The 144,179-nt window shown below is 37.3% G+C and overlaps 9 protein-coding genes and 1 pseudogene across 13 annotated transcripts; 5 read left to right on the forward strand and 5 right to left on the reverse strand.

Moving 5' to 3' along the window:
• The first annotated feature begins 2,480 nt into the window (after nt 1–2,480).
• LOC145905774 (matrix metalloproteinase-21-like) lies at nt 2,481–8,682 on the forward strand. The gene is made up of 11 exons (XM_082993062.1): nt 2,481–2,951; nt 3,017–3,303; nt 3,369–3,707; nt 3,816–4,068; nt 4,631–4,793; nt 5,444–5,631; nt 5,694–5,841; nt 6,325–6,454; nt 6,535–6,683; nt 6,911–7,083; nt 8,098–8,682. Exons 1-11 carry the CDS (start codon nt 2,739–2,741, stop codon nt 8,410–8,412), a joined length of 2,358 nt encoding a protein of 785 aa, XP_082849188.1. The 5' UTR covers nt 2,481–2,738; the 3' UTR covers nt 8,413–8,682.
• Nucleotides 8,683–25,905: 17,223 nt separating this feature from the next.
• On the reverse strand, nt 25,906–34,316 carry LOC145894935 (NCK-interacting protein with SH3 domain-like). 2 transcript variants are annotated; one of them, XM_082983666.1, is made up of 13 exons: nt 33,543–34,314; nt 33,141–33,244; nt 32,684–32,790; nt 30,475–30,643; nt 30,328–30,421; nt 30,126–30,272; nt 29,937–30,059; nt 29,626–29,728; nt 29,465–29,545; nt 27,918–28,037; nt 27,767–27,856; nt 27,393–27,577; nt 25,907–26,157 (listed from the first exon to the last, which is right to left on the reverse strand). In XM_082983666.1, exons 1-13 carry the CDS (start codon nt 33,717–33,719, stop codon nt 25,960–25,962), a joined length of 1,698 nt encoding a protein of 565 aa, XP_082839792.1. In that variant the 5' UTR covers nt 33,720–34,314; the 3' UTR covers nt 25,907–25,959. The 2 variants fall into 2 exon arrangements, with proteins under 2 accessions (XP_082839785.1, XP_082839792.1); XM_082983659.1 differs by having other exon boundaries at nt 25,906–26,157; nt 29,937–30,272; nt 33,543–34,316.
• A 6,314-nt stretch (nt 34,317–40,630) lies between these two features.
• On the forward strand, nt 40,631–42,478 carry LOC145917785 (uncharacterized; annotated as a pseudogene).
• Nucleotides 42,479–44,210: 1,732 nt separating this feature from the next.
• LOC145908613 (polycomb group RING finger protein 1-like) lies at nt 44,211–47,016 on the reverse strand. 3 transcript variants are annotated; one of them, XM_082995936.1, is made up of 6 exons: nt 46,866–47,016; nt 46,159–46,311; nt 45,915–46,101; nt 45,169–45,241; nt 44,844–44,955; nt 44,211–44,320 (listed from the first exon to the last, which is right to left on the reverse strand). In XM_082995936.1, the coding sequence occupies exons 1-6, from the start codon at nt 46,993–46,995 to the stop codon at nt 44,292–44,294; spliced, it is 684 nt and encodes a 227-aa protein (XP_082852062.1). In that variant the 5' UTR covers nt 46,996–47,016; the 3' UTR covers nt 44,211–44,291. The 3 variants fall into 3 exon arrangements, with proteins under 3 accessions (XP_082852062.1, XP_082852070.1, XP_082852053.1); XM_082995944.1 differs by lacking the exon at nt 44,211–44,320 and adding an exon at nt 44,460–44,613; XM_082995927.1 differs by lacking the exon at nt 44,211–44,320 and having other exon boundaries at nt 44,626–44,955.
• Nucleotides 47,017–48,322: 1,306 nt separating this feature from the next.
• On the forward strand, nt 48,323–61,603 carry LOC145913241 (serine/threonine-protein kinase STK11-like). Its single transcript, XM_083000836.1, has 9 exons — nt 48,323–48,487; nt 48,898–49,101; nt 49,266–49,349; nt 49,785–49,874; nt 51,424–51,556; nt 54,085–54,221; nt 56,211–56,396; nt 57,779–57,884; nt 61,154–61,603. Exons 1-9 carry the CDS (start codon nt 48,345–48,347, stop codon nt 61,415–61,417), a joined length of 1,347 nt encoding a protein of 448 aa, XP_082856962.1. The 5' UTR covers nt 48,323–48,344; the 3' UTR covers nt 61,418–61,603.
• Nucleotides 61,604–61,716: 113 nt separating this feature from the next.
• LOC145913235 (fibroblast growth factor receptor-like 1) lies at nt 61,717–68,878 on the reverse strand. The gene is made up of 10 exons (XM_083000824.1): nt 68,616–68,878; nt 68,437–68,559; nt 68,222–68,374; nt 66,458–66,490; nt 66,276–66,396; nt 66,045–66,211; nt 64,948–65,171; nt 64,736–64,877; nt 64,543–64,669; nt 61,717–64,233 (listed from the first exon to the last, which is right to left on the reverse strand). Exons 1-10 carry the CDS (start codon nt 68,704–68,706, stop codon nt 63,708–63,710), a joined length of 1,707 nt encoding a protein of 568 aa, XP_082856950.1. The 5' UTR covers nt 68,707–68,878; the 3' UTR covers nt 61,717–63,707.
• Nucleotides 68,879–73,041: 4,163 nt separating this feature from the next.
• LOC145895686 (armadillo-like helical domain containing protein 1) lies at nt 73,042–93,560 on the reverse strand. Of its 2 annotated transcripts, none has more exons than XM_082984482.1 (9): nt 93,203–93,560; nt 92,413–92,579; nt 91,011–91,087; nt 85,490–85,599; nt 77,665–77,759; nt 76,946–77,056; nt 74,052–74,260; nt 73,903–73,980; nt 73,042–73,438 (listed from the first exon to the last, which is right to left on the reverse strand). In XM_082984482.1, the coding sequence occupies exons 1-9, from the start codon at nt 93,448–93,450 to the stop codon at nt 73,367–73,369; spliced, it is 1,167 nt and encodes a 388-aa protein (XP_082840608.1). In that variant the 5' UTR covers nt 93,451–93,560; the 3' UTR covers nt 73,042–73,366. The 2 variants fall into 2 exon arrangements, with proteins under 2 accessions (XP_082840608.1, XP_082840603.1); XM_082984477.1 differs by having other exon boundaries at nt 76,946–77,062.
• Nucleotides 93,561–105,246: 11,686 nt separating this feature from the next.
• On the reverse strand, nt 105,247–106,064 carry LOC145917794 (uncharacterized). The gene is made up of 2 exons (XM_083003081.1): nt 105,726–106,064; nt 105,247–105,555 (listed from the first exon to the last, which is right to left on the reverse strand). Exons 1-2 carry the CDS (start codon nt 106,062–106,064, stop codon nt 105,247–105,249), a joined length of 648 nt encoding a protein of 215 aa, XP_082859207.1.
• A 2,461-nt stretch (nt 106,065–108,525) lies between these two features.
• On the forward strand, nt 108,526–109,476 carry LOC145917803 (uncharacterized). Its single transcript, XM_083003092.1, has one exon. The coding sequence runs from the start codon at nt 108,526–108,528 to the stop codon at nt 109,474–109,476; it is 951 nt and encodes a 316-aa protein (XP_082859218.1).
• A 23,494-nt stretch (nt 109,477–132,970) lies between these two features.
• Nucleotides 132,971–138,780, forward strand: LOC145917814 (uncharacterized). The gene is given in 2 exon segments (XM_083003104.1): nt 132,971–137,080; nt 137,152–138,780. Coding segments are annotated over 2 exon segments (5,739 nt in total).
• Nucleotides 138,781–144,179: the final 5,399 nt, after the last annotated feature.

The following is a 144,179-nucleotide window of genomic DNA, read 5'->3' on the forward strand; positions in this document are numbered from 1 at the left end:
TTTGATTAGTTTTTTGTTCATACATAAGGCGCACCGGGCTATAGAACGCAACGTATTTTAAGGAGTATGGGTTACTCATTAAACAAAAACTTGTTACGTAATAAATGTAAGCAAGTCACAATAGTATGAACATAACACTTGCTAGTTGCTTTTACCGTAGTTTATCGTGTAAGACGGTGGTTTATTTATAATAGTATCGTTACTGGTTTTGAGTGTAGGCACTAAAGCACTACTTGATCCATACATTAGGCGCACCGGCTTATAAGGCGCACGATCAATTTATGAGGAAAAAAAAGGATTTAAGTTGCGCCTTATGGTCCGTAAAATACGGTATTCGATATCTGCAATATAAGGCGCCTTCTCCAATGTAAACAATGCATATTTTGACACGTGCGCCTTGTGTGGCGTCAAATTCGCTACAGGTTTACGATTTTTGGTCGTCGCTACTTTTCGTGCAGTTTTCAACTTTCTTTAGTTGACTTAGAACCGAAAAACTTTAGAAATATGCTTTTTGTAGATGTATATTTAGTTTTACGAAAAGTTGCCATGGCCGTGTCAAATGCACTTTAACTCTGTTGTGACTTTTTTCAAGAAAGTTGTGTTAGAGATTGCAGTAAACTAAAAAAATGTGACAGACACATTTAATTTTTTAGTTTTAGTCAGTTTTTTTTGTATTTTATGCCATGCTGTTACAGAATTTTCGCGTCGAAGTAGTAAAATTAGTAAAAAATTTATCAACAGAGTAAAATTTTGTTGCTAGTGCGATTTTGGGCAGTTTTGGTGTGGGTTTTCAGGGTTTTTGGTCAGGCAGTCCATTGGCTGTGGTTGTTGTTGAAAATCTCGTTCAAAAAGTACCAAAACATTGAGGGGATTTTGTGGAAAATTGCATCACAAGGAATTTTCCCATTCGTTAGTTTGTGTTAGTCTCATCACAGACAACTAGCCTACCTTAGTTCCCCCCTGGGGTTGATAAAAGACAAAAAAAACATGTAGGTATGTCTTGTGAAAAAATGAATTGCGTAAAGTACACTTCATTTGCAATTCATTGAGTCACCAACCCTCCTTGACTCAATGTATTCAGAATTATATGTCGTATAAGTGTTTTGGCAGTTTCCCCAGGGCTGTTTGTACCTCCCAATTGTTTTTGTCTGGATAGCTCTGGCAATACTTCACGACTGGTAATGTGACGTTTCTTCGTTAATTTTTTGCTTTGTACGTGTGGACGTTTTCCTATAATGATCTTAACGCACGTCATAAAACCCATTACCGTCACGAATTAATTGCGTCTGTTCAACGTGGTTCCAAAGAAAATTCATCAAAACTGTCTTTTGTGTTTTAGCTGCGTATGAGAGGAGGCCATTGCTATCTAATATTGGGGTATCATACAGGCTGTAAAAGACAAAGTTTTGCCCTAACCCTTGTTGTTTAATATTCATTAAAATGTTTTGAAGGGGGTTAAAAAGTTTTCATAAAATCCTTGAACAAAAGTCACAAAACAAAAAGCTTTGATTGGTGTTACTGCGATCAGTTTTGAGTAATGCAGTGGCAAGTGAATGATAGATGTTAATGTCAAGAAAGAAGGAATTACTTGGTCAGATATAAAAACAAAACAAGAAAATCAACTGGAACATCCTGTTTAACAGTCTTACACGTCTATTGTGGAAAAGCGTATATGCTATTTTGTATAAGTAGTAGAGAAAAAAAGGAAAGACCAGTACTAGTGTCGCCAGTGATAATTAGTTGATAATAGCCGCCTGCTAGTAAAAAGTGGAAAGGTATAAACGAATGACGCCACTTCGACCGACTGCAAACAAGCAACACTAAGTTCTAAAAAGATTTCTTACATAGAGGTAGTTGAGATAAAAGTTTAAGGTTGTTACTAGTTTGCGATAAAACAAACGCATCGCAGATTGTAATAATTGAATATGGTACTTTACAAATAACTTTTTTTCAGCCAACCAAGTTTCAAAATCTTCTGTTTGGAAGAGTTAAAACGAGAAAAAAATAGAGGTTTAAAAAACTAATTTGACTTGACGCAAAGACGAGTAGAAAAAATGTAGCGGGACAAAACCAACAATAAATAACTTAGTGCTTGAGGCGAAATCACAATACAGCAGCTGATATTTCGATAGATTTAAGCAGACCAGCGAAAGTCGCTAGGAAAGTGTTAAACATCAGCAGTCTTTTAAGAATCGGAAGCAAAAGTAGGTCGGGAATGAGTGTGTACTTTCTGTTCACTGATTGTATCTCAAAATACATTAACGTAAGCATGAATCATGATAAAAAACAAAGACAATGACGTAAAACTTGCCGGAAATTAATCTGGCAGCGAATAGTTGACGTAATTAAAGCAAAAAGTCTCCAACTGTGCAGTAGATCAAGCCAATTTAAACATCACGATATTTTACTGCACATCAATTGTTCTCTTGGTTTCGAAGTATTTAAAGCACTTAAGTATGTTGTCACTATTTTAGGTCATGATTTTAGTATGATGAGACAAAAACCTCACTGCAATTTTCTGAGTTTGTTGAACGTCAAAAAATTGGAGTCTACCATTTGGCACAAAATTCAAAGCGCACATAATCTTGTATAAAGATTGGATAAGCATGATAGTGTTTTAAAATTGCAAGTAAGGTACAAGTTTTTGCCCAGCTGTTACACTGGATATTGATCAACGAAATTGACAACACAAAGCTGAGTCAAGCAAGTCTTCAAGTCAATTATATTTTTGGTTCAAAATGAGAAAAAATTTGCCACTAACTGAACATTTGACTGTTTGGTCAAGAGGAAAAGCTACAACCACATTTTTAGCACTGCTGTACCTAACTTTTAAAGCAAACGGGGAACCCGAATTCAGCAGAAGATATGGCCCCCCCATTCAACGACAGTTCCGTTCGGACTTAAGTGCCTTATTTAATGACAACATGTCAAATCCCACAGCATCTGCTAAGGTAGGAAGATTATTAATTAAATTTTAATTCTCGAAGCTACTGAGAGTATAAATGTATGTTTTCAGGAATATCTTGGGAAATTTGGCTGGGTTGAACCTCCAGATTGGACTGCAGTCTCGCCACGAATTAATGAGTCCATCTTAGAGGGGAGGGTGATAGAGAACACAAACAATATCAATTTAGAAACGGAGCTTGGAAATCAAACAAGGATAGAATATTTGGTTAAAGAACAATTTGCAGCTCTTTCTGACCAGAAATTCGGGGAAGCTTTAAAAAACTTTCAACAAGCAAATGGCCTTATAGTAACGGGGCTTTTGGACGAATCCACAATATTTGTAATGACCCAACCAAGGTATCTAAGTTATTGGTGATGGCGTAAGTTTTGATTAGCATTTTAATAATCAACGCATTTTACAGGTGCGGAGTTCCTGACCAAACGGCAAAATTTTCAACAAATAAGTCCAGTGGCGTAGTACAAAATACCGGTGTTGCAAATATTGACTCAAGCAACGGGTATTCTTCAGGAGATGGTTCTTCAGACACAAGCGTAAGATCCGATTCGGGCACCACGAGACAAAAGCGTGCTATTGTCAACAGTAGAGTCGATTTTGCGTATCAAGAGTATTATGATGAGTATGGATTACCCTCAATAACGAACATCCAAGAAGCGACTGAAAATGCAAAAACGGAGTCCATTTTAGCCAATTTCGTAACGGAGGATGTCATTTCTGAAGCTGAACTACCACACTCGACAAGGTATTTTTTTAGTTAGAAATTTTGTGTGGACTTGATTAGAAAAAAAATTATATCAATACAAATTAAGAGTTAAAGACAAGAAATTAATCCATTCTCACGCGAAATTAGGGTGGAAGGCATGGAACCAATATTGGCGGCTCTTCGGGCCGAAAAAGTTATTCAGAAATCGGAACAAGTCGTTGCAAAATCCATTCCGGTACACCCTACACCACTACCAAATCAAACCGATCTTACAACTCGTATATTACTGCATGCGAGGGGTAACAATAGACGGCGACAAAAAAGATCCATGTTATATACTATATTTCAAAGAAATGGGTGGGGTATGCCTTTCACAAAAAAAACCATCACTTGGAGATTGGTAGGTTTTTGTGCTTGCAAATGTGTAATGTTGTGCGACATAAAGTGAATATATATGTTTGTAAACATAGGCGTCGATTAGGGGTGACTGGGGTGATGTGTCACCACTCACAAACAAACAGGGGTGACAACGTATGTATTGTATTGTCACCCCTAAATTTAAAATTATTAACAAAAAAACGCATTTTTTATACTATGCGTTAAGCTAGTTTCAAACGACCTGTATTGTTACGCAGCGCAGCAATTGTTGTTGCATAATTTTAACAATCGGTATTGTTGCGTAATATATTTGTATGTTACTTCATAGTTAGGCTACTAAATCTGCAATAGACCGAGTGAAACAAAAATGTGCCGCTTTCAGTAAGGGGGTCAAACTGTTTAAAACGTAGTGCTACAACAACATGGTTCGGTGTAAAAACAAAGTGACACGAAACGGAGTTTGCGTCGTTTGCCTATGTTTAAAGCGATACGACTGACGAAATGTTTTTGCGTGTTTCTAAAACCTGGAAAAGTTACCCTTAATATTTTACAAAACGCTGAAAAATCGACGCTTATGTTTGTAGGTAAAGGAGTGGCCTACAATGAATCCCTCCATGAGTGTCAATGAAGTTTGGTTTACGGTCAAGCTTGGCTTTCGTATGTGGAGTGAAATTCTTCCGAGAAACTTCCTTGAAGACAACACGTCGCCGATTGAAGAAGTGGACATATTAATTGGATTTGGATCAAGTGAGTTGTTGTATATGTTAAATGCACATGGCCGCTCAAATTTCCCGCCTTTGCTAATGCCAGAACTAATGAACCTGTTTTGTTGCTCACTATTCGCCTGCGGCTCAAGAGATATAACGTTTAAAGTGTTGATGTACACACACCACGAATGCCCTGCTGCAAGGATGTACCGTTTAGTCTTACAACTAATATTAGCAATGGAAGAGTTGTATCATGCTTATGATTACCACTTTGTTATTATAATTGCATCCGTTTGTAGATAATGCGCAGAAATTTGTTACCAATTTCCTTACATAGCCACACAGTGATGAACTCACTGACGCTGATCGTCAATCACTCTGTGAGTAATTGTGATACCTGACTAGATTAGACCAACCCGTCGGTACTCTCTCGCAAAAACATGCTCATTCATGCTGTATAAATGACATTTTTCTCCTTTCCTTACATAGTTTTCGTTTTGCGTATTGGGCCCAACTTTTGGATTTCAAAATGACATTATGTATAAAAATAAAATGATTCTAGGACTAACCTAGGTTATTGCAAAATCGTCCAAGACGCCTAATCGTAAGAGTATATATTTCGCCCTTGGGGCATCATCAGTACTATTATTCATATATATATATATATATATAATGTACTTTTTTTACTAGAAAGACATAATCGGTGCCCTGTGGAATTCAGAAAAGGTCCATTTATGCAAGAGTATGCTCACGCTTGGCCTTTACCTATGGCCGAAGTTCATTTTAATGATGATCAGCCGTTTGTACCCGTAAGTTGGGAACCAGCTAATCAACACGCGGCTCGACAGTCATCGAGATATCCGATAAGTTTACTCAAGGTATTTAGTTTTTAAATATTTTTCAAAGGGTATTTCTTTTACTTGCCGACAACATTTTCCAGGTAGCTGTGCACGAAATAGGTCATACTTTGGGTCTGCCTCACAGTGAAAATAGAGTTTCAGTTATGAACCCGTATTACAAACCATTTAAGAGCAAAGATGCTGTTGAACTTGGACCTTCTGATCGACAGAGTATCAAACGAATTTATGGTAAGGTTTATATAAACGACTGTAGCTATGTGCATTGTTTTATTAATATTTTTTTAATTTTGCGACAATAAAATATAAAGTGAAATTTCTAAGTAAAAAATATTATTCTAATCGAGTTGAAACTCACCAAAACGTAGTCCACGGAATATTTGTAATTTTAAAAACAAGTTACTACGATCAATTGCGTGCGAACAACCAATTTATACCCTTTGTGATGAAGCGCGCACAGCACGGAGCAAAAACCTTTACATTAAGCCTGTTGACGATTGTCGCAGAAGATTGCATAGAAATTTACGACGCTCCTAAATTACAGCAATTTTATCGGCCGCGCCCACCGTTTATGTGTCCCTTGTGCCGAACATTTGATTAAATTATTGAGAAAAACCCACTTTGATGTTTGTGGCATTCAAGTGGTGTCGAACAAGATACTGTTTTGACCGTAGTAAGTACACCAAACAAGGCGCAAACTGTCTTTTTTTGCAGGTTCTTGTGCAATTTCGTTCGATGCCGTGTTTGATTGGGTTCGTCAGGTTCGGACACAAGACGGGGTTCTTCGATGGAAGTTTAATACATATTTTTTTCGAAAATCTTGGTATTGGCTGTATGATAACAGGTACCCTGAGTTTAAGTCATAGTTGACGTAATTACACATAACTACCGATGGTTTGCATTAAGATTTTTCTGTAACGTCAGGTCCAATCACCCTAGGTACGGAGATCCTAAACTCATAATGCAGTATTGGCCTGGAGTGATGGATTCATCAGTTTCTAATCAAAAGTTAGATGGAATAGTTCATGTTCGGGAGTGGGGTACACCTCACGGTCCAACATTTTTTTTCAAAGGTGATTTTTGTTTAATTACCGTGTTGCCTTTGTGATAGAAATCTTATCGAAGACTCAAAACTTTGTGATATTAATTTACTAACTTTAAGGACACATACATTTTCGTTGTAAGGTTACTCAAATGCAATTCTAAAATTTATTTAAATGAAAACGACACATTTTTTTTAGTTTCACCTTGTCAATGCAATAAAAGCCTTGGGCTTTAATTCTGTTTAATACTTTTGCAGGAGACACATATATAGAATACGACAACATAAATGATCGGGCAAAAATTTTTAATAAGTTTGGACAAAGATATCCGAGAAGAATAGCGGACGACTTTCCTGGAGTACCCCATCCAATTGACACAGTTTTTTACAAGTGGGACGAAAAACTGCTTTATTTTTTTAAAGGAAACTATGTAAGTGTTTTTTCTATGTTCTGTTTTTTAAATGTCGTAAGTAATGCTACTGCTTTTGTTATTGTATTACCTCCTCCTGGCCCTGCAACTTTCACAAGAGTAAAAATATATTTATTTTTTCTGCGAACATGCTGGAGCAGTTTAGAATGTACGATTTAAAACGGTTTTACGAATCCGAATATATTGAACCTTTAAACCTAACATTTTGGTGTCAAAAAACAGGCGAAAAGCAACTATGTAAATAGTGAAAACGTACAGCTTTTTAGGTTTTGAAAGAAGAGTTTTTCGCACCTTTAAATCACTCAGTACGATTCTCACAATTCCCGATTTGGAAATCGTAAATATTTGCTTTGTCACGACACAATCCTCAAGTCGAAGGGATTATTATCTGTATTTACCGAATTTGATAATCAGTTATGTGAAATGATCCCGGGCGTACCATTAATACATGTTCTTCATTACTTTGGAAATGCAAGCGTTACAGAGTTAGCTTTGCATCCGATCGTATGGAATCGCAAGCAATAGTTTGCTAACACCAGCAGCGGATAAGCAATTTACGCAAGAACGTGGACTGGTACTTACGTAGCCCGAGTGGGAAAACAGAGTTTGTTTAAAGCATACACACATTGAACATGTTACACGACATATCAGCTGCCCCAAAACAAGTTCAACTGAAAAAGTTTACCTTTAATGATGCTACATAAATATTTAACATAATGACCTTTTTTGTCGCGATATGTAAATGGCAGAAAAGTGATGTAGGAAATTAACAGAAAAGGCCATCATTTAATGTTGTTTGGGCCAAAACATGTTGAATACGGACGTCTGTGGCCAAAGCAGCTCAACACGGCCTAAAAATTAATACGCCTCGTTACAAATGCGGACAAATCTTAGAAAAAATGCTAACGGTGAATGAGGGTAAGGTAAACCTTCCACAGAAACATAAGATGTCACTATGTTTTGACTTTTTTCGTTTATTTGCTTCTTCCAAGAAACCTTAATTTGTTTTTCCAGGTTTACAAATTTCATTGGGGTAAAATGTCATTGGAGAGTTTTTCCCACATTTCGAATGCGTTTCCTGGATGGGGAGGAGCTTCACCTCTACCTGGCAACATTGATAGCACATACTATTCCTATAAAAAGAGGTCATTTTATTTTTTTAAAGGAATATATTTTTGGAAAATGGCGGGTCCTACAGAAAAGTATTTAAACATTGGTGTTGAGTTTAAACACAACGCAGTTGGACCTAAACAAAAAATATCTGATTACTGGAAGGACCTCTGTGACGTAGAACCTACTGAGCTGGTCATGGCTTTACCCACTGCTTAAAATTCAAGAAAGTGCTAAGTTATTAGCTGTTAGTATGTTATACAATGTTAATATAGGAGACAGGTTTTCAGATAATGCGTTAAGCTGGCTTTGCTGTACATACTTTTTGACAACAGCTACTCGCATACATGTACTTTGTTTTTGAATTTGTGTCCCACTACCTCAGTGTTAAAAATATATAGGATTACCACATATTTGTGATTGCAAAATTCTTTATTTAAAAATGCATGTAACGTACTTAATTATTCTAAAAAGCAAAATAAATTTAAATTTCAAGCACTGTGTATGTGTCATTAATTTCAATATAACTTTCTTCCTTACATACTCGAGAGTGTTTATTTTGTGTGTGACACAGACAACATTTGATCACTTTGCCCATTCGCCAAATGAAGAAAAAAGCAGTGACGTCGCATTGCGATAAGGCGCGTTGGTGCGCACAAAAGAATGTTACTTTAACAAAAACGACAAAAAGGAGGTGCAAAGTAAAATATTTTATGCGGAGCAATTCCTGAATTTCTGAACGGTCCAACGTTACATGCCTTAACCAAGCGGTACAAAGGGCCACGCTGAGTATGTTTAGAAAGTCTTCTAAACGTGAGAGGCACTCGGGGTCTGTCGTTGTACGGTGATAGCTGCAAGGCCACCACTTAACCGCCTGCATTTCTATTTTTTGCTTCGTGGGGATCAAAGTCCTTACACATTTAGTTGGGGATTGACCAAATTTTTCAACAGCCCACGTCAATTGGTTGTATACGAAAAATGTTGTGGTGTTGGCATGTTCCACGTAGTTATACCTTTTGCCCTGTCGGTTGCCAATAAACGCTTAGGCAACCATAGCCTGCAATTATCACCTTAACTTTATTTCTTTTTAATAAATCTTATGGGCAGTCTACTCTTTCGTGTTATTTTGTCTTTTTTATGAGTTAGGGTAAAGTACCTTTCAGGTAAGATGGTCACCTGTGACGTTTTGATGGTTTCTTAAACACAAAGCACCCCCTTAAATACGAAGTGCCGCTGCTTTGTGTCGAAAATGTTTGCAGCGACGATGTCATTCTAATATTTCCAACCCGTTAACCAGCGTTAATGTTATTTTTTTAAAACACTATTTTTTAGGTAACTGAATAATAATCAAAGATGTTTTATTTCTATGATATGACAGACTACCTTAATTATTTGGTACTAGATTTTATGTTATGTTGTTAAAGTAAGATGACCCCTTTGCTCGGTAAAGATTAGTAGACTGATAGTGAAGGATAACTTAAAAAAAATATTTTTGTAGGTCTATAGCAAATCTTATTATTTGTTCAGCATTAAACCTTCTCTTATCAAGCTTTAATTTCAGTTAAAAAATGCCACCTAATTAAGAAAGGGAATTCTTATCAAACTGATTAGGTCTGGTCACAGATCAAGGTTTTAGACTGAGATCATTCCTATTTAAGACTTGGACGTTGTGATTCAAATCTGACCTTGGATCTCAGAAGATTTGCCTGGTGGTTTCGTTTTAGGAAAAGGACAAGACCAGACTATGAGACTACGGGTTCGCGGAAATGCAAGGCGTCTTACTGACTGACCTGATATCAGGTACGCGGAGATACAAGATACATCAACGTCACACAAGGCGGATTTCCCGCACTGAAACACGACGCCGGTCTGGCTCCGGTATTGGAACAAAGTTAGATGAATTTTTTTTTAATGAACGAGGACAGATGCATGAGCACGGTTTCCGCACAAACACAATTGTGTCGGAAACAGAAACAAAAACTTTTAAACGCTCACCAACTATTGGCACATGTTTCAATGATCGTCACAACAGTTCACCAACCCATACACATAATACAATATTCCAGTTACCACGTGGTACCAAGTCCTAAATTGTTCGTTAAACAAGGCCAAAAAAGTCAACACAACTCAAAAATGTACTGACGCAGAAAACATCGCAAATTCAATCACGCAAAAACTAATCTGCATTGAAACAATTCGAGAAAATAAAGACATTACATTTTGCCAAAGCATTTTAAACATTGGGTGGATGAGGGTGGACAATCTTTCATTAGATACAGTTTGTTTGGACAGCAAGGCATCATAGATCTTGCGCACGATACGCGTTAATTTGTATTTGACTCAATTGCTTCGGCTCTTACCCAATACACCATAACTTAGCCAATACATCATATCAGAATTATTAACTACTATGCTTCGCAGCAGAGTGTCACAGCCTACTCTTTAGGACGAATATTGGTGTTAGTAAAATAAGTTTCGAACTTGAGAAATGCCCACCACGTTGTCCTCTGTCACCATAGTATCATCTATACTGTCACAATAGAAAGAGGACATTAAAAAGCGACAAGTGATTGAGTGAGGTGAATTTACGGTTAAGTGGGTACATGTGCATGTGTTGTTGCCAGGGCGATTTTGAGCCAGTTGCGGGTGGACTTTTGGGCGTTTTAATCATGTAGCTACATGGTGTTTGGAAAATTGAACTAAAATGGCAGCTCAAACTTGAATCATTTAAGGGCCCAGTCATTTGTGGTTTTATGAAAGATCCATCCCTCATCTACGCATTGTGGTCAACATTGGTTGCCAAACAGGTGCATTTTTGACCCCTGGGGGGCATTTGATTTCCCCGGTTATTTGGGATAAAAGAGCAACAAAAATGTACCTGGATTTTGCTGCAAAATGAATCGTTCAAGTATCCTATCTATTTTGGTTTTATGCAAGGTTCATCTCTCCTCTACACAATAGCACCAAAGTTACGATAGTTGATCATAAAACCATTTCCACTACTGACTTTCCATTTTTTTTAATAATGTTGCCGCTTTTTTGCCTTTCTGTTTAGCTAATACAATAAAATTTACAAGATGTGGAAAAATAGTGTAATTCAAAATAAGCTTGAAGAAAATAAAGTTACAACACTAAGAATATCACATTTAAAAAGCGCTGTCATCCTGTTGGATTCCTTAATTCTGCTAGCGCTTTGCAAGCATCTTGTAGATAAACTGTGCAGAAGTGTTGGGTTGTAATCTAAATACACGATGCAATTTCTGCAATAACTCAAAAAAAAATTGTTGATAAAATAATATCAAACAGTAATATGCACATCTCTGTTTTGCTAAAACGTGGTAACAAAACTTAGACATAAGGATGCTAATATGACACTTTTGACATAGAAAACATGTGACAAGTATTTATTTACATCGAGCAAATTATTTTGAAGTTGCTTTTGCAATCTACTTCCACAAACAACAAATTCAGGCCTAATAACATTTCCAAGAAATGACTCAAACAGTTTCCCCAATAAAACACTGCCGCCACTGACGGTTAACCTATCGAGTTAGGTTCATAAATTAAAAGATTTGTTAAGTTTGTGTCAGTTGATGAAAATGATAAATTAAAATCCATATTTTTTTACGGTATTTGAAAAACAAATCAACTCTGTGAAATTATAAAAAATAAATTTGCTTTGTGAACAGTTTGACACATAATCAAAGATAATTTGACGATAATAAGCCTCCTGATTAATCTATCCGCAAGCAAGGAGTTCCATAAACGTGGATTTGTATTACCATTATGTAGCCAAGTATACAAGGCCTTTGTGTTCCCACAATGTTGTAAGATATTTTTTAAGACGTCTGTTAGCTTTTTTGTTCGTGAAGAAACTCCCACTTCTCAGGAAGACTTGCTAAATAGCTTTAAAAACTTAATGAAATTTGTTGTATTTGGCTCAAGCCAAAATTTTGTAGCGAGTGTTGTATTTCAGATATTCCCTATTTTGGTCCAACAGGTAATTGCGAGCAGACATAAAGGTCACATGTAAATACACAAGGATAGGATGGAGACACAACGCCCTCTATAATAGTAGATGCTAAAACACCGTCATCCAAGAAGGTCGAAAGTCATGTAATTTGGATCACTTCAGTTTCAATCGTTGTAAAAAAAACAAGTGTTAATACCTATTGACACGATTCAACAAGTTATCATCCTAACTCTTGTAAAGCAAAAAAGCAGAATCCTGTTATTTCCAAATGAACATGTAAATGTTCAAATTTAACACATGTAGAGTATTGCACACGCCATGTTGGTCACGCACAACAACTGTGTCGAGATTGTCAGAAATCTTGCGTTTAATGAGAACCTTGGATCTCGCAGCAGACGTATCGCCAGACAAGCCGCTGGATAAAAAGAACGTTATGTCAATAAACAGAGATGCTTGCGCAACAAAATGTCTAATATTCGTAAGGAATAAAACATGCCCAATATTGAGCAGCTTGGACTTCTGGGTCAACGATCTAGAAAACGAGGCCGATTTTAAACCGATCGTAACTCCAAAAAGCAAGTAAACCACAGCGATGTTTCAGCGGGGAATGACTTTGTTCTTTGTATTCAAACAGAGTTTTAGAAGGAAGTACTTAAAACACATAGTGCATACAAATTGTTACATACTTGTTCTTTTGGATTATTGCAAACAAGGACGAATGACAAATCCTAAAGTAAGCCTATGCCTTTTTTGCTCCCAAAGAAAAGTTGAAGAAATAATTAGACCTACTGCTATTTTTATGTCTGACATGGCCAGCAACTTTTACACATCGTGGTGCACAGTCTTTCCACATCCTATTAAACGACTGTGGCATGTATACACAGCCCGGAGAAGGCCAATAACAAAATATGTCACAAGGAAAGAAGACCACATGCTGATACTCAATAGCGCCCTTTATAACATGCCTGCACACCGGTCGCGCTCGTTTTAAAACTGGAGACGGATGTGTTTCAACTGGTTTCTGCGATCGTGCGAGACGTGTAAATAGTTTTTGCGTGGATGGGTAGATGGTTCATTTCTGGTATTATTCTTATTGGTTAAAAGCATCTATCAGGAATATTTAAAAGTATTTAGACATATATAAAATACATGAAATTATATATGCAGGATTTATCAAAAAAAAACATGGGCAGAAAATGTTGTGTGACGAGTGGCTATGATACAGGAGATAAAACTGCAGTTTTTCGTTTACTACGAGACAGAGAAGAGAGGTTGAAATGACTGCATGCTATACCACGTGACTATATTCCAGATAGACCAGACACTGTTGTTTGTAAAAGACACTGGCTACAAGATTATGAAAAAGTTTTGTCCTGTCGCCGCACAACACAAGTATAGCCTTTACACAAAAAATGCCCAAAACTTATAACTTTGTTATGGCTGAGAGTTAAAACCATAGTCATTGTAATCACGCGTTCAACGCATGTCCAAGTTGTGATGTCCAACAAAACAACATAGGTATAGAAAAAGAACTAATTTCAGGTATATTAAACATAAGCATTTCTTTACCAAATGATAAAAAAAGTAAAAATTAACATTACTACTCTTAGTTAATCGGAAAACAAAGTCCACCCAAACAAAAACAACCTATTTATATAATCAAGCCATACAAGTAAAAATTTTTTTTTAAATTATGAAATTAAAATTAAAATTAATGATCGGCCCTTTTTTCGTTTTTAGAACTACGGTTTATGGGTGCTGCCTTTGGAATAGAAATTATGTCGCAGGGAGAAACATATATTGCCGCTTCTTCATTTCCTATCCCTTCATCTGTAGCATCAATCGTTTCAGGGTTGCCATGCACTGAGGATTCACTGGCATCAGCATGGTTGTCGCTGGTCGCTGGAGGCTGAAATGGTCTGTCGGACACCTCGAAAGCAGCGAAGTCTTCATCTGTAAAAATGCCCGTATTCAAGGGACACATTCCACAGCATCGAAATCCTAATAAAATATTCGTCTGTGTAAAAGCAAGACCAAAGACTATTTTGGCGATGGCAGCATCGTTGTAGATATCAAAAGCAGTAGAAGGGTGTTCAATCATCCAGTTTGCAAGTGCGTTGCTACAAAAACGTTTGAAACACTGTTCGATCCAGTGGCTGGAGTTTATGGGATGTGTGCGGATAAAGTGTGACATGCCACACTCCATTTTCTTTTCATTACACGTTTTATATGGCGCCAGCAACCAGTCACCACAGTCAAGTCAAGAAAACGCTGTCTCGCTGATAACAAAGTGCGTCTCCAATGTTTTTAAACAACCTGCACTACATGATAAACAAACTAACTTTCATACTTTTTTTCTTCTGGAAGTGTGTTCTGCCTAGGACATAGAAAAAATTCTGACTATTCAAAAATTAAATAGCAACGAAATTAAACAGGACGGTGTCATTACCTTGTTGTAGTAACAGTTGCCACTATTTTTTTATAGGTTAACCAGGACTAACATTTGTTGTCGTTGAACACGGTTAGTGACTTTAGTATAGTTTGTATGACGAAATGATCAGGGTGCTTCTATCTCTAGAAGATATGCTGGGGTTGCTGGCTGACAGAATTATGAGGCCAACTGATTACAGTGTACCGGCAGATCGAACACAAAACAACGAAATGCAGAGAATTACTGGTCAGATACAAGAACTGTTTACTGGTTTAAAGACAGATAAAGGCAATCAAAGACAGCAAAACAAAATTTACAATACGACCAACCGCTGGAAGTTTTCATACCACCCGGCAAGACAAGAATATGCGCAATAGTCTAAAAATCAAAACGGTTATTACGAGCCTCAACAAGGAAATCACAGACAGCCCTTCCGACAGTTTCTTGCAGCTCAACGTCGCCCTCAATATCAAAGACAAGGACAATTAAATACTCTAGTCTACCAAGCACCAACACCAGTCAACAGATGGCTTGTGTTTTTATCATGTATGCGTTGGTGACAAGGCGTAAAAATGCAACAAACCTTGCAGTTACAAGCTAGTCAATATTGTCAACGTCTGTAGACAGAATCAGATTCCAAAAGCACCAAATCAACAGCGATATTCGAAGCCAGGTTCAAACTCCTTGTCGCATGACTAACACAGAATTAATAAAATGTCATTTCTGGGCATTCAATATTTTCTCCCAAATACACAGCACTGCACTCAGGAAGCTGAATCAGATTTTGTGGGACCAGGCGGCGACCCCATACCCTACTATGGACAAACTGTACTTAACATTGACATTGGCTTCGGCAGCATGCCAGTTACCTTTTCTGTTTGCAAAATCAAAAAGCCTGTTATTGGATACCACTTTCTTCGAAACCACGATTTGCTTATCAGACCTTATAAAAATCTATTGCAATCATCACGTAACAGAAAAACAGTTGAAAGAAAGCTCAAAGGAAATAAATACAGTGCTTGTAAAAGTTCCGCATCGAGACAGTCATGCAAATAACACTCTTATCAAACAACTACAAAGGACATTTCTGGTATTGTTGTGGCAAACACACTTGACTCAACTGACTTGCCCCAGCACAACAGACAACTAAACTTCATTCTTCTTCAACTGCAAACAAACTGCCTCTGTACGAAACTAAAATGGAAACCAAAAATTTCTGTTGTAGATGTACCTTTGTTACTGCGTTGATAACATCAGCTAACGCCTGCATATCAATGAAAGATTTGTTTTTTCGAGGTTCTTCATAATGTACTAAAATAGTTTGTAACTTATATCAACAATTATATCTTTGTAAATGTCTCCGAGTCTATAACAATTGTGTCCGGTGATTGCTTAATTGTTATGTGTACATATGTTACATTCGAACAACGGAAATTTGTATATACACATAGATATAACTTATATTTTTTTGGCGCAAGTACCAGATAAGCGGGGGGATGTTATGTCGCCGCACAACACATGTAAATACACAAAAAGGCCAAAACTTATAACTATATAGCCAAGAGTTAAAACCAAAACGTCACGGGGAAAAAAAGAAAAACTAATTTCCGGTTTAGGACAAGTCCCGACCAGATATATCAGTAGGAAAAACTTGCTGAGCTGGTGGCAGGTGAAAAAATGATAGCCAGTACAAGGCAGCGACATTATAGTTGTGTTATTAACCATGTCATTTAGGCAATCAAGCCATATATAACTTAGGCAACCAAACTAGAACGCAAAAAAAGTTAAACCAAACATAGGTATTTCTTTGGCAAATAATAAATGAAGTCAAATTAACATACTTCTCTCAGTTAATCGGAATACAAAGTCAACCCAAACTTAAACAACGGCAAAAGCGTGAAATTTTCCAACCTGTCTGAATATTGAGATGTCGAAACACAGGAAAGCAGAAAAGACGGGAATGTTTCATTGTTTGTGTATTAAGCCTATTTAACTTGTACAAATCATGCCATTAAGGCAAAACACACAAACAAAGAAACTGTTACGACGCACTCTCGGGCAGCGCTTGCTAAACTGCCAGTGCTCGTACAGTTTATTTCCAGAGTCAAATACGCGCGTCACGAAAAATAACGCGGTTTTCTGCAAAACAATAATCTAACATGACTAACCAACAAAATAGCGCCACACAGCTAACCAACAACACTCACCAAACTGTGGCGTAAAGCAAGCCTTAACTCGGGTCTAGTGCGGAATCTTACGTACCTATGTTCCAGAAACCGGGCAAACCCCAAATTACGTCACAATAAAGGTGGGGGTCAAGTTATGACGTCACACCAAAAAGATACGCACCGACGAAGATTCTCGCCTACACGCACATACGCGGTTCTCCTATGGGCATCGGAAAGGCGACGAAGGGCACAACAGCAACGAAGAAATACGTGTTTACGCTTCATTGATTATTCAATAAAATAAAACTATTACAAGCTTGAAATTGCCTACGATCAACCACAAGGGTGTCCTAAACCAATATTAGAAAAAAATGTAGCTGACCATAGCGCGTATTAGCGCCGTTGGCGGTAAATATGTCACAAAGTGAACAATTGTACGTCGTCCTGAAGGAGATGTCGCACAGAATTAGGTTTTGCACAGACAACCACAAGTGTCACCAAACCACCATACTTGAAAATCTAGGCGGTAACGAAATACTAACCCAATTTAAATCGACGACAACTTTTTGTTTGTGACGTAACACCTACATTTTACGTCAGTTTCAATTGGTTGTCACATGTTATGAAGAAGAGAACCTAATTTATAATCGAGCTCATTCACAGTCAAATCCGACAAGTATTTCTCTCAAAAATAAACAAAACGTTAACCCATGTTAATGCGCTTCAGCGCCGCGGTCGGTAAACAACTATCAACATGTGCAAAAGTTCGTAACCATGAAGGAGAAGTACGAATGACAAGAAGGGACATATGACAAACATAGTAAACACAAGTCGCTTCCTCTTTATTAACCCTCTTTTAAACAACGATAAACATTTGTTTGTGACGTAACAACGTTGATGATAGATGGATTGGATCGAAATTGTAGTCATCTCATAACACCGTCTCTTCTGTACAATCGTACCCATTTGTACATTAATCGGACCAGTATTTTAGCTTGTACACCTCGAAACATACACACACATCTAACAACTCTGGCGCCGTTGGCGGCAAGAGGGGGTACCAAGTGCGGAATCGTACGTAACCATGAAGGAGACGCAGAAACTTGAAATTTAGTACAAATTACAAGAAGGGACATATAACAAACATAATAAAAATTCAAGTCGCTATCGTTTTAATTCAAGTCGCTATCGTTATTAACTTTCTTTTAGGCAACGATAAACTTTTGTTTGTGACGTAATAACATTGATGATAAATGTATTCGATTAAAATTACATTCATCTGATGACACCGTCCCTTCTGTACAATCGTACCAAAATTCACATTAATCGGAGAAGTACTTTAGATTGTACACCTCGAAACACACGCACACCTTTATAATTTATTTATCGGGTTCGGATTAGCATTGCCAGAACGATATCACGAATACACACAAACTCCATTAACTCGGATGTTAATATAAACTTCTTTTGTTTCTTTGAGAATTTCCAACTGCACCCGTGAGGTAATCTCAACGTAGTCGTTAGGTGTTTTTTTCGCAGGACCTATTGCCGGTAGCCGTATTGTACCTGCCTATTTACAATTTAGGTTTTTTTAAGAGCAGGTCCTCTCATGAAGTTTGGAATACTTGACCTGCGTCAAATACTTGCCCATTTAAACCAAATACTTTGGATTGTTTTTTATGGCCGAAATCAAATCATTAAAATAATGAGATTTCGGCCTCCTTTGTCTCCACAAAAACTCATCCAAGTAAGATGGAATGAATTCCATGGCCCCCCCTTTTTTTTTGCATCAATCTTTTGGCTGAAGCCCATAAGCTCTCAATGCTGTTGGTATGGATACCAGCAGCTGTTACATATTGCTGCGAATGGTTCACAGTTTTATGTGTGTATCTGATGTCTGCAAAGGTAATGTTGTAGTCGTCTACGATATAGAAAAAATATCACAATAATCTTACTTCCAAGATTTCTGTAACTCATCTGACCAGATTTCTGTGCCCGGGAGAATGTGGCGACGGATAACCGCTTCCAAAGTCTGCTGGTCACGGGCGGGAACCAGTTGCATGAAGCACTCACTTAAATAAAAAACATATTCCGTGCTGTGTTGATGGTATTGTTATAAAAATTACTTGGTCTACATATCTATGCCGCCGAAAACCCATTGTTGCGGAATTGCGCGGGTCTGGGCATTGGAGCACGGTTTTCTTCGCGCCACCAGCGATTCATCAATAGCCACTACGTGGCCAGGACCTCCAATCAAAATAGGACTGGTCATAAGATCTTCTGTACAAATCTAAACGTGCCAAGACAAATTAGTTACACACGAAATGTCATATGACAAGTTTGATGCTAGTTACCTCGCGAAGAAAACCGCACCAACCAACGCACGCTCCGTTGGCAATCTTTGCCTCTTTGCAGATTGCATCTTGAGTACTTTCCTCTGCCCAATGATAGAGGATGGTTAGGAGCTGCACCATAGAGAGGTTGCTCCTCTCAAAGAATGAGCCTGCACGTATCGACATGCGTTTTTTGCATTCCTGGTATTGTTGGATGCAAACACAAAACCTTAGCATATACACTTTAAAATCAATAAAGCCACCGTTATTGATAAAAACTTACTTTGTCAGGGATCCGTCCTTGGACGCTTGCAGACGTTGTTTGGTCATGTCTGACCCGCAGACACATATTTTTGTTAAAGACAGTAACCCATGTTGCCGAGCCCAATTATTGGCGTCTTTGTTGTGGAGGAAAGCACCACACAAACATAGCTGACGTGAATTGACACCTACAAGCGAGTTCATGTGGATAGCACACGAATTTGCAAGAAAAGACAGTTTTTTGCGTTTCACGTTACACATCATAAAAAAAGAAAAAGGCGATACCGAAGTTTTTAAAATGGCCATTATTAGAAAACAATAAGCATTATTGACAAACTTGCAGAGACATGGGACTACCAAATAAGGCAACGAAAATATGCTTCCTGGTATTGCGAAATTAAACTTTCAACAAATACAAGCATGATTCATTGCTTACGGTTAGCATTCTGGTTTTACCGACATGTACCACAGCAAAGCAGTTGTGGAACTGTAAAACACTTTTGGCATATAAACAACAATTTATTGCTGGAAGACTTAAACTTGGTTGAAACAATATATTTCGGTTTGGAATTAGTTATTAGTTCATCACAAACTAAGGCAAAATAAGGAAAATTTACGCAATTAACCCCAAAGTTTCGGTTAAGTTTTTGAACAAAATCGACCAAACCCTTTAGTTTTACAACAATATCCCTAACCTTACTTTATTACGTCACAAAGAAAAGTGTATCATTGCTTAAAAGAGGGTTAATAGAGCGGTAGCGACTTGTGTTTTCATTATGTTTGTTATATGTCCCTTCTTGTCACTCGTACTAAATTTCAAGTTTCTGCGACGTCTCCTTCATGGTTACGTACGATTCCGCACATTTTACCCCCTCTTGCCGCCAACGGCGCCAGAGTGCTTAGAGATGTGTGTATGTTTCAAAGTGTACAAGCTAAAATACTGGTCCGATTAATGTAGAAATGGGTACGATTGTACAGAAGGGACGGTGTTATAAGATGATTTTGATCCAATCATCTCCTTCATGGTTACGAACTATTGCACATGTTGATAGTTGTTTACCGACCGCGGCGCTGAAGCTCATTAACATGGGTTAACGTTTTGTTTATTTTTGAGAGAAAAACTTGTCGGATTTGACTGTGAATGAGCTCGATTATAAATTAGGTTCTCTTCTTCATAACATGTGACAACCAATTGAAACTGACGTAAAATGTAGGTGTTACGTCACAAACAAAAGTTTGTCGTCGATTTAAATTGGGTAAATATTTCGTTATCGCCTAGATTTTCAAGTATGGTGGTTTGGTGTCACTTGTGGTTGTCTGTGCAAAACCAAATTCTGTGCGACATCTCCTTCAGGGCGACGTACAATTGTTCACATATTTGGCGCCAACGGCGCTAATACGCGCTATAGTCAGTTCATCTTTTTCTAATATTGGTTTAGGACACCCTTGTGGTTGATCGTAGGTAATTTCAAGCTTGTAATAGTTTTATTTTATTAAATAATCCATGAAGCGTAAACACGTATTTCTTTGTTGCTGTTGTGCCTTTCGTCGCCTTTCCGATGCCTGGGAGAACCGCGTAAGTGCGTGTAGGCGAGAATCTTCGTCGGTGCGTATCTTCGGCCAGTGACGTAATTTTTGGTGTGACGTCATAACTTGACCCCACCTTTATTGTGACGTAATTTGGGGTTTGCCCGGTTTCTGGAACATAGGTACGTACGATTCCGCACTAGACCCCTTAACTTCTTCGATTTACAATTCAAATGAGCATTAACTAAGTTAAATGCCACCCTATTCAAAATTCAATCTATAAAAGCAGCAGTTTAATCAGATCACATGTAACACAACAACTGACTAACGAAAAGAAAGCCCGCCATCACATCAAGACAATGGCACTGTACTGACCAACAAAGGCACGCATTATTACGTAACTATGATGACTGTGCTCCTAGCACCGGTAAACAAAATAATGGCGGCGAGAATCTACAGAAACATTTCCCGTCTTTCCTGTGTTTCTGTATTTCGACAAAATCGATGCAAAGCACGCATTGGCATGATTTGTACAAGTTAAAACGACGTACCTAATACAGAAACAATAAAACATTTCCCGTATTTTCTGTGTTTCGACATCTCAATATTCAGACAGGTTGGAAAATTTCACACTTTTCCCGTTTTTCTTGGATTCTATATTTTCCTTCTTTTAGAAATACACAAAATTTCCCTTTTCCTGCTTTTAGTCTTGATTTCCTCCTTTTCCGTTTTTCCTGCCTTTAGTGTTACCTAATCCAGTGTTTCCCAACCTTTTTAGTTCGCGACCCACTTTTATTCCAAATTTTATTGTGCGGCCCACAATGAAATATGAACAAACGAAAGAAAAATAATTTGATGAGAAAAAAACAATGTATACACAGGCAATTTACTATCAATGCGAAACATTGTTGCATAAATGTTACGTAATGATAATGCAATAATTTCGTGATCTCATAAAAAAACTGTAACATTTAGAAATGCTTCGCGACCCACTGGTTGGGAAGCACTGCCCTAATCAAGTGGTTCTCAAAGTGAGCGATAGCGCCCCCTTGGGGGCGAAAGAGAGACAATGAGGGGCGAAAACCTTGCCGGGAGCGATGGCGCAAGTTTCATTCAACTTGTTTTTTTGCTCTTCTAATACAAAGGCTATAAATAACCTGGTTCAATTGTGACGTGATAAGAACGAATGTTCTCTAACAACTTACTGGAATCCTCTGTGTTATTGCAAAAACTAATCGATTAGTCGGAGTTCAGTTTAATTGGAAGCTAGTTCAGTTCAGTCACAGACACTTATCATAAACTGAAACCTGTACATATGGTTAGGCATAATGGTTAGCAAGTTAGAAAATCCTTTTCGTGTGCATGTCTTTCGTGCATAGATGATGTTTTCATGACGAGTGATCGTGAAACTAAAAGTATAATTCTTCACTTTCGTACATTTATTCTATTATAAAGCGTACCTATATAACAAGTTTTGAAATTGATAAGTGCTAAAATATGTCCTCACCATCTAGAAAGTTGCAAAAAATCCAGAAGATCAAAGTGGAAACGCGTCAATATAACTGCACATATTTAAAATTTGGTTTTTACAACTTTAATTTGTTTTTTTGATCTTGGCATAAAGATTTCAATTCCATCTTTGCTTTAAAGTTGGTGTTAACGTTTATTATTCTGAAGCTAAAGTTATCTATTCTATTTGAATCAGCATTTTAGAACAATTTAAACTTGTGCAAGCAATGTGAGTCTGATTTGTTTGATGAAGTTTCTTCTATCTGACTCAAAACTCCGGCAGGCACAATTTTTATTGCCATAATATCAGTGAATAGCTGGGATGATAAATGTATGTTTTCTTCACAGAAAACTATGTGGTGAAAGTGTCCTTGCTCGTGTTTACGAAAGAGTCCGTGCGCTCACAAAACATGTCGCTCAGGCCTTGTTGGGAATTGAGATTGCACCCTAATGTGACGACGGCGCGGTGCCAGCCGCGCATATTCTAGCGTTGCAATGTGTATTTTGCGCAAAAAACACAACTATGCAGATGAGCGATACACCATAGAAATAAAATAGAGTGGGCACCGATAACACCATGAATTCAAAAAGGTTATCAAGTCAGCCGCCCCCAGCGAAAATTGAACGTCGCTGCGCCATTTTTAAGAGGAGAGTAAAAGCGCATAATTTTCCATAAATTTCACAACAATGGAAACGTTATAATACCAAGTAGGTTTTGTAAGACTGGTGTAGTTAAAATTGTATTTTATCGCTTTCAAAGCGATAAACGGCCAAACATGGGAAACAAAAAGTCACGAATTGTTACGGGCGAAATTGCGGAACACGGGCGAAAGTACTTTTCCATCGTTTCGATTCAAAACATTAGGTAGCGAATTAATATAATAATTTTCCACAACCAACCGTTTTGCCAAAATTGTTCATTGTTTTACTACTTTTGCTTCCCTCCGATTGATACGGTGGTCGGTATCAAGCATGTAGGCACATAGAGCAGATTTATTGGGTTCCATATTGCGTATGGCTGCCTTGTGTTCTTTAATACGGGACGTTAAATTGCGCTTAGTCTGGCCAATATACAATTAAGACAATGTATTAAGTAAACTACACCGGTCATTTGAAGCATGGGAATACGGTCTTTAGGTTTGGGAAACATGTTTTCTAAAGTGATAACCGGTTTCATGGCAACTTTTATGCCAGTGGCGTTGAGTATTCTTGATATTCGCTCAGAAAATCCCTGTACATATGGTATGGAAGTGAATGCTGTGTATGTTTTTGTGGGTTTGTTTTGTGTGTGGGGTGTGAGATTTGGGTTGGTGGGAAATTTGTTTAGTTTTAGGACGTTCTGAATGTGTTTGCGTTCAACCCTCCGAGTGTGTGGATGGGCAATATGTGTAATCGTTCTGTTATAGTAGGTTCTGGCCACAGTGAGTTTTTGTTGTTTCGGATGGTGTGAGGTGCATTGTGAGCAGTTAGTGTGTGAAGGCTTGTAAAAATGGAGGTGGTAAGTTTCCCGTCCGGTTTTGCAGTGACGTTTACGTCCAAAAATGACAGAATATGGTCGTGTTTTGCTTCCCGGGTAAACTTGATAGAAGGTTCGATGTTGTTTATGTGATTATGAATCCCTGCGGCCTCGTCTTTTGCTATGATGACGTACGTGTCATCGACATACAAGAAACTTGCCAAATCACCTTGTATCAGACTGGAGACGAAACTGAACAAGTTTGTGTGGAAATTACGGACAGAAGACTGCATATCCCAACCGGAGTATCGAAGACTACATAGCAGTGACGGTGTGCTCCCAAAGTTCTACGGGTTACCCCAAATCCACAAAGTAGGTATTCCATTACGACCGATTGTTTCTTTTGTTAACTCACAACACTACATGAACGTACCAATCTTAAGTTAACACACATCAAAGAGGCATTACAGTTGTGCTTAGACTCGACTGTTTTCACGTAGTAAACACGACATTTACCAACAAACTTTTGGTACCCCCATGGGCTCTCCCATTTCACCGGTTCTGGCCAACAGTACAATGGAACAGATTGAACAAGCCGCTCTTGCTTCCTTCAATACACCCCCGCGACTTTGGCTCCGCTATGTCGATGACACGTACGTCATCATAGCAAAAGACGAGGTCGCAGGGTTTCGTAATCACATAAACAACATCGAACCTTCTATTAAGTTTACCCGGGAAACACAACACGACCATAGTCTGTCATATTCGGACGTAAACGTCACTACAAAACCGGACGGGAAACTTACCACCTCCATTTTTTACAAGCCTACACACACTAACCGCCTCTTATACACCTCACACCATCCGAAACAACAAAAACTCTAAACTGTGGCCAGAACCTTATATAACAGAACGATTACACATATTGCCCATCCACACACTCGGAGGGTTGAACGCAAACATATTCGGAATGTCCTAAAACTAAACAAATTTCCCACCAACCTAAATCTCACACCCCACACACACAACAAACCCACAAAAACATGCACAGCATTCACTTCCATACCATATGTACAGGGAGTTTCTGAGCAGATATCAAGAATACTTAACGCCACTGGCGTAAAAGTTGCCATGAAACCGGCATGCACTTTAGAAAACATGTTTCCCAAACCTAAAGACCGTATTTTCATGCTTGAAATGACCGGTTTAATTTACTTAATACCTTGTCTTGATTGTAACACTGTGTATATTGGCCAGACTAAGCGCAATTTAACGTCCCGTATTAAAGAACACAAGGCAGCCATACGCAATATGGAACCCAATAAATCTGCTCTATGTGCCCACATGCTTGATACCGACCACCGTATCAATTGGAAGGAAGCAAAAGTAGTAAAACAATAAAAAATGTTGGCAAAACGGTTGGTTGTGGAAAATTATTATATTAATTCGCTACCTAATGTTTTTAATCGAAACGATGGAAAAGTATACTTTCGCCCGTGTTTCGCAATTTCGCCCGTAACAATTCGTGACTTTTGTTTCCCATGTTTGGCCGTTTGACCCGTGATCGATGTTGCCCATTGATTTATGTCCCGCATTATTTTAGCTGTTACGCCCTTTTGTTCTTTTTCGTCGCTTAATTTCTTTGCCCGTGGGTTCGCTTCGCTACTGTGTTTGTTTTATTCTCTGAAGAAGCCTAGTCGTACGTACAGGCGAAACGTCAGAATAATAAAAAATTTTTTAAACAAAAGGTGTATATTTGTTGTTTTTCACCAGAAGAACGTCAGATTCATAATTCATTATGATACCTGGTGGTCACAACCTATTTTCAGTTTTCCTACACTGCAGGTGCCAGTTTGCCGTCTTTGCCACACGTTGTGTGTAAACTAAACTCTAGTAATAAAAACTATTGTTTCTTTAACATTAAAACCCTGTTGAGTTCGTTGTGTCGCAGACGTACTAACCAAAATAAATTTGCTTGCCAGGTAAAAACCTCCTTCGACTTCAACCACCGCCAACCGCAAGGGTAGATAAGTCAGAACTTTTTTCAAAGCAATTTGCGTCAACTTCAAGACACGTTAAAGTTTATTTAAGTATTATTTGTACATAAATTATAGGAATGGCGCTAATTCGGACAAAATACTGCACACAATTTTTTTGTCAAATTCAACAATGTTCTTGTGTTCCTCAGTGTCTTCCTGTTGAATTCGATGGAGCACAGAAACAATTTCAGATAAGCGATAGTTACTTTCGAGGTATGTCGAATTTCTTATGACACACAGAAGCAAGTCCAAGTATTCTGCTCGAACCTACACAATACACATCATTACAAAATCAAAAGTAACCAACGCCAGTACTGTCCACAACAATTTACACATTAGTTTATGCAGTTAAAAAGCAAGGGATTAAATTTATAAAAAAGTATAACCGTTTCCAGTGGCGGATCTAGGGGGGGGGGGTGTGTGTTTAGGTGTCAGAACAGCCCCCTCAGCATTTTGGCACATTGTTTCGTGGGGTGTGAAAGTGCGATTAATTTCCCGCTACGCTGGAACGAACACTACGGTCAAGAGTTCGTCTCCGCTGTTTCTTTATTTCCCGGTCGCGCGCGCTGCATTCTCGCGGCGATGACGCCGTTGGTCAATAACCCGTCAACAATACTGTTTTCGAAAGCGCGACCTTATAAGTTTATTCATTTCTGCTACAATTTCTATACAGAAGCCGTACTCTGTAAGAGTTGTAATATGTTGACAAAATTGCACCAAAATAAATGTAGCTAAACGAGTATTTTCTATTTCGTCTGTTTTTTTTTTATATATTTTGCAAATTATCTACTGCTAAAACATCGATGTGTATTTGGTGGTGCAAGACCACGTCCTAGACCATTACAGATTTGTTTTTAGAGCGGAGGGGGGCGGAATTTTGCAAGAGGGGGGCAAAATTTTGCAAAATACGAACGCCAGTGTTGGCGCGCATCGTCACATAAACGGTGGCTTCCTGGCTTACGCAATTGCGTAACACTGTGGAACACTCGATGCGAGTTTTTGCGGTAGTGCTTGCGCCGTAGTTTCATTACCACGACGAAAGAAAGGTTTAAATATAGGTGTTATCTAAAAGGAATTAAATGTGGGCTTACGTTATCAAGAAAACATACAAATAAAAACTATGTTGCATGCGGTAGACTTATATTCCTCTTTGCACAATTGCGAGCGCTAACAGTTGTTTTCAACATGCGTAATATTGGCAACGTATTCAACAACTAAACTGGTTTTCACCGAGATTTAGACAAAAAATTACAGCATGATAAATGTCCGAAAAAAATTTTATTCGCATCTAACGGCTTCTTTAATTAATTAGGTACCGATACAGAGCACCCCCCCTCATATTTTTTCTAGATCCGCCACTGACCGTTTCTGATGGTACTTTTACAAAGTGAGCTTAACATGCAACATTTTACCAAAGCATAAGCGGGCTACAAAAGATTAGGCAACAAAATACATTTTATATGTCAAAGCAAAAAACAGCAAGTAATAGTGGCAAACCATACCTTTGTGCCTGAAGCCAGGTCTGCAATGTTTCTCAGAAGAATATCAAATAAAACAAGTAAATCATTAGTGTATAGAAATGAACATGCAGTTTCTTTGCAAGAAAAGATGTCTTGCAAAAATTTTAAAACAGAGTGGGGTTGAGAGGGTTTTGTGGAAACATCTTCAGTTATTACTGTTGGATCATCTAAAATATATTGAATACTTCTGCTTACTAACTAAAATCTATTGCTAAATTTAACGCTTAACCTATTTTAGTGGTTCGAAAAAATGACACTTACAGATCAATAATAAGATTATGTAAAACTAGGTTAGCCCATCTATTAAAAAAGTTGAGGGATCTCTAAACTAATTCAACACACCAAAATTTAAATACCTCCTCTGTTGCACAACAGCATGATTTTTTCACTAAAAGTCCAGCAGGCCGTTTTCTTTACTGCATGCAAGACTAAATTTTCTGTTGGCACTGAAACAGTTACAAATTTTACATTTATTCATTCAGCCTTTCTTATTATCAGAAGACTTACCTGCAAAGTGTAAATTCATAGATAGCAATAGACGAACAAATATATTTGTAAGTTCTTCATTGCCTGTTTTTGATTCTATGTGATTTATAATCAAACTTGCAAAGTCTTCCCCAATCGTTTCTAACATAAAATTTTAAAGATCAGCCATGTGTTGGTGTAATAATAATTTAATTTCCACAGTGCCTAGTGTAAAATATACAGTAAAAATGATATATGTGATATATTTAGTAAGTAAAAATGATATATTTTACTTATTATTTATTTATTGCCTAAATTTTTGGTTCACAGGCTGCAAGTTGCACATCCCTGCACAAGTCTGTATTACATCCTAATGAACAACATATTTGTAGCACCAATGTTGTAGACTAAAACAAGGTCACTTCATCCCCAACCCTGGGTAGGTGCATGTGATAAAAGTATTGTTTTTTTACTGATAATGCATTTAGCAATAAATCCAATAGAAATGTCCAGTAGCCATTACCATGTAACTATGTAGTTATGGATACAACAGTGACACAAAAGTAATTCATTTACTAAGCCCGTTTACATGTGCGACCGGAAGCGAATCGGATTGGCCAGAAGTGAGATGAATTGAAACATACCAATCCAATCCATTATTCGTATGTTTTTACATGTGAGTTTTGGTAATTGTTATTGTCTAAGAAATGTGGTAAAATAAACAAACATCTAAAAATAAATGAGATTCTCAAGAACAGCATGCCGTTTGCGATAAAATTGGAGAAAAAAAACAATAAATAAACTAAATAAGTGTGCTGGAATCCATTACACTGCGTGCAATGTGGACGGTCTACACCTAAAACAAATTCAAAACCCATGTTAAGCACTTATCTTTTAATGTTTATCATTTATCTAATGCTCTAATGCACACACCAAAAACCCTTCGCATTCTTCTATGCTCCAAGTGGATTGAATGCGAAGCGAATTCAACACACCTCCTTCGAACGGATTGACCGCTCCACCGCTCGTCTTGTGCGAAAAACGGGAGGAGCGATTGAGCGAAGCGCATTCGAATTCGCTTTAATTGTTCAAGTAAACGGGCTTAATGTCACTAGTTGAATTAAGGTGAGTTTTGGACATCTAAAGCAACTGGTACCACAGAAAACAAAATACAGTCATTTAAATAAGCTTAATGTTAAACAATTAACCAACTGAAATAATGTAGATCAGTGGTTCTTAACCCTTTTGCACTTGCAGACCGGTAAAGTTTCATAGCTTCTACAGTCCAATAATTTTAGTAAAATTTAGGGGAAAATGTAATTAAGAAAATTTCATGGGGTAAAACTATGCACTTCGTACTAGAATCCATTTAATGTGAAAATAATATATGTTGGGGTCATGTAAAAAATTAATCTGGACCGACACAGCGGCACTGGCGATTGAGAAACACTGTAGAATACACAGATAAATGATTATATCCTAATTCAAGAATGTGTTGTTTTCTATATTTGTAGAAGTTGAGCATAAATTTTCCCAATGGATATCAAAAGACCTTGGTGTGAAAAAGAAATTATAAAATTGTTTTATACCATAGTAACTAAAAGGAATGGGTTCGCCAGTGGAAAACAACATGCTCAGGACAAGAGCAGTGTAGCAGGTTCTTTCAACATCTAAAAATATAAATTACAAAAATAAACGTTAAAAGCCTATTTATTTACTATAGTGGTAAAATGTAGATTTTGGTACAAACCAGTGGTATGGGAGGAAACATCACTTGCAAGATCAGTTGGAAGTGTTGTTGAAAGTAATACAGATATAAATTTGGGTGACAAAGAACATACTACACCAACAATCTGCAAGTTTAAATTTAAAGTATGGTTACTAAGAAACATGTGTTAGATGAAAGAACAAAAGTCACAACATTGTCAAATAAATAAAAATATGCCAAAATTACAGGCAAAAACAGAATGTATTTGTGCACCATTTTTTTTAAATCAAAAATCAGTTGCAAATGTGTCTCTTAAAACACTGATTATTTTCCAGATGTGCACTGAAAAAAACCTGAAGTAAAGAAGTTATGATCTTAGTCCGTGTTTCCATTTGGTAGAAAGATGCAAGAGTCAAAATGGGCAAAAACTGATCCTTGGACATTTCAGAGATACAATTGACTTTGTTGCCCTCTGTCTGTAATACATGTAAATAATTCAAAAATTGTGAGTCCTGTATAAAAAAGACTAAAAGTGGCAGTACCAAAACATGTAAGATGTCACTTAAGATTTGCGATATTTTTGTTTCATCATCATCAATAGCCCAGTTTCTTTGTTGAACATCGTCTTTAATTTCAACAAGGTTCGCAAAGGCCAAACCCAGAGTTTCCATATCAGGATCATTGACAGTCTAAGTTAAATGTAAATTAAACAATGAAACAGTTTTGTGCATGATAATGATATACCTCATCAGGTAAAGTTTTAATAATTTCATCCATAACAGTAGCAAGCGATGAAACAGATTGTCCAAGTAAAGCAAGACAGTCTTTTAATGTGTTTCTGCACCAAACAAATATCAAAGTGTGACTAAGTAAGTCCTACAGTTTTCTTACCTGGATTTGGTAAAAGATGTATAGGTGTTTTGTTGAATGATATCAACAAGACTTTGACCTAAGCCTGATGGAATGTCAGTAAAGTTTGATACCTGACCAACCTTATTCTGATTCAAAGGACAAGGATTATCATCGTTCCGACTTTGATTAGGACATGGCAGTACTTCACCTTTTTCAAAAAATATAGTTTATCGAAAATAATCATGTTTGTGTAAGCTGCAGACAGACCTTTTAGGTCGAAATAGTGGCCATCTGTCGGCAGCTTATACACAATATATGGCTAAATTTGTTCAAAATGACAAACTTTTTGTCCAAGTGTTAATTTTCATTGCAGAACAACAACAAACATATTTTCACTGTTATAGAGATCATAAACACAGCAATAAGTCTAAACCTTTAAAGCTTCAGCTTTCAAAATAACGAGCAAAATGTGCAACATGGCGGTAGTGACAAACTGAATAAAAAGAAACCATAGAACTCATGCAGTGGTGTGTGACATAACAACTTAATTTTAGTTCCATGTGATAAACATCATGTTCATGAAAATACCAAACATTGTAATAAATCTTGTAAGAAAAACATCTAAATCAGTGGTTCTTAACCTTTTTTCTGTCACACCACCCTTTATCAACGGTCCTATGCCTTACGCCCCTCACCCAGATTTAAAAAAAAGTTTTATACCCAAAGCCACTTTGATTTTGTTGATTTATTCATTAGACATCAGTGAGAAACTTAACACTGCTTTTTAGCCACTAGATTTTTAATGCGAGGTTTAATTCCGGAAAGAGCACAACGTAAGTCTCCTTCAACTCTTAGCTTGTTCCTGTGCTTGGTCTTGATAGCACTAGAGCAGAAAACGCAGCATCGCAAAGAAACGTAGACCCGAACATGGTTAGAATCCGAAGAGCCCGAGTTAAGATAATAGGGTAAACAGGAAGATAATTGGCCCAGATAGTCTCAAGTTCCAGTTCTTTGAAGTCTTCTTTAGCTGTTGAACTTCAACTCAAGAAACTCCACTTGTCCTTCTTCGAAAATATCTGCTACTTCACATTGAAATGGGTTCCTGATGAACTTCCATGCTTCTCGTTTCTCGTCTATATCTGGAAAGCATTTGATGAATTCTTTCAAGTCATTTAGATGAGTTGTTATTTGTTTCTTCAACTCAGACTCAAAATTACTATCTGTGAGAGCAGAATCCAAGTTACTGAAGCTTGCTGGATTTCCTGGTTCAATTCAAATCTTCCAGAGGTCGAGTTTGGCTAAGAAAGATCGAATGATGTTATGATGCTTAATGATGTTGATGTTTTTGCTTGAGGCTTAAGGTTCAGAACATTGAATGCCTTGAAGATGTCCACAAGGTAAGCTAGTGCTTTTTGAAAGCCTTTGGACTAAAACTTGGCCAAAAATTTCGCTTTCTGCTGTGATTCTAAAAATATTGCAACTTCTTCTTGTAATTCATGAAGCCTTTTTAGCATGTTACCTTCGGACAACCATCGAACATTCATGTATCTGCTGATGTGGTACTACTTTCCATGGAGTGGCAGAAGAGCATTTCCTCTTTCATAATATTGCCCAACAAGAAGCGAGTATACAACAGAAGCTGAGAGCAATTACTAATGTCAGTTGTTTCGTCACATTGGATAGCAAAAAAGGGAGACTGTTTCCTTTGCTCGGGGATCTGATCTTTGATGTTCTGAGACATTTTATCGATCCTCCCTTTGACTGTATCGTTTGATAGTGAAATTTTCAGAAAGCTTATTTGCTTTATCTTTGCCCAGTACTAGTTCTGCTGCTACAAGTATACTTGGTTTTATGAGAGACTCCCCGATGCTATGATTCTTCTTACCCTTTGCAATTAACATGGAAATCTCGTAGGAAGCCTCAATAATGCCTGAAGACTGTTGCTGAAATGCCCCACTGCTGTCCAATGTAGCTCTCCTCAAGGAGTGACTTTTTGTCACAAAGAATGCTTTGGATTTATCAGCTAGACTAGGATGCGATGATGTCAAATGTCGTTTCAAGCATGTGGGGCGCATTCCATCATTACTAAGGCCCCTGGGGGCGCGCCCCCCAACTAAGAAACACTGATCTAAATCAAATTTCTCTTTTATGCTCCTTACATGTTGTTATGCTGCCAAATTAAAAAAAACTGCTACACAGAAAGTATAATTTGTTGAACATTTTTGTCAAAAAATTAATTTGCACATACATTCTTTTTTTGCTTCAGGTGGTGGTGGAGGTGCTTTACGTTTTGTGAATGCTTTTTCCTCTGTTGTGTGCATAGAAATTATTGTATCCTTGTGGTTGTTCAATTTCCTGTTCCAATGATAAAAATAAAATGAACCTAATGTACATTTACAATCTTTGTTTAAAATAAGTTCATGGATGAAATTGGGAGCGGCTTAATTATAATACTTTCTACATATTTCATGTGAACTAAATGTATTGGTTGTTTTCATACAGAGCACAGAGCTTGATTAGACAAATTAATTTTTGAGTGTTATGAATATGACATGTTGTGTGGTGCAGTTTGTGATAGGTTCATGTGCACATATTGGCCATCTAGAAATATTTGAAAAAATTTGAAGGGGGCCCCTGTCTAGGTGCCTAACATGAAAGCCCAATAGGTTTTATTAATTACTTCACAAAATCAACAAATTTCTTACTTTAATAAAGATTTTTCCTCATCTGTAAGCTGGCTATCTTTGTTTCGCGATAAAACTGCTGCAATGGCATGCTCAATGAACAATAAGACATCATCAGACTTTGTCTAGAACAAAACAAGTAACAAAGGCTTCTTAGTCATGTAATCTAACAATTATCAACCCTGTTTGTTGGAAAATGAAGAAATTTAAATGTATGAAAAACACTGTTCTGCCTGCACAAAACCCACACATTTAAGAATAAATCCTCCATGCAATTTAAAAACTTTCTATGCAATGTAAAAAAGGTATGAATGGCAAATCACAATAAATACTTTCCAACATTCTGGTAAGGTTATAATGCAAATGTAAAGTACATACTGCATAAACCAGAATTGATCAGTTTAATTTAATAAATATACCAACCTCATTTTTATATTGCACATATGATTTTGGAATATAACCAACAAAACCATTTTCGTTAGAAGCAAGCCACCAAGATGAGTTTGTTTTTTCCAAAATGCACAATGTTTCTCCATTTGTAAATGCCAATGTGTGTTCCTTTATGTTGCCAGAAACATAACTGTGCAGTGCTTTATACATTTCACACAAAAAACTTCAACAGTTTTCATCAAACATCAAGGTGATTTACATGGTCTGTTCCCCTTGACAAAAATTTGACCAAACCAAACGGATCCATACAACATAAGTTGCCGCCCAATATCAGAAGTAACTTTTCTTCAATTGCTACAAACCTGCAATGTTCTAAAGATCGGGGAAACCCTAAATTACGTCACAATGAAGGTGGGGTGAAGTTATGACGTCACACCATAGCGCCCTCTATAACAGGGGAAACCGGTCGCGCTCGTTTCAAAACTGGAGGCGGATGTGTTTCAACTAGTTTCTGTGGTCGTGCGAGACTTCTAGACAGTTTTTGGCGTGTTATTGCACGGATAATCACATGAAATAGTTTTTGGCGTGTTATTGTCACATGAAATAGTTTTTGCTGTGTTATTGGTAGGTTAATGCGTGTGAAACGTAGAAATTTATTAAATTTACCCTTATTTTCAGTTAGCGAGCGTTTGCGAGACTCGTCCAGCAAGGTCAAAAAGTTGTGTTTGTGTGTATTTAGGTCCCTTTCTTCAATTTTATTGTTTGTTTTTGTCCCAAAATCCTAGTACTGATCTCAAGGAAGAGCCTCTGTCCTGCTTTAACAAAAAAACCTTGAGAAGTGATGCATTAGGTAGGACAGATCGACAAAGTCAAGCAAAAGGCTAACTACAGTAGTGCATAACTTTTTCACAGCTAAAACTGTTGCATGAAGACACTATAGCACATATATAGACACACTTATTTGAGTTTATTTTTGTCGATAAAATTGTGACTGGTAAAACATTGTTTAATACACGAAAATTTTGCAATTACAGTGTATATAGTGTTCCTCTGTCTAGTTCTGTGCTAAAGACAAGATGACACCAGATATATGTTTGATACTTCGTTCGAATAGAATACCAATCGAATCTCTCGCATGCGGTTATCCGGTCACGTGACGTATTGTTTACATAGAGATCACGTTACACTCCATAGTTTGTAAACACTACAGTGTATACATTGCTTTCCACCTCAAAGACACAAGTCATGCAGGACATGAAAAAAAAGGATTTACAAAATTTGAGATTTTCCAATCCCACCCATGAGGTAATCTCCTTGCGATCATTAAGTTTTTTGAGTAAGCAGGACCTTTCGCCAGGAGCTCTATTATACCTGCTTGATAGTAAATTTGTCAATTAGACAGGCAGTAAAAGTGTATTACATATTACAAATATTTCAGTGTTACAGATGATAAATATTTCAGTATTACAAATTTCAATGAAATGCTTTTGAAATCCCAAAATATTCAAGTCAATTTAAAGAATGTTGCTGAGTATGTCACAGTGAGCTGCTTTCATTTTGAATACGTAGTAGTCACTGACAATTTCAAAACTACTGTTAAGTGATTTTCTGCAGACTTTTGGTTTAACTCGTGAAAACATCAAATAACAAACTATAGACCATTGGCATGCCATATCATGGGTATTCTGGAGGCCACCTGTCGATACGTGCAGGAGCAACCTCTCCATGATGCAGCTCCTAACCATCCTCCATCATTGCGCAGAGGAAAGTACTCAAGATGCAATCTGCAAAGAGGCAGAGATTGCCAACGGAGCGTGCGTCGATTGCGTAGAAAAGGGTTAGGGCCAACATTAAATTGCAAATTGGATGAGGTTTTTGTGATTCATTTTTTCGAAAAAACCATCTTACATTTTTTGCAGCCCATTTAACTAAAATAATGACTGATCGGGGACCGAAATGACCCCTAGGGGGTGCTGTAAGCAACTATTTTTCACCTTACTGCGTAGCCAAGAGGCGGGCCTAACATAAAATCACAAATTAAGGTATACTTCTGTGATTCAATTTTGAGCTACATGCCCTTGAACATTTTGATGGTTTTTCAACTAAACTTTTCACAGCACCCTGCACCAAACATCTGACTAACTGAGAAGAGCAAAAAATGCACTAAAACTGCACCAAACACGTTGAAAATCGCCCTGGCTACACCACGTGACTTCTTGCTCATTCAACCAGAAAATTGACCCCAATGCATCACCGGTTGCCTTGTGACGAGACTGAGACTCTCTATGACGCAGGAGTACAAGACGGGCATTCCCCGCGGGCAAAACTATTTTAATATAATTACTGATATGCGGTCTTCAGCGTGTTTGGTGCAGTTTTAGTGCATTTTTTGCCCTTCTCAGTCAGCTAGACATTTGGTGCTGTGAAAAAGTTAGTTGAAAAAGCATCAAAATGTTCAAGGGGATGTAGCTCAAAATTGAATCACAAAGGTATACCTTAAATTGTGATTTTATGTTAGGCCCGCCTCTTGTCTACGCATTCAGGTCAAAATTAGTTGCAAGATAGTTGCTTAAAGCGAAAACCACCCACGGTAAATGAAATCGTCATTGCGTCGCGATCGTAAGCCTTGGTCGGGCAAAAATGCATTCATTTGAATGTACTAGGATGAAAAAACATTTCCTTGTGTCAACAAAAGTCTGCAATAATGTTTTGATCACTGTTTTCACATATTTCGGTTGCAATACGACCAGCAACGCGCTGCTATAATGAAAATAGAATCGGTGATGTAAGTACAGAGATCGCTTGAACCTTCGACATAAAAATTACGAGCGTGTTGAATGTCCACTGTGACGTCATAAAGCCTGCAAAGCAAATGCAAGATAATGGTCGTTGTGGTAGAAAAGGAATGAGTTGGCTAGAGATTTTTGTCCTGTAATTAATCAGTTTGTACATGAATGAAGAAAACCTTGTACTGTGCAAAAACAGAAGGCAATTTTAGCAAAACAGATCCAAAATGCATTAGGAGGTATAATATGGCAAGTGGGGGTATTTCTGAGACCGAACGACAAGAAAATGTTGTTAGATGAATGGGTCCCAGTTGTAGTACCAGACCCAAATAACTTTTTTTGCATTACAATGAACATGGATACCACAAAGAAAACTTCATAACCACAACACATTTGAAAATGCAATCAAATTTCTCCATTCAAAGAAAAAGTACACCATTGGGTAAAAAATTGAGCTACTTTGAATAAAAAACAAGCTTGGTGTATTTTGAGTGCATAGATGGTGAAACAAACACATGCAAATGGTATAACAAGACATTGTTGAAAAAATTGAGAAATTTTTGAACAGGTTTTGACTTATTTTTGTAAATGGATGTTTACATAATGCATACTGCAGCACTACAAAGTTTGTGTACAAAAAATTCCTCACAAGTAAGTTAGATAGCCTATAGCCTAAACAAAGTTAAAAAAAAAATTGGGGGATTTTTCTCCATATTTGAGAAAAAATGTGAAATTTCGATGGGCTTTTACATATAAACAACTATCACTGGGCAAGAATTGAAATTTTTCCCTGACCCCACATTACATTGGTGTGTTACACACCAAAAATCTAACTATTACACTATATAATTGGGCTGTGAGTATTTCATTTGCAACCATACCCCAAAACAAGCAATTTTCTCTAATTTGGAAAAATTTAAAAAGGTCCCATCGGCGAAAGGCAAAAAAGTATCGAACTGCTGTTCACAGCAAGCCGAAAGTGAAACTTGCCTAGATACAAGATACAGCAAGGGGGTTTACCCTTTCTTTTGCGATACTGGTAACCGCTTTAATTTATATATTCACGAAATGGGAAGTGCTTGAAAATTGTCATTTTTGCTCAAAAATCCGGGATTCTAGAGCCAGTTCAGTGAAAATAGTCCGGAGTGAAAAGAGTTGAACTTTCCATATAGATCGAGCACATGTGCTGGTAATATCGAAGGTATTTCCCCTTATTTCCAATAAGTTTCTTGACTGACTGTTGCAGATAATTAAGAAATTCTAACACATTTTCTCTTTTGAAAATACCTTCCGCTTTCAAGTTTAGACAGTTGGGCCTTGTAGCGAACACAGTGTAATATTAATTTGAAAAGTGTAATATTGGCATTGTTTACATTTGTGACCGGGTTCCCATGTACAAAAGGTGAAACCAGACGTGGTGTAATAATTACGTACCTTTACGTAACAACGACCGCCCTGGCTCTAAAAGAATAAAAGACTTTCATTTGGACTGCTGCCGTACGTTTTAGGCCGCAACTCTGTATTTCTGTGGAAAAGAATTTCTTGGTTGGGAAATGCCCTTCTCGAACTCTTTCCTGCGTAACAAAGTTAATTGTATGTAACAATGCAATAGGTCATGCATGGATGAACTGGTTCTTGGAACAACTCTCAGATTGCCGTGCGAATATTTGGAAGTACAGCTTCAGTTGAGAATAGGTCTATGTAACCATAGAATACTAAAACATGGAATGGAAACTCGTTTCGTCACGCATGAGTAACACTTTACGCAAAATGAAAAATGCATTGGGTTAAATGCGATTTTGGCGTTTTTCGGCGGCCAAAAACTCCAAGTTAATGTAACCACAAGAATTTATTTAAATGTAATTCAAGTAGTTTCATCCTTAATCTTTTAAAATATGTGGATGATTTTAATTATGACGCGCTCTAATACACTTTTTAACCGTGTGTTACAAGTCACCTTACTGACTAAAAAAATGTTAATACGTCATCGCGTCAACCTCAAAGATGACGTAAGACATGTAATTACGTCATTCAAGTAATGACGTAATGTTTTATATTTGCATATCTGCCTAAAAAGCAATCATTGGATTCAGAAACCTAATATTTGAACAAAACAGTCTGACCCAGAGGTCACATTTTTGCAGTCATTATTGGGTATGTATCAAAATGTTTCATAGCTCCTTATTTTGTAAAGACATATGTTGGACAGATAGTGCAGTACTACATGAAGTAGTTTTTGGCCCAAAATGGCAGATTGTAGCCTTTGTAAACCAGATAAGATAGGGCCAAATTTTGCTGCTTAATTTTAAAGATTGTATTTATTTGGTTAACCATACTTAAATCTGGCCGTTTTTCATCTTTTATGCAAATAATAATAAATGATAAATAAATAGTGGTAGCTATCTAAAAAATATTGACATACCATCAAATAAATTATTGTGTCATTTTTTATATTCCATTGGTTTTGAGCAATTCATGCCACATATGAGCCGATGCTCTGTGAATATTAATGAACATGCTTTTGTTGTACTAGTAATCTACTTTATACATTTTTCCCACACATCTGAGTTTTCTATTTGATTTCATTGTAAATATTTGGTTGTATATTGGCATTTTTGCCGAAAGTTCGCCTTTAAGTGTTGATTAATCCAATATTCCTGAGAAGAAAACAAATTTGATGGAAATTATTTTTGTCAAACTATTGCACACATAACAGAAGTATATTTTTTTACTCTTATCATAACACTTGGTTGAATGCTCCTGACACAGTTGAAAATATGTAATGTTTTGTTGAACTAAACATAATTGCCTTTTGTTTCAGCAAAATTGGACCTTAACATATTAATAACCTTTTTCACTAGTCATTTTTTTTTCTTCGCAGATTAGTTTTAAATAAAACACAACAGAATTTGATTTAGATATGTATTAAAATGCTTCTGAGGAGACATGTCATGTTGAAGAAAAAGATGAAAGTTTTCAGAATTTGCTCGTATGCAAACACTTAAAAACAAATTATAGTTGGTTTATATTGGAAGTATTCCCACTGCCTTTGAGTATTTGCAAGCAATCAACATATATTTTGTCAAGGCTTAGCTTTTTCAAACCCATATTATGCACAAAATGTTGTTTTGTGTTGAACTTTACTGAAAACATTTGCACTCAGCAGTATGAACATGGTGTTGGCAAGGTATTTCCTGATATCAACTGATTTTAATAATTTGGTTCATTATAATATCTTCATCTCCATCTTCATCAAGATACAGAAATCGCAGAAAAAAAGCAGTCATACTATCGTTTGTCAACTGTTTGTCAAATGCCCTGTTTTTGCAAAATAAATATTCCCAAACAATCGCATTACTTTGTGCAGAGATACTGTCCTAGAAAAAAACATAATAAGCAAGTAGTTGATTTTACATAACAAGCATAGTAGTTGATAATATTACTCGATTTAGCCTCCCACTGCTTGCAAACAGCAAAAGCGCGCAATTATTTGTTCATAGTTTGACCCAAAAGGCAGTAGACAGCAAATCGCCGTAAAAAATGATGCGACGCGATTTATTCAAAATCATCAACATATTTCAAAAGACGAGGGACCAAACTTCCTGTTTCTTTGAAAAAGTTTTAAATTTTGTTCTATTTAATGGGTTTTTAAGCCCCTTAGAAAACACCAAAATCGCATTTAACCCAATGCATTTTTCATTTTGCGTAAAGTGTTACTCATGCGTGACGGCGCACTTTCAGCGGAGTTTCCATTCCATGTTTTAGTATTCTATGATGTAACGGCAGAATTTGCGCGTCTGGCAGCGCGCCGTCGTCACACCAAGGAATGTCAATTCCCGAAAACGCGTGTATTTGCCACACGGGTACAGGCACTTGACAACACGTACGAGGTACACGTACAAGAATAGGAACACGAGCACAGACACGGACACGAGCAAGAACACGGTTTTCTGTGAAGAAAACGTACACTATGATTCCAGTTAAGCAATGTTAATAAAATTACCCTTACCGGAGTTTTGAGCCAGATCACACGAAACATCAACAAACCAATCCGATTAATATTTCTTACAGCAACTTATTCAAATAGAATTAAGGCAACTCTAGCTTTAATAAAATAAATTTGATATTAAATTCAGCACGCTACACGTGGTACCTAACAACTCAGTTTTACCAAGCATGGCAGAAGGAAAAAGTTCTCTTGCATTATGATGTCACATACAAGGCAAAATTGATATTGTGTTGAAATTCAATTATATGTTTACTGTGTGACGCAGGGGTTGTGCATGAGTGATTTTTGATGTTACATCTAAATATGCAAATCTACTTTCTTCTTTCATGTCAGACATTCGGTTTCCACCCAGACGTAAACAATCACCCAGAAAAACTTATCTTGATAAAGATCTAAGCATGTGCTCTTACGTATTTATCAAGGTTGGTGGACACAGACCTCCGCTGTATCCACATTACAGAGGTCCCTACAACGTAATTGAGCGTCATGACAAATATTTTGTTTTGGCAATGAATGGGAAATTAAATAGCGTATCAATTGATCGCATTAAAGTGGCACATTTGCCCTGTTTCGAAGATTTAAACGAAACGGAAATAGTTGAATCCCGTGAGACACCTATTACTTCTAACGAGACGCCTATCTTTTCTTCTCAAACTCATGTTGAAGAATTAACGAATTCTCCTTTTGTTGCAGATAGCGATAGACAAGATAGTCCAGTTCCTGTGCCTGCAGAACCAATAAAGTGTACCAGAAGAGGCAGAGAAATCAGATTGCCACTTCGTTATAGAGATTAGATACTTTGTTTCTCTTATTTCTATTCTTCATTTGCTTCGTGACAACTGTACATGGTGAAATAGGTTTACAACTTTGCCATGAAACTCTTTCTCATTGCGAATATGCCATGAGTGATCCGGTGGTTTGCACAAGAACCATCCCAGAAACAGTAAAACAATGCCAAGTACTAGTATACAATCCATCTACAGATTTCTTCAAAGTTGATGTTTTCATGTGCCAAGTGAGTATTGAAAGCTACACAAGCGTTTATTATTTCTTTGGTGCTAAAACTCATGAAATGTCTACTGTAGCGGGAGCCGCACCGGTACCAAGCATTTGTAAGGAATGGAGTAAAACACATGTTGCAAAAGACCTTGGAAATCTTCAACAGTTGACATCTTCTTCTTGGACAACAAGAAACAAACTTGAAATTACATATCACTGGCCATCTTCAGCTCAGGGTCATGTAAAAAATGTGATTTTGACCAAATCCATTGTTTTATATGACCATACAAGAAAACAATTAAAAGGTCCTTTGGGAATCATGTCAAATTGTAACATTCAAAAAGGCTTTTGTACTGTTGGAACGAGAACATTCGTTTGGAATCCTCCTCAAAATCTAAATTGTCCACAGACCACTCCTCTTGGTGAACACACAATTAATGTTCCTTCACTTTTCTAGAAACAACTCCAAGCCTTACCGTGTTGAAATTAAAGACCTTGGATTAAGCATTCATCATGAAAGTGAATGTTTATCTGCCACGTATAATTGTTACGGCAAATCTGCTTTCTGTGATCCTGGTGGTTTAATTCTTGTGCCAATAAACTGCTCGGAAAACACTAATTTAAACCTTTCTTAAGAGCCCAGAAATTTTACAAAAAGAACGAAAAGCAAAGCACGTTTAACTGTGGATCCAACTGCAAGATTAATTACAGAAGTCGGCGATTCTATTAATGAACAATTTGTGAATATCACTGCCGACACACATTATATGGAATGCCAATTGAACTCTCTTCTAACAAACGTTTATGCATTATTGGCAAGGCAGTATCCAGGAGAAACAATTAGCAAACTTCTGGGTGTGAAAAGAGCTGCCATTACTATTGGAGATGTTGCCACAGAATTGACATGTGAAGACATAAATTGCACCATACTTCACAATCTTAGACATGGCAACTTATACGCCACTCGACCGCTAATCGAATTCCGTAACTCGATGGGAAATTTTACTCGAGGACAACTCTATCGAGACGGATTCGTTTACAGGAATATTAAGTTCCTAGAAAACTATGTTCCAAGTCGAATTATGTCATTTAACATTAATAATATATTTTATACTTATGAGAATTATACTCTTACTCATGTTAATACTAAAGTACAAACTTTAAGGCCCATATAAAGCATGAACACAAGTCACAGGTGCCCGCTAGGCATGACAGGGCGGGCCAACAGGTTACGGCACTTTATAGTCCTTTATTGTTTTAGAGCCAGCTGGGCGGTCGTTGTTTAAAGGTCTGTAATTATTACTGTACCACGTTTAGTTTGACCTTTGTACGTGGGAACCCGGTCACGAATATAAACAGTTCCAATATTACAATTTTCATATTAATATACACTGTGTTCGCTACAGTGCCAGTGTTTTGGATGAATGAGCGCAAATGAACAGGCTGTTGCCAGCGCGATTTTCAGCGCGTTTGGGCATTTTTACTATGGTTTTCGGGGTTATTAGTCAAGCAGTAAATTGGTAGAGGGTGCTGTTGAACATGTAGCTGAAAAACTACCAAAATATTGGGGTGGATTTTGTGGAAAAATGAATCACAGAAAGTATGCTCAATTTGTGATTTTCTGTTAGTCCCGACCCTTGTCTAGGAATTCTGGTCAAAATTATATTCGAGAAAATTACCTATAACCGCTTCCCCAGGGGCATTTTGTCCCCCTCTGTTGGACATTATTTTGGCTAAAAAAACAGAAAAATGTGTAGGTTTGTTTTGTGAAAAAATCAATCACAGAAAGTACCCTCCATTTGCGATAAAGTGAAGCCACCAACCCTCCTCTATACAATTCATTATGAATTAGATGTATTCTAACTGTTTTTGGTCCCCCCCCCCTCCCCCAGGGCCGTTTGTACTCCCCCCATGACTGACAGTTTAGCAATTAGCCTTTGCAAAACCCCCAATATGCTGTCTTAATGCAGCTGCAATCAATTTTTTTTCTGTTCAGCAATTGTAGTCCCCCTTCATGAGTCATCAGACCCGGCAATTGTTTTTGGCAAACAAGACAAACTATCACCAGACGATGCACGAAGGCAAATGACCTCTAAAACTCAATTTTTGGGATTTAATTGTGAGTTACGGCCTTTAGCCATCTCAATAAAAGATTGTTTACCTGGTTGGTGTTGGATACACAGAGTCTATTGAAGAAAACGCAACAGCCTGCTCTATTCGGCCGACTTTTTGTAAGCTAGTTGGCTTATCAACCATTTCTCGCTCATACGTCCGCACACTACGCGTGCTAGAGTTAAAATCGACTAGCACCATGAACAAAAGCCATAATTCGTCATATTGTACGCCTACCTTAGATAACGTGTGTGTACCTTACAATATGACACCTATGGCCGTCCATAGTGCTGCAACGCGACGTCCTCACCAGACTAGGACAACTAGGTTACTCTTCAATACAAACAAAATAGCCAATGCAATAGTCGAGAATATTGTATTGGCTATTTTGTTTGTATTGAAGATTTACAAAGCCGTCAGTTATGTTCCAAGGTATTTCTATTTTAGAATTTAGATTTAGAACAAAATTTCGGTAATTTTTCATCCAGTTTGTAAAAAATTGAGTACACTCCAAATCTAGTTCAAATATAATTTTCGGTTTTATCGAAAACGCTACTATTGTACTTTTTTCCGGCAAGGTTCCAAAAATAGGGGAATTTATCACAAAACGTGTCAATCTAGGCCTATAAATTGTTGCCATTCTAATGGCACTTAAATTTAAAGTTAAAAAAGCCTGCTTCTGATCCACTTCCGACTGTGTTTATCGTCAGAATAGTTGACCTGATCCTTTCGTTCGAGGTGCTTGGGACAAATATTTCCCTGTCTGTGTGCAACTGGTCACTCAGGCAGCGCATAGTCACCCAAGCTGCGCGGAGCCTGACGGCACAGTTGCTTGGACGTAGTGATTCCACTTGGTTTAACTTTGGAGGATTGTACCTAAGCAGGTACCCATTGGGTGACAGCAACTGCATGTTTACCACAAAGTATAAGTCTTGCTTGGTTATTCAGATCGTTGTACTGTATATGTTGTTATTTAAAGACTACATTACATAAACTTAAAAACTATTCTCGAAAGAGGCCTGCGAGAAAGTTTTTTTTTTAAGTGGCCTTTGTGTTGTTTTCCGTTGTACACGTCTGATTGATAGTACGGTGATTAAAAAAAACCGTATAATTCAAAAAATGGCATTGGAATTGGTACTTACGCATGTTGTAGAAACATGAATAACGTCAATACTCAGCAATAACAATCAATATAAACCTATAAACCGAGTTCACATTAATGTACTAATTATATGCTGTTTATTTAACATTAAAAAAATAGTACATCAAAGCACAAAGCTACCTTTACAGAAAAAATGTATTTATTCTTTTAAACTCCAGCAACACCCCCAACTTTTAAAAACACTGTGGGAATTTGTTTTCTATTGTGACTATTCCAATACAGCAAAATAATATGTTTTAATAGACAAGTATCATATAGTTCTTTACCACAGCATGTTAAAGTAATTGTTCCATAATCCTGAAAGAGCTGCTTGAACACTTGTTTTATATGGGAGGCTCTCGCTCTGGTTGAACACTGGATAAACTTCTTAGCTAGAGGCTTCACAAAAAATCATCATTATTACTCTTTTAACTTTACTTGGAAACTATTTGCCTAGAAAAACGTTCTAGTTCAGAATGAACTGAAGTTACATTGTGTTACATTGAATTTTTTATGTAAAATGGTTTTATAATGTCCACTAAACAAAAATAACAAAATATACTGTACTTAATCATCAAGGATATTAAACCAGCATATGACAATTTACATTACCTGATAAATACAGTTGTTTGTAACTTGACTCTCAATTATGACTTTAACAGTGCATTTCTCATCAAATTTGTAACTAAATTCAACAAACAAATTCAGTGAAGTATATATATTTTTTTCTGGATATTTTCTTCACTGACTAGAGTTCCACATTATATGCCGGCATTGACAAATGTGCAAAAGCATACAGGGCCACCATATGCAAAACAGTTTTTGTTTGCATTTTTTCTCGACTACATAAAAGCGCATTTAATCCATTTCTGGCAACAAATTATTTTAAGAGCTTCCAAAATAGAAAAACTTCAGTGCATGTACCACCGCAAACACCTCACATTCGAGTTTTGCATAAAGCAATTGTGCAAGGTACCATTTATGCATAATTAGTGCAAATACAGTTGCTTGTATTTTATATAGGTCAACCCCAATTACAGTTTCCCCAAAAAGTTTTAGACCCCTTAATCACAGCAAACATTGGTTATGGCGTCTCAATGGGACCTCCCTTTAGCAATTCTAAAAATTGGCGCCTATGCCAATTACTTCTTGGCTTGGTATCTTTGCTCTTTGGTAAGTGGTAAACAATGTTAGTCCTGGGAGTCAGGGACTGAACAAAAATATGTGCAAGATCTTCTGGAAACTACTGTTATTTTGAACTTAATATATGAAAAAACTTCTAAAAGATCTTGATTGTTACAAATCTACTTTTTCCTATGTGTTGATAATTTTTTAAAAATTTAGGTAAATGTGCTTACCAATGGACAAGATTTAAACTGGCAGGTTTAACTGTTGCCAAATCTGGAATTGGTTGGTTGCATATATCACGAACTACTGCTTTCTGGGTGTACTTCAGTGGTGTACCAATATTAAGCAAATGACTTTTGCTAAGAGCAAAATCTGTGCCTCGTGACCGACAAAATTCTGCTTCTCGCTGTTGTTCATCTTTAAACCCAGGAATAACGTAAGGTAATGGCAGTACTTAAAAAGAGCATTACGTACTTTGAAATAGATTGGGTACCAGTTTGTACACAACATCTTGCATTACTCGATCACTTCTTAGGTTCAAAAGTGGTTGTGTCTCATGAATTTTTTGACCACACTCTGGGCATGATTTTTTTGTCTGAAGATGCTTTACAATGCAACTCTTACAAACTAAAACATAAAGATATTTGTCAATAAATTTTAAATCTAAAAATGAAATACAAATTGAATAAATATAGTTGGTCGTTGAACCTTAAATAGCTAATGTGTACACCGTAGTTTCTGATTTTTCCAACTGAAAAAATGAGGGCTGGGGTCTGTTTGGCACCAACTTCCCACGACCAGCCATCTGTTCTTATTTAACGTATGATGTCATGATGCATTGTGCATGTGACTATTTATATGCAATGTTTGCATTTTGAGTTTATGGCAGAAATGAAAAAAGTGAAACTAAATGTAGGCGATTGCTATAAGTTCATTAGTATGGAAATGTGAGTGTGGCAACAATCGAAAACCTTGATTTTAACTGTGTTATGCTAAGTATGTTATGCTATGTCTTTTCTCTAAAATTTGTTAGTTTACTGGAAGAAAAAAGCAGTTATCAGCAAATAATGGTTTGCCCTCATAAAAAAAAACGGGAGAACACAACATGACAATAATACAATAACATTATCAGCGATGTGTCATTCATTGCCCCTTAATAAAAAACTTATATTTGCACTTACATGTATGAGAACACTCCGAAACCGTGGTTGCATCTATAAAATATCCAGCACACAAACCACATACAATGTGCATGTTTATTGCTTTGATTTTCAAAAGCAAATCATACTCTTGTAAAAATGCATCATCCATACTAGGACGTTAACTACAAAACGTAATTACAAACAAAACAGTAAATTTAACATAATCCAAATAGTGATGTAGTTAAATCATAGATTATACTGAAACACAGAATCATTAACCACCGTCATTTTGGCAGGATAATATTACAAATTTGCCATATTTTACAAGGTACAACGGACATTTACTCAAAACTTGTTTTTTTTTCGGAATAAAACTAAACTACAGAGGTCGGCAAGCAGTTCAAACCTCAAATCATATTGAAAAAAACATTTCGCAGCTATACCAATCAACAAAATTACAACTTGAAAGAAATCGCCTCTTTCGCGATTTAGCATATTGGCGGCATGCGAAAAACTTCTCTAGTTTAAACAATTTTGTTTAGCGTTGTGGTAATAGGTGCCAATATTGACCAATATCACGAGAACGAGGAAATTTAATGCTCTACAACATGCAATTTACAAATTTGAAGTTAAGACGGCGGATGACGTCCAAATCGCCCATTGAATGTCGCCCGCTTTTCGCGAATCAGCGTATAATGGCGTAATGTCGGCATGCAGAAAAACTTCCCTAATTCAAACAATTCTGCTCAGCGTTGTATTAATACGTGCCAATATTTACTAATATCAAGAGAACGGAAATTTAATGCTCTACAACATACAATTAACAAATTTGAAATTAAGAGGACGGACGACGTCCAAATCGCCCATTGAATGTGACCCGCTCTTCGCGAATCAGCATAATGGCGTGATGTCGGCATGCAGAAAAACTTCCTCAATTTAAACAATTCTGCTCAGCGTTGTGGTAATAGGTGCTAATATTGATTAATATCACCAGAACGGAAATTTAATGCTCTTCAACATGCAATTAACAAATTTCAAATTCAGAAGGCGGATGACGTCCAAATCGTCCATTGAATGTGACCTGCTTTTCGCGAATCAGCATAATGGCGTGATGTCGGCATGTAGAAAAACTTCCCTAATTCAAACAAGTTTTTTTTGCATGCCGCCATTATGCTGAATCGCAAAACCAGACGATTTTTTTTATTCGCGATTATTTTTATTGATACAGCTGCGAAAAATTTTGTTTAAATGTTTTTTGAGGGATGAGCTGCTTGCTGATCCCGAACTGCTTGATGATTCTTATCCAGAAGAAACCAATGTTTGAGCAAATGCCTGTTGTACCTTGTAAAATATGGCAAATTTGCAAAATTATTCTGCCAGAACGATGGTGGTCGGATGACAACAGTGTGTGACTGCGTTACCATTTAGCATTAGACCCGAATGGCTGTTTTTATTGATGTAAATACAAATTTTCTGTTTTTATTTGTATGGTGGAGGCAAAATTCAGTAGGTTTTATTATGGGGGATAATAAGTCTGCCGTATATCGAGATGAAACAAGTCGAGCTGAATTTGCCCTTGGCGATGCGGAGTCTGATGAATACAGACCCGATGTTCAAGAAAGTTGCATATCACCTACCATTCATAGTGAATTGTTTGTGAGGTAAATCACAATCTTACAAAGATTGGTAATGAAGCAATCTGTGTCTAGTGCGTAATCGTACGTACCTATCCTATATAAAAACGTTTATAAAAAGGCGCAGATCTCCCACTGACGACTTTTAAAAAAAGTGCGTGCAGCTGCCATTCTTTGCAGACTGGTTAAAGTACATGCCAATTTCATTTCTGTTTATCGTCAAAAGGTTGTCGCAGTTATGGCTTAAGTACAGTAGCAGACTACCCAAGTTTTGTTTCTGCAAACTGTAAACACCATGTGAAAGAGAATTCTTATAGAAGGTGACATCAAAAACATTATCATTCAGACTGTTTTCTTTCATAAATTACTGTGCAAGGAACAAGCAAAAATTTTCTCCTTTGGGAGCGTTGCAAAAATAAGTCTAGAACTTTGTTTAGGGTTGATTCTGAGGAACTCATTTTTCACACACCGAAAAGGGCAAAAATTTATGGAAAGTATCTCTTTGGTGATGTACTTGGTGAAGGATCATATGGTAAAGTGAAAGAAGTATTGGATACAGAAACATTATGTAGACGGGCTGTAAAAATCATGAAGAGGCGCAGACTTAAAAGAATTCCAAATGGGGAAGTAAATGTTGATAAGTATGTGAGTTTCCCAAGTGCAACAATTTGTCAATATAATCATGCTCCACATCGCTGGGCATGAATTTTCATAATATGTATTATTTTTTGTTAAAGCATTTTATTAATTACATACATTTAACCTGTTGATTTTTTGTATATGCATTAATGGCTATTTGATTTAGAGAAATATGTTTGCTGAAAAAATTAAAACATGAAAACATCATTGAACTAGTGGATGTTCTATACAATGATGACAAGGGTAAACTATATCCTTTATTGAATAAAAACACAAAAGCAGTAACACCAAAGCATTGATCATAAAAGTCATCCAAGTTCATGGCAAGGGCCCAACTAACAAGCAATTGTTAAAACAGGTTGTAAAAAATAAAAGTTGAAAGTAGACTGTCCACTGTTGAAGTGATGACATGATATGATAAATTAAGCGATCCTTTTTAAAAAACGTTGTTGAAAAAAAACAGTTCAAATGTTTGTCACTCATCAACATTAAAATTTAGATAATCAGTGGAGATTCTATATAACCACCAATCACGAAAGAATTCAACCACCTTTTTTACTGTTTATTGCATAAATTCCCTAGGACCTTGCCATTGTTTGTATTTTAATTGTCAATATTTTAATTGTTTTCTAGTCTACATAAGAATTAAGTTGATTCCTTAATTTGGTTACTTTTGACTTCTTACTTATATGGTTTTGGAATTTTGTGTTGCAAATTTACAAGAAATTTTGGACAGCAGTACTAGGAAGAAGTTTCCTGAGTGGCAAGCTCATGGGTATGTAAATAGTTTTACAAACAGTTTATTTTATGTTAAATGCTAAAAGAGTGTATTTATCACTTTGTAACAAAAAACATTCCCACAAACTATGATAGTGCTCTCATGTAAAGCAAGGCTTATAAATTTTACCCAGTGTCCTGTCCAAAAAAATTCAATGAAACAAAACACAGCATATATTTATATTACAATTAATCTGTTCGGCCAAAAGCTTGGCAATTTTATAATTCACTTTTTTAGGTTAGCATGCGTCTTTGCTTACGAAAACAACCAAACAAAGAAGCAGACTAATTTCATTATAATGCATTTACACTGTGATTTGAACTCGATTCCATTTAAGTCACCAAAAAAATAAGCTAAAGATCTTCTGAGTTTCAAGAAACTGTTTAATAATAAAGCATAGTTGAGTAGATATTGCATTGTTGTTTATATGTAATGATGAGTCAGAACTTGTGAATTCTTTGGACAGTTATTGTGTAATTTTCAGCTAATGGTTTGCATTTGCAGCCTAGCTGGATCAGCCACTTTTTCCTGACAAGTTAGGTCAAGATTTGAAAAATGAAGCTCCGGTGAGGTTTGAGCTCGCGACCCTGGGCTAACCAGGCCCAACGCTCTACCAACTGAGCTACAGGAGCTCAGTGGTTTCACAGGGTATATTGTGGCCAAGGTAAACAGTGTCGTGAGTTCAAACCTCACTGGGAGCTTGTGGCTAATCCAGCTTGTGGCTAATCCAGCTTGGCTGCAATGCCTGTAAACTTTATGAAGAAAATAGCGCTTTGGTAAGTGGGATATACTCATACTGAATAACCTAAAGAACTAATTGGTGTACACCATTTGAATCATTATGAATCAAATTGAGCGTAGTGGTTTTCAACCTTTTTGTAGTCACAGAGCCCTTTCATAAAATCATAAAGTCCTTGGACCCTACATAAAACTTATCTGAAGCTCTTGTAACGAACTGGTTTAAATCTTTCAAATAAATAAATTGTGATTTGGATTATTAAAAATGAAAGCAGCATTCTTTCCAAAAGCGTGTTTTCTCATTGTGTTTGTGACCAACGCATACAACTTTGTTTGTATTTGTAGATTTAAGGTGTTTTTTTGCCTGAGCTGTTTTTTTTTAGCCCATGCAATTTTTTTAATTTAGAGCAGTTTTGGTCAGTAAACAATCCTCTTATATTTAACCCGGCCCTGTATGTTAAAAATATTTTTTCTCTTGAATAATTTGTTTGCTGTCTAATTTTGTTTCACAAGGGAATGTCAGACATGATCTTTTATAAATTAAAAAATCTCAAAACAGTTATTTTTAAAAACATCTTGCCAAAAATATACAAAGTTGCAGACATGCATGACAATCAAAACAACTGCTATTTTAATTGCAGATACATATATGTGCACATTGGCTGTGTGATAGGCCAAAAAGTCTGTTTTTTAACATTTGTAAAAACCAGTTACATTTTCATGCAAGTCAGTTTTTAATAAATTAACTGGATTTTTTACGAATCTGCAAAAACACAATTAATGCATTAAAATTTTATTTTTTCAACAGGTATTTTGTGGAAATGATAAAAGGACTTGAATACTTGCATTGTCAACGAGTTGTCCATAAAGACATAAAACCAAGCAACTTGCTGTTGACAACAAAATACACATTAAAAATCACAGACCTTGGTGTTGCAGAGGTGGGTTATAAATTATCATAAACATGATTTTGTAAATATAAACAAATTCGGTTAATCACCTAATCTGTTTAATGTTCTAAGTCCGTACTGTCCTCTGTTTAGAAAATACTCTGGTTAATTGCACAAATAATCCAGTGTTTCTAAACATTTTTTCTGTCCCGGACCCCACAAAATTTTGTCGTCTAAAGCAGTGGTTCTCAACCGCCAGTTTGCATCAACTTTCCTGCCGGTCCGGGAAATATATTACAATTTTATATCTCAATGTTGCGTTGCAGAAACAGACGGCAGCAAACTTCTCATTAAATTGAATTTTTTATATTTATTTTGAATTGCATATTTTTGTCATAATTAAATTTTGGGTTAATTTTAAAAGTCCACCAGTCCGCAAAATTTGTTTTGAAAGTTTACCGGTCCACAAACTTAAAAGGTTGAGAACCACTGGTCTAAAGAATGTGTTAAAGCAGTGCAACATAACATCTCTTTAAAAGCAGCTTGGCAAACTGCCATGACCAGGTTCATTTGTACTAAATAATTGTTTGTGTATTGCTTTTAAAAAAGCAAGCCATAGTTTACAATTACATAAATAAAAACATTGGCATATCTAGGGGTCCGAGGGGGTCTTTTCTGAAATATTTTGATAGCTAAACAAATGGCACTTTTCCTGTCGAAATCTGCGTGAAAACCAGAAATTTTCTTAACATTGACCTAAAACCCAAACAACTACACCCTTTCAGAAATTAAAGTATGTCACGCCAAGTATTGTTTGAAAATGTGCAGCAAATTATCTACCATAGTAAGCATAGTCAATGGACACACTAGGCAGCTTAAAGTTCCTCAACAAATTTATTTTCTAACAAAAATTTGTTCCCCATTGGTGAAATACAAAACTTAGTGAATCTGCTTAATAGCTCAAACAAGTCACTTGACTATACACAATTTATCAAATGGTCATGTGTAGGGATGCACTGAAAGTTCAGCCGAAACTTTCTTTATTTTTAATGATTTTGTTTCGGCCAAAAATTTCTGCAAAACTGGGTTGAAACCAAAATTTCGTTTACGGAATGCATTATTTAGCATGTATTACGATCATTGTTCAAACTGTACGAAAGCTACAGATATGTTCGTTTTATTTTTGTACTGTCATAAAATTGATGAAAATCAACTTTATGCAGTTGGTACAGCAGTCAAGGTTATACATGATCATAAATAGCTGGATGATAGAAGTAGATCCCATTCAGTACATGTTTTATTTAAATTTAATGCGTTTAGAGATTTGATTACCAAAATAATTTTTATTTATATGGCAACTTTTGCCAAATATTCAGTCTCAGCCAAACAGACAAAATGCTGTTTCGGTACATTACTAGTCATATGTATTACAAAAGCAAGCAAATCCAAGTGAAATATGTTTTTGCTTTTGAGAAATTGTTGCTTCACAAAGATCACAAACAAATTGGTTTAATCAATTTTTGTTTTTTTGAATGATTCGTTTATTTTTCATCAGCTATAGTACAGTAGAACTTGGATAATCCGAATTTGGTTCAACCAGATATTCGTACAAAGCTGAAGATATGAATAATCTAGACTGTTTTTCTTGGTTGATGCTGCCAGGTACCAAAATTACACTGGTCAACAAAACTTTTTTTCCAGTCTAAAAAACTTAAAACACACATTACTTTTTTATAAGTTGTGGAGATTGGCACGTACTCTCAAACATAAAAAAAATGCAGATATACAATATACAAAGAAATAAAACGGCATGGGCGCCGATAAAACCATAAAGGTTATTGAGTCAGGCGCCTGAATATTAATTATAACTGTCATACAAAATTACACTTTTTCGTTCATAACATTTTCCATAGGTTCATGGACCTGACCATTCATACATCATTAAACTGCATAACGTAACCAAATACCAATAAGTGTGTGCCACAACTGTAATACAAAATAAAAACATCTCTCTTGCAACTACTTTTATATATTTCGGTGCTGACTAATTACCCACCTACAACCCTAAATCTTTGGATAATACAGATATTTAATTTGAATTTTCGCCTGATTCAAATCAAAGGTTATAAACATGTTTTACAGTGCTTTTTGGATTTTAAGTTAGGTTTGAAACAAACTTCTTTGGAGAATTCGAATAATTGCCTAATCTGGATTTATTAGACAAATTTTATTACCCAGATTAACTACGTTCTACTGCATTTTTTAAACTGTCTTTGTAAAATAAAAAACAGCCACCCATTGGAGCCCAGATAAAAGACAGGTTAACACTGTTAAAACTGTTTTTGTTCATTGGAATTGACTTCATTGTGCCCAAAAATGAAAACAACAGGTCATAAAATAGGCCTCAATGGCCAAGTTCACAAATAACAATAGACCAGGAAAAAAACAAATTTACAAACTCCTGTGTTGTCAATCATAAAAAAAACAGTTCTAAAACGTTTGGTCCTTTTTGAAATTCTCCAAAATTTTATTTGATTAAAACCCATTTGCCAATATAATATACCATGACTAATGATTAGGCATTGGATTTGTTTTCAAATGACGATGTATGTTACACATCCCAAGGATCCCCAGCATTTCAGCCACCAGAAATTGCAAATGGCGATGAACATTTTTCAGGATTTAAAGTGGATGTTTGGTCAGCAGGGGTGACACTGTGAGTAAATATGTTTTGAAACTTTTGTTTGATATTTGTAAAAAACCTATCACTACACACAAATGCACTATACTGCCTCAGCAGTTGACAAATGTGTCTTGTAAAATTGTTCAATATGACTCACTTTCTTTGCCATGTGATAAAATATTCATAATATCGTTGGATTGTTGTTGATATGTCATGTTTCTCAGTCTGGGATAAATGCTGCAGATCTGTTCAGTCAATAAATAACTGTTTCTTTTTTAGTTTATAGCAGGCAAATGAATTAATTAGTTTTTGATTGCTAATGTTTGTTTTTTCAAAACTGGAGATGTAGTTCTATCTTACCATTAAAAAGTTGTTTTCCAATTATTGTTTTCCTCTGCGTCTTTGGTGTAATTATTAAGACTTATTTCCTGTCGATATACTTTCAAAAAGATCAAGCCATTATTCACATGTACAAGAACATTCATGAAGTTAGTTATTAGTTAATAAGTAAATTGTTTGTTGTGAGTCGGTGGTTTAAAATGAAGTTTTGATAGAATTTAAATGTGTAATTAAAACTGTCGAGTTGAATCAGGTGTGAAGTTGTTATTTTTAAATCGACATTTGTGACAAATGGGTAACTTAAAATACATGCAACAAACACACCCTTAATGAATGTTAATGAATTTGTACTTTAAAGGCTTTACTTTTAAGTTAGTGAGTTGAAAAAAATCATGCATGTGGGCATGGATGTAGTTCAAGTAAATACTAACGATTTTTGGTCAGATATGTTTTTTATGATTTTATGGTAATTTTTGTAAACATAACAAATTTGATGACACACTCCATTAGGTGATATTTTGTAATAGACATGAAAATTAAAAGTTAATGAATTTGCTTTTAAATTGTGAAGGTAAATTGTAAGGTAATTTTGAAGGTAGCAAATGATGTGGAGGGTCTATGGGCAATGATAATGGTAAAAATGATGATGACTTGTCGGAAAATATTCTAATTTTGATAATAAGCAGAACTTAGTTTAGCAGTTTATATTGATGGATTTGGTAAGTTAGATCAACTACAAAGTATTTTACTAGTTTGAGTGTTACTCAAATGATTATGCCATTGTTGATTCAGTATATGCGTCCATAACTGAAACCTCAACATTTGCCAAGGGATGCAAAAACTAATTTCCGGCCAGCTTTACAGCTGTATCAGTGTTTTCTGTTGTAAGATGGAACAAGGAAACAAAATGGAAAAGAGGACATCCTAAATTACAGCCATTCATGTTAGGAGTTAATTGATTTGACTTGCACATTGGGCTGAGCAGAATACAACTTGGTCGAAAATATGGGCATAACATTTTTCCACTTTTGTATATGATTACAATCACCAATGGTTGTTTTGCTAAAGGATTCTCTGGCAATTGGATTATAAACAATTCACTTACCTTGGGTTCTATTATTTTCTTGTAGCAAATGCAAGTTTCATATATGCATTTTGAAATGTTATGCACGACTGCACATGGCAAAGAAAAAAAATTAATGCAAATAAACAAACTTAATAATTATAATATAGTACAAGTGTTGTATCAGTTTTTGTTCGATTTTCAAGCTCATTTTATTTAGAACTGCAGGAATTAATTTTTTTTCATTGAAATTTGTCACGTTTCAAAAAACCCCTAACCCCCCACCCCAAATTAATAATTTTTCTTATGCAGGTATTTTAGTCCATCATTGAATCATTACCACACATAATTATTTTTTTTCTTTTAATTTAATCATTCTCTCCATAGAGGGTTAAATTAAAAAAGATAATTAAAAACATTGTAAAACGCAATACAAAATTCAGGTCAAGACTAAGCCAGTTGGGTGAAAAAATTATGTGACAAAAGATTAGGGGTCCGAGAAAAAAAGATTAAAATTGGTGTCCGCTGTCAAAAAGTTTGGGAAACACTGGCTTAGTATGTGTATCATTGCTGTTAAAAGCATAATTTTTTTCATTCCTGTTTTTTACATTACTTCTCAGGTACAATTTTACAACTGGACGTTATCCATTTGAAGGGGACAACATTTACAAACTCTTTGAAAATATTAGTAAAGGAGATTTTGAAATTCCGAAAGAGTTGGATAATCATCTAATCAGTTTGCTCAAAGCTATGTTGATGTACCAAGCTTCTTCCAGAATTTCTATCAACCAAATTATGTCTCACAGGTAAGAATATACTATTACCTCTAGTGAGAGTATGGTTATCATATGGCCACATTGTCAAACCAGTGTGTTGTGTTCCCTAACTTAATTGATAACCTCCAAAGAAATATTTACTAGTGCAGCATGGTGGCATAGAAAACAATTTTCAGCGTTAAAATTTTATGATTAACTGTTAAGTCTTGTTAGAGTGTGACTGATTCCTGTGTATTCTTGGTTTTCTAGAGTGTATAATTATAAACAAATTCACAGTAGAACTTGAGTGATCCAATTTCAGATTAAGTTGTACAGTTTCCATCTCATAATCTGAATTTGAGTGGATTTTCCTGCTTCACAAGGCCTGAAACAAATTTATTTGGATGATACAGAATTTTATCTAATCCAGCAAAATCCAGATTAACCGAGATATCTTTGCCAAACAAAAAAACGTTTTTTGCCTTGTGTCATAATGTTGAGGAAATTTAACGATTTGTGCAGATACAATGGAAATTGTGTATTGAGGTTAATATAACAATTTTGAATGCCATTTTTCATAAATATGAAGCAAAATTTTGTTTTGAGCTTGATGCTGTGTAGTTAATAGGATGTTGGTAAAACTCACCCAAATTAAATATAGCTAAGAAATATTTGTAACTTGAAGAACCAAAAGATCTCCTCATGCATGTTTCTAGCCTTAAACATTGATCACCAAACAGCATTGGACAATAAATGACAGTTGACTGTAATGTTATAAGTACAGCAATAATGGCGGTGAGTCAAGTACAGTAACGTACCATATGATAGTATATGAATAAATATCTGAAATGTGCCTTAGTTGTAGTTCAACATTCTTCACTTTTTAAAAGGGACCCTCATTTTTTTGAATCAGATTTTGCAAATTCTTGCTATATAAGTATAAAAGTCATGCAGTGAGTTTAACATGACAAACAATAAAAGAAGTACAAAACACTGATAATAACAAAATATAATTTATGATGATTTGCTCTGCTTAGCAACAAGTGACCCAAAAAAACTTTCAGTTTACCCAACTTTGGGTCACAACCCACAGGTTGGGAAGCACTGCTTTAATGTATAAAGGCACTGTTGAAGCAGAAGAATTCAACAAATCCAGACTATGACATGTAAAAAAGCAAATTATATATTTATAATTGGCAAAAATCTTAATCAAATCCAGAAAATTCATGACAATAATGACTTTGTCTTGAGAAAAGATTACAAATCATTTTAATTTTGTCCAAAATAGTTGTATTTCCAATTTCAACATATCCTAGTTCTGTGTTTATTCATTAAACCAGTAGTGATACTTTATGTCTTCTAACTTTCCTTAAGTATCACCAAGAAAATTCATTTTGGAGTGCTGTTCCACATAAAAATAAAGTGTGTTACAGCTGGTACTGTGCCAAGTATCCCTTTCAAACAAATGGTGTTGATATACCAGGAAATGTGGAAACAAATGATCCCCACAGAGGAATGACTGTGGTCCAGTATCTTGAGGTAATTTTTGTGTTTGTATGTAAATACTTAAGTAAACAACATCATTGCTTTCTTAATATGATATTAAGCAGCAGTGTCAAAGAAAACATATTGCTGATTCATAATTGATGTCTTAGAAAACCAATGCAATATTAACAATCAGAAGAAGAATGTCAGTAAATAACGAACACAATTTCTGTTCACTCCTTTATTTACATTATAATTTTAATTAGGTAGGTATGTTACTGCACCTAACACATGTTTTTCATTTTTATCCTAAGAAAAAAAATTTACAGACCTAGATAGTTCTAACTCCTGTTGTGACATACATTGCCATTTTTTCCATAACTATAATTTGATAAAGTTACTATGACAACACATGTACATTCTTTAGTAGTAGGCATGCATTTCCAATTTGGCTCCTTTAAAATTATTGATTTGAACTTATTTCTCCTTGTTGTTGCACATGACATTCCGACAAATCAGGGCTGCTGGTGGTAATTTTTCAGCATTTTATTACTACTATTTTTATTTTCCGTTTTATTTTAGAACTGAAGATGCTTATTTTGAGACATGTATTCTTAACAATAAATGTGTTTGGCACAAGGTTATTTTATATTGTAATTCTGCAAACTGTCCTGTACAATTTGAAGTTAAAGAATGGTGCCGATCTTGGTCACTGTTAACGCAACTGGCACTTATCTTAGTTGCTCATTCAAAATTTGAAACTATGAAGTCATCTTTGAATTGAGTATTTAGAAGTTATGCCCTGTAACAAAAAAGTTAAGAAAGAAATTTTTACAAATCAATCAAGATTTGGACCTTGGCAAGGATCTTCATCAGTAAGCGAAGATATTGTGAAACTTAACCCTAAAAACAAATTTGGAAAAACAAATAGTTGTGTAATCTGTGATTCGAACATGCACTGGGCTGCTAAGTGTCCTCACAGAGAGCGGAAAATAATGCTGTTAGAGTTGTTGCCAGAAAGTGGAGATTGTTCTTCAGTCTAATTGTAAATTCTACAAATGAAGCTTATGGACATGCAGTGGTGGACACAGTGTGTACAGAAATGGTATGTGACAAAAAGTGGTTTAACACATATGCTGAACCCGTAGATAAAACTGTAAAAGCCTGTGATAAAACAAACAGGTAAAACATTTTCATCTTGTTCTGCACCAGTTGTAGAAGAAACTACTAAACAAGAATTAAGTTGTTTCTTTCCAAAGCAAAGGTGTCCATCACACTACCACAATTTTTGGTCGTGCTGGCAAACATAAAGGAAAATACAAAAATTGTTGTAATGTTTCATATGATTCACCTCCAGAATTGTGAGGGTGACAACATGGGTTGATTTTAGTAAGGCAGAAAATTTAACTGTTGCAGATTATCCACCCATACATGAAGAGGACAAACTTGTCAAATGCAAAAAGTGTCTTTAAGTTAAGCAAAGCAGGCTGAGTTGAATTCCTGGAAGGGGAATAAGGTCTTTCTACGCAGAAGTGCATGTATGCATATACCAGATTTTGGGTGTTCCAAGGCGCGGCTGGTTGCATGAGAAAAACAGCACCTAGAAAAGGATTAACCTACCTGCTACAAAGATTCTCTTCGGAGTATTGACATTAAGACTGCATTTCTTTAAGGTGAAACAATGGAACTTGTCCACCAGTGGAAGCAAATTGCAAACAAAGAGTTTTGAGGAAGTTGAACAAATGTGTATATATATGGTTTGGTGAATGCATCAAGAAAATATGAATTTGTCAGGAAATTCATGCTTGTTAAGAAAAAAAGCTTCCTCAAATTGATCCTATTGTGTTTTATTGGAACAATTTATTGCATGGTGTTCATGCTTGCTATTTATGTTGATAATTTTCTATGGGTTGGTACAGAGAACTTTGAGCAAACTATCCAAGATATGGGCATTTCTCAAATAAAAAAATTGGATCTCGGTTACATATACTTGAGAAGCTGCAAGATTGTAGTTTTTGTTGATGCTGCAAATACTAATTTGGCAAATGGGAAAAGTCGGGGAGCGCATTTGATATTTTTAGTGGGGATAACAACCATTGTAGTTTCATGAGCTGTCAGTCTATGAGAATTCGATGAGTGGTTCGAAACACGTTGGCTGTAAAAATTTAGCCATGTCTGGAGCTGAAGATGCGGCTAGTTTAACACACTCGACAATTATGATTGAGGTTTTCGCTGATAATAAATCTCTGTATGATGTACTGCTATCAACAAAATCCATTTCAGACAAACGACTGGGTTGATATTGGCTGCCTGGGGAAAATGTTTTTCAGAAATGAGACTTCTGTAAAATGGATTCCAACTGATTGACAGCTGGCTGATAACCAAGAGTGGTGTATCAACCCAGTATTTGAGAGATTGTTTTGTATATTTTTTGTAAGGAAATTTATTATTCTCAATCAATGGTTCTCACACTTGTTAAGGTCAGAGCACACTTATCTGCTTGTTGAAAGTATACTGAAAGTGAATTACTTTCAATCTAGGAATGTAACAGGATTTATTCTGAAAATCTGTTTATCTGAATGAGTTGTGCTAATTTGGGCAGAATGTCCGATGAGAACGTCCTTAGTTCTTAATTCATGACTAAAACTGTCTATGCAAAGATTATTGCTAAAGTTGATAGAAATTCCTATTTGGCAAAAAGACCCTTTCATATTTACTTTTATTATGCTACAGTTTGTTTCTTGTTTTAACTTGCTGTGTATAATCAGTACAGTGATTTTGTTTATCACGCTTACCTACCTGCTACTTGTGCTGGAATCCTAGAGCTTCATTCCTGCTTTTGTGTTTTTGCTTTTGAAACAAATAAATAAACGTAAACAATCCAACAATAATAAACTTATTTCAATATGTCAATTTTTATATTTTTAATAATTGTGGGCTAAAAACATCCCTATTATTGTTATTTTTTTAAATTATTGATTGGCTGATGAGTGTGGTGTCTTGATAAGAATTACCAGTCCTCTCGGAGACCCAGGATTTTTCTTAGGATTTGGCCACTACTAGCAGTGCTGTTTTCAAAAGGCCGACCACATCAAGGTTGTCCTGCCGTGTCTACTTCCTTTGTCCAGTAGCCCTCTTTCTTTTTCACCATCATGTATTGGGCTGTAATTTTTCTCTCTGTGTTTTCTTCCCTTAGTCGGGTGCCAGGAAACAAACCAGAGCTGCCTGATTTTGTGGCAGAGGTGATAACCACTACACCATTGCCGCCTATTATTAGTTATGATTATGTCAAGTATAATTTTTGACGTACAAATGTGTTTCAGGAATTGCATGGACTGAAAAAGTTGGATTCTCAGCACACTGATGGTGAAAAGATTCCAGCGGTGCTAAAGCAAAATATGGAAGTGGCTGATAGAGGAGAAAACATGTTATTTCATGACAATCAGTCTGGTGGTAATGTAAATGACAGTTTGGTTAACAATGAAACTACAAATTTTCGAAGTTCCACATTAGGACTTTCCAATAATTTCAACGGCAAAATCAATCGCAGATCATTGAGATTCAAATCTATATGTCAAATTTTATGATTAGTAGCATATAAAACTTTGGATGTTTGAAATTGCACAAGAATGCTTTTCTGAAAGCATAGGATAAACTTCAACTGAACAAGTTAGTCTTTTGCAAACACCTGGGCACCTATGTCAAAAAGTTGCAGAAGCTAATGATGACTTGTGGAGTGAAATGCATTTTTGCTGAATAAACACCAAATGGGATGTTTGCTGATTTGATGTGTTGATAGAAATGCCACCAGATCTTTTATTAGTTTTTACCACACATGCATACCTCCTAATACTGAAAATAACTGCAATTTGTGACTGGTGTTAAGCAGTTCTTTTTTTGCAAACAAAATTTTCGAAAACTTTAATCTTCTTGTGGGTTCAAGATAGCATGACAGGTTCCCAACAGACGACCAAAGGTATTTTAACAAGCTTTCGGATGATGTAGGTTTAGGGATCGTTCCCCACGATTTTTCACTACTTTCAGATAATGTTTTTGCATTTTACTTCAGGTTTGGAGTAATCTTGTTGTTTTCGGCAAGCAATTTTTTTGAAAATTGTTAAAATGCCCATCAGGTGAACGCGGCAGCGGAACACATTTCAAATGCCAATTCAAAGACTACTTCAAATAACTCAAATAAATACACCACAGTGTTTCCGATAGTTCACAAAAAAAACTGACATGAATTCAGGAATATTTCAAACACACGCTATACATAATCATATCGAAATAAAATGGTAGACAAACGCCATTTTCCAACGAAATGACTTTTCCGATATAAGGTATATGCCAAAATTATATTGACGTTTTGAACACTTTCCGGGACTAATATTTGAAAATCGCCCAATATGGTGTGTACAGGATTAGATAATTCTGTGCCACATGTCAAAACACGTTGTGCTGAACTCACCTCCGTATAGCCTATTTAGAGGAACCCTTGTCATTCTGGCAAAACCAGAATCGAATAAACGTATGTTGGAAAAAGCATTTCGCATCCCTGATCACCAATTCGTACGTACAAGGTTTAAATATTCAGATTAGCATGTTAGCTCTGGTTTTTGTGTTTCGTGTAGTAAAGCAAAAAAAAAAATTGCACCTAGCCTATCAAGATTTATACAAGGTTTGCTTTTAAGTTACTCAAAAACACGTGTGCAACCGTGTGATAGTGAATACACCCCTGATAGGAAAGTTTTTAATTTGCGCGGAGGATTTTTATTGGCGAACGTCAATTGTTCGGACAAACTAACGTTTTTCGTAAAATGCATTAGTTTAGTTAAGGTACCGGAAGGTGAACAGGTCCAGCTGGTAATATTGCCCATTAGCCATATATTTATACAAGAAAACGTCAGTTTTTTTTCCCCGTTACATAATATATACATATATATATTTTTAAACTGACATTTCATCAAAACAAATATTATATAACCTCTTCCAGTATAATGCCAAATTTGGATACAAATTCTTTAACTTTTTTGGGTGAATCATATTTTCCAATCAGGAATATCTGCGCGCAATGTCCACTAGAATGACTTCACCCACCGGCATATGCCAAAACAGAATAGATTCGAAAGAAGTTATAGTTTGGGGCAATGTGCATTTACCCGGACACGTGACATTATTTGTGTTACAACTTGTTTTTGTCGCGTTGTTTCGCCATTGCTTCGTCGCCGTATATAAATAATGGAATGTTAAATCTCTCGCCAACTCTTTACAGAAAATCGTGTCCTAACGTTTTCCATCACGGGAATCCCGTTAACCACGTAATCACATCTGGCATTAAAACAGACTCATTACAGTGTAACGCTTTTATTTAAAAGTAGCTTTTGTGAAACGTGTACCCTAGTCAAAAAATATTACTTAAACCACTCGCTTTAATGGGCCTACTCAAAAAAATGGAATCGGCGGGGAGTTTGAAGACATGGACGCTTGACGTAAGATGGGACCAGATGGATTAGTTTACACTGATTTAAATACCAAAACAACAAGAAATTCGCTGTTTGCCTTCCGGTCGAGGCAGTACAAGGTAACAAGACAGGAACATATATTGTACATAGCATTTCATAGGAACGCTACTTAGTGAAAATACATCTCTTTAAAAACGCTAGCGGTGCAACCCACCAGGTTTAAAACAAAACTGCCGCATAAAAACAGTGTTGTTTTATTGTGAATAATGTTGAACAAGGAAAACCACAATACCATTTCGAAAATAATCAAATATAATCCCATTCGTATTGTTTGGCACACTTTTGCACAGTGGCTGCATACTCACAAACAACATTTCAAGTTGCATGTTTCTTAAGTTTAGCACTCCAATATTGTCTACTGTGATGCTTCATTTAACGGATTGTGACGTTTTAATTTACCGCAGTTACGATGATGGTGGCATTGATTTGTACAGTGGCAAGTATAACGATGTCTCTGTCTGTTACCAGTTAACGGTGACGACGACGTGCTATACTGCGACGGAGGAGGTGGCGGCGGCGGAAGAGTTCTGTGTAGATACGATGAGGAGAAACCAGACTCCGAATCAATGTTTTCTCCTCCATTGTGTATAGTCATTTCAACATATCCTGATATGGAAGGCATAGACAGCACAGGTCTTGACGCTGAAGTTGTGTCAGTTGTTGGATTAAAGTTAACAACTGAAGAACATGTCTTATCAACAACTTGTATGATCGTCTCATCAGTTACTTTACGTCCTTCCGATACACCAATTGTAGACCTCCGATTATTTTGGCGGCTTGCTAAAATTGGAGCGACTTCGTACTCATCAGCATTGTCAATGTCACTTTTACGATTAAAACTGCTGTGTTTTCCGAAAATTTGTTGATTAAAGAAGCAATACCTGTAAAACAATGAACAACCCTTCTTGTAAGTTTTGTACAAAAAAAAAATTTAATGTAAAAATATCAAAGAATAAATAACAATACGTTTTTGCGTGAAAAAATGCTTGCTTTTATGAGGATTACGGATGTTAGTGTACAGATTGATATAACAAAAGGTGGTGTGCTACTAAGGTTTGATAGGAAAGTTACAAGCATGTGTAGTGTTTCTAGGCTCATTTTTATCAAACATAGTGACTTCACTGAATTTTACTTTTTAATACAGTGTAAAATATACTCAGCATTAATTAACTCCTGAATATCATACATACATAGTTATGACACAAGCAACTAATAAACCAATTCCAGCCGGGATGCCAATTATTACCAGCAAGGACACAGATCCACCAGAATTTAAGTTTCGCGGCAAATTGTTGGAAAGTTTACTTGAAGATTTGTCTAAAAACATAAAATTAGTATTTACACAAGTGTTCCACTATTATAACTTTATTTACACCTATATACCAGGTAAAACCGTTAGGTATGCGTAACGGAAATTGTAACCCATGGTGTTGGCACCAAAACATATGTACATTCCAGCATCTCTCATGGCAGCACGTTTGATCAATAACTTGTTTAAATAAGTTCCGTCTGGTAACCGCATCATCTACACAACAAGCATATATGTTGTAATTTATATACTTGTGCTAGCCCTTAGTTGGTAAATGTCATGTCACTTCTTGTTCGGGAAGTATTAGATACGACTTTTCCTCTATCACTAGAGCTTTGTTTAATTCTCCGCCTCTTGGTTGGACGGTCTGTTTGTCAAGTCGCTTTATCCATTTAATTGTTGGTGAAACTGGGCTGCGAACATGGCACTGAATCGAGGCACGTTCCCCTAATACAACCGATGTGTTTACGGGATGAGGTTCCAAGAGCACAGGACTGTCTCGTATTTGACCTACAAGGTACAGCAGTTTAGATTCTGTTTACATTTTCGCATATTATACATATCTGCATGTTTAATTTGGTAGAAAAGTGTGTCCTCGAACACAAACACAAAACGACTGGTTTCACCCATGACATCCAAACCAGAGCTTTTGTTTATAAAGTCGGCAATTACGAAGAATGGTTAAACATTAACCTGCATTTAATGGGCTGGAAAGAGTTCTACTTACGCATCATTGGCCAATCCGACTTCTAGAAATTTTGGTAAAGGATAGTCACATTGTGTTTGTAAAATAAGAACTGTGTTACAATTAAAACACCACCATTTTTTATTACACAATCTATTTAAGATTTTGTGTTATATGACCTTCATTGCATTAGTAACTGAATGAAAAATTTGACACAATGCGAACAAATTAACATTCAATTTCGTTTTGTTTTAGAAACCAAATATCGAACGATTTTTTCGTTTTCGGATGGAAATTTTACCTTCTGCTATGACTGCATGTATGATTGTTATACAAAGAGCGATGGCGTAACACTTACAAAAAAAAAACTTAAAAGTCACTTTTTCTTATGCACAATATAGTTTAGCCTATTTAAATAAGAGTAACTTAACGACGACAAATGTTCAGTCACCTAAAGTTCAATTGATAAAGTAGTACAAAATTTGTTAAATCAGTTAAGATTGTTAAAATGATTGTTGCCGATAGGCTCACTAGTGCACTTTTTATGCCCTCGAGGTATGAGAAGCCTTGGTTAGCAAAATTGTTTCTTAAGTATTCTGTTTAAAGATTTATCTCATCAGTTTAACATTTGCAGCAGTTGTATGAACTCAGTAAAAAACTACTTAATAAACATTTGCAGCAGTACAAAAGTAAATTACCCAAAACATGCACGCTGTACTGGAAAGTAATTTCGCCAGCCACATTCCAAACGCGACACGTGTATTTCCCATCATTGTTAGGGGTTACATTTAAAAGTGTTAAAGTCCATCGGGATTTTGTGCTGTTAGAACTAAATCCAACACTGGTCAGGTTGCCATCCTTAAACCTGCAACCCAAAGCAAAAACAATTACACATGCCACGTAATGCATGGATTTTATAAAGCACCCACCACTCAATGTTAGGTTTGGGCTTCCCTTTTGCTTTGCATCTTAATCTTATATTGCTTCCGTAATTTGCTAGAATGTTGTGCTGTCTCATCTTTACTGGTTGTGAAAACACAGGTTTACGTACTAAAAATATAAAAAAAAATGTAGCAATGTACAAGTTTTGGGGTGCTTTTTCGTTTCATACCCAACTTATAACTTCTTCCTGCTTTACGTTTATCTACAAAAACAAAATAAATTTTAATTACTACGCTGGGTACAACAGACCCGTAAAGTAAAATTTCTTTTAATTCCACATCAAGGTTATTCTACTGTGTATGCAAAAACATGTTGAAATCACACACTAAGTTATATTTTATGCGCGTAAGTATGAAACATTTCAGTTTACGTTAAACTTGACGTAAAGGCTACATATAGGCATTATCAATTTCTGCAAAAAAAATGCATTAAAACACTCGAAGCTACAAGTACCATAAAAAATTTAATTAAACCAACTGACGGTAATCAGAAACACTTTGTTTCAAACATTTCCTATCGGCTAATGGTTGGCGTGGGTTTTAAGACAGTGCCACATCAGGGTTAGATTCTGTCCACTTTAGAGTTTTAATTTAATTGGTTTTATAATCATTGGCTAAAACGTAGAAAGGCGAAATGAAATTTGTTTTTACAATGCAAACTTGGTTTCGTTGCGCAAACTAAAAACCAGCGAAGAATTTGGCCTCTGAACTTGCAAACGCGTCAACTTGGCGATGCATATCGCATGACTGTCCTAACTCAGGTCGTGTGGTTTCCTGTATCATATAGCTGGAAGCCCGTGTAACAGCAAAAAGCAAATGTGGGAGTTAATATATATGGGATTCGAAAACATTAGATGAATCTGTCACTTTACCCACCTATGTAAAATGGAGTTGAAGTGATATCGAGAAAAGTAATTTATTTAAATATTTTGTTTCGACAACAGATACAGATATATATTTTCCTTACAACATAAAGATAAAAAGCTGGTTAACGTGAGTGGAGTCAATCCCGTTCACCAACGTTATCATCTTACGTTTCATGCGACACCTAAAGCAACCTTCGTTGCAAAAAAAAAATCTTATTCACGTCTCTACACACATTTTAGATAAAAGCAACTTGCAAAAGGAAATAAAAGATAAAAATTCTTAGTTACTCATCAGTGTCTACGAGCACTATAACCACCTACGTCTTTAACAATGCTATTAATTGTTTTGTTGTATGTTATAACTTAAATTTATTTTAGCCTGTGAAGTAAGATCTCGCCTAATTTAACAATTTTGCATTTTTAGATACTCAGATTTAAACATGTCACAATAAATAAATTGAAAAATATGTTTGTGACAAAATATATTACAAACCAAACATTTTCATGTCAATCTATAATAATATTTTTTAGAATAGAGACAAAAAACTTTTCTGACGAAAATGGTTATATTCCGGATGTTTATATTGTATTATTTTTATTTTCCAACGCTAGTTTTACTTGGCCGGCAAGCCATTTAACATTTGTTGCGCTTATAGACAGTGCTATTTAACAAAACGCATCTGCGGCTGGACAAACAGAAGTAGAGGCTCTAAATTCAACGACTAACCCTGTCAGTCGAAGGGGTGTAACTTATCCGACAGGACTCTCACGGTTCACTTGAGCTTAATGAACTGTTCAATTGTTCTTACATTGTAGTTAAAAAATTGGTCCTTGCGATAAGTCGACTTTACTGAAACTGCACCGCAGTTACAAGCATTTGTGCGCTGTGCCATTTGAAAAGCGACACTTGTAGACTTGGAGTAGTTACAGTGACAGGTCGCTGGCGCTACTTGTTGCTCTTACCACAAGGACACTTACAACACTTCGAAACAAAAATCCGTAATCAAGTAAGCTGTACCCTTTCTGCTCACTTCAGAAACAATAAAACTTGTTGTGAATTTATCTTACCTATGACGTTTACTTGAACAGTAATGTGTTGTTTTCCAAAACCATTCACCGCTTCACATACAAACGTCCCTTCGTCAGATTTTTGTACTTCGGAAATTATTAAGTTTGTGCGATCGTGGGAGTATCGTCGCCATTCCCCAAGAATAAGGTGCCCTGAAGCAAAAGTGCATTGTGTTTTTATCTTTGCAAAAAGAAAATATGTATCGAACATTTACCATTTTTAAACCACGTTACTGCAGGAAATGGGTCACCAGAAACTTTGCACGTGAGCTGAAGTGTGTCACCTTCGTAACCAACAACAGCAGTAACGTCAGTGCCTGTAATGCGAGGTGGTCCCGCTGTAAACAAATACAGATAATGTCACATTTGCTTGTAGCGTGGCAAAATACGTTACATTTTGTAGCAGCTATTAATGAGTAGGTTGATCCAATCATCACCGCGACCACCAACACATATTTGTTCAAAAGGGTTGTTATAGTTACCATTTTAAACTAAAAGTAAGCAACCTTTACAAAAGAACTTCAAAATATAAATAAATAGCTGTGTTTATTTTATTTTAAAAAGCTAACCACGGTAATTACATCTATTTCAAGCATATGAAAAAGTAATGTTTAAGGCACTTACAGAAGAACAATTTAAGTAAAGCTACTATCGATCAAGACACATACCAACCAATACACAACACTGCAAATCGAACAAATCGCTGAATTATTTGTAAAGCTAATTGTAACTTGCTCATTCTTGTATAAATGCACAAGTGTATACGCAATTGCCCAAAATACTTGCTCGGAATTGATCTTTCAAAAATACTGTTTAAAACAAGCAAAGTTGGCCTACATGAGCAAAACACCTGATACACGCAGCATAAAGCTTAACATTCAGTTGCTTAAAGCGCGCTCGCTCCAAACGTGGTTAGTATAACAATGCACCTTCCAAGTTGGCAAACAAACTGTTCAAACAACTTGTTGGGAAAAAAGGTAGCCATTTTTACAGCCAAAAGTTTTACATCTCTCTGCTGCCCCTAACGGAGCTACATTGCTTTTTAGGATGGTAGATGGTTCCTATTATTACCAGTGGTTTATACACATTGTCAACTGATATTATATATTTACATAAGTAGCCCTAAGAAACATTTATTGTGTAAATTATGTTGTACATTAGTTTGTGTACCGTACGTTGTATCCCGAAGCAGGCTGTTACGATAAAACGAAGATGGAATATCTCCTCGTAAAAAGTCGCAACATTTTAACACAAATTTTCCGCGCTCTATAAAGGTCTGGACACTGGTCGCGCCCGTTTCCAAACTGGGGGTGGATAGGTTTGAATTGGTTTTTGGGGTTGTGCGAGACGTGTAGGCTAAATATTTTTCTGTATTATATAAGATAGTGGAAATGAAATAGTTTTTGTTGTGTTATTAATCAGATAATACACAATAATCTTTTTTATTGATAAAAACTATGGTAATTTTTAATTGCAAGAAACAATTGTTTCTGTGGCGTGCTGTAGTACCAGGACTGGTCAAACCATACTTTGTGTTTGCGCGCTGAATAGGCTCCTTAGTTGGACCTTGATGCACTGACCTGACTGTAAACGCGTATGTATAGTTTGAATCTGTCGGTTCTTGCTATTAAATACTTCTTTGACGAACATTTTATAGTATGTAGGCTATCTTATGGTTATGAGTAGAGTTTTCCGACACTGGTGTTTTTCATCCGATACCGATATCCGATATTTTTAGGAAAAGTACTGCGATACCGATCCAATACCTATAATTTTAAAGTACTGCTTAAGTAGCCTACATACATAACTTAATGTTTCATATTATTATTCGCTTTTGATGCTTCAAAACTTTTAAACCCACAAAAGTACTTATTTACAAACAGTTCAATTATGGTTAGTATACTCAAGTGTTGGGAACAAAAGACCTGAAAACATGCAAACCATTGCTTTTAGTTGTAATATCAAGTGATTGCAGCACATGCTTTCGTATAGTCAAAAATTGCCGAATTTAGATGATTAAGCAATTTTATCAACCTTTAGAGAGTTCAAAACGGTCAATGCGCACTGCCAAAAAATTAGGTTTTACCTTTCCGCAAGCAACGCATATTTTCGGTTGTGTTAAAAAAATATTGGCATCGGTCCTGATACTGACATAGCAACGGTTCCAACCTGATACTACCTTAATGTATCGGGTGTCGGTTCCGATATTATCGGGAATCTCTAACTATGTGAAATAATCCTATATGTTGAAAAAAGATGAATTTGCTTGGTTTTGCAGCGTACAAATAGGATTCCCAGTCGCTGCTTTGCTGAAGTTAAAGTCTGTTTGCGTGTTCTTGCTGATATAGACTACTGAATTAAAAGCTCCGTGAACAGACTTCTTTATTAATGGAAACACACGATTGCAATTACCAGGTGGCTTAAGTTTAACTTGTTTCAAGCGCGTTTAACACGTGACTGAATTGCAGCGAATTTAACTATTAAAAGAACGTGCGAACGTTTACAGCGCGATGGCAAGAATAACGACAGGGCCGAGAGAATACGAGCGACTGAGAGTAGGCAAGACTAGCCTAGACTGGGCTGTCGAAGGATTACGAAATAGGCGTTTTATAACAAAGTGTGAGAAAAAATGTGTTGTCCAGCAGGATGCCAGAAAGCCAGTGGGTGCTCCGGCAGGAAAGCTTAACACCGTCTGCAGTCTTCGGTCCGTATGTGTTCCAAATGTGTAAAGAATTAAGTAGGGGAACATGCGTGTTGCTACAGTTTGCCTGCTATCAATGAAATAAGTTTCCTTAGTACGCCCTTGACTACCACTAAAATTTCCTTATATTTATGTTGGTTTTAAACCGCGTTGCTTGTGTTTTAGTTATGATGTTTGTTTTGGTTTTGGGCTATTTCAATCAAGTAGTTAATTGAAAATTATGGTGAAAATGGAGCACAAAATTCAGGCTGTATTTGTGGAAAAATGAATCGCTCAAGTGGCCAATCATTCGTGATTTTATGAAAGATCCATCTCAGATCAACAAATTTGGATCAAAATTAGTCACTACAAAATAGTTTTGTCCCCCTGGTTAGTCAATATTTTGACAAAAAAAGCAACAAAATTTGAAACTGGATTTTGCAGAAAAATGAATTGTTTAACTACCCACTCATTTGCATTTTTTGTAAGTTCCCACTCTTCTCTATGCAATGGCATCAAATTTATTTGCTAAAAAAGTGCCAAAGCACCCCTCCAGGGCTGTTTATACCCCCCTGTTGGTCATAAGATCTTCCAGGAGGCTCAACAAGACCTCGCTCTGTGCAGTCTCATCCAGAAGCAATTTTTTTTTTTTAACTTTGACGAATATGAAGTCCCTATGTAAGTCACAAGACCCATCAACGGTCATTGAGATACAAGCGGAACAGTCGCTAGATGCATTACAGCAGGGGCCTTGAAAACAGGATTTCGGATATAGGGTTAACAGCCGCAATAAGCTGCGTGTTTGCAACGGAAATCGTTTCGAATAATTAACTTCTGTATGGACCCACGGTGTGACGTGTGGTAAAATTTTAAATATCATGAATTGTTGTTATTTAGTTAATATTTAAATGTTGAAAGCTAGTGTTATTTAATCAAGTCTAAATTTATTTGTAACGTAAGGTAGTAAAATTTTAAGTAGTTAAGGTTAAGTTTCGTTTATGGTAAAATTCGAAAAATAAACCCATTAGAAGTAGTTAAATTTCGAAGAAACGTCAAGTTAATGTTGTAAAAGTGTGCAAATGTGTGAACCTAAATTAGGTGAAGTGAAATACTTGTACGTAGTGTATAAATTATTGCTACGATATCCCTTTAACAATCAAGCAACCTAAAAGATCATAGGCTACCACTGTTTTTCCGCAATACAACAACAGGAAAATATAAAAAATTATAACATGCAAATAGGGATGTGCCAGATGAACAAGGATTCGGGTCAGTGCGAACCCGAATAAATAGGAAACATTATTCGCACGAAAGTAAGTAAGACGTGACCAATAGATCCTATGTTCCTCGACGAACGTTTGTTTTACTGTCATACGACAAAATAATTACATGCAGCTGGTTTGCAAAGTAAAATAAACTTACAGAAACCAACAATTAAAACAATGGCCGCTATACCGGTACTGTTTTGGAAGAACGATACTTTGACTTAACATGACGTAATTGTGCCTTCAGATTGATCAAATATAATGTTAAACAACCCAGGACTTAAGTTCTTTTGTCGTGAAATGCGCTTCTGTGTTTGTTTTTTAGTTATGCAAACCCATGCCACGATACAATGTTAGACGAAAGGGATTTCGCTGCAAGAGAAAGTCTATTTCCGTCACGTTTTGTGCATTCGTGGTAATTAAACAATAGCAAAAACGACTACACTTGTTCTCGTAGTGGTATGCTTCCATTTTGTTGATTATTCGAAAGCAGTTGGGACCATAAAAATATGTTGGAACCATAAATTGCAGAGGACCTTGACACAGGATTTGTTTGGTTTAAAGGCTGCAAAAAATGTATCACAAAAACCTCACTCACTCTGTCTTTCTCTTTCCAATGGTCAAAAAAATTGTCACCGGAAAGTAAAAATCCACAAATCCTTGCTGTGTATTGTCCAATGTAGTTGCAATCACTTTTTTCCTTTGAATAGTACTAGTGAATCTTCATGGGTCATAAGCCGCAAGAATTGATTTTGGTAAAAAAGCAAATCACACAGTTTGTGTGTTAATGCTGATAACCTTCGAAACTTGATTTTGGGTATTTAACGCAGATATGAGGCCTACCACTGGGTTCCCCGAGCAAAAGAGCCTTTACATATCATGTGGTTTGTATTGTTTGATCAAGTATTTACACAAAAAGGGCCAAACGTAAAAGTGAGCTCTTAGACAAAAAATTAAACATAACAGTTTGCAAAAAAAATTGCAATGTGGAAAACATAACAAAATAATTAACAGCCAAATATTCAGGCAATGCAAAATACTATCTGTATATATTTTGTGTAAAATTTTACACAGAATGCCATGATAATAGTGTAAACATGCCAAGTAAAATATTCTAAGATCCTTCTGGATACAAACATTCCATGTAATTGTACAGAATGTCAATCAACTAAAGTCAAATGTTAAAAAAATAAATTTAAATTATATCTTGTTTGATAAGAGAACATCTGCTTGTACTGCAGTTAAGCTTATGTACAAACTTTCTGGATCAGACTGCAACACATAAAGACAGTATTAAATTACTCGTTATTTGTATTTTACTTTTTGTTTATGAAAACACCATATGCTTTATATATAAAACAATGGTCACAATCACAAGCTTTTATTTAAATATGAAAAAATTTATAATATTACCTTAAGGAAGAAATTTGTAAATCTATATATTAAAAAAATTAAATGTCTTTGATTGGTTTGTGTACATCTGGGTCAGTCCTACAAAGTACAGGAGGCCAAAAATTTGCAGAAACCAGATGCAATTGGATTTATTTAAAAAATATTTCCCTGTGTAATTATTTGGGTTTTTCCTCATTTGTGAAAGAAAGTTATTTATACTTTGTAGGACTGACCCAGATGTAAACAAACCAATCAAAGACATTTAATTTTTTTTAATATTTAGATTTACAAATTTCTTCCTTAAGGTAACATTAGAAAGTTTTTCATATTTCATAGCAACTTACAATGTACAATTCAAACAGTTCTTCTCCCATAGCTTGTTTAACGGATTCGGTAACACTCGGAAACACACGCAAAAGATACTGCAAAAAGTATTTAGATGAAAACATTAAATTTAAATTTAAGAAAACCATTATGAATTCATGTATACAACCTCCAGTGACAATGCTGCCTGCTTTTGACTGTCAGCATGGTCAACATTTCCCATTGCATGAAGCAATTTTGAAACAACATGTAATTTGATCAGTTGGGCTCCAGTCGCAAAAGAATCTCTCGCTAAAATTCCAATTGCTTTTGCAGCTGTTGCTTGTTTTGTAAATGCAGGCAAGGGATAATATTCCAGTTTCTGTGTTTTTTCAGACTCTGGTGCAAAAATATTATGTCACACATAGCAAGGGTTATCACCAGCCAGACTCTAATATAGATATGCTGTTTTTTTATTCTAAAAATTGTGATTATTTCAGTCACAGCCCAATTTTGGAGGCTATTTTGAATTATGCATTAATACCATTTTAGAGAGGTGCAAATATAATTTGATTTTAGGCATGCTACACCATGCAACTAACCATCCACATTTTATGAAGATGAGCATGTTTAGAGGAGAAAACAAGCACACATTTCCAAAATAAGCATGTAAGAAATAAGCAAATTCATTTTGGACATTGCTCTTGAAAATAAGCTCAAGTCATAGGAATAAAGTTGGATGACCCTACATTTAACAGCCATTTGTGACACACACCAATTTTGATGGTATAAGCTAATAATTAAATTACAGAGGAACTGCTAAACACAATACAATTTGCAATATTGCTGCTTACCACCTTAAGTTGCATTGAAAGTAATTTTGGTCAAATATCTGTTTCATTTTCTGGAATATAATAATGCAAAAAACAAAAGCAGTTCAATTTAATGCGCAATCTGTATTTTTTGGTCTCTGTCAGCCAATAAATTTTGAGTATGTCTTTGCTCATTGTGCACAGGAAAATCATGTTCATGAAAATCATGGCTGTTCCTCTTTGATTTTATATTTATCATGACAAAAAATCGCTGCTCACTGCTCTACGTAGAGAAGAATGTGAATTACTGGGGTATTGTAGTATAAACAAATTATTGGGGAACATTCTTGTGCATTTTCTTTGCTGTATTGTCAGCCTGCCTATTGATGACCTTTTCTTGTTTCCTAATTTGGATGGAAAATGTAGACACAGCATTCCACATCCAAAAAGTAATGCCAAAGCTCAGCTTTCAGTAATGTGTGGTGATGGATTATTTCTTTGTCACATTGATTATAGTATCCGCTCTTAAAAATACTTTCTAACTCACAAACAAATGTCAGATGTAAATTGCACCATGGTGCCATCGGTTTAAATTGAGAGGTTAGACAGGCCAACATATTTGGAGGGTGCACCTTACAGAGAATGGTGTGAAACAAAGCAACAAATTTTTGACTTGAAATTTTTTAATTTTAAAATGAGTTTGAAATTCATTCTCATGGCCCAGCATAGCTGGAATCTGCAACTGGTTAATGTTGGCATTGGCAATATCTGTGGATTTGTGAGTTGCAAACACTTACAAGAAACTCTCAATCTACTTTATCGACAGTTTTGACAATATGGCTGTGTTAGAGATGTGCCTAAAAATTTTTGCTGCTGATATTGGTAAACCGTGCCTGTTTTGCTACTGGCTAAAGGTAGGTTGACAAAGTTTGCTAATTTACTTGTTTTCGATTTAAGGCCCCATCTCTGTAATTTCTATGGAACAGAGTTTCTTAGTCGGGAAATACCCTTCTCGAACTCCTGCGTAACAGAGTTAATCGTGTGTAACAATGCAATGGGTCATGCATGGGCGACAGTGTTAACTACCAAAATATTGGGGTGGATTTTGTGGAAAAATGAATCACAGAAAGTATGCTCAATTTGTGATTTTCTGTTAGTGCCGACCCTTGTCTAGGAATTCAGGTCAAAATTTTATTCAAGATAATTAGTTTTGCCCCCCTGTTGGACATTATTTTAGCCAAAAAAAGGGTAGGTTTGTTTTGTGAAAAAATGAATCACAGAAAGTACCCTCCACTTGCAATTAAGTAAAGGGCTGTTTCTACCACCCACCTAGGACTGGCAGTTTGGCAGTAAGCCTTTGTAAAACCTCCCCATGTGCTGTCTTAATGCAGCTGCAATCATATTTTTCTGTTAAGCAATAGTGGTCCCCATTCATGAGTCATCAGACCCGGCAATTGTTTTTTGCAAACAAGAGAAACTGTCACCAGGTGCATGAAGACGAATGAACTCTAAAGCTCGGTTCGAGATTTAATTGTGATATACATGTTGGTTAAAGTTCTTTTAAAATGCAAAAAGTCACTGTTGGGTATCTGTTACTTTGAATGCTTCAAAGTATGTTTCAAATTTATTTTTGTGCTTAAAATAGAATTAGGATTACAGAAACAACTTGTTATACAACCTTCATTGTTACACACATTTGTTCAGACTGCATATTTGAATTAATTATAAAACTATTAAATTAAGCTGCTCTGTGGATAAATGTCCACCTAGTGCTGTCACAGTGTATCTGTTGTTGCTAGGGTGTTTGGGGCAGTTTTAGTGTGTTTTATAGTGAGCTAGCTATTTGGTACTGGGAGTTGTTGAAAAAGTAAGAAAAAATTGATGCTGCACTTTCAGCAAAATATATCAATTTTTGTGGTTTGGTGAATGGTCCATCTCTCTGTATATTCTGGTAAAATGGGTTTCTGAATAAAAGCTTTTCCCTTCTGGTTGAAAATAATTTTTGCTAAAAAAGCAACATAAAATACAGGATTTTACAGAAAAATTAATCAGTAAAGTGACAACTCATTTGTTGTTTTTATGTAAGGCATTAAAACACCTCTACACAATGGCACCAAAATTAGTTGTGAAATAATTGCCTAAAAGCCCCCTGAACTTATAAAATATTTTTTCATTGCATGTTGAAAATCATAAACAAAAACTTCATTTTAAGTGCTTGGATAAACTGAACCCACTGTTTTATTATTCTGGCCACTTGTTTATGTATACATACTTGCAATGCTAGTTGCCTTTACATTATTTTCTCGACTTGGTCGCAGTAATTGCACAAGAGCATCCAACAACTGTTCTTTGATACCAAAGCCCATCAATTCACGTACAAATTCTATAACTTGTAAAGAATGGCAATGACTTTAGGATAAAAAAGACATAATGTACGACAATTTAATGAAGATACTTGCACAAGTTACCAATGAGGAAGTTTGATTTGGTAAATACACAATATAATATTTAAATAAAGTCTCTGGTTAACACCTATTGTCTAGACAAAATCAGATCTTTCAGTTAAATGTTTGATACACTCATACAATCATTATTTCTCAAAAACAAATGTGACTTTAGTATATGGAATAAGATTTTTCCTGCAACTTTATTATGAAGTTCAAAATGTGTCAGAACTGTTACTTTGACCAATGTTTTTATTGCTATGTGACAACATGTTTCCTAAATGTAAGTTACCAAAAATACTTGGCAAGGATAAAAAAAATGTTGTCGAAGTGTGAAAAACCTATAAATTTGAATTAAAATGCAAATATCTATTTAAATGAAATGTGTGTCAGTATAGTACCAAATGAATCGGGATATCATGAAAACATTTGTGAATTTTGTAAGATTATGTTCAGAGTTTAGGATGAAGCACAATTTAAAGAACTACACAGAGAAAACTGTGGGGCTATGTACAACATTGCCTGACCTAACATATAGATCACTTACCTTCATACTGAACTTCTAGGTGATTTGAAGCAAGTAAATTCAGCAATGGAACAATTAAACTAGGATTTGCCGAAGGCACTGACTGTTGAACTATTCTGGAAAAAAATTTACCTGTATTTCAAAATTATGGTTTCGATAAACGTGTGCAATGGCTAATTTAAACAAAAAATTTCAAGGTTGTTTAAATCTGGTGAAAAATGTTAAGGACGCATATTGATATTCCTATTAAAATACGTTTTGTGTCCTCTGTCACAACAGGGGGACGTCACAACCAGTGATGTATGGGTGTTAACATTACAGTTGAGTGAGCACATATGCATTCGAAATGCTACGAATGTAAACACGCCACATAACAAATGATTATTTCTAAAGCATATGGCACAATTCATAATCTAGTGAAAGACAGGTTACGCAAGATTGCAACATACGCTGATGACGAGACAATCACAACTTGACAACTTTTGTGTGCGTTGAAGGAACGTTGGGCGGAGTGTTCACAAACAAGTTAGTCTCGTGATAAGTTGGTTGTGATAATGATTTTCATGGAATGAAAGAAAGCTAGAAGGTCCTAGTTGACAAAACTTTGACCGATAATAACTCTGCCATTTTACAGGTTTTAGCATGATTTTTCGCACGTTTAATTCATAGGCAAAGGAAAATTACTTGCTAGCGCCGAGATTTTGAACGGTACGCATTGCCCGTGTAGAACTTGTAGCACCACACGCATGTTTGCTAACTTAATTCTTCTCACATTTGAAACACAGACAGACCGAATGATGTAGTCGGTGTTAGGCTTTCCTGCAGAACTTCCACAGTTTCTGTCATCCAGCTCGACGACAAACGTTTTTTCATCGTAACTTATTAAATACGTGTTACACGTTCCCACTTTGTTCTCTCATTGACTTTGCCACCCAACTAACTAACTGACACACGCTTACTTGACAGTAGTAGAAGTTACTCGCTTAGTCACTAACGCGCTTGCTGTAAAGCATGTTTTGTCCATGAAAGTATAGTATGCTAGAACGCTTATCCTTTGTGGTTGTAATACAATTGTTTTTTTTGAAAAAGGGTTTTGTGGTTTAAATGAACACATCATGTAATCAAAACATTATAGTTACTTTTTAGCATACATGTTTGACGTTACATAATGGTGAATTGTGGAACCTCGCCTTAATATTTTGTCTTAGACTTAGAAAGTCCTCCACGTACAGCATAGGCGCGGCGCAGTTAAGGGGGCGCTTTTCGTGCAGCTACTTCACAGAGATACAAATTTCCAGTCAATTATGTCGGAATACCTTGACGACATGACTTATATGCTTGTGACATCAAGTCAAGCACGACTGACGTCCCTTTAGGAGAAATCCTCGTTTTTTTCGCTAGGGTTGTTATGGCTGGTTGAAGCATGAAACTGATGATTAACCTAATTAAAGTATTTAGGTTTTGGCTCTTTTATGTGTCATAAAGTCTTAAACAAAGCTACCACTTTTAACGTTTTAAATCTTTGTTGCGCACGCTCCACCAAACATTTATCGAATCTGCAACTAAAGGCAGTGGAAGTTCGTGATGGTTTGGTGAATCTCAAAAATAAAAGAGGAATTTGGCTACAAATAATTCCCGTTAAGATTCGACTGAAGGGAAGCAACCGGATTACCAATGCTTTTCTGGATATAGGAAGCACCAATTGTTTTGTGACTGAGAGTTTGAAAAAAAAGTTGCAAATCCCCAAATTCCCTGAACCAATATCTGCACAGTCATTTTTAACCTTACGTATTTCTTTGAATGTGTTTATTTGATTTTTCTTTAGAGTTCTATTTTCTATCTTAGTATTTGAATTTATTACCGTATTTTACGGACCATAAAGCGCACCCGATTATAAGGCGCACTGTCAATAAATTGCTTTGATTAGTTTTTTGTTCATACATAAGGCGCACCGGGCTATAGAACGCAACGTATTTTAAGGAGTATGGGTTACCGTATAAAGCTCATTAAACAAAAACTTGTTACGTAATAAATGTAAGCAAGTCACAATAGTATGAATATCACAGTTGCCAGTTGCTTTTACCGTAGTTTATTGTGTAAGACGGTGGTTTATTTATAATAGTATCGGTACTGGTTTTGAGTGTAGGCAATAAAGCACTACTTGATCCATACATTAGGCGCACCGGCTTATAAGGCGCACGATCAATTTATGAGGAAAAAAAAGGATTTAAGTTGCGCCTTATGGTCCGTAAAATACGGTACATGAGTGATTTTGTATATGTGTCAACATGTACAAGCTGTCACTCATCCTCCTCAGTTGGTGTTAGTATTTGTTTGTGTTAGAGTTGAGTTCTCTACTTGTTAGCCTGTGTTTGTGTTCCAGTAAGGTCTAATATAATGTTATAAACTATGCACATGTGTGCATTTGTTGGTTCCGTTTACTTCAAGATTAATGTAACATTTCAAAATCACTCAGGCATACTACTGCGTCATACAGTACGTCTAAGTGACATAACAATGCTATTAGAACTGCATTTCATTCGGCCATGCTTGGTAACTTAGTTGCTAAGGTGTGTGTTGTATGCCGTATTTACTCGATTGTAAGCCGCCCTCGAATGTAAGCAGCCCTCGATTGTAAGCCGCATGCGTAGGTGTTCAAAAATTAATATAAGCCGCCCTCGAATGTAAGCCGCACGTTAATGTTCAAGACAAACTTAGGTGACCCACAACAATAATTGTCAACAAATCTGTCGTTTAAAATTGTCTGATACGCTGACAACCTTGGGCGATAAAACGTAATGGTACGATGGAGCGAGTTGATGGTAAATTTCATCAAAAAACAGAGCGAAGACAAAATATCGGCCTGGAATTAAATAATGTAAGCTGTCCTCGAATATAAGCCGCCCTCGGTTGTAAGCCGCACAAACGGTAGGTTAAAAAACTTTATAAGCCGTGGCTTACAATCGAGTAAATACGTTAGTATAGGGTGCTCGGGAGTTATAGGTATATTGTGCTGTAGTAAAAGTTAATCGATTCTATTTGAATAGGGCAATTAGAAAATAAATAATTTAACAAAAGAACTGAATCTGGTTTACTGATGTCTTCCTGGCTCAAAACTTCGGTGAGCATACGTTTTCGCTTTTGATTGTAGCATACGGGTAACATGGTTTATCAATGCTTTAAAGAAAACCGTGTACATGTTCGTTTTCGTCCATGTGCAGTGTGTGGTAAAAATACACGTGTTTTTCGAAATTGAGACAGTGTACAACTTTCCAACCTTGGTGTGACAGCCTCGCGGTGCCAGGCGCGGAAAATTCTGCTGTTACACTAAAGTTTTCGAAGTTTTCTGAAACGAAGTTTCCTAGAAGTTTTACTTTTTGATGATCTGTGAAGAAGTGGATAAGACTATATCTCCGCTTGAATCGCCGGAGCCTACATGGTTGAGACCTCTTGCCGCTCAAGTCGTACTGTCCCATGACGAGATACACCGTTATGTTGAATTGACAAGCTCAACAGTTGGTATGTAGTGGCTGAGAAATTTTAAATAAGGACCGCTCTCTACTGCAAATAGCTAAGTTCCAAATTAACGAATGCTACTCACAATTGCAAAATATGTACGGCATGTATATTGCTTGTTACGAAGACTCAGAGAACCGCGCTGTATGCGAGGATGAGTTGAAATTCGTCGAACAATGTAAGAAGGAGTTTAAAACCAGAATTGCGGAGTTAACGCCATTTGAACTACCAAATGCATTGCCCGAAATTGGGCTAAGCCCACAGCACAGGGCACCAACTGTGGTTTCTAGCCACAGATCCTCACGGTCCAGCCGCTTACGTTCGTCTGTGGCGACCTCATCTGCGACAGAAAGAAGTCGTCAAGAGGCAAAGGTGGAGCGAGAGTTGGCATAACAGGTCGAGGAAGAAAACGATCTAGTTCAAGGGCAACGAAAGGCGGAACTTGAAAAAGCAGTTCTGGAACGAAAAGCGGAACTGGAAAAAGCAGCTCTGGAACGAAAGGCGGAACTTGAAAGGGTGGCTCTGCAACAGAAGGCAGATTTGGAAAAGGTTGCTTTGGAAGCAGAAAGGCGGAAGTTAAAGGCAAAATACGATTTTCAGGCTGCCGATGCAAGGGTTAGAATATTAAATGAAGAACCCAATGATCTGACGTCGTCGGACAAGGGGCCCAACCATAGTCAGAACCCAGAAGTAGAATCGACTTCCTCGGTGCTGGCTGTCGCGAAGAAGTTCCGACGACGTCTTCTGCTACCAGAGATTGTGCATCTTATATCCAAAATGGGAAAGTACTACGTGACAACGTTAGTCTTCTTGTACATGCTCCTGTATTGAATACACACCCGGACTTGGAAATTAAAGAGAGCCCAGCTGTATTACCGTGCTTCGTAAAGGCAGTTGGAGAAGGCAAGAGTATGCCGAAGCCCGACCACATGACGTTCTCGGGAAAACCAAGGATTATTGGATGTTTGTACGTTACTTTGAATCGAATCTTGAATGAAAGACTCGAAGTGACGATATGCGCCTGACATTGCTTGTCAATCAATGCAAAGGAAAGCCGAGGTCCCTGATTGAACACTGTTCTGTCCTGGAGACGAAGGAAGGCTATCCAGAGGCAAGAAACATTCTCTATGAGAACTTCGGTAAGCCTTATATAGTCGCTAGAGCCTTCGTAGAGCAGTTGACCAATGGTCGCAACTTGAAACCTGATGATGCAGTCGGTATACGTGCCTATGCACAGACTATGAAAAAATGCTTGTTGCTACTGGTGGCTTTGGCGAACAAGCTGCCGTATGAGTCGCAAAGGCTTTGGCGCCGTCGAGTTGCGCAGATTGTAAAGAAAACTGGCAGGGAGGCAGATTTCGCAGATCGTGTTGAATTTGTCATAGAAAGAAGCTGCCGTAGTGAACACTTTACCCGGCCAGTTGTGTGTGTCCCGGAAAATTGAAGAAAAGAAACGAGCTGGTAAACCCGGTGGAAAAAATGTTACCTGCGCTTCTGTGACAACAAATCCAAGTTTGACACATGACGGCAACAAATCCAAGGTTATCGGCACATATCGAAGTTATGTACCAGTGCTGTTAGGGGCTGCACCCTTGTGCACCACACATTGCTGCACGAAGATATACCAAATCCTGTACGTTCTAGGACATACGTGCCTGCGTCGGAAAATAATAATAGAATTCCGCCCAGCAGCCAGACTAACAATTCTAAAGCCAGGTGCAATACGATAAAGAACGGCCTTTCATCGTACTTTTCAGTTATTCCGGTGAAAATTCGAGCCAATGGTCGAGAGATCAAGACGTACGCGTTCCTCGACCAGGGATCCGATACAAGTTTTTACGACAAAAGGTTAGCAGATCTACTTGCAATAGACGGAAGTCAGAGACAAGTTACCATGTCCAGCGTCGGGAGAAGACCCGCAAATTACAGTGGAATCAGCGCAAGTTTTCGCGTTTTGTCATTAAGTGAAGATGAAGAAATCAATGCGGACAATGCCTTGTCTATTGACGCTATTCCGGTCGAGCCTAATCCAACCCCGAGAAATACGGATTGGACAGTCTTCCACACCTGCAGGGATTGGAATTTCCTCAATTGTGTAATGGTGAGGTGCTTCTACTTATTGGCACTGACGTTCCGTATGCCCAAAGAGTCTTGGAGATGAGAACAGGAAACCGCAAACAACCATTGGCTGCGAGAACATCGCTGGGGTGGTCTCTCGTCGGCCCGTCTATCTGTCATCCTGCCGTTGATAATGTTTCAGTTAATTTCCTTAAATGTGAATCATGGAGAGAGGAATTCCAGCAAGAGCCGGGTGACATTCCATTTCCAACGTCAGTTGAGGATAGGAGAGTGCTCGACATGATTAAGGACTCTGTAAAACATATGGACATTTCTATTTGCCGCTTCCATGGCGAAGGGGAGTTAGTCTGCCACAGGACAGTCGTTCTATGGCTGAGCGACGGCTTTGGTCGCTGAAGAAACGCTTGTCGAGCGACCTCGTGTTGAAAGACAAGTATGTAGAGAATATTCATTGTTACGTTGACAAGGGCTACGCAGAGGAGGTCAAAGAAGAAGAAGGAGGTGCCCATGGCAAGGTGCATTGGTACTCACCGCACCACCCGGTTCGGCATCCACAAAAGCCTGACAAGGTACGCACCATACAAGCTGAATGCAGTTAAACCCTATATCCCATTGTAAACACGGTTTAGGGTGGTCCGGTGCGTACTTTTGCCGATTTGAATTTATTCAGGCCTTATCTCTGTATTTCTGTGGAAAAGAGTTTCTTGGTCGGGAAATGCCCTTCTCGAACTCCTGCGTTACAGAGTTAAATGTGTGTAACAATGCAATGGGTCAGGTATGGGCACCAGTGTTTTGGATGAATGAGCGCAAATTATTAGGCTGTTGCCAGCGCAATTTTCAGAGAGTTTGGGGCAGTTTTACTGTGGTTTCCAGGGTTGTTAGTCAGGCAGTAAATGGGTAGAGGGGGCTGTTGAACATGTAGCTGAAAAATTTCCAAAATATTGAGGTGGATTTTGTGGAAAAATGAATCACAGAAAGTATGCTCAATTTGTGATTTTCTGTTAGTGCCGAACCTTGTCTAAGAATTCTTGTCAAAATTATAATTGATTTAATACTTTAATCGCTCCCCCAGGGGCATTTTGCACGCCTGTTGGACATTATTTTGGCTAAAAAAGCAAAAAAAAGTGTAGGTTTGTTTTGTAAAAAAAAAGAACCACAGAAAGTACCCTCCATTTGCAACAAAGTAGTCACTCCTCTACACAATGCATTTAGATTTTAAATGTAACCACTTTGTGTCCACGCTTCTAGTTTTGGAATACATGTTTCGCTTTTTATTAAAGCATCTTAAGTTCTACAAACAAAATAAACAGAAAAGACATAGTTAGATGCTAAATTGATAATTTGATAATGACAAAAAGCGAAAATGATAAAAAAATCATGTATTCCAAAACTAGAAGCGTTGACACAAAGTTGTTCTAGTAACATTTAAAATTGAATTGAAGGTTAACTTGTGTCACGTGAAAGAAGTGCTGCTGGTTAGGTAGATTTCATGTAGTAAAAACAATTTATTGCTGCAATGCATTTAGAATTAGATGTCTCAGAACTGTTTGCATGAAAGCCAATGACCTTTAAAGCTCAATTTTCAAGATTTAATTGTAAAATACGGCCCTCAGTAGGAGGTGCTATGCTAAATTAAACGATAACTTACTCCAAACCCAACCGGCGCCTGCCGCTCTTTTAAGCCGTCAAGTCGAATGCATGCATGCTACATACTTTCACCGATAAATGTTGGTACAGACCGAGACACAAACTTTTCTTTTGCACAAACAATCTTATACCTGTGGGAGAGGAAAGGGTCGAGAAGAGCATCATGGGCAACAGAACATTTGTAATTGGCCAAAAAGTGGCACTGTGAGATTATCACGGTCGTAGGGTGATGGGACTGATTAAAAAAGTTCTTAGACCGTTGACTTATGTTGCATGTGTGATTGTAAATTTGTTTGGAAGTGTCATGTTAACCAGTTAATAGAACATGTGAGAAACTGTCCCTGATCTGGTAATTTGAAATTTGCCATGTTTTGATGATTTCATTACGAAAGACATTTCTACACATTCTTTCACTAGAACTTGGCAACCGCCCATGAGATATGATTTGAGGATTAGTGATAGCAATGATTGAACGTTGGATTACACTTAAATTTTATCATACAGTGCACAAACAAAACAAAAATTTCAACTTTTCAAGATTCAAACAAAAGGACAAGCATGTCATGTATTGCTTACTTTCATATTTGGACAGTGTAGGACTTACCTTAAGTTTTGTAAGGCCATTTGCTGTGCTTTTGGTGACGTGGAGGGCAATAGAGCAATAAGTCCTTTATAAACTTGTTGTTCATATTTTTGATTTCCTTCTGCAAGGTGCTAAATGTAACAATTGTAAATCATAAAAAAATGGAAAAATGAATGTCAGAAAAGTTGATAAATGTTATGGATTTATGGACATAAATTGAGCTTGTAAAAAATATAATACAACGTCTGGAATGCTTCAAATACAATTTAAATGCCACCTGTCATAGATTACAATAAAAAAATTATATATTGGTGTTTGTGTTGTATGCTAGTAGTTAGTTCTCTACTGGGCCAATTTTTATGAAGTTGGTTTTGTTTGAACAGAAATTGAATAGATTGTAAATCTGTAATTAGTTTTTATATTTTTTGTTTGTTTATTACAATGAGTATCCTACTAGGCCATATAAATATTTTCACTGGGCAAACCAGAACATTTAATGGACCACTGAAAGAAATATTTTGTGTGTAAATAGGAACACATTTATTGGTTTCTTTATTTAAAACATATATATATTGTATCAGAAGAGAACGATGTATTAATTTTCAGAATGCGAATGAAGTGGGGTGCTATGAATGTATTAATAAGTTTATTTTCTGTGTACCTTTTGAAAAAACAAACAAGTATGGTGTGCAAAAAATGGGGTACTCACAGAAGGCATGCTTTGTGGTTTGAAATAAATAAACTGCAATGCAATAAGTGGTCCATCTTCCCTATTTGATAGTTAGAAAATAAAGATATTACATTTAAAAATTTCCATTCTCTGCATCAAAAAGGTTTTAAACCCAAAGAATAAAAGCAGATAATCTCTGTGTTGCGCATTAGGCAAGCTGAAATTCTGGGTCATAACAAAGATTTTGTAAAAGAAAAACAAAAATCAATGTCAAAAAATTTAAAAACCAATTATGTGTGACCGTGCCATAGTACTGCTATAAAACTATTCCATTCAGTCTTTTCTGACACACAATTTTACAGGGATGAGACAGATATAATAGGTAAACATAGAACTTTCACTTGAAGTGTTGATGCTTCACCTTAGAAAAGAAAATCCCAAGAAATTTTAGCTTTTCATTTTTCTCATATATTAAAATGATATAGATTGAAGTTAGTTTTCTAGTTAAATTATCTATTATGTGTCTGGCAAAGTAAACTCACATGTATTTCCTATAATCAAGGACCATTTGCATAAAAGTGTTAAAAACTATACTAAGGTAAGCTAACTGCCAATAACTTTTCTCTGCATGCTAATATTGGAAATATTGATTATTTATTTAGAAAAGAGTCTGAATTTACAGCCTGTCACCCTTAAGACCGCATATCAGTATTTCTATTCAAAAAGCTTTGCCCGCGTAAAATGTCCGTCTTGTCCTCTGTCATAAAGAAACTCAGTTATGTCACTCACAAGACAACCAGTTATGCATAGGGTCAAATTTATGTTGGAATGACCAGGAAGGCACATGCTGTAGCCGGGGCTATTTTCAGAGTTTTGTGCAGTTTTAGTGCATTTTTTGCCCTGCTTTGTCAGCTTGTTATTTGGCGCTGGGTACTGTGAAAAGTTAGTTAAAAAAGCTGCAAAATGTTCAAGGGGATGTTGCTCAAAATTTAATCACAGAAGTATACCTGAATTTGTGATTTTATGTTAGACCTGCCTCTTGTCTACCAATCAGGTCAAAATTAGTTGCAGGATAATTTGCTTAAATGCAATGAAAAAAACAATTGTCACAGGAAAGTTGCTTTGGTAGCCCCCTGGAACTGTTTTTGCAATCCTATAGGACATAGGATCCTCCTGGAAGCTCCTCAGATCTTTGCTGTGTTTTGTCCGATGCAGCTGCAATCAATTTTATTCTCTTTGAATAGTACAAGTATATCTTTATGGGTCACAGACCACAGAAAATGTTGTGGGCAAAATAGCAAATCACTCAGTTTGGACAGGGTGTTGATTTATGCCTTTTTCACCATTGGAAGTGTTCGACACACGCAGCATGAAATAATGTTAAGTTACCGGTAAGCAGTACTACAACAGACAAACGCTATTGTTATCTAAAAAGTCCATAAATTGAATTACTATAAAGTCTAACATATCGGTCACACCAATCTTGCAACATTCACTGTGATCTTACCATTTTTTTACGAAGATTGGACGCCAACTATTCTCCTACTGACATGTAGTTGTCAACTTTTTGTCGTAGATGTTGGTGGCAAAAGTGGTTCGAAGACATTGGTGTCAGTATAAGTGTTTAATTCCAAACCGCAATCAATTATTTGGGGAGATTTGTATTTTGAGTCACTCTCAAACAACAGCATTTAACTGAACGATTACGTGTTGAAAACTTAATGGCATTATCGTTTGAAATCCCCACCCAAAATAAATTTGTCTGTTTAGATGGCTAAATAAACACAACCGCAATAAAAACTAACCATTGTTTCCAAACATGGAGCATCGTTACCAAACATACAAAACAAGTACCATTTTTCCTAAATTGTTTTGTCGTTATTTCAACGTGTATTCTAAACTTATGCAAGTACAAGAATTCTGTAATTGACATAAGCCTGGCCATTCTCATGCGTTAGTTACCAGATAAGACTTTTGTGCTATTCGACATGCACGACAATTTTCTCAAGATGTACAACATGCAATAAAAAATCGACACCCTGAGTATGGGTATTAATGCTGATAACCTTAAAAACTTGATTTTTAGCATTTAATACTGATATGGGTCCTTAACGCTAACTTAAAAGCACATATAAATTTGTCATTTTTTGTGCGTTGAATTTGAAATTCTTGTGACCTGGTTATGAGTAGACTTGGCCATGTAAACAGGGTTGGGAAGGACTTTGAACCTTTAAATATACAATGTGATTTTTATATACACAAATTTTAATTAAAAACTGGAATCAATGTTTTTGATACTTACTCTTAATATATTATTGCATTCACAGCAAAATATTTCGCAAATATTAAATGAAATTTGCTAAAGATTTTAGTCTGTTGTGTTTGCGTTGACAAAATTTCAAAACACCTTTGTGTTTGTACAACATGCATTGAGAACTGTGCAAATCTCTGCACAATTTATTTACTTCTCTAATGTATTTGTTTTTTAAATTATCATAAACAACTTAAACTAAGTTAATTGCAACATTTGTGTGCACAAAGGAATCTCTTTTTGACAAAAAATATTTGCCAGGTGTTCAGCTACATCAGTTTACTTTGTCCCTTTTAAGATTTATTTATGATACTAATTTTCGAAAAAAATAAGTAGGTAAATCATATTTTCTGTCTGTTTTAGTAAGTCTACTGTATTTAGAAAATAGTGGGCATCTTTTTTTGATAGTACATAATAATGAATTTACAAACAGCATTAAGGCTGAAGCTGCTGCAGGTAAAAATCACGAAGTATTTGTGTTAAAAATGTCGTACAATTTTTGTTTACAGAGGTGGTGTTAGTAATATAGGTAAATTGCCAGGGTTTGATGAGTTTTGTCAGATTATATGCTGCTGACGATTTCAGCAGCTCGTAGGGCTTTCTATTTATCAAAAAAAATTAATACAATGCTAAATTGAACTCACTTTATCCCATTGATATAGGAGTTGACTTATTTAATAAAAGAGCATAGTAATTACTAGGGATGTGCCAAGGCGAAGCCGAAACCGAATCTATTCGCCGAATATCAGCACCGATTTCATATTCGTACGAACCCAAATAATACGCAAGATTTGTATGCGAACATTTATTGGAGTGTAACATGGTTGTGTGATACACTAACTGAGGTTTAGTGCCTTTTCGAATGATCAACAATGGAAGCATAACGACACGAGAACAAAGTGCAGTCGTTTTTGCTATTGTTTAATCACCACGAATGTACAAAACGTGACGAAAAGCGTTTTTCTTGCAGCAACATCCCTTTCGTCTAACATTGTATCATACCTATGGGCGCAACAAAGTAAGTCTATTCGTGGCTTGGGTTTGCATAACTAAAACACATTGACGACAAAAGAACTTAGTCCTGGGTTGTTTAACATTATATTTGATCAATCTGAAGGCACAATTACGTCATGTTAAGTCAAAGTATCGTTTTGCCAAAACAGTACCGGTATAGCGGCCATTGTTCGCCTGTGCGATAGTAGACTTGGTTGTTGGTTTCTGTAAGTTTATTGTACTTTGCAGTAATCAACTGTATCATAGGCGTCGATTACTATCTCCTAGAGAAGGCCAGCCTAACCTGCAAAATACCCAGGTTAGGCTGCCTACCCTGGATTTGGAAAGTCGTTCTTTAGGCTGATATACCCGGAATGGCAACCATAAGCTCGCATCGTGCGATAGTTAAATGTTTTTGTGTTCCACTGTTTAAATTTGTGGCGTGCATTTGTCTTATCATCACGGATTGGATGGGTTTATTCATTAAAGTGATGTATTAAAGCTTCTGATTCCGGATTTCATTTGCCGAATCAGCAATAATTTTCAATACTATGAAAAATGATAGTATTTATCGTGTCTTTTCTGCGTAATTGTGTATCACACAATCTTACAAACTGCGCTTAAACGAACGAGGAATAAACGACGCCTTATGATTAATCAGTGGAGTAACATTTTTGTAATGTAAGTCTTGGCATTTACTGTCGCAGAAGACATCTCCTTCTAAAAACGAGAACCTGTATTGCAGTGATTCCCAACCTTTTTGTGGTCGCGTACCACTTGGAGGTAAAACAATTTCGACGCGTACCACCTAGTTGAGTGTTACAAAGTAACCAGAGATTGAAGTAGCAAACATTTTTAGATCACTTGCAATTTTTTAAATTCGAACTATATCCACTAATTACAGAAAAATGCTCGCATACCACCTGGAATGCCGTCGCATGGATTGGTACGCGTACCACCGGTTGGGAAACACTGCTGGAGTATTAGTATTATTGTTTTGCTCATGCCCGGTACAAGATCGGTAATACATTTGGAAACTACCAACGACGGTCAAGACAACCTTAAAAACCAAACACGAATAGCTTTTGACAATCTGACGACAACGTAAGACGATTTTTAGCCGATCTATTGGCCATGTCTTACTTACACACGAATATATTCGGATTTATGCGAATAATGTTTTCTATTTATTCGGGTTTGCACGAACTGGAATCTTGGTCCATCTGGCACATCCCTAGTAATTACCCACAGAATTTAAAAACTTTTCTAATAAAATTAAAAAAAAATATTTTATAAACTAAAAATTAAGCTTTTGTATTAAAATTAAGTATAGTCTCAAAGCAGGCTGTTTTTGTTTCTAGCGTAATGACTTTGTGCATTTAAAATGATTTTGGCACTTACACAACGTATTTTGGCACTCGACTCAACCAATATCTTAGCTTTTGCATATATATACACAATTTGTCTCACGAAGTGTTAACCATGCTCACCATCAATATTTTTTTGGAAAATCTTACACCATTGGTCAGTTAAACAAGGATAAGCATAAATTAGTAAAATTCACTTGCCTGTAAAAGAATTTTTGCTTGGCACATTGTATCTTCTGTAGCTGATTTTGCCAAGCATTCTGAAACAGCGCGAACTCCTACATAAAGTACAATTTTGGATATTTGCAGAAAAATATACTTTTACAGTTCTGATATTTTGTTGATTTACAGACATGTAAACTATGGCACTTTTCTTTAAATCATGATCAAACCATGACTAACAACAACTGACCAATGAAATACATTTTTATTGTAAGTCATTTCTTTCTAGCTCTACTGGACACTATGCCAGAAATTTGGAAATCTATTGTTATTTTATGCAAGGCTCATCTCTCTTGCACAAATTAGCATCAAAATTAGTTGCTGCATAATTTCCTAAGCAAATCCCAATGGCTGTTTATGCCCTTACTGTGGACTGTCCCATTCAGGTACAATCATTTTTTTTAACTTTTAGGTCCTTTTATAATTCACAAGACCCAGCAACAGGTATTGGAAAACAAGCGGAACAGTCAGCAGGTGCATTATTTAGAGGACCTTAAAAACAGGATTTCCTTGGTTTGATTGCCATAGGTCCTTAAGGCCTAATACAAACTATATTTCTATTAAATGTTTTATTTTTTACATTCATAGCAGGTGAGTTACTTTAGGCCATATCTTTGCATTTTTATGGAAAAGAGTTTCTTGGTCGGGAAATGCACTTTTTGGACTCCGGTGTAACTGAGTTAATTGTATGCAAGAATGCAATGGGTCATGCATGGGTGCCAGTGTTTTGGATGAATGAGTGCAAATGAACAGGCTGTTGCCAGAGCAATTTTCAGCGAGTTTAGGGCATTTTTACTGTGGTTTCCAGGGTTATTAGTCGGGCAGTAAAGTGGTAGAGGGTACTGTTGAACATGTAGCTGGGGTGGATTTTGTGGAAAAATGAATCACAGAAAGTATGCTTAATTTGTGATTTTCTGTTAGTCCGGACCCTTGTCTAAGAATTCTGGTCAAAATTATATTCGAGATAACTACTTTAACCGCTCCCCCAGGGGCATTCCCCCCCCCCCCCTGTTGGACATTATTTTGGCTAAAAAAGTGTTGATTTGTTTTGTGATAAAATGAATCACAGAAAGTACCCTCCATTTGCAACAAAGTAAGTCACTAACCCTCCTCTACACAATGCATGCAACAAACCCCCCCCTCCACTTCCCCAAGATCAATTTTTTTTCTGTTAAGCAATAGTCCCCCTTCATGAGTTATCAGGCCCGGCAATTGTTTTTGGCAAAGAACAGAAACTGTCTTCTTTCACGAGTCACCAGGTGCATGAAGGCGAATGACCTCTAAAGCTCAAATTTCGAGATTTAATTGTGAGATATGGCCTTTACAAGTTTTCAAATTCAGTCTTGCAAGACATACTATAAGTACAAAGCTTTTGTAATACCAAAACTTTCGCAAATCAATTCCTTGTATTGCCTTCCTGCTGAACATATTGAGCAAAGCACCAATAAACACTGAGACTTGTCTTCCTCACTTGACTGTCGAAGTCCAATAATCTCCAGTAGGGTGAGAATTCCACCAACTTCAACAAACTCTGTGATATACTTTTGTCTAAAATGTATAAACCAAAAATGTATGTCAAGTAATATACTGTAGATGAAGTTACATTGCAACGACTACACAACTAAATCACAGAAAAATTTGTCTTTCTGTATCTTCTCTATATGCAATGTCTCTGAAACCCAATGACTCATAAAATGCTTTCTGGGGCACAGATACATCCTTGTCAAATGTTTTACCACTTGGCATCATTGCTAAAACAGCCATTGCAAAATAAATATATATGATGCTCTTTGTTTTGAACCCAATTTGTTTTTCTTAGTAACTCTTACCAAAGTAACATGCTTTAAACACACAAAACAAAAATCTATAACAGAAGTCTATAAATTAAAATGTTGTGCAACTCTAGATTCTGTGTAAATGAAGGAAATGTTTACTATCACATATTGCCAGTTGAAGTGTTGAGTTATGTAATAATTTTGAATCCATTTTTGTACCTAATTGGACATTTGTTTTTATAGTTAAACAGGTTTAATTTGCTGTTACTGAAAAGTAATTTGGTTCTGTGGGCCTGTATTTACAAAATGTTTGGGTCGATGTTATAAAATGCAGATCTTTATTAATCATTTACAAAAAGGAAAGACCTGCCTAGTAGTCTACTTGGTCCATCTTACCCATTAGTTGCTGAAAGAAAGACATGGATTGCTTGCAATTGAAGATTGGTGCACTTCCCCATCATATATGACAACCGAATCCAAGCAGTAAGTCTATTCAAAAACAGACTTGCTGCAAACTGTAATTGTTCTTCAAGTTCATTGCAGGTCTTCCCTTTGTATGTATTAACAAATTTTGACAAAATGTTCATGCGAATAGCTGTTGATCCTTTATCCCAATCCAACACTAGAGTTTTTATTTCATTCATCTTGTTACACAGGTATCACTTAAAAGTGATCAATACAATTCCAAAGCTTATCCAGTGCTAGAGATTTTCATTTACTATATACTGAAAATTCCACGCATTAAAAAAGAGGATACTTAGCCCTTTAAATCCAAAAATATCTGCACAAATTATGGCCTATACTTGATCATATTTACATCTCAAACAACACCTAATACATATAAACACTCACACTCTTGGGACCAATTACGTATGCTGTTACGAAAATGAGACGTAAGTTGTTTAAACCTGGACAGATAAACAAAATATTTATCGAAGCACGGGACTGTTTGTTGACAAACGGCTTCTCCATGTGTTACTATGACACCACCACCGACATTTCGGCGAAATTAATTCACGCATCAGTGAACACAACTTCAAACGATGGCGTTCACACAAACTAGGCAGACCCTTAAACCATAGTATACTCTTATGGTAGTGCAACGGCTCCTATTTTCTTTGTTTGTTTTATTGTCTGTGGGAAACTCCGTCACGCATGATTTCCAGGAGATCAAATGCGACTTTTTGCATACGAAGAGATAGGAAACTCGCAAACAATTTTGAATAACTTAAAATGTGGGTAGAGTTTTACAACGAATTTTCAGTATGTTAAAATAAGTATTATACTGATTCAAATGGGTAAAAAATTAATAAATAAATCATTTCCTTTTTTGAAATAACGCATCGTTTTTCTGAAGAATTTTTTGAAGGCCGTGTGCAAATGGAATTAAAAAGCGTAAGTATGCCCCTTTACATTTGTTTTTGTTGTTAAGTGTGTTTCAACATGCCTGTGCTGACGTAATCTAACTGTGACGTAATCATGACGTAGTTTGTTAGTACTGATATGGCTAAAACCGCTTTGTTTGTTGTAAAAAGACATTTTAAGGCAAAATAACGTAGTCTGCCATAAGTAGACTATATTTTGAAGATATTCTGGGTCTTCAGATATTTATAAATGTGACGCTAATCTATTTTTGCATGTATCTCACATCTTGATGTAAGATTTTAATAGGGTTTGATCATTTGTATGTGTGAATATGTATCAAAAACTTAGTGACCAAACAAAATTAGTAGATTGTGGTATTATGTCACAAGTTCGCATGTTGCAGTTTAAAGTAAAACTCTACTTAATCTGTCTTCCTTGATTAAATTTGTATGTCCAAATTATCACATACTATTTTGCCAGAACAAGACAGAAGTAAAAAAATTCAGACAATCTACAGGATTCTTGGATAAAGAAACAAGATTTTTGTACCAATCTCCAGAAATTTATATCATTTGAATTCTGTCTCTGATGAAAACATTTAATGTGTTCATATATTAAAATTATTGTAAGTTGTATGGTGTATGATAATAAAATAAATCAAAATGTATTTCTAACTCCTGTCTAGTAAAACCAATCACCACACAAAAAGTAAACAGGATACTTTGTTTATGTACAATTACAAAGGAAATACTCATTTCATGCTAGCATCAGAATATATTTCAACAACATGAAACCCAAAGCTTCTTTGAAAAAGACATTTTTGAATCTAAGTTAACAGGCACATTATGTATTGCTTATTTTTTTATCTAGTTTTGTTTCTCCACACTGTGAATTTTGTAAAAAAACAACCTAAAAGAAATCATAAATATGTTTATGTATGGCAAATACACACAAGATTACATCTACACAACATACTGACTCACATAGAAAAAACTGTAGGTGATTATGAAACATATCATATTACAAAAATTGGTATGTGTATTCTTCAAGTTTTTCAAAATATTTTTGTCTGTGACAGGCTATTTAACTTCACCAGTTTCACAAACATTATTTCAGAGCAAGCAGCCCCAAAGCATTTCGACCTTTGGTCATCTGATGATCTATATTGTTTGCATAATTGCTTGTAGTTAGGAATTGAATCTTGCATGAAAATCACAATAGCTAAAAAAACGCATTTTTACAGTATAGGATACCTTATAACCATATTTCTGCCTGTAAAATGACGTCATGATTACGTCACTAGATTTATTACGTCACTAGATTTATTACGTCAACACAGGTACGTTGATACATACTAAAACCAAATATTACATAAGGTGGTATACTTACACTTTAAAACTTCCATTCACACATGATGTCCAAAAAACTAATCGACAAAACATCGCCGTACCTCGGAAAGAAGGGTAGGAAATATTTAAAATTTTTAATTATTGGAATCAATATAGTACTAACTTTAACATACTAAAAATTCAGCTCGAAATTCTACCCACGTTTTAAGTAATTCCAATTTATATGTGAGTTGCCTATCTCTTCGTATGCAAAAAGTCGCATTTGATCTCCTGGAAGTCATGCGTGACGGAGACAATGGTTGCACTACCATAAGAGTATACTATGCTTAAACCATAGACAACTTAATAGACAATTAAACCATAGACAAATTAGGTAGACACTTAAACCATAGACCACTTAAGTTGTCTATGCTTAAACCACCTCACGGACGGGCGAAACGGTATTTCCCCGGTTCATCGTGATGTGGTTAAACTAGCTTTTCAGACATGTTTGTTAGAAATATCATTCTTTCTGAACTAAAAAAATGCCCTTAGTGTGTAACAACGTTTTTGCATAAACAAATTAAATATTAGAGGTATAATATTGCAAGGTCTTCGTGAAAACTAATGTGGCGTAGCCACGCATGAAACGGGGAAATCCCGTTTCGCTCGTTAGTGAGGTGGTTTAATAGTAGCATAGTATACGCTCTTATCATAGTATACTCTTACGGTAGTGCAACCATTGTCTCCGTTACGCATGACTTCCAGGAGATCAAATGCGACTTTTTGCATACGAAGAGATAGGAAACTCGCATATAAATTGGAATTACTTAAAACGTGGGTAGAATTTCGAGCTGAATTATTAGTATGTTAAAGTAAGTTCTATATTGATTCCATTAACTAAAAATATTAAATATTTCCTACCCTTCTTTCCGAGGTACGGTGATGTTTTGTTGATTAGTTTTTTGGACATCATGTCATTCATGTGTGAATGGAAGTTTTAAAGTGTAAGTATACCACCTTACGTAATATTTGGTTTAAGTATGTATCAACGTACCTGTGTTGACGTAATAAATCTAGTGACGTAATCATGACGCCATTTTACAGGCAGAAATATGGTTATAAGGTATCCTATAGTGCAAAATGCGTTTTTTTAGCTATTGTGATTTTCATGCAAGATTCAATTCCTAACTACAAGCAATTATGCAAACAATATAGATCATCAGATGACCAAAGGTCGAAATGCTTTGGGGCTGCTTGCTCTGAAATAATGTTTGTGAAACTGGTGAAGTTAAGTAGCCTGTCACAGACAAAAATATTTTGAAAAACTTGAAGAATACACATACAAATTTTTGAAATATGATATGTTTGATAATCACCTACAGTTTTTTCTATGTGAGTTAGCTTGTTGTGTAGATGTAATCTTGTGTGTATTTGCCATACATAAACATATTTATGAATTCTTTTAGGTTGTTGTTTACAAAATTCACAGTGTGGGGAAACAAAACTAGATAAAAAAATAAGCAATACATAATGTGCCTGTTAACTTAGATTCAAAAATGTCTTTTTCAAAGAAGCTTTGGGTTTCATGTTGTTGAAATATATTCTGATGCTAGCATGAAATGAGTATTTCCTTTGCAATTGTACATAAACAAAGTATCCTGTTTACTTTTTGTGTGGTGATTGGTTTTACTAGACAGGAGTTAGTCATACATTTTGATTTATAATTTATTATCATACACCATACAACTTACAATAATTTTAATATATGAACACATTAAATGTTTTCATCAGAGACAGAATTCAAATGATATAAATTTCTGGAGGTTGGTACAAAAATCTTGTTTCTTCATCTGAGAATCCTGTAGATTGTCTGAATTTTTTTTACTTCTGTCTTGTTCTGGCAAAATAGGATGTGATAATTTGGACATACAAATTTAGTCAAGGAAGACAGATTAAGTAGAGTTTTACTTTAAACTGCAACATGCGAACTTGTGACATAATACCACAATCTACTAATTTTGTTTGGTCACTTAGTTTTTGATACATATTCACACATCAAATGATCAAACCCTATTAAAATATTACATCAAGATGTAAGATACATGCAAAAATAGATTAGCAGCACATTTATAAATATCTGAAGACCCAGAATAACTTCAAAATATAGTCTACTTATGGCAGACTACGTTATTTTGCCTTAAAATGTCTTTTTACAACAAACAAAGCGGTTTTAGCCATATCAGTACTAACAAACTACGTCATGATTACGTCACAGTTAGATTACGTCAGCACAGGCATGTTGAAACACACTTAACAACAAAAACAAATGTAAAGGGGCATACTTACGCTTTTTAATTCCATTTGCACACGGCCTTCAAAAAATTCTTCAGAAAAACGATGCGTTATTTCAAAAAAGGAAATGATTTATTTTTTATTTTTTTACCCATTTGAATCAGTATAATACTTATTTTAACATACTAAAAATTCAGTTCAAAACTCTACCCACGTTTTTAGTAATTCGAATTTATATGTAAGTTTCCTATCTCTTCGTATGCAAAAAGTCGCATTTGATCTCCTGGAAATCATGCGTGACGGAGTTTCCCACAGACAATAAAACAAACAAAGAAAAGAGGAGCCGTTGCACTACCATAAGAGTATACTATGCTCTTATGCTGTTATGATAGTCCAACTCCGACTTTCCATTGTCTTCGTCACGTATGAGCACTTCGGCACAGAACCGCCAAAACGACTACTGCGTATGCTGGTTTAATGCCAATGTTGTGCAGTAAACGTGAGAAAAGTTACACTAATTAGTAAAATACGCGTGTTTCGGACAAATAAGCTTACGAATATGATCTTGACATTATTTTCCGAAAAACAAAATTGACTAAACGGTGTCCTAACTAATCTGTTGAATATGTTTCTTATACTGTACGGTAAACTAACCTGCTTCACAAGAGAATATGAATTAAAACTTTAATGGATAGTAAGTTCCTTTGAACAAATTGAGTTCTTCTTAACTCTGTGGTTCAAGCTGATGAGCATTACATGAAAAATGGCCAATCTTCAAAATGAAAATATATAACATCATAGAGCGTATCATGATGGATTCAGGATAATGAGCAACATATTTTATATATAAGGAAAACCTTTCCTATTTTGCAACTTGGGGAATTTAACAAAAATGTTGGTAACTCTTTTAGTTTTGCACCTAGTTAGGTGCCCAACAGATGAAGGTGGTTGTCACAACAAAGTGGAAGTCTCTGCTTGGCTGTTTGTTTGGCAAAGTCATCTGATAATTACACCAGCTGCACTGATGAGACCTTATAGGTAAAAACAGTGGTCATCTTTATGCAGTTTACACAATTCTTTTAGTTTTTCCCGGAATACCGCCATGATATGAAATTAATCCATGGAAAATGTACTGTCCTAAGTAGACTAGAGGGTGGAATTTGTGGATGTGTGCATGTTGTATTCTTTGACTAAAATGTGGCAATATGTGCTATCCAGCGATTCCGCAGTATTTACTTGTATTGTTGCATGAAAGGCTATAAAGTTTTAACTGCCTTTGATTTTCATATTATGTTATGTAGTAGCATTTACAACATTTTTTGTAATTTTGCTGAAAAAAATTTGCTTAGTTAAAGAGGCAAAAAATACTTTTTGTGGGGATTTGATTGCCCAATGACCCAATACATAAAATTGCAGAAAGTTGTTTGAAATGGTAGGAACGCAGCCTACAAAAAAGGCTTGATATTTTCCTGTATTGCATTATTTTATTATGAATATTGTTTTGCATATTACATACACATTATATCATTAAACAAATCCCAATTAAACATGTTGTGATTTTTACCCTTTTGTTGAACAGAGCACAAAAATAATAGACGTTGGTTTATGACCTATAAATTGTACAAATGATGTTTTGTTTGTGATAAACATATGCCTTTCCTCATCGCTTTGCATGGTTGTCATCCACTTTATTATCTTCAAAGACATTTTTTTATTCAACACACATTACAGTGATTGCACAGCATTGTTACAGAAATTTAAATGAACAAAACAATCCCAACAAAATACACTGGCTCATGAAACATTTAATTTTTATCTTGTTGAATTGACACACAAAGGCCACTTTGTTACTATTCAACAACAGAAAACAAAATGTTAAACTATTCAGTCTTGTGTTAGTTAAGAACATCTAATAAATTGGCAGAAATTTAGGTGGTTTGGTAAAAACATGTTATTTTTGTGTGAGCAAAATGTTATTTTTAAGGTGCATATGCTCTTTTCAATTTTCAAGGTTGAAAAACATAGTATCTTGGGCTGTTGAAATGGGTGCTAACAAACTTTTTTAACAAAGATTGCAAATAAATGCATGCATGAAAAACTGTCTGACAAACAATACAGTTTTAAATTTTAACCAAAGCTAGACATTTCCAACTTACTACACATCAACACACTCCTTACATGTGCTATAGAATTGTGTTGCAATAATTTGGTTACATTTTCAAAAAACACATTAGCGTTAATTGTTATAGTGTTGTTGATTTTTTACCAAATGTGTCTGTAGATTCCCAAACCAAGATTGTTTATTCCTTTTCGCTACTGCTTTTGTCATGCTTTCTATGTTTGACGCAACACTCATAACAAAGGTAGATACTTTTACACCGGGGCACAAAGTTTTTTCCAAACTTGATCCACATATAAGCCTATGTAGCATAGAAATCTGTGCGAATATTAACGCTACGATTTCGTGTAGTATTTCAACTTAAATATATAAACAAAAATAACAGGTGGTTGCCCTGTTCACGCCTTATCATTAAAATTCGCACAGATTTCTGTTTTACACAGACTTATATGTGGGTCAAGTTTGGAAAAAACTTTGTGCCCCGGTGTAGTAGTATTTTCCCATAACAAAGGCTGCGCAGTAGCTCTGCGCGTGCAGACCGCGTGGTTAGGTTTGCTTGTACTTGTGTTGCCAGTTTTTTGGCATGTGCTTTAACCTGATTCTATTTGAATAAGGATTCTACTTGAATAAGGCGTGGATAATGTTTACGTCTGATAACTGTGTTTATCCCTAAAAACTGTGTGACCTGAAAAACTGAGCTTGTGAATGTGATTTCGCAACGGGCAACCTGTGGGCTTGACTAATATCCTGACTGGCTGACTCGCCTGACTTGCCTGACTTCAGCACCAGTGTTTCCAAAACAAATTCAGGAAAAATAGCCATGCAATCTGTGCGTTGCAATTGCCTGACTTTCGTGAATGTGTGTTGCAATTGCCTGACTTTCGTGATTGTGCGCTGTCATTGCCTGACTTTCGTGAATGCGTATTGGAATTGCCTGACTTTCGTGATTGTGTTTTGGAATTGCCTGACTATCGTCATTGTGTTTTGGAATTGCCTGACTTTCGTGATCGTGTTTTGGAATTGCCTGACTTTCGTGATCGTGTTTTGGAATTGCCTGACTTTCGTCATTGTGTTTTGGAATTGCCTGACTTTCGTCATTGTGTTTTGGAATTGCCTGACTTTCGTCATTGTGTTTTGGAATTGCCTGACTTTCATGATTGTGTGTTGGATTCGCAGAACATTCTCATCTTCAGACTTTCTATAGGCCTTTCAAGGGTCTAAGTAACAGCGCAAATACTCCCAATCACACAAAAACTGTGCAATTCCCGTGCCTATACTAAAACAAAAGTCATGCATTTAAAATACAAACATATGCAAGTCAGGCAATTGCAACGCACATTCACGAAAACCAGGCAATTGCAACACATAATCACGAAAGTCAGGCAATCAGGCGACTTTTCCTAAAAATAGTTTTGGAAACACTGCTGTTGAAGTCAGGCAAGTCAGGCGAGTCAGGCAGTCAGGATTTTAGTCAAACCGCAACCTGTGCCTGCTGATAGATCGGTCGCAAAACAGTTTGGTGAGTGTAGTAGAATGTTTGCAAACCGTATGTACAATTGTGTTTCTTTTTGTTTATAGAAACCGTTCCTGTTCCGTTGGTGTTGTGCTGGTCATTTTCGTTGTTTTGAATACAAGTGTCTGTTGTGTTCTGCGGGCTTGGCCACTACCTAGGAGAACTGGGACGCGTTTTAACACATTTGGAATATCCGTTGAAAAAGCACGTTACAGTGTCCTTTAACTCAACTGCTTTCTTTTCGTTGTAAACTGACCAAAACAGAACATGGGAACGAATTCTTCAGAAATACGCAATCGAGACAGCTTCTATGTTAATACCGCTTTAAACTTACGGAATAACCAAGTTTTACACTCATGTAAAAAGGCTTTTACCATCTGACAACAAACCAGCGTACCGAAGTGCTCAAGCGGAACGAACCCAAAACGTCACAATGAAATAATGGGAGTTGGACTACCTGCATAGAAAATGTCTTATTTGGTTGTTTTAAAATAGTGCAGCGACTTTTATTAATTTTGAAACTACCATACCGAGTCAAGTCTGTTCACATCGTCTCAATGTAACATTTCCGATCGATATATAAAGGTCGCGACCTTGAAGTTGCGATGGGTTACCGATTTGTGTACACGTTTGTGCAGTGGTGTATGACGCTATGTTTTGACTGATGCGATTTTAAATTTAGTTTGTTTCTTTGAATATGCGTAGTGTGCAGTTTCCTCACATGATAGTTTTTTGTTGTAGCGGTTACTATTATTTGGAAAATAAAAATGCCTGCCACCCACTGTTCTGTTTGTTTACGATATATAAACCAGCTTTAGCAAAAAACCGTGAGGAAAGAAAACACAGGGAGGTTTTGACCAACTTTATTCTTTCAATGAGGGATGCTTGTAAAGAGGATAATATACATGACATGTTGCACAGAGAAATGTTAGTAGTTAAAGATATGTGGCATCTGTAGCTTTGGGATCTGTGAACTATAAACTTATTGCAATTATGTGTCGCAATTACTGCACGTTTATGTTCATCTAACCTGTTGCATCCATATTTAACCTCTTGCAGGTAAATGGATTTGCTACTTCAGACAAAACTGTTATCAAATGGATTTTCATGAAAATAATGTGCTTTTGCCAAAGTTTAAGTATGTTGTTTGAATATTGGATAGTTAATGAAAATAAATCTATTAACATGCTTAACAATATATGATGTATATTAGGAAGAAGTTAACCAAAAACACAAAGGGGAAAACAAAAGGATATTAGCTTTACCAACTCTTCAAGGTCTTGGGTTTTCCACCAGAAATTTGATTGCATTAACCAAGTTTTTACTTTCAACTGGATCAAAAAAAGTTGTATTAAAAACGTTTAGCCAAGACATACTAGAAGCACTATTTGGAAATTTAGTAAGTTTTTTTGTTAGTACATAGGTTCATAAGTGTCTAACCTAGTACAATGATTGTTGCAGAGATCCCAAGGCTATCGTTCACAAAATCCTGATATTAGTCAGTCAGCATAAGGGATCGGTTTACAACAAGAAAAATAATCAAAAAAGTAAAAGGTGGTAATACTACATATGGAAGAACAAATGCTTGGACAACAGTGTGTGATCTACATTACAACAAAATTTAGGATATTCTTTCACGAGATTATCTATGTTAGAACTTCTTACATAATCCTCAATTCATTTAGTAACTGTTATTCTGCCAAAGTCCGAAAAATCGTATTCACTGAGTCCTGACCAAATTTCTTCACATGTTTTTTTCACTAGACCACTTTCCTTGCTGTTTCAGTCAAACTACTATTTACGTTTTTCATAAGGTCCTCTCGGTCAAGAGATTGGATAGAAGTTAATTCTTTTAAAATTTCTTGTGGAATAATTTCCCAAATTAGTTTAATTTCCATTTTTTAGTCCCTATGTTGGGTAGTCGAAAAATTAACCTGGCTAACAGCAAAGAAACATAAGAAACGTACCCGAAAAACAAACGCAAAGATATAATTAGTATGTCAATTTTCCTTTTTTAGAACCAAAATATAAATATTTAGGCAATTAGATAAGTATTTCATTTTTTTTTGCATTTTAATAACACCAAACCATCATACGCAGTAGTCGTTTTGGCGGTTCTGTGCCGAAGTGCTCATGCGTGACGGAGACAATGGAAAGTCGGAGTTGGACTACCATAGGAGTATACTATGGTTTAAGTGTCTCCCCACAAATTATGCATTAACTCGTGGCAAAAACAAAAAATTAGTTGTAAAAACAAACATTTCAATTAACATGGTCTGTAATATTTTTAAACAATATCGATACTTATATTGTAGATTCCCAAACCAAAATTTCTTTCTTTTTTGTTACTGTTTTCGTTATGTTTTCTATGTTTGGCACAACTCTCGTTATTATGTGACAAAGGCTGCGCAGTAGACGTGCGCGTGCAGACCGCATGGTTATGTTTTTCATTGCTAGTTGTGTTGCCAGTTATTGTAGTACATATAATAATACTCATTCTATTTGAATAAGGATGTTAGTTGCAAAACGCGAAATAGTTTGTTGACTGCTTTGCAACAATTGAAAAGTTTACTGGATGTTGTCACTACTGATAATTTACGGAATAAGATCGGTCGCAAAACAGTTCGGTAAGTGCGATTGAATTTGCCATAGTGTGAATTTGTTTATGTATTGAATGTACAATTGTGTCTCTTTAACTAGAAACCGTTCCATTCCTGGCGCGTTGTTGTGCCGGTCGTTCCCGTATCGAATACAAGTGTGTGTTGTGTTTCGCGGGCTCGGCTACCTAGAAGATTGGATGGGACGCGTTTGGGCTAAAGGCCAAAAAACTGCTGTGTAGCGTGTAGCGCCGCCGATCCGCAGAAAAAGCACGTTACATATATAATTGCAATGTTTGAACACCTATGAAGTGTGACGCAACAATACGCTTAAGTTAAATAATAACAAGCTATACAGCATACAGTGTAAGCCTAACACAAATACATTGACAAATTTGAAAATGTTCCAAACCGAGGAATTTTTTAAATTTTGCCTCAAATGTAGCCAAGAGCATATGGAACAACATACTGGTGCTTATTTTTTACTCCGGTAGCTCGTGCATCTATCAAGTCATTTCATCATTCATGCATCATAAACAAGCCTCCTGTCTACCTCATCAAGCAATGTGACAACATTCGTCATCGCCTTTTCCAACGTCATACGTCAACACAACGTCATTTTTTCCTTTTACCTGAACTCAATTAAATGCACTCGACCTGGCTATATATTCCGTGCATATTCATAAAGTAACAAGTCACCAGAAGTCATAGTAAGAAGGGCTTGAACGTCTTGGGCAATTAATTCCGTTTGGTGATAATCATTGGGCAGAATCGCCGGATGCCTTGTTTCGTAGCTCAACCTCGAGTTGTCGAGTCTGCCGCCAACTCGAAGTATGTCGTCCTTCAATGTAGGGTCGAGCCTATAGAGCGCAGATTTTTGGAGCAGTTTGCCCGTGAATAGCGATGCAAGCCAAACAGCAAAGTGCTGACGCTGCACAAACTTGACGAGTACTGACTCAGCAATTTTTAATTCATCAACGGATATAGGCGAGTGTGACACGGTCACTTCTTTCTTTTTCGCTTTACAGTACAAGTAGCGTTTAAACCTGAGCAACCATGCACTTGAAAAATAGCCAATCAAACAATCAGTACCTTTTTCTTCGAGCGTTGTGAGGAAAACATCCGCCTTGATTCTTTCCAAGTCAAAGCTTTTGTAGACCTCAGCAGTAGTTGGTTTCTTGGTGAAACGATTTGGCCACTGGTCGGGTGTCTTTCGCAGGAAATCAGGTCTGGTTAACCACATTCCGCTGCACAGCAGTAACACCGCGAGACGCTGCATCAGCCGGGTTCTCGTCGGTTGGTACGTGCATCCAATCATGGACACATGAGTGATTCAAGATCTGGGTAATTCGATTTCGCGAAAACATAAGAAAGTTCTTGCTGTCGGCGTGCAAACTCTGCAGCACGATGGATGAGTCTGTCCAAAACAGATAAGGACAGTCTTCTAAATCAAGTTCCTCCTTCACTGTTCGGTACATTTTGCACTGCATCCAAAGCAGCCTCCAGTTCCAGTCGTGATATGGTTTGCCTTCCTGAACCGGAAAGCAGTGATTTGCCCATCACCAGCGAGCACGTAACGTTCGAGCATACATCTACTGACCTCAGTTAACAAGCACAACCTCGTGCTTCGGACGAAGCGTCAGCAAAAACGCTGGACTTTGGACGCGTTGGTGGTCATTCGATAAAAACGAGGTATGCTTACCTCACAAAGCTCACAAAGGCTTTCTCGCCATTTTCGCCACCTGGCTTGATCCGTGGTCGGCACGACATCGTCCCATCCAATCTTCTGTTGACACACGTCCCTGTAGATCAATCTGGCTTCTAGGATCACGGGTGCAACGAGTCCAAGGGGGTCAAACAGGGAGTTTGACACAGAGAGCATTCCACGTCGCGTAATCGGTTTGTCCGGCAGGACGACTTTAAATTCAAGCTTGTCCTCCGGCAGACGCCAGCTGATTCCCAGAACACGTTCCTGTATCTCTCCGCCAAGCGGAATGTTCTGGATTGATTTGGACCTTTCTCCGTTAGGAACAGAGGTCATCACAGCATCACTCGATGACAACTATTTTGTCAGTCTGAAACCTCCCATGGACAGTAAACTTCTTAAATTTTCCACCATTTTAATTTCCATTGCTTCTGTGGGGATTGATAATAAACAATCGTCCACATAAAGGTTTCCGTTAAGAAATCGGGAAAAAAACGATCGTTTCCATGCGCCACTTGTGGTGCTAGATTTTGAAAGAAAGAACATTTGGAAAAACACATGTCCTCTTGCGATAAACAAGTTACATGTGATCATTGCGAAAAAGTGTAAGTACTGGATATTTTTTTATTTTCGTTTGTTGGTACTAATTGTATTTTATTGTGCTTTTTAGTTTTGGGGCGAGGTCGAATTTACAAAGGCATTTAAAAAATACTTGCCCGAAAATCCACGGTTCAAGAAAGAGGTAAGTTTGCATGAAATTGTTTTACATTTCTAAAATCTAATTTATGTTTCTGCAGTAGAACGACAAAACGTACATCGGACACTGACAATTGTGGAGCAGAAGTTCAGAAAAAGCCAAGGTAAATAGAATCGTTGTTAAAAAATAAAATGAAATCAAATGAATTCCGTTTTTGCCCTTAGTAAATCAATTGGCGCCACCGTAAATCCACGACCAACGCCAACAAGAAAAAATATTGGACTAGCCGCTGAGAAATTGGTCAATTCAGCAACAGATCCGTCAAACCAAGTCACTACTGACAACATTGAAAATCAAGAACCTATGTTTGGAGCATCAAATATGTAAAAGCGATTTTAATGAATTGTTTTTTGAGCCAATACTATTGTTCAGTTTATACCTTTAAATAGCTGTTGGGTTGATGTGTAACGTTTGTCACAACCCTATACTTTCTTTGTAGTAACTACAGTGATGAACATCAGTTTGCGAGTGAATTTCTTGATAACATTTTAAAGGAACTTGAATCTGGCCCAATAAATCGCAATGGGAGCTTTGATGCAGTCGGTCTTACATGTCCTGTCGATGCGAGGTAAGCGATACCTATTAATATTGAGTAATTCATATTAAGTTTATTTAATATTGTTTAAAATTTTTCCAGCGTTAAAAAACAGTCTGAAATGAAAACGGACGAGGAAAAGTTCCCCGAAGTGGCGATCGTAACAGGCGAGGGTTTTGGCTTTGGGCTACTGAATACGCCGACAATTGATATAGCTACGCCGAGTAAAATTCCACAAAGTTTGCCAGAGAGATAGGGTTAGGTTTACCGCCGTTTTACAGAGGGGAGTTAAACAGTCTTGTTTTCGCAGCGAGGTCATGTTGCGGTCGCCGACAGACTCTGAAACACCTGTCGACATTGATAGTGGCGTTATCGAAGCTAACAGCGCAATGGCGGCCACCGGTGGTAATGATAATGTTAGTTCCGTTGAAAGGTTTGTGAGCTTTTGCCTGTTTAATGTTTTGACGACCATAACCTAAAATGTTTGTCGAACCCACCTTTGCCACAGTACACTGCTTCACAAGAACTAAAAGTAGAAAAAAATTGCAAGGATGGGGAAGCGGTCAATGAACGCGCAAATTCTTTTCAAGGTAATCAATATGATTTCAGTGGCGTAGACGTGTTGGGGCCAGCGGCCGTCGAAGGTGAAGAAAGGTTTGTAGAATGCGTTAATACCTTTAACTACATAAATTAAAATATTAGAATAAATGCTTGCAAAGTATAATTGTAATTTAGAGAAACTGCAGACGTCGACGGAGGCAATTATAAGAGCTTGTCCACGAGCCTCAAACTGCAGAGGCGGTCGTTAAGTCGCAGGGTGCTTCGCGAGAGCAAATATTTTTTTTTTTTTTTTATCAAGTTTTATTTTATTTTACACAAATACGCTACCACAATTCACACATAAGAAGCAGAACGAAAGGGAGCAGAGCGAAAAGTTAAAAATAACATGACAAGTTACGTTGAGTACTTTAGACAGTATGCGACCATTTAATTTTATGCAAATATAAAGTATTTCTTTTTTTTGCTAGGTTAAATTCACAGTTACGTAGATTCTTCAAAAAAAGCACAAATTTCGTTAAGGTCGGGTTCGTTTCCGCGCATTTGCTCCTGTAAATCACATATCTGGCACATAACAACGCACAATTTAAAAAAAGTTTACTTGGCAAATCAGAATGCATTCCAAAAAGTCTTCTCATCCAAATCAGTGGAGGCATGTAAGCACAAAGGTAAACCCTGCTGACGAAGCGTCACGTGGACTTGGTGTGAACAAATTTCTAAGATCTAGCCGATGGCTCAGTGGACCCCAGTTTCTTTGGGAAAGAGAAGATACATGGCCCTCTTCCCCCGACCTGTCCAACGTGCCGATCGAGTTTCTTCAAATAAAGAATGAAGCTCAAACTGTTTGTCTCGTCGCCAACGAATCTCCAACTGATCGACTTATTGCCAAGTACTCGTCCTGGAATCGGCTAAAGAAGGCTGTCGGATGGATGCTCCGATACAAGTCGATGTTGCCAGCCAATAGGTTTCCGTCGAAGTGCAGGGTGCTGACTGGTCAATTAACTGTCGTCGAACTCAAAGCTGCTGAGCTTGGTATCGTGAAGTACGTGCAGGGGCGCAGTTTCCCAGACGTCATTGCTACAGTGTCAAAGGCAAAGGACGGAACTGTTTGTTTGCCAAAGAAGAAGAGAGCTTTGGGAAAGCTCAACCCAATTCTTGTTGATGGAATTCTAAGGGTTGGCGGAAGGCTGGAGCGTGCATTAATCGACTTCGACGTGAAACATCCGATCATCCTTCCGAACGACCATCGAGTTACAGACCTGGTGATAATGCAGCAGCATGATGAGGTTGGTCATGCTGGAATGGGACACACCTGGTCGTCCCTTAGACAACGCTACTGGATTGTCAAAGGAGGTGTGGCGGTTCGACGCGTGCTGGGCAAGTGTCTCTCTTGGCGACGACGAAACGGTTTCTTGGGGAAGCAGATGATGGCAGACCTTCCTGCTGCGAGGCTGCAGGCCAACAAGCCACCATTTTCAGTGGTGGGTGTCGACTACTTCGGACCCTTCCTTGTGAAGCAAGGGCGAAGTGAGGTAAAGAGGTACGGTTGCATCTTTACTTGTTTCTCCACCAGGGCCGCACATATCGAGATAGCCCATTCATTGTCGACCGACTCCTTTATTGGAGCCCTTCGACGGTTCATCGGTCGTCGTGGACGTCCAAACCAGATTTTCAGTGACAACGGCACGAATTTCGTCGGAGCCGAGCGTATCCTGCGCGAAGAACTGAAGAAGTGGAATCAACAGCAGATTCACCAATATCTGCAACAACGCGAAATTGCATGGAGTTTTAATCCCCCCACTGCCAGCCACAAGGGTGGGGTATGGGAGCTGTGCGCAAAATTCCTAACGCCCTGCTCTCGGAGCAGACGTTGTCTGATGAGCGATTGTGCACTCTGATGGTAGAGGTCGAGGCAATCCTAAACTCCCGTCCCTTGGTCCCAGTGACGTTCGAGTCCCTTACTCCCAATCATTTACTGCTGCAACGCGCAGCGCCGAATATGCCCCCAGGACTGTTCACGGGGAAGGACTGTTACCATCGAAACCGGTGGCGTCAGGTACAATACCTGGCCAATCAGTTTTGGAGGCTATGGTCTCGCGAGTACCTGCCTACACTCATGCCCAGATCAAAGTGGGCAAGTGGACATTCCAATTTTATGGTCAATGACGTGGTTCTTGTGGCGGATGACAACCAGCCCCGGAGCAAGTGGCTCCTGGGTCGAGTGGTTGAGGTACTTCCTGATCGGAAAGGAGTTGTGCGTCAGGTAATCGTCAAGACTCACACTGGTGCGTTAAGACGCCCAATCGCAAAATTGTGCTTATTGTGCCGCGACGACGCGATGCGTGATTAGTTGCGGGTGAACTGTGTTCGCAATTACTGTCCGATGTTTGTGTGTTGTGTTGAAATGTACTCCTTGGATTCGTACATTGTGGGGGGGTATGTTACATCTTGTTTGCCAGTAATTGCCGATTTCTATGAATGCGCATTTTTCTCTACACTAATGTGTGTTGCAATATCATACGGTCTGTGACGCAATAATAAGAGACCAAGTTTTAAGTGACAACGCAACGTGGTTTTGTCCTTTTTGTGTCCGACAACTGTGCAGCACAGTGCTACGTCATTTCATTCTTGCAAAAGGTTTTTTGTGTTGCGAGGGGACATTTTCTGGTGAGTCTATTTGTACATATGTGTGAAACGACTCAAGAATCAAATAACCGAGATGTGTAAATTGTAATTTTGGCAAATTTAACTGCGATGATTTAGAAGTCAGTTCGCTGAACAGTATAGCTGCCCTTGTTAATGTGATTAAGTTTACACACGGTGTTGACGCTGTCTTTGTACTCACAGTGTCTCTCTTGCATTTGTACACACGTGAAGCGTGTGGTATTCAATCTTCTGTCGCCCAAAATTATCGGTAAGCATTGTGTGTGTTACGTCATAGTGGCGCATTGTAGTTTATGTTGCCTGTTTCGTTTAGGTGTGCGACAGTAACTGCTTGGACCGTCTTTGTGGTCCAGAGTTTCCCGGTTCCCAAATAGTTGGTGAGCCTTATGCTGTAATTATCTACGTGAAGTGTATTGGTTTGACTCATTGCCTTCTGTGTAGAAACCGTGTTCTAAGGGTCCACGTGTCCTATACGTGTCTTTCGTCTCCTCCCGGCGTCTGTACCGTCTATACATCGAATACATTCCATCTTGCGTACGAGTGCGTGCTGCACATTCGATAACAAACATAACATCAACTGAGTGAGCGAGTTCGAGGCCCATTAAAGATACGCGTTTTAACTGCGGGAATTCCGCCTCGTGTGACGTTCCGCGCCAAGAACCGGGGCGCGTTCAACGGACGTTACACTTATGATTCCCTGTTGTAAGCCTTTAACTGCAAATCACGCAAAGGTTTTTTTCCTTATGAATACATGACTTCAGTTGAAAAGTTACAAGAAACTTCATTGCCTCCAATCACAGCTTCAACTATAACCGAAAATGAGTACCAGTTTTGTTAAGACACATGGCGTGACGAAAAAATGCACACCCTGGAAGATTTTTTTGTGTGGTACAATAACCGTGATGTAGTTCCTTTTCTCGATGTTGTTTCTAAGCTTTGCAACTTTTACGAGGAACGTGGTGTTGACGCGTTTAAAGAGGTAATAAGTACAATATTTAATGAGGTCTCTTGCACTGTTTGGAGAAAGATTTAAGGACAAACTCAATCGGGCCAATATAGTTGGAGGTCCAGCAACAGCTTTTCACCGCTACCACGAACAAAATGAAACCAAAATCCGCACTGCGGTACTAAAGCCCGTGTATGTCAAGCAGTAATCGGCTTTGACTGCAATGCTCTTTACCTCTGGGGGATTATGCAACAGATGCCAACTTCTTTTTTCACTGTTTTAAAATACGAAAATGAAACCCAAGGATTCAGTTTGATGCAATCTTCACGTCACGGTACATGGCTCGGGTGTGGCTTGATTGGCGCGCACAAGAATATGGTTTATTTATTCGTCATCAGTTCAACAAGGGAGGCGAAGATCGTCTCGGTCAACGAAATTTACCCGTGGATGGGTACTGCGCAGAAGTCAACAAAGTTTTTCAATTTCACGGCTGCTTTTTTCATGGTTGTGATCGTTGTGGTGTCCATTTCGATTCCCTCGAAAAAGCTACAAAAGCCTGTGAAAAGACAGCTGAACATACAGCATACCTCGGTAGTCTTGGATATAAGGTTGTTGAAATGTGGGAATATGATTGATATGCTTTCCAAAAGCACAATCAGCGAGTGCGTGATTTTGATGGATCACACCCAGTTCCCGGGTTTCGCATCCCAAAAAATACAAATTTTTCACCATGCGAGAAGCATTGCGGAAAGGTGACTTGTTCGGGCTAGTGGAGTGTGACATCATTGCTCCACCTGAAAAAAGAGAGCATTTCAAGGAATTAAGCCCTGTGTTTAAAAATATAGAAGTATCGAGAGCTCATATTGGACAGTATATGCGTGGACATGCAGAGAAGTACGGTGTTTTGAAAACCAAACGAAGGTGCTTAAATGGGAGCATGATGAAGAAGAAAATCTTGCTTGCCATCCCCCTTCTGAGGTGGTACTCAAAACCTTTGGTGATGAAGTTACTGCAGCACGACGTTTGGGTGAGGCCAACCCTGATTAAAAGATCATTGGAGACACGTTTAAACTTTTAGGTAATTTTTTTTTATTTTGATTTTTGAAGTGTATTTGTTTATTGTTAAGTGTGCTTTATTTCCAGGCAATAGCTCCTACGGCAAGATGCTAACGAACAAAAAGTTTCAACGTGATATCTTCTACCAGGAAGCTAAAGGTGCTCGGATGTCAGTTAATAAGCCGAGGTTCCAGCACTTAGAGGAAATCAATGATGACCTGTATGAAGTCAAGATGGAAAAGCGTCGGATCAACCAAAATTTACCAGTGCACATTGGATTTTTCGTTGACCAATATGCCAAGCTGAGGATGCTACAGTTTCATTACGACTTTTTCGATCGATTTGTCGACAGGGAAATGTATCAGTTGTGTCTCATGGACAAGTGCTGTAATCGCACAATTACATACGTTGTGCAACCGCAAAAGCAATACTGAAGTACCAGTGTTTTCCACTGTATAATAAAACTTGTACTGAAAAAAGAGAATTTTTATCGAAAAGTCATATACTGCAATATGGACAAGTGCTGTAATCGCACAATTACATACGTTGTGCAACCGCAAAAGCAATACTGAAGTACTATTGTTTTCCACCGTACAATAAAACTTGTATTGAAAAAAAAAAATTTTTTATCGAAAAGTCAGGTACTGCAAAATGGACCATTTGTTCTTCCCATGAAAATGCTGATGCAGAATCGGTGCAACCAACAACTTGGTTGGGACGACCCACTTCCCCAAAGTGTGGTCGAGCATTGGAACGTCTGGTTGGACCAAGTGCCTTTGTTAAAAGACGCGTCAATTCCACGTTGCTTCAAACCGCGTGACACTGTTATCGTATTGACTGAACTTTACTGCTTTGGTGATGCCTGCGAGGCCGGGTATGGCGCTGTTTGTTACCTACGTTTTAAGGACTCAAGCGGGAATATACACTGCTCATTGGTGGTAGGAAAATCAAGAGTGACACCTCTGAAGCCGGTCACGATACCTCGGCTGAAATTAGTGGCCGCAGTAAGTGCTGTCAAATTGGGAACAATGATTATTCATGAATTGGACTATGACGTAGACAATGTGTGGTTTTGGTCTGATTCCACCACGGTGTTGCACTACGTTCACAATTCTTCACGCCGCTTTCAGACCTTTGTTGCGAATCGACTCGCTGTTATTCACAAGCACTCGATACCGTCGCAGTGGCGACATGTGGGAAGTAAGGATAATCCCGCCGACATTGCTTCGCTCGGGTTGATGCCCAGCGAATTTGAAAAGGCCAGAACGTGGTTTAGGGGACCAGAATTCCTGTGGAAAGGTCGGAAATTTTGGCCAGATCAACCGCATGTCCTTCCCGTACTGGATGCAGATCTAGAATTAAAATCACACACTGTATGTACTGTGAATGTGACCGATAACCCAATGCCTTTACAGAGCCTGTTGCAACATTTCTCCTCGTGGGTTACCTTACAAAAATCAGTTGCCTGGTTTAAACCGCTTCAGGAATTGTCTGGTGTGGAAATACGGACGAAGAACTGCAGTTTTCACTGAGAATCCGAAATTTTGTTCGGTTGGTCTAACAGTTCAAGAGTTGGATCAGGCCACGAGAAATATCCTGCAATTGGTGCAACGAGAAGCTTTTCCTGCTGATCTAGCGAATCTGGTGAACTGTAAAAGTTTTGAAGAAGGAATTAAACACCATTGTGCAACGAGCTACACGTCGTCGCTGTGCAAGCTCAACCCTTGTGTCGTCAACGGAACAATTCATGTTGGAGGAAGGTTACGTAAATCAGACTTGGATTTACAACAGAAACATCAGGTAATTCTGCCCCATCGCCACCATGTAACGGATTTAATCATAGATAATTATCACCGCTCCGAAGGACATAGCGGGACTCTACATGTGCTCGTGTCAGTTCGCGAGAAGTATTGAATAATAAAGGGACATTCAGCTGTACGGCGCGTCGTCAGTGTACGAGCTGCAAGCTGCGGCACGCCAAGGCATGGTAGCAAATCATGGGTGCCCTACCAAAAGAATCAACGCTTTTCGAAGGTTTTCCAGTCGAAGAGGTTCGCCTTCTGACGTGTTCAGCGACAACGGTACTAACTTTGTCGGGGCGGAACGTGAGCTAGGTAATGGTATTACCAATTGGAATCAAACTCACATACACAATCATCTGAGCCAGCAAAGAACTAATTGGTATTTCAACCCCCCGCTTGCAAGTCACCAGGGTGGAATATGGGAGCGCGTCATTCGTTCCATACGCCGCGTTCTTCAAGCGATTGCGGGCAGCAATATTTTGTTGTCCGACGAGTCTTTGTGTACATTTCTTGCAGAAGTTGAACGAATACTGAATAACCGACCAATCGCCGCCGTTGGGGACGATGTCCGGGACATACGCGCTCTCACTCCCAACATGTTGTTATTCGGTAAAATGGACTGTTTGCTCCCCCCAGACGAATTTGCGACGGCCGACGGCTACCGAAAATCATACCGTGCAGTCTAGTGGTTGGCCGACATGTTTTGGAAGAGATGGCTACGGGACTGCCTTCCAACGTTGCAACTGCGCCACAAATGGGTCCGACACTCCGCAAACTTTAGAGTGGGCGACCTGGTTTTGGTCGTGGACGAGATGAACCCCCGGGGCGCTTGGCCGAAAGGCCTTATTGAAGAGGTGTACCCTAACGGTGAAGGAGCTGTTAGACGTGTTCGCGTACGCACTGCTAAAGCTGTTTACACGCGTGATGTGCGCAAGCTGTGCCTGCTCGAGGCCGCTTGATAATTGTGTATATACCTGTGTTTCGTTATTGTCCATTGTTGTGTGAAATAACTTCGTTCCCACGTTCGTTATTTGGGGCCGGTATGTTACAATAAGCTCCCCAGTACAAAATAATTATTTCCCGCCATTACAGAGGTTTTGTTGTGGACGTCTTGTGACGTAATAAGCACCTACTCTTTTATGATGCCCACGTTTCTGCCGGTGTAATGTTGAGGCTGGTGCAATGTTGAGGCCGGTGTAATGAGCCTGTCCGTGCTTTAATATTCTATTTGAATAAGGTGTGGTCTAAATCTTTTTAAAATCGCAACCCAGAAACTTATTTCGAGAATACTGGAATAAACGTGAATATTAAAACTTGACCGACCTTATGCAACCAGTTAAAGAACTGTAAGGTGGAATTGAGGAAGGACTTGAATTCCACACTTGTACAGAAAAAAAATATTTTTTTACGAAAAGTCATGTACTGCAAAATGGACAAGTGCTAAAATCGCACAGTTACATACGTTGTGCAACCGCAAAAGCAGTACTGGAGTACAAGTGTTTTCCACTGTATAATAAAACTTGTACAGAAAAAAAGTGTTTATTATCGAAAAGTCATATACTGCAAAATGGACAAGTACTGAAATCGCACAGTTACATACGTTGTGCAACCGCAAAAGCAATACTGAAGTACCAGTGTTTTCCACTGTATAATCAAACTTGTACAGAAAAAAAATATTTTTTGACGAAAAGTCATATACTGCAAAATGGACAAGTGCTATAATCGCACAGTTACATACGTTGTGCAACCGCAAGAGCAATACTGGAGTACCAGTGTTTTCCACTGTATAATAAAACTTGTACTGAAAAATAATATTTTTTATCGAAAAGTCACATACCGCAAAATGGACAAGTGCTGAAATCGCACAGTTACATACGTTGTGCAACCGCAAAAGCAATACTGGAGTACCAGTGTATTCCACTGTATAACAAAACTTGTACTGAAAAAAAATATTTTTTGACGAAAAGTCACATACCGCAAAATGGACAAGTGCTGAAATCGCACAGTTACATACGTTGTGCAACCGCAAAAGCAATACTGGAGTACCAGTGTTTTCCACAGTATAATAACACTTGTACTGAAAAAAAATATTTTTTAACGAAAAGTCATATACCGCAAAATGGACAAGTGCTGAAATCGTACAGTTACATACGTTGTGCAACCGCAAAAGCAATACTGGAGTACCAGTGTTTTCCACTGTATAACAAAACTTGTACTGAAAAAAAATATTTTTTAACGAAAAGTCACATACCGCAAAATGGACAAGTGCTGAAATCCCACTGTCACATACGTTGTGCAACCGCAAAAGCAATACTGGAGTACCAGTGTTTTCCACTGTATAATAAAACTTGTACTGAAAAAAAATATTTTTTACGAAAAGTCATATACTGCAAAATGGACAAGTGCTGAAATCGCACTGTTACATACGTTGTGCAACCGCAAAAGCAATACTGGAGTACCAGTGTTTTCCTCTGTATAATAAAACTTGTACTGAAAAAAAATATTATTTAACGAAAAGTCATATACTGCAAAATGGACAAGTTCTGAAATCGCACAGTTACATACTTTGTGCAACCGCAACAGCAATACTGGAGTACCAGTGTTTTCCACTGTATAATAAAACTTGTACTGAAAAAAAATATTTTTTACGAAAAGTCATATACTGCAAAATGGACAAGTGCTGAAATCGCACTGTTACATACGTTGTGCAACCGCAAAAGCAATACTGGAGTACCAGTTTTTTCCACTGTATAATAAAACTTGTACTGAAAAATAATATTTTTTATCGAAAAGTCACATACCGCAAAATGGACAAGTTCTGAAATCGCACAGTTACATACTTTGTGCAACCGCAAAAGCAATACTGGAGTACCAGTGTTTTCCACTGTATATTAAAACTTGTACAGAAAAAAAATATTTTTTAACGAAAAGTCATATACCGCAAAATGGACAATTGCTGAAATCGCACAGTTACATACGTTGTGCAACCACAAGAGCAATACTGGAGTACCAGAGTTTTCCACTGTACAATAAAACTTGTACTGAAAAAAAATATTATTTAACGAAAAGTCATATACTGCAAAATGGACAAGTTCTGAAATCGCACAGTTACATACTTTGTGCAACCGCAACAGCAATACTGGAGTACCAGTGTTTTCCACTGTATAATAAAACTTGTACTGAAAAAAAATATTTTTTAACGAAAAGTCATATATCGCAAAATGGACAATTGCTGAAATCGCACAGTTACATACGTTGTGCAACCACAAGAGCAATACTGGAGTACCAGTGTTTTCCTCTGTATAATAAAACTTGTACTGAAAAAAAATATTATTTAACGAAAAGTCATATACTGCAAAATGGACAAGTTCTGAAATCGCACAGTTACATACTTTGTGCAACCGCAACAGCAATACTGGAGTACCAGTGTTTTCCACTGTATAATAAAACTTGTACTGAAAAAAAATATTTTTTACGAAAAGTCATATACTGCAAAATGGACAAGTGCTGAAATCGCACTGTTACATACGTTGTGCAACCGCAAAAGCAATACTGGAGTACCAGTGTTTTCCTCTGTATAATAAAACTTGTACTGAAAAAAAATATTATTTAACGAAAAGTCATATACTGCAAAATGGACAAGTTCTGAAATCGCACAGTTACATACTTTGTGCAACCACAAGAGCAATACTGGAGTACCAGAGTTTTCCACTGTATATTAAAACTTGTACAGAAAAAAAATATTATTTAACGAAAAGTCATATACTGCAAAATGGACAAGTTCTGAAATCGCACAGTTACATACTTTGTGCAACCACAAAAGCAATACTGGAGTACCAGTTTTTTCCACTGTATAATAAAACTTGTACTGAAAAATAATATATTTTATCGAAAAGTCACATACCGCAAAATGGACAAGTTCTGAAATCGCACAGTTACATACTTTGTGCAACCGCAAAAGCAATACTGGAGTACAAGTGTTTTCCACTGTATATTAAAACTTGTACAGAAAAAAAATATTTTTTAACGAAAAGTCATATACCGCAAAATGGACAATTGCTGAAATCGCACAGTTACATACGTTGTGCAACCACAAGAGCAATACTGGAGTACCAGAGTTTTCCACTGTACAATAAAACTTGTACTGAAAAAAAATATTTTTTCCGAAAAGTCATATACCGCAAAATGGACAAGTGCTATAATCGCACAGTTACATACGTTGTGCAACCACAAAAGCAATACTGGAGTACCAGTGTTTTCCACTGTATAATAAAACTTGTACTGAAAAAAAAACATTTTTTAACGAAAAGTCATATACTGCAAAATGGACAAGTGCTGAAATCGCACAGTTACATACGTTGTGCAACCGCAAAAGCAATTCTGAAGTACCAGTGTTTTCAACTGTATAATAACACTTGTACTGAAAAATAATATTTTTTAACGAAAAGTCATATACTGCAAAATGGACAAGTGCTGAAATCGCACAGTTACATACGTTGTGCAACCGCAAAAGCAATTCTGGAGTACCAGTGTTTTCCAAAGTAAAACAAAACTTGTACTGAAAAAAAATATTTTTTAACGAAAAGTCATATACTGCAAAATGGACAAGTGCTGAAATCGCACAGTTGCATACGTTGTTCAACCGCAAAAGCAATACTGGAGTACCAGTGTTTTCCACTGAATAATAAAACTTGTACTGAAAAAAAATATTTTTTAACGAAAAGTCATATACTGCAAAATGGACAAGTGCTGAAATCGCACAGTTACATACGTTGTGCAACCGCAAAAGCAATACTGGAGTACCAGTGTTTTCCACTGTATAATAAAACTTGTACTGAAAAAAAATATTATTTAACGAAAAGTCATATACCGCAAAATGGACAAGTGCTGAAATCGCACAGTTACATACGTTATGCAACCGCAATAGCAATTCTGGAGTACCAGTGTTTTCCACTGTATAATAACACTTGTACTGAAAAATAATATTTTTTAACGAAAAGTCATATACTGCAAAATGGACAAGTGCTGAAATCGAACAGTTACATACGTTGTGCAACCGCAAAAGCAATTCTGGAGTACCAGTGTTTTCCAATGTAAAACAAAACTTGTACTGAAAAAAAATATTTTTTAACGAAAAGTCATATACCGCAAAATGGACAAGTGCTGAAATCGCACAGTTGCATACGTTGTGCAACCGCAAAAGCAATACTGGAGTACCAGTGTTTTCCACTGTATAATAAAACTTGTACTGAAAAAAAATATTACTTAACGAAAAGTCATATACCGCAAAATGGACAAGTGCTGAAATCGCACTGTTACATACGTTGTGCAACCACAAAAGCAATACTGGAGTACCAGTGTTTTCCACTGTATAATAAAACTTGTACTGAAAAATAATATTTTTTATCGAAAAGTCACATACCGCAAAATGGACAAGTGCTGAAATCGCACAGTTACATACGTTGTGCAACCGCAACAGCAATACTGGTATACCAGTGTTTTCCTCTGTATAATAAAACTTGTACTGAAAAAAAATATTATTTAACGAAAAGTCATATACTGCAAAATGGACAAGTGCTATAATCGCACAGTTACATACGTTGTGCAACCGCAAGAGCAATACTGGAGTACCAGTGTTTTCCACTGTATAACAAAACTTGTACTGAAAAAAAATATTTTTTAACGAAAAGTCACATACCGCAAAATGGACAAGTGCTGAAATCGCACAGTTACATACGTTGTGCAACCGCAAAAGCAATACTGGAGTACCAGTGTTTTCCACAGTATAATAACACTTGTACTGAAAAAAAATATTTTTTGACGAAAAGTCACATACCGCAAAATGGACAAGTGCTGAAGTCGCACAGTTACATACGTTGTGCAACCGCAAAAGCAATACTGGAGTACCAGTGTTTTCCACTGTATAATAAAACTTGTACTGAAAAAAAATATTATTTAACGAAAAGTCACATACCGCAAAATGGACAAGTGCTGAAATCGCACAGTTACATACGTTGTGCAACCGCAAAAGCAATACTGGAGTACCAGTGTTTTCCTCTGTATAATAAAACTTGTACTGAAAAAAAATATTATTTAACGAAAAGTCACATACCGCAAAATGGACAAGTGCTGAAATCGCACAGTTACATACGTTGTGCAACCGCAAAAGCAATACTGGAGTACCAGTGTTTTCCTCTGTATAATAAAACTTGTACTGAAAAAAAATATTATTTAACGAAAAGTCATATACCGCAAAATGGACAAGTGCTGAAATCGCACAGTTACATACGTTATGCAACCGCAATAGCAATTCTGGAGTACCAGTGTTTTCCACTGTATAATAACACTTGTACTGAAAAATAATATTTTTTAACGAAAAGTCATATACTGCAAAATGGACAAGTGCTGAAATCGAACAGTTACATACGTTGTGCAACCGCAAAAGCAATTCTGGAGTACCAGTGTTTTCCAATGTAAAACAAAACTTGTACTGAAAAAAAATATTTTTTAACGAAAAGTCATATACCGCAAAATGGACAAGTGCTGAAATCGCACAGTTGCATACGTTGTGCAACCGCAAAAGCAATACTGGAGTACCAGTGTTTTCCACTGTATAATAAAACTTGTACTGAAAAAAAATATTACTTAACGAAAAGTCATATACCGCAAAATGGACAAGTGCTGAAATCGCACTGTTACATACGTTGTGCAACCACAAAAGCAATACTGGAGTACCAGTGTTTTCCACTGTATAATAAAACTTGTACTGAAAAATAATATTTTTTATCGAAAAGTCACATACCGCAAAATGGACAAGTGCTGAAATCGCACAGTTACATACGTTGTGCAACCGCAACAGCAATACTGGCATACCAGTGTTTTCCTCTGTATAATAAAACTTGTACTGAAAAAAAATATTATTTAACGAAAAGTCATATACTGCAAAATGGACAAGTGCTATAATCGCACAGTTACATACGTTGTGCAACCGCAAGAGCAATACTGGAGTACCAGTGTTTTCCACTGTATAACAAAACTTGTACTGAAAAAAAATATTTTTTAACGAAAAGTCACATACCGCAAAATGGACAAGTGCTGAAATCGCACAGTTACATACGTTGTGCAACCGCAAAAGCAATACTGGAGTACCAGTGTTTTCCACAGTATAATAACACTTGTACTGAAAAAAAATATTTTTTGACGAAAAGTCACATACCGCAAAATGGACAAGTGCTGAAGTCGCACAGTTACATACGTTGTGCAACCGCAAAAGCAATACTGGAGTACCAGTGTTTTCCACTGTATAACAAAACTTGTACTGAAAAAAAATATTTTTTAACGAAAAGTCACATACCGCAAAATGGACAAGTGCTGAAATCGCACAGTTACATACGTTGTGCAACCGCAAAAGCAATACTGGAGTACCAGTGTTTTCCACAGTATAATAACACTTGTACTGAAAAAAAATATTTTTTAACGAAAAGTCATATACCGCAAAATGGACAAGTGCTGAAATCGCACAGTTACATACGTTGTGCAACCGCAAAAGCAATACTGGAGTACCAGTGTTTTCCACTGTATAACAAAACTTGTACTGAAAAAAAATATTATTTAACGAAAAGTCATATACTGCAAAATGGACAAGTTCTGAAATCGCACAGTTACATACTTTGTGCAACCGCAACAGCAATACTGGAGTACCAGTGTTTTCCACTGTATAATAAAACTTGTACTGAAAAAAAATATTTTTTAACGAAAAGTCATATATCGCAAAATGGACAATTGCTGAAATCGCACAGTTACATACGTTGTGCAACCACAAGAGCAATAATGGAGTACCAGTGTTTTTCTGTGTATAATAAAACTTGTACTGAAAAAAAAAATTATTTAACGAAAAGTCATATACTGCAAAATGGACAAGTTCTGAAATCGCACAGTTACATACTTTGTGCAACCGCAACAGCAATACTGGAGTACCAGTGTTTTCCACTGTATAATAAAACTTGTACTGAAAAAAAATATTTTTTACGAAAAGTCATATACTGCAAAATGGACAAGTGCTGAAATCGCACTGTTACATACGTTGTGCAACCGCAAAAGCAATACTGGAGTACCAGTGTTTTCCTCTGTATAATAAAACTTGTACTGAAAAAAAATATTATTTAACGAAAAGTCATATACTGCAAAATGGACAAGTTCTGAAATCGCACAGTTACATACTTTGTGCAACCGCAAAAGCAATACTGGAGTACCAGTTTTTTCCACTGTATAATAAAACTTGTACTGAAAAATAATATTTTTTATCGAAAAGTCACATACCGCAAAATGGACAAGTTCTGAAATCGCACAGTTACATACTTTGTGCAACCGCAAAAGCAATACTGGAGTACCAGTGTTTTCCACTGTATATTAAAACTTGTACAGAAAAAAAATATTTTTTAACGAAAAGTCATATACCGCAAAATGGACAATTGCTGAAATCGCACAGTTACATACGTTGTGCAACCACAAGAGCAATACTGGAGTACCAGAGTTTTCCACTGTACAATAAAACTTGTACTGAAAAAAAATATTTTTTCCGAAAAGTCATATACCGCAAAATGGACAAGTGCTATAATCGCACAGTTACATACGTTGTGCAACCACAAAAGCAATACTGGAGTACCAGTGTTTTCCACTGTATAATAAAACTTGTACTGAAAAAAAAACATTTTTTAACGAAAAGTCATATACTGCAAAATGGACAAGTGCTGAAATCGCACAGTTACATACGTTGTGCAACCGCAAAAGCAATTCTGAAGTACCAGTGTTTTCAACTGTATAATAACACTTGTACTGAAAAATAATATTTTTTAACGAAAAGTCATATACTGCAAAATGGACAAGTGCTGAAATCGCACAGTTACATACGTTGTGCAACCGCAAAAGCAATTCTGGAGTACCAGTGTTTTCCAAAGTAAAACAAAACTTGTACTGAAAAAAAATATTTTTTAACGAAAAGTCATATACTGCAAAATGGACAAGTGCTGAAATCGCACAGTTACATACGTTGTTCAACCGCAAAAGCAATACTGGAGTACCAGTGTTTTCCACTGAATAATAAAACTTGTACTGAAAAAAAATATTTTTTAACGAAAAGTCATATACTGCAAAATGGACAAGTGCTGAAATCGCACAGTTACATACGTTGTGCAACCGCAAAAGCAATACTGGAGTACCAGTGTTTTCCACTGTATAATAAAACTTGTACTGAAAAAAAATATTATTTAACGAAAAGTCATATACCGCAAAATGGACAAGTGCTGAAATCGCACAGTTACATACGTTGTGCAACCGCAATAGCAATTCTGGAGTACCAGTGTTTTCCACTGTATAATAACACTTGTACTGAAAAATAATATTTTTTATCGAAAAGTCATATACTGCAAAATGGACAAGTGCTGAAATCGAACAGTTACATACGTTGTGCAACCGCAAAAGCAATTCTGGAGTACCAGTGTTTTCCAATGTAAAACAAAACTTGTACTGAAAAAAAATATTTTTTAACGAAAAGTCATATACCGCAAAATGGACAATTGCTGAAATCGCACAGTTACATACGTTGTGCAACCACAAGAGCAATACTGGAGTACCAGAGTTTTCCACTGTACAATAAAACTTGTACTGAAAAAAAATATTATTTAACGAAAAGTCATATACTGCAAAATGGACAAGTTCTGAAATCGCACAGTTACATACTTTGTGCAACCGCAACAGCAATACTGGAGTACCAGTGTTTTCCACTGTATAATAAAACTTGTACTGAAAAAAAATATTTTTTAACGAAAAGTCATATATCGCAAAATGGACAATTGCTGAAATCGCACAGTTACATACGTTGTGCAACCACAAGAGCAATACTGGAGTACCAGTGTTTTCCTCTGTATAATAAAACTTGTACTGAAAAAAAATATTATTTAACGAAAAGTCATATACTGCAAAATGGACAAGTTCTGAAATCGCACAGTTACATACTTTGTGCAACCGCAACAGCAATACTGGAGTACCAGTGTTTTCCACTGTATAATAAAACTTGTACTGAAAAAAAATATTTTTTACGAAAAGTCATATACTGCAAAATGGACAAGTGCTGAAATCGCACTGTTACATACGTTGTGCAACCGCAAAAGCAATACTGGAGTACCAGTGTTTTCCTCTGTATAATAAAACTTGTACTGAAAAAAAATATTATTTAACGAAAAGTCATATACTGCAAAATGGACAAGTTCTGAAATCGCACAGTTACATACTTTGTGCAACCACAAGAGCAATACTGGAGTACCAGAGTTTTCCACTGTATATTAAAACTTGTACAGAAAAAAAATATTATTTAACGAAAAGTCATATACTGCAAAATGGACAAGTTCTGAAATCGCACAGTTACATACTTTGTGCAACCACAAAAGCAATACTGGAGTACCAGTTTTTTCCACTGTATAATAAAACTTGTACTGAAAAATAATATTTTTTATCGAAAAGTCACATACCGCAAAATGGACAAGTTCTGAAATCGCACAGTTACATACTTTGTGCAACCGCAAAAGCAATACTGGAGTACAAGTGTTTTCCACTGTATATTAAAACTTGTACAGAAAAAAAATATTTTTTAACGAAAAGTCATATACCGCAAAATGGACAATTGCTGAAATCGCACAGTTACATACGTTGTGCAACCACAAGAGCAATACTGGAGTACCAGAGTTTTCCACTGTACAATAAAACTTGTACTGAAAAAAAATATTTTTTCCGAAAAGTCATATACCGCAAAATGGACAAGTGCTATAATCGCACAGTTACATACGTTGTGCAACCACAAAAGCAATACTGGAGTACCAGTGTTTTCCACTGTATAATAAAACTTGTACTGAAAAAAAAACATTTTTTAACGAAAAGTCATATACTGCAAAATGGACAAGTGCTGAAATCGCACAGTTACATACGTTGTGCAACCGCAAAAGCAATTCTGAAGTACCAGTGTTTTCAACTGTATAATAACACTTGTACTGAAAAATAATATTTTTTAACGAAAAGTCATATACTGCAAAATGGACAAGTGCTGAAATCGCACAGTTACATACGTTGTGCAACCGCAAAAGCAATTCTGGAGTACCAGTGTTTTCCAAAGTAAAACAAAACTTGTACTGAAAAAAAATATTTTTTAACGAAAAGTCATATACTGCAAAATGGACAAGTGCTGAAATCGCACAGTTGCATACGTTGTTCAACCGCAAAAGCAATACTGGAGTACCAGTGTTTTCCACTGAATAATAAAACTTGTACTGAAAAAAAATATTTTTTAACGAAAAGTCATATACTGCAAAATGGACAAGTGCTGAAATCGCACAGTTACATACGTTGTGCAACCGCAAAAGCAATACTGGAGTACCAGTGTTTTCCACTGTATAATAAAACTTGTACTGAAAAAAAATATTATTTAACGAAAAGTCATATACCGCAAAATGGACAAGTGCTGAAATCGCACAGTTACATACGTTATGCAACCGCAATAGCAATTCTGGAGTACCAGTGTTTTCCACTGTATAATAACACTTGTACTGAAAAATAATATTTTTTAACGAAAAGTCATATACTGCAAAATGGACAAGTGCTGAAATCGAACAGTTACATACGTTGTGCAACCGCAAAAGCAATTCTGGAGTACCAGTGTTTTCCAATGTAAAACAAAACTTGTACTGAAAAAAAATATTTTTTAACGAAAAGTCATATACCGCAAAATGGACAAGTGCTGAAATCGCACAGTTGCATACGTTGTGCAACCGCAAAAGCAATACTGGAGTACCAGTGTTTTCCACTGTATAATAAAACTTGTACTGAAAAAAAATATTACTTAACGAAAAGTCATATACCGCAAAATGGACAAGTGCTGAAATCGCACTGTTACATACGTTGTGCAACCACAAAAGCAATACTGGAGTACCAGTGTTTTCCACTGTATAATAAAACTTGTACTGAAAAATAATATTTTTTATCGAAAAGTCACATACCGCAAAATGGACAAGTGCTGAAATCGCACAGTTACATACGTTGTGCAACCGCAACAGCAATACTGGTATACCAGTGTTTTCCTCTGTATAATAAAACTTGTACTGAAAAAAAATATTATTTAACGAAAAGTCATATACTGCAAAATGGACAAGTGCTATAATCGCACAGTTACATACGTTGTGCAACCGCAAGAGCAATACTGGAGTACCAGTGTTTTCCACTGTATAACAAAACTTGTACTGAAAAAAAATATTTTTTAACGAAAAGTCACATACCGCAAAATGGACAAGTGCTGAAATCGCACAGTTACATACGTTGTGCAACCGCAAAAGCAATACTGGAGTACCAGTGTTTTCCACAGTATAATAACACTTGTACTGAAAAAAAATATTTTTTGACGAAAAGTCACATACCGCAAAATGGACAAGTGCTGAAGTCGCACAGTTACATACGTTGTGCAACCGCAAAAGCAATACTGGAGTACCAGTGTTTTCCACTGTATAATAAAACTTGTACTGAAAAAAAATATTATTTAACGAAAAGTCACATACCGCAAAATGGACAAGTGCTGAAATCGCACAGTTACATACGTTGTGCAACCGCAAAAGCAATACTGGAGTACCAGTGTTTTCCTCTGTATAATAAAACTTGTACTGAAAAAAAATATTATTTAACGAAAAGTCACATACCGCAAAATGGACAAGTGCTGAAATCGCACAGTTACATACGTTGTGCAACCGCAAAAGCAATACTGGAGTACCAGTGTTTTCCTCTGTATAATAAAACTTGTACTGAAAAAAAATATTATTTAACGAAAAGTCATATACCGCAAAATGGACAAGTGCTGAAATCGCACAGTTACATACGTTATGCAACCGCAATAGCAATTCTGGAGTACCAGTGTTTTCCACTGTATAATAACACTTGTACTGAAAAATAATATTTTTTAACGAAAAGTCATATACTGCAAAATGGACAAGTGCTGAAATCGAACAGTTACATACGTTGTGCAACCGCAAAAGCAATTCTGGAGTACCAGTGTTTTCCAATGTAAAACAAAACTTGTACTGAAAAAAAATATTTTTTAACGAAAAGTCATATACCGCAAAATGGACAAGTGCTGAAATCGCACAGTTGCATACGTTGTGCAACCGCAAAAGCAATACTGGAGTACCAGTGTTTTCCACTGTATAATAAAACTTGTACTGAAAAAAAATATTACTTAACGAAAAGTCATATACCGCAAAATGGACAAGTGCTGAAATCGCACTGTTACATACGTTGTGCAACCACAAAAGCAATACTGGAGTACCAGTGTTTTCCACTGTATAATAAAACTTGTACTGAAAAATAATATTTTTTATCGAAAAGTCACATACCGCAAAATGGACAAGTGCTGAAATCGCACAGTTACATACGTTGTGCAACCGCAACAGCAATACTGGCATACCAGTGTTTTCCTCTGTATAATAAAACTTGTACTGAAAAAAAATATTATTTAACGAAAAGTCATATACTGCAAAATGGACAAGTGCTATAATCGCACAGTTACATACGTTGTGCAACCGCAAGAGCAATACTGGAGTACCAGTGTTTTCCACTGTATAACAAAACTTGTACTGAAAAAAAATATTTTTTAACGAAAAGTCACATACCGCAAAATGGACAAGTGCTGAAATCGCACAGTTACATACGTTGTGCAACCGCAAAAGCAATACTGGAGTACCAGTGTTTTCCACAGTATAATAACACTTGTACTGAAAAAAAATATTTTTTGACGAAAAGTCACATACCGCAAAATGGACAAGTGCTGAAGTCGCACAGTTACATACGTTGTGCAACCGCAAAAGCAATACTGGAGTACCAGTGTTTTCCACTGTATAACAAAACTTGTACTGAAAAAAAATATTTTTTAACGAAAAGTCACATACCGCAAAATGGACAAGTGCTGAAATCGCACAGTTACATACGTTGTGCAACCGCAAAAGCAATACTGGAGTACCAGTGTTTTCCACAGTATAATAACACTTGTACTGAAAAAAAATATTTTTTAACGAAAAGTCATATACCGCAAAATGGACAAGTGCTGAAATCGCACAGTTACATACGTTGTGCAACCGCAAAAGCAATACTGGAGTACCAGTGTTTTCCACTGTATAACAAAACTTGTACTGAAAAAAAATATTATTTAACGAAAAGTCATATACTGCAAAATGGACAAGTTCTGAAATCGCACAGTTACATACTTTGTGCAACCGCAACAGCAATACTGGAGTACCAGTGTTTTCCACTGTATAATAAAACTTGTACTGAAAAAAAATATTTTTTAACGAAAAGTCATATATCGCAAAATGGACAATTGCTGAAATCGCACAGTTACATACTTTGTGCAACCGCAACAGCAATACTGGAGTACCAGTGTTTTCCACTGTATAATAAAACTTGTACTGAAAAAAAAAATTATTTAACGAAAAGTCATATACTGCAAAATGGACAAGTTCTGAAATCGCACAGTTACATACTTTGTGCAACCGCAACAGCAATACTGGAGTACCAGTGTTTTCCACTGTATAATAAAACTTGTACTGAAAAAAAATATTTTTTACGAAAAGTCATATACTGCAAAATGGACAAGTGCTGAAATCGCACTGTTACATACGTTGTGCAACCGCAAAAGCAATACTGGAGTACCAGTGTTTTCCTCTGTATAATAAAACTTGTACTGAAAAAAAATATTATTTAACGAAAAGTCATATACTGCAAAATGGACAAGTTCTGAAATCGCACAGTTACATACTTTGTGCAACCGCAAAAGCAATACTGGAGTACCAGTTTTTTCCACTGTATAATAAAACTTGTACTGAAAAATAATATTTTTTATCGAAAAGTCACATACCGCAAAATGGACAAGTTCTGAAATCGCACAGTTACATACTTTGTGCAACCGCAAAAGCAATACTGGAGTACCAGTGTTTTCCACTGTATATTAAAACTTGTACAGAAAAAAAATATTTTTTAACGAAAAGTCATATACCGCAAAATGGACAATTGCTGAAATCGCACAGTTACATACGTTGTGCAACCACAAGAGCAATACTGGAGTACCAGAGTTTTCCACTGTACAATAAAACTTGTACTGAAAAAAAATATTTTTTCCGAAAAGTCATATACCGCAAAATGGACAAGTGCTATAATCGCACAGTTACATACGTTGTGCAACCACAAAAGCAATACTGGAGTACCAGTGTTTTCCACTGTATAATAAAACTTGTACTGAAAAAAAAACATTTTTTAACGAAAAGTCATATACTGCAAAATGGACAAGTGCTGAAATCGCACAGTTACATACGTTGTGCAACCGCAAAAGCAATTCTGAAGTACCAGTGTTTTCAACTGTATAATAACACTTGTACTGAAAAATAATATTTTTTAACGAAAAGTCATATACTGCAAAATGGACAAGTGCTGAAATCGCACAGTTACATACGTTGTGCAACCGCAAAAGCAATTCTGGAGTACCAGTGTTTTCCAAAGTAAAACAAAACTTGTACTGAAAAAAAATATTTTTTAACGAAAAGTCATATACTGCAAAATGGACAAGTGCTGAAATCGCACAGTTACATACGTTGTTCAACCGCAAAAGCAATACTGGAGTACCAGTGTTTTCCACTGAATAATAAAACTTGTACTGAAAAAAAATATTTTTTAACGAAAAGTCATATACTGCAAAATGGACAAGTGCTGAAATCGCACAGTTACATACGTTGTGCAACCGCAAAAGCAATACTGGAGTACCAGTGTTTTCCACTGTATAATAAAACTTGTACTGAAAAAAAATATTATTTAACGAAAAGTCATATACCGCAAAATGGACAAGTGCTGAAATCGCACAGTTACATACGTTGTGCAACCGCAATAGCAATTCTGGAGTACCAGTGTTTTCCACTGTATAATAACACTTGTACTGAAAAATAATATTTTTTATCGAAAAGTCATATACTGCAAAATGGACAAGTGCTGAAATCGAACAGTTACATACGTTGTGCAACCGCAAAAGCAATTCTGGAGTACCAGTGTTTTCCAATGTAAAACAAAACTTGTACTGAAAAAAAATATTTTTTAACGAAAAGTCATATACCGCAAAATGGACAAGTGCTGAAATCGCACAGTTGCATACGTTGTGCAACCGCAAAAGCAATACTGGAGTACCAGTGTTTTCCACTGTATAATAAAACTTGTACTGAAAAAAAATATTACTTAACGAAAAGTCATATACCGCAAAATGGACAAGTGCTGAAATCGCACTGTTACATACGTTGTGCAACCACAAAAGCAATACTGGAGTACCAGTGTTTTCCACTGTATAATAAAACTTGTACTGAAAATTAATATTTTTTATCGAAAAGTCACATACCGCAAAATGGACAAGTGCTGAAATCGCACAGTTACATACGTTGTGCAACCGCAACAGCAATACTGGAGTACCAGTGTTTTCCACTGTATAATAAAACTTGTACTGAAAAAAAATATTTTTTACGAAAAGTCATATACTGCAAAATGGACAAGTGCTGAAATCGCACTGTTACATACGTTGTGCAACCGCAAAAGCAATACTGGAGTACCAGTGTTTTCCTCTGTATAATAAAACTTGTACTGAAAAAAAATATTATTTAACGAAAAGTCATATACTGCAAAATGGACAAGTGCTATAATCGCACAGTTACATACGTTGTGCAACCGCAAGAGCAATACTGGAGTACCAGTGTTTTCCACTGTATAACAAAACTTGTACTGAAAAAAAATATTTTTTAACGAAAAGTCACATACCGCAAAATGGACAAGTGCTGAAATCGCACAGTTACATACGTTGTGCAACCGCAAAAGCAATACTGGAGTACCAGTGTTTTCCACAGTATAATAACACTTGTACTGAAAAAAAATATTTTTTGACGAAAAGTCACATACCGCAAAATGGACAAGTGCTGAAGTCGCACAGTTACATACGTTGTGCAACCGCAAAAGCAATACTGGAGTACCAGTGTTTTCCACTGTATAACAAAACTTGTACTGAAAAAAAATATTTTTTAACGAAAAGTCACATACCGCAAAATGGACAAGTGCTGAAATCGCACAGTTACATACGTTGTGCAACCGCAAAAGCAATACTGGAGTACCAGTGTTTTCCACAGTATAATAACACTTGTACTGAAAAAAAATATTTTTTAACGAAAAGTCATATACCGCAAAATGGACAAGTGCTGAAATCGCACAGTTACATACGTTGTGCAACCGCAAAAGCAATACTGGAGTACCAGTGTTTTCCACTGTATAACAAAACTTGTACTGAAAAAAAATATTTTTTAACGAAAAGTCACATACCGCAAAATGGACAAGTGCTGAAATCCCACTGTCACATACGTTGTGCAACCGCAAAAGCAATACTGGAGTACCAGTGTTTTCCACTGTATAATAAAACTTGCACTGAAAAAAAATATTTTTTAACGAAAAGTCATATACTGCAAAATGGAAAAGTGCTGAAATCGCTTAAATACATACGTTGTGCAACCGCAAAAGCAATACTGGAGTACCAGTGTTTTTCAATGTATAACAAAACTTGTACTGAAAAAAAATATTTTTTTAACGAAAAATCATACACCGCAAAATGGACAAGTGCTGAAATCGCACAGTTACAAACGTTGTGCAACCGCAAAAGCAATAATGGAGTACCAGTGTTTTCCACTGAATAATGAAACTTGTACTGAAAAAAAATATTTTTTAACGAATAGTCATATACTGTGTTACATCTTGTTTGCCAGTAATTGCCGATTTCTATGAATGCGCATTTTTCTCTACACTAATGTGTGTTGCAATATCATACGGTCTGTGACGCAATAATAAGAGACCAAGTTTTAAGTGACAACGCAACGTGGTTTTGTCCTTTTTGTGTCCGACAACTGTGCAGCACAGTGCTACGTCATTTCATTCTTGCAAAAGGTTTTTTGTGTTGCGAGCGAGCATTTTCTGGTGAGTCTATTTGTACATATGTGTGAAACGACTGAAGTACCGAATAACCGAAATGTGTAAATTGTAATTTTGGCTAATTTAACTGCGATGACTTAGAAGTCAGTTCGCTGAACAGTATAGCTGCCCTTTTTAAAGTGATTAAGTTTACACACGGTGTTGACGCTGTCTTTGTACTCGCAGTGTCTCTCTTGCATTTGTACACACGTGAAGCGTGTGGTATTCAATCTTCTGTCGCCCAAAGTTATCGGTAAGCATTGTGTGTGTTACGTCATAGTGGCGCATTGTAGTTTATGCTGCCTGTTTCGTTTAGGTGTGCGACAGTAACTGCTTCGACCGTCTTTGTGGTCCAGAGTTTCCCGGTTCCCAAATAGTTGGTGAGCCTTATGCTGTAATTATCTACGTGAAGTGTATTTGCTTGACACATTGCCTTCTGTGTAGAAACCGTGTTCCAAGGGTCCACGTGTCCTACGTGTCTTTCGTCCCCTCCCGACGTCTGTAACGTCTACATTTCAAATACATTCCATCTTGCGTACGAGTGCGTACTGCACATTTGATAACAAAATAACATCAACTGAGTGAGCGAGCGAGTTTGAGGCCCATTAAAGACACGCGTTTCAACTGCGGGAATTCCGCCTCGTGTGACGTTCCGCGCCAAGAACCGGGGCGCGTTCAACGGACGTTACATGAAAGTTTCAACTATTTGTTGAAAGCAAGTTTCAACTGTTTGTTGAAAGCAAGTTTCAACTGTTTGTTGAAAGCAAGTTTCAACTGTTTGTTGAAAGCAAGTTTCAACTATTTGTTGAAAGCAAGTTTAACTATTTGGTAAAGGCAACCTTGCCAAGTTCGCCTTTCAATATGGCAGAACCAAGCGTTTCTCCACCGACACTTCCTGATGCTGTCGTTGATCGTCTTCGACGACTGAGTGGACAATACATCGTCGCTGAGTGTCTGATGAAGGATCACCGCAACTTACAAGTGCTTGAGACTGTCTTGGTTACTTTAGAACAGCTTTTTATTGATGCGATGAACGCCTACAAGGCATATCCCGAGCTTGCCGATGATCTTGCAAGCGTAAAGAAAAACAAAACTGAATTTGACGACCGAGTTGCCCACTGGGTTTGTGAGGCAAACTCGCAATCTTGTCGTGATTTACCTGGGCATGTAACCAGCCCAGGTGGAAGCGGTGACGGTAGTCTGAAAGACAACAAATCGTCCTGCGGACGAAGTATGCGCTCTAGTTCTTCGGCAAGTAGTAGAGCCCGAGTTAAAGTAACAACACAGCTCGCGCGTCTTGCTGTTTAACAGACCGCTCAAAGACAGAAGCTGGCGCGACAACACGCCGAAGAAGAACAGCGCCGAAAGGATGACTTGGAAATGTTGGAGCTGCAACATCGACTGCAGGCCGCCGAGGTGGAAGAGAAGGTTTGGGACGAGATGTCGGGAAACACGGAATACGTGACGGTGAGAGGTTCTGGGGAATCATCCGTATCCTCCACAGAGAAGCCGCTCGAGGATCAGCGTCGCGTCCTGTTTACGTCACCTCCCGTCACGTCGCAGCGAAGCCCTTCGGATCGGCGGTATGTGTTTGACTATGTAGCCCCGGCTGGGTCCTTGTCTAATTCTATGCCTGTAAAGAAACCCTCATGTGAAGGACAAGGTTCTTCTGATCTACCAAATGTAAATGCTACTTCCGCATCTGCTAAGCTAACAAGTGCACATGGTAGTGAAATCGTATCGCTTGTAAAGCACATTAACAGACCCAAGCCTGAAGTAATTGTATTTGACGGCAATCCAATGAACTATTGGCGGTTCGTTCGCAATTTTGATTCTCGTATCGATGACAATGTCGATGACGATGGAGCCAAATTGTCGTATTTGATCCAGCATTGTGAAGGCAAGGCCCGTAAACTGATTGAGCACTGCTATAGACTGAAGGAAAACGGTTACCGACAAGCGAGAGAGTTGCTATTTCAACAATATGGCAAGTCCCATATAATTGCTCATGCCTGTGTAAGGTGCGTTGTGAACGGTCAAGAGTTACGACCAAATGACGCTGCTGGTTTAAGCGAATTGGCGCAGTCGCTGCGCGATTGTTTACTTACACTTTCAGACATTGACGAGCATTCCGAGATGAATAACTACCCTACGCTGATTGCGGTGGCAAATCGTTTACCATTCAAGATGCAGGAGAGCTGGAAACGGCATGTTGAGAAAATAGTCAGGACGACCGGCCGTGAACCCCAATTCGAACACCTGGTCGAATTCGTAGAAACGGAGGACCGGATTGCGAATTCGCTCTTTAGTCGTATGTTGGACGAGCATCGCAACGAAGCCAAGAAAGCTAAAGGTAAAGGTGGTCATGTAAAGGCTTCTAGTCACGTTGTTGTAAAGGAAGAAGAGTCTAAGCCCAAGGCCCGTGCTGGGCCTTCCAACGTTCCAGTAGTCCCTCTGTGTCCGTGCTGTTCGGGAAGGCACAGCCTTACAAAGTGCGAGGAATTTAAGTCCCGGTCGTTCCGTGATCGCTTGCGCGTTACCCGACGCCGCAGACTGTGTGACAACTGTTTTCGATTTGGACATTTTGCTACAAAGTGCAACAGCCCCAAAGCGTGCACAGTGAAGGACTGCAACGAAGCTCATCACACCTTGTTGCATCCACCGGAGAAGAGAGAAGACGAATCCTCCCCTGTCATGGGAACGGCACCGGAACGGACTGTCTGTTCGGTTGTGTCGGCAAGTGAAAAGGACTGTCATGCTTCTTCTGGTCGCCAGAATGTCAATCTGATGATGGTTCCCGTCAAGATCAGTGCTAACGGAAGGTGCGTAAACACGTACGCTCTTTTGGATACTGGTTCTGGTGTCACTTTGTGTGACAAAAGGTTAACTGAAAGACTTGGGCTGAAAGGTGAACCGAGCAACGTGACGCTGAAAACGGTCAACGGAGACAGTCGCAGGCGCGAGGGCAAGAGGGTCGGCTTGACCGTTGCTTCGCTTGATGGTGCTGCAACTGTGGAACTCCCGGAAGTGTTTGCCGTTGATTGTTTGCCTATTTCCGCCAACAAGTTTCCGACAAAGATAGAATTGAACGGACTGCCTCATATCAAGGATTTGTCATTCCCGCGTGTTGACTGCAGTGAAGCCTTGCTGCTGATTGGTTTGGATGTGCCAGAAGCCTTTATCGTGCAAGAAGTACGGAAGGGAAAACCGAAGCAGCCTATTGCATTAAGGGTTCCACTTGGATGGGCCTTAGCAGGACCTGTCTACAAGAAATCAAACGATTGGTTTGCAGCAAACTTTACCCAAGTTGCCGATGATTCGCTACAGGATAAGCTAGAGCGAATGTGGAAGACCGACTTTCAGGATACCAACTGCACAGAAACGCCTATGTCCCGTGAAGACCGGTATGTTTTAGATAAAATGAAGAACGGTGTGAAATTCCAGCAGGGACATTATGAGTTGCCTTTGCCGTGGCGTCCGAATGCGCAGCCGCTGCGCAACAACAGGGACATGGCACTAAACCGTCTGAGATCTTTGGAACGCCGCCTGATGCGTGATGGCTTTCTGCGGGACGCTTACATCAAGACGGTCCAGGGTTACATAGCTAAAGGCTATGCAGAGGAGATTCCTAATGAGAAACAGACCAAAGACGTTGTGTGGTATCTGCCACATCATCCTGTCACAAATCCGCACAAGCCAGGAAAGGTGCGGGTGGTTTTTGACTGCGCCGCCAAGTATCGCGGGCAGTCGCTGAATGAAGCTCTCCTTCAGGGCCCGGACATGACCAACTCGTTGGTTGGTGTCCTTTCAAGATTTCGGATGGGACAGGTGGCTCTCGTGGCCGACGTGGAAGCCATGTTCCATCAGATACGTGTACAACCGACTGATTGCGACGCACTTCGATTCCTGTGGTGGCCCGGAGGCGATATGTCGAAGAAGCCCACGGCACACCGGATGCTGGTTCACCTGTTCGGGGCAGCTTCCTCCCCCTCATGTGCGAGCTTTTGCCTGAAGCAGGCTGCTGATGATTTACGAAACAAGTTTCCAAGTGAGGTCGTCGAGACCATAAAGAAGAATTTCTACGTCGACGACTGTCTGAAGTCTGTATCAACTGAAGCAGACGCTATAAATCTTGTCCAGAGTATTTGCACACTTCTTAAGAGGAAGGGATTTCGTTTGACCAAGTGGGTTAGCAACAGCGAGCGAGTTCTCGCGTCCATTGGCGAAGAGGAACGAGCAAAATCGGTGAAAGAGCTGAATCTGGATGGATCGTCGTGCGAGAGAGTTCTCGGAGTTCGGTGGAACATTTGCTCAGACGAGTTCGGGTTCTGCGTTGACGTAAAGCAGCCGAAGTCCTTTACCAGAAGAGCCATCCTGTCAGTGGTGAGTTCGTTGTATGATCCTCTCGGTTTTGCAGCGCCTGTGATCGTGGTGGCAAAGACGATGCTAAGAGACCTCTGCAGGAAACAACTTGGTTGGGACGACGTGCTTTCCGATGAGGATTCCGAAACGTGGAGGAAATGGTTGCAGCAACTACCACGGTTGAAGGATGTCGTTCTACCTAGATGCGTGAAGCCAAGCAGTTTCGGTAAGGTGCGAAAAACGGAATTGCACCATTTCGCAGATGCGTCATCCACAGCTTATGGTGCGGTGACATACCTGAGGCTGGTGGATGAGCGAGGACGCATTCACTGTTCGTTTCTGATGGGTAAAGCACGTGTTGCCCCACTGAAGACGTGTTCGATTCCCCGTCTGGAGTTGACGGCCGCCGTTGTTTCAGTTAAGTTGGATCAACTTGCAAGGAAGGAATTGGATCTGGTCGGATGCCAATCTGTGTTCTGGACAGACTCGACTGCCGTTCTTCAAAGCATTCGCAACTGCAACAAGCGCTTTCCGGTGTTCGTAGCAAACCGCTTGGCCAAAATTGAAGAGGCATCTCATCCAAATCAGTGGAGGCATGTAAGCACAAAGGTGAACCCTGCTGACGAAGCGTCACGTGGACTTGGTGTGAACAAATTTCTAAGATCTAGCCGATGGCTCAGTGGACCCCAGTTTCTTTGGGAAAGAGAAGATACATGGCCCTCTTCCCCCGACCTGTCCAACGTGCCGATCGAGTTTCTTCAAATAAAGAAGGAAGCTGTCTCATCGCCAACGAATCTCCAACTGATCGACTTATTGCCAAGTACTCGTCCTGTAATCGGCTAAAGAAGGCTGTCGGATGGATGCTCCGATACAAGTCGATGTTGCTAGCCAATAGGTTTCCGTCGAAGTACAGGGTGCTGACTGGTCAATTGACTGTCGTCGAACTCAAAGCTGCTGAGCTTGCAATCGTGAAGTATGTGCAGGGGCGCAGTTTCCCAGACGTCATTTCTGCAGTGTCAAAGGCAAAGGACGGAACTGTTTGTTTGCCAAAGAAGAAGAGAGCTTTGGGAAGGCTCAACCCAATTCTTGTTGATGGAATTCTAAGGGTTGGCGGAAGGCTGGAACGTGCATTAATCGACTTTGACGTGAAACATCCGATCATCCTTCCGTACGACCATCGAGTTACAGACCTGGTGATAATGCAGCAGCATGATGAGGTTGGTCATGCTGGAATGGGACACACCTGGTCGTCCCTTAGACAACGCTACTGGATTGTCAAAGGAGGTGTGGCGGTTCGACGCGTGCTGGGCAAGTGTCTCTCTTGCCGACGACGAAACGGTTCCTTGGGGAAGCAGATGATGGCAGACCTTCCTGCTGCGAGGCTGCAGGCCAACAAGCCACCATTTTCATTGGTGGGTGTCGACTACTTCGGACCCTTCCTTGTGAAGCAAGGGCGAAGTGAGGTAAAGAGGTACGGTTGCATCTTTACTTGTTTCTCCACCAGGGCCGCACATATCGAGATAGCCCATTCATTGTCGACCGACTCCTTTATTGGAGCCCTTCGACGGTTCATCGGTCGTCGTGGACGTCCAAACCAGATTTTCAGTGACAACGGCACGAATTTCGTCGGAGCCGAGCGTATCCTGCGCGAAGAACTGAAGAAGTGGAACCAACAGCAGATTCACGAATATCTGCAACAACGCGAAATTGCATGGAGCTTTAATCCCCCCACTGCCAGCCACATGGGTGGGGTATGGGAGCGCATGATACGCTCTGTGCGCAAAATTCTCAACGCCCTGCTCTCGGAGCAGACGTTGTCTGATGAGCGATTGTGCACTCTGATGGTAGAGGTCGAGGCAATCCTAAACTCCCGTCTCTTGGTCCCAGTGACGTTTGATCCGAAGGATGAGGAGCCCCTTACTCCCAATCATTTACTGCTGCAACGTGCAGCGCCGAATATGCCCCCAGGACTGTTCACGGGGAAGGACTGTTACCATCGAAACCGGTGGCGTCAGGTACAATACCTGGCCGATCAGTTTTGGAGGCGATGGTCTCGCGAGTACCTGCCTACACTCATGCCCAGATCGAAGTGGGCAAGTGGACATTCCAATTTTATGGTTAATGACGTGGTTCTTGTGGCGGACGACAACCAGCCCCGGAGCAAGTGGCTCCTAGGTCGTGTGATTGAGGTACTTCCTGATCGGAAAGGAGTTGTGCGTCAGGTGATCGTCAAGACTCACACTGGTGCGTTAAGACGCCCAATCGCAAAATTGTGCTTATTGTGCCGCGACGACGCGATGCGTGATTAGTTGCGGGTGAACTGTGTTCGCAATTACTGTCCGATGTTAGTGTGTTGTGTTGAAATGTACTCCTTGGATTCGTACATTGTGGGGGGGTATGTTACATCTTGTTTGCCAGTAATTGCCGATTTCTATGAATGCGCATTTTTCTCTACACTAATGTGTGTTGCAATATCATACGGTCTGTGACGCAATAATAAGAGACCAAGTTTTAAGTGACAACGCAACGTGGTTTTGTCCTTTTTGTGTCCGACAACTGTGCAGCACAGTGCTACGTCATTTCATTCTTGCAAAAGTTTTTTTGTGTTGCGAGCGAGCATTTTCTGGTGAGTCTATTTGTACATATGTGTGAAACGACTGAAGTACCGAATAACCGAAATGTGTAAATTGTAATTTTGGCTAATTTAACTGCGATGACTTAGAAGTCAGTTCGCTGAACAGTATAGCTGCCCTTTTTAAAGTGATTAAGTTTACACACGGTGTTGACGCTGTCTTTGTACTCGCAGTGTCTCTCTTGCATTTGTACACACGTGAAGCGTGTGGTATTCAATCTTCTGTCGCCCAAAGTTATCGGTAAGCATTGTGTGTGTTACGTCATAGTGGCGCATTGTAGTTTATGCTGCCTGTTTCGTTTAGGTGTGCGACAGTAACTGCTTCGACCGTCTTTGTGGTCCAGAGTTTCCCGGTTCCCAAATAGTTGGTGAGCCTTATGCTGTAATTATCTACGTGAAGTGTATTTGCTTGACACATTGCCTTCTGTGTAGAAACCGTGTTCCAAGGGTCCACGTGTCTTTCGTCCCCTCCCGACGTCTGTAACGTCTACATTTCAAATACATTCCATCTTGCGTACGAGTGCGTACTGCACATTTGATAACAAAATAACATCAACTGAGTGAGCGAGCGAGTTTGAGGCCCATTAAAGACACGCGTTTCAACTGCGGGAATTCCGCCTCGTGTGACGTTCCGCGCCAAGAACCGGGGCGCGTTCAACGGACGTTACATACTGCAAAATGGACAAGTGCTGAAATCGCACAGTTACATACGTTGTGCAACCGCAAAAGCAATACTGGAGTACCAGTGTTTTCCACTGTATAATAAAACTTGTGCTGAAAAAAAATATTTTTTAACGAAAAGTCATATACCGCAAAATGGACAAGTGCTGAAATCGCACTGTTGCATACGTTGTGGAACCACAAAAGCAATACTGGAGTACCAGTTTTTTCCACTGTATAATAAAACTTGTACTGAAAAATAATATTTTTCATCGAAAAGTCACATACCGCAAAATGGACAAGTTCTGAAATCGCACAGTTACATACTTTGTGCAACCGCAAAAGCAATACTGGAGTAACAGTGTTTTCCACTGTATATTAAAACTTGTACAGAAAAAAAATATTTTTTAACGAAAAGTCATATACCGCAAAATGGACAATTGCTGAAATCGCACAGTTACATACGTTGTGCAACCGCAAGAGCAATACTGGAGTACCAGAGTTTTCCACTGTACAATAAAACTTGTACTGAAAAAAAATATTTTTTCGAAAAGTCATATACCGCAAAATGGACAAGTGCTATAATCGCACAGTTACATACGTTGTGCAACCACAAAAGCAATACTGGAGTACCAGTGTTTTCCACTGTATCATAAAACTTGTACTGAAAAAAAAACATTTTTTAACGAAAAGTCATATACTGCAAAATGGAAAAGTGCTGAAATCGCTTAAATACATACGTTGTGCAACCGCAAAAGCAATACTGGAGTACCAGTGTTTTTCAATGTATAACAAAACTTGTACTGAAAAAAAATATTTTTTTAACGAAAAATCATACACCGCAAAATGGACAAGTGCTGAAATCGCACAGTTACAAACGTTGTGCAACCGCAAAAGCAATAATGGAGTACCAGCGTTTTCCACTGTATAATCAAACTTGTACTGAAAAAAAATATTTTTTAACGAAAAGTCATATACTGCAAAATGGACAAGTGCTGAAATCGCACAGTTACATACGTTGTGCAACCGCAAAAGCAATACTGGAGTACCAGTGTTTTCCACTGTATAATAAAACTTGTACTGAAAAAAAATATTTTTTAACGAAAAGTCATATACCGCAAAATGGACAAGTGCTGAAATCGCACTGTTGCATACGTTGTGGAACCACAAAAGCAATACTGGAGTACCAGTTTTTTCCACTGTATAATAAAACTTGTACTGAAAAATAATATTTTTTTGTCGAAAAGTCACATACCGCAAAATGGACAAGTTCTGAAATCGCACAGTTACATACTTTGTGCAACCGCAAAAGCAATACTGGAGTACCAGTGTTTTCCACTGTATATTAAAACTTGTACAGAAAAAAAATATTTTTTAACGAAAAGTCATATACCGCAAAATGGACAATTGCTGAAATCGCACAGTTACATACGTTGTGCAACCGCAAGAGCAATACTGGAGTACCAGCGTTTTCCACTGTACAATAAAACTTGTACTGAAAAAAAATATTTTTTCCGAAAAGTCATATACCGCAAAATGGACAAGTGCTATAATCGCACAGTTACATACGTTGTGCAACCACAAAAGCAATACTGGAGTACCAGTGTTTTCCACTGTATAATAAAACTTGTACTGAAAAAAAAACATTTTTTAACGAAAAGTCATATACTGCAAAATGGACAAGTGCTGAAATCGCACAGTTACATACGTTGTGCAACCGCAAAAGCAATTCTGAAGTACCAGTGTTTTCCACTGTATAATAACACTTGTACTGAAAAATAATATTTTTTAACGAAAAGTCATATACTGCAAAATGGACAAGTGCTGAAATCGCACAGTTACATACGTTGTGCAACCGCAAAAGCAATTCTGGAGTACCAGTGTTTTTCAAAGTAAAACAAAACTTGTACTGAAAAAAAATATTTTTTAACGAAAAGTCATATACTGCAAAATGGACAAGTGCTGAAATCGCACAGTTGCATACGTTGTTCAACCGCAAAAGCAATACTGGAGTACCAGTGTTTTCCACTGAATAATAAAACTTGTACTGAAAAAAAATATTTTTTAACGAAAAGTCATATACTGCAAAATGGACAAGTGCTATAATCGCACAGTTACATACGTTGTGCAACCGCAAGAGCAATACTGGAGTACCAGTGTTTTCCACTGTGTAACAAAACTTGTACTGAAAAAAAATATTTTTTAACGAAAAGTCACATACCGCAAAATGGACAAGTGCTGAAATCGCACAGTTACATACGTTGTGCAACCGCAAAAGCAATACTGGAGTACCAGTGTTTTCCACAGTATAATAACACTTGTACTGAAAAAAAATATTTTTTAACGAAAAGTCACATACCGCAAAATGGACAAGTGCTGAAGTCGCACAGTTACATACGATGTGCAACCGCAAAAGCAATACTGGAGTACCAGTGTTTTCCACTGTATAACAAAACTTGTACTGAAAAAAAATATTTTTTAACGAAAAGTCACATACCGCAAAATGGACAAGTGCTGAAATCGCACAGTTACATACGTTGTGCAACCGCAAAAGCAATACCAGAGTACCAGTGTTTTCCACAGTATAATAACACTTGTACTGAAAAAAAATATTTTTTATCGAAAAGTCGTCTACTGCAAAATGGACAAGTGCTGAAATCGCATGGTTACATACGTTGTGCAACCTCAAACTCAGTACTGGAGTATCAGCGTTTTCCACTGTATAATAAAGCTTGTACTGAAAAAAAATATTTTTTATCGAAAAGTCTTATACTGCAAAATGGACAAGTGCTGAAAGCGCATAGTTACATACGTTGTGCAACCGCAAACGCAATACTGGAGTATCAGCGTTTTCCACTGTATAATAAAGCTTGTAGTGAAAAAAAATATTTTTTATCGAAAAGTCATATACTGCAAAATGGACAAGTGCTGAAATCGCATAGTTACATACGTTGTGCAACCGCAAAAGCAATACTGCAGTGCCAGCGTTTTCCACTGTATAATAAAGCTTGTACTGAAAAAAAATATTTTTTATCGAAAAGTCATATACTGCAAAATGGACAAGTGCTGAAATCGCATAGTTACATACGTTGTGCAACCGCAAACTCAGTACTGGAGTATCAGCGTTTTCCACTGTATAATAAAGCTTGTACTGAAAAAAAATATTTTTTATCGAAAAGTCATATACTGCAAAATGGACAAGTGCTGAAATCGCACAGTTACATACGTTGTGCAACCGCAAAAGCAATACTGGAGTATCAGCGTTTTCCACTGTATAATAAAGCTTGTAAAGAAAAAAAATATTTTTTATCGAAAAGTCGTACTGCAAAATGGACAAGTGCTGAAATCGCATAGTTACATACGTTGTGCAAAAGCAAACTCAGTACTGGAGTATCAGCGTTTTCCGCTGTATAATAAAGCTTGTACTGAAAAAAAATATTTTTTGTCGAATAGTCGTATACTGCAAAATGGACAAGTGCTGAAATCGCATGGTTACATACGTTGTGCAACCGGAAACTCAGTACTGGAGTATCAGCGTTTTCCACTGTATAATAAAGCTTGTAATGAAAAAAATATTTTTTATCGAAAAGTTATATACTGCAAAATGGACAAGTGCTGAAAGCGCATAGTTACATACGTTGTGCAACCGCAAACGCAATACTGGAGTATCAGCGTTTTCCACTGTATAATAAAGCTTGTAATGAAAAAAAATATTTTTTATCGAAAAGTCATATACTGCAAAATGGACAAGTGCTGAAATCGCATAGTTACATACGTTGTGCAACCGCAAACTCAGTACTGGAGTATCAGCGTTTTCCACTGTATAATAAAGCTTGTACTGAAAAAAAATATTTTTTATCGAAAAGTCATATACTGCAAAATGGACAAGTGCTGAAATCGCATAGTTACATACGTTGTGCAACCGCAAACTCAGTACTGGAGTATCAGCGTTTTCCACTGTATAATAAAGCTTGTACTGAAAAAAAATATTTTTTATCGAAAAGTCATATACTGCAAAATGGACAAGTGCTGAAATCGCATGGTTACATACGTTGTGCAACCGCAAAAGCAATACTGGAGTATCAGCGTTTTCCACTGTATAATAAAGCTTGTACTGAAAAAAAATATTTTTTATCGAAAAGTCATATACTGCAAAATGGACAAGTGCTGAAAGCGCATAGTTACATACGTTGTGCAACCGCAAACTCAGTACTGGAGTATCAGCGTTTTCCACTGTATAATAAAGCTTGTACTGAAAAAAAATATTTTTTATCGAAAAGTCATATACTGCAAAATGGACAAGTGCTGAAATCGCATGGTTACATACGTTGTGCAACCGCAAAAGCAATACTGGAGTATCAGCGTTTTCCACTGTATAATAAAGCTTGTACTGAAAAAAAATATTTTTTGTCGAAA

Source organism: Ascidia mentula, chromosome 1 (assembly GCF_947561715.1).
Source record: "Ascidia mentula chromosome 1, kaAscMent1.1, whole genome shotgun sequence".
Lineage (NCBI taxonomy): Eukaryota > Metazoa > Chordata > Ascidiacea > Phlebobranchia > Ascidiidae > Ascidia > Ascidia mentula.

Coding starts and splice junctions, on each gene's coding strand:
- LOC145905774 (XM_082993062.1), top strand. CDS start 2,739: ATGAGAAAAAATTTGCCACTAACTGAACATTTGACTGTTTGGTCAAGA. Junction 5,632..5,693: donor ATCCGATAAGTTTACTCAAG/GTATTTAGTTTT, acceptor AACATTTTCCAG/GTAGCTGTGCACGAAATAGG. Junction 6,684..6,910: donor TCCAACATTTTTTTTCAAAG/GTGATTTTTGTT, acceptor ATACTTTTGCAG/GAGACACATATATAGAATAC.
- LOC145894935 (XM_082983659.1), bottom strand. CDS start 33,719: ATGTATAAAGCACTGCACAGTTATGTTTCTGGCAACATAAAGGAACAC. Junction 29,729..29,936: donor TCATAACTTCTTTACTTCAG/GTTTTTTTCAGT, acceptor TTAAACTTGCAG/ATTGTTGGTGTAGTATGTTC. Junction 26,158..27,392: donor ACCTGGCTTCAGGCACAAAG/GTATGGTTTGCC, acceptor TGTATTGTGTAG/GTTCGAGCAGAATACTTGGA.
- LOC145908613 (XM_082995927.1), bottom strand. CDS start 46,995: ATGGATGATGCATTTTTACAAGAGTATGATTTGCTTTTGAAAATCAAA. Junction 46,102..46,158: donor GGTACCCAATCTATTTCAAA/GTACGTAATGCT, acceptor CTGGGTTTAAAG/ATGAACAACAGCGAGAAGCA. Junction 44,956..45,168: donor CAAACAACTGTATTTATCAG/GTAATGTAAATT, acceptor TTTTTTGTGAAG/CCTCTAGCTAAGAAGTTTAT.
- LOC145913241 (XM_083000836.1), top strand. CDS start 48,345: ATGGGGGATAATAAGTCTGCCGTATATCGAGATGAAACAAGTCGAGCT. Junction 49,350..49,784: donor AATGATGACAAGGGTAAACT/ATATCCTTTATT, acceptor TTGACTTCTTAC/TTATATGGTTTTGGAATTTT. Junction 49,875..51,423: donor CCTGAGTGGCAAGCTCATGG/GTATGTAAATAG, acceptor TTTTTTCAACAG/GTATTTTGTGGAAATGATAA.
- LOC145913235 (XM_083000824.1), bottom strand. CDS start 68,706: ATGGTAACTATAACAACCCTTTTGAACAAATATGTGTTGGTGGTCGCG. Junction 66,212..66,275: donor CCCAAACCTAACATTGAGTG/GTGGGTGCTTTA, acceptor TTTGGGTTGCAG/GTTTAAGGATGGCAACCTGA. Junction 65,172..66,044: donor GTACAGCGTGCATGTTTTGG/GTAATTTACTTT, acceptor TGTACCTTGTAG/GTCAAATACGAGACAGTCCT.
- LOC145895686 (XM_082984477.1), bottom strand. CDS start 93,450: ATGAATGAAATAAAAACTCTAGTGTTGGATTGGGATAAAGGATCAACA. Junction 91,088..92,412: donor ATTGATTTGCGAAAGTTTTG/GTATTACAAAAG, acceptor TACTTTATGTAG/GAGTTCGCGCTGTTTCAGAA. Junction 73,981..74,051: donor AGGCAGCATTGTCACTGGAG/GTTGTATACATG, acceptor TACTTTTTGCAG/TATCTTTTGCGTGTGTTTCC.
- LOC145917794 (XM_083003081.1), bottom strand. CDS start 106,064: ATGACCTCTGTTCCTAACGGAGAAAGGTCCAAATCAATCCAGAACATT. Junction 105,556..105,725: donor GCCTTTGTGAGCTTTGTGAG/GTAAGCATACCT, acceptor TTTCCGGTTCAG/GAAGGCAAACCATATCACGA.
- LOC145917803 (XM_083003092.1), top strand. CDS start 108,526: ATGTTGCCAGCCAATAGGTTTCCGTCGAAGTGCAGGGTGCTGACTGGT.